Below are 132,249 nucleotides of genomic sequence, written 5' to 3' on the forward strand. Positions count from 1 at the left end.
AATAGATTGATTATTTTGTGTTATGCATCATTAAAGCAACAGGACTTAAACACTAATGAAGTTAACCCCACAAAACCGGACCCTCTGTAAACCGGAATTCTCATCAAACCGGATGTTTTTCACAGTATATTTTCAAATATCAGTATAGAACAGACCCTCTGTAAACTGGATACTCTTTAAAATCAGACTTTTTAGCTGGTTTCATGGGTGTCTGATTTTAAGGGGTTTACTGTATATTATACTCTGTTTTTACTTGCATGTGAACCATTCCAGATTCCAGATATGAACAGATAATCTGTGTGTAATGTGAATAATGTCAATTTGTTTAGCTGGGGGTTTTGGGGGGTTTTTTTTTGCTTTATTTTCTTTCTTTTTTAATTTTGGTCTAACTATATATTGCATTTACATAAATTATTGAAAGGATTACATTTGTTTCCATTAATGAACTGAAAAGAATACATTTTGTCATTTTGAGCAGTGTGGTGAAACTTATTTAACATGTTTAAGGATGCTGTCTGTTGTACAATATTTATGTTAGCAAACTATTATAAATTAGTTAAACACAGAACCAGAGAAAAAAAGAGAAGAACAAAAAGAAAAAAGATGAATCGTTTTAACAGTCAAAGTGTTTGTTTTTAGAACTGCATTGTTTTTCTTGTTTTTAGATGTTTTTTGGTTTTGTTCAAGACTTGTAGCTTTTAGTGTTAAATTTGGCACCTGATGACAGGTTGTCATGAGAAATGACCACATATTACCTGGTCTCCCAGCACACTTTAACAGCACACCAAAAGACAAAAAGACTGGAGAATTATATCTTTAGACATATGATTAATGTGACGCTATAACCTCGTGGAATGTGCAGAAAGCTCACGGTAAACATGTACATGATGAAATCAGTCTTTCTCAGGGATCAAGGGACTATTCAAAACACATTTATCTGTAACTACCATAACCGTTCTTCTTTTGTTTGGATGGGTATAAGATTTTAAAATGGGTGGGGTAAACAAGGCTATAAAATACAACTTGTTTGCATCTTCTCTGAATAGCTAAGTGGATTAAGGGATTTTACAGAATCTTTTATGATAATCTTGGAAAGATATGTCTATAAGTCTCTGTGGAGGAAAACAGTTGTTAAAACATATAGATAATTTGAAATATTTTACATACTTTTGTTAGGGATATTGCCCAAATTTTTTTCTTAAAGAGCATATGGAAGGGGTGCAGTGCATGTTTTTTTCTTACCATTCACAGAACATTAATCAGATTGACATTTTGTTTTGTAGTGAAACAATTCTAGCAGACCTACTAAGCATAAGAAGTGTCCCTCTCAAGCTTCAAATATTTGTCATTGATTTGGGGATTCCCCCCCCCCCCCACCTCCAAAAAACCCAAAACAAAACAAAAACAAACACACATACACCAAAAAACAAGCAAAACTAAAAATAAAATAATAATAAACACAAAACAAAACAAAAAACCACAAAAATATAAAAATAACCAAAAACCCCCAATAAATCCCTCTCCCTTCTAAATAATGTCTGAAAGAGCCCTCACAACAAAACCCGCAGAAATGCACTGTGATGTAAGGTTATATGACCTTCCACTAAAAACTACACAAATGTTTTGTCTGCATCATTTCATTCGCTGTTTGTCTTTTCAGACAGGAAAGGAATTTTCATTCAGTGGCTCTCCAGCACATTGGGTTATTGTTTTGCTGATATTTTATCTAAATATTATTTATAATTACAAAGAATATTTTATTTGAAAAAAAAAGAAGTTAATATTTTTAATTAAAAAATATATATATATAAATAACTGAGAAAATGAAAAGATATTGCACTAACAGCATTTGTTTTTCTTTTTACCACAAGCACAATTTCATGGTTTAAAAATAATTTTGCTCATGAATAAATTCATAAAATGTACATAAATTATGAAATATTATTTGTTGTCCTACACTAAAAGTTTGATTTAATTCTTCACTCAGTCTGTCTAGAACTTTTGTACTACGGTGAGTAAATGTTTTTTAAAAATTGAATTAATTGATCCAATACTAAAAGAGTCTTTTTATAGATATGTTTTGTATATTCCATACAATAGTAAGAATATGGCACTATAAATAGATGGATTACAGTATCAATATATCACAAAACGTACCTGTTTTGAGGTCAAGCCAGTATACTTGTAGCTTAGGTTTGGCAATACATCAAACTGTCAAAAACTATCTATCTTTGTCATACAGGTGTAATCTTCCCAGTGGGGCTAGGTGTAAGAAAACACTGAAACATTTTTGTTACAAAAAACTAAAACAACAACAACAAAAACCCAAGACGTTATAGTTCTCATCAGAAATCCTCAATTTTAGCAATTTAAAATAATATTAATTGTATGATAACCACTAAACAAATTATATTTTAAAGATGTCAACTTATATATGGTGTCATATTGTTATGTTTAGTTTTCTCCTGACGATGTCAAAATGTGGTTGACAAAATGTTAAGAATTTTACCATGTCATTTCAAACAGCATATTTTTATTAAATATGTCAATATCCTGAGTTCATTTGACATATGTCATCACTCTGTTACAAATGTTCTCGTTTGGACAAGTGCACCATAACAGGTCAAAGGCTGTGGTATGTGCTTTCCTTTCTGTCTATAAAAGATCCCTTGCTGCATTGGGAAAAATGTAGCGGGTTTCCTCTGATGACTACGAGTCATAATTACCAAATATTTGACATTCAGTAGCCGATGATTAATTAATCAATGTGCTCTAATGGTGTCATTAAACAAAACAAAGTTTAATAACTGTTACAAATGTACACTACAGGAGTTCATTAGTGGCTGTAATGGCCGTAATGGTGTCAGTCTATTACAGGTGTATATCAGTCTATTACAGGTGGCCATTGCAGTTGTCCATTACAAAATGGCTGTTATAAATGTTAATTACAGGTACGCATATGATTGTAACAAATATCCAGGTGTCCATTACTAGTCTCTGTTACAAGTGTCTATTAGAAGTGTACATTGCAGGTGTTTATAACAGGTGTTTTTTATAGATGTCTTTTAGATGCAGGTATTTATTTTGTGTATATTACAGGTGTGTGTCACAAGTATCTATTACAAGTGTCTATTTTGTGTATATTACAGGTGTGTGTCACAAGTATCTATTACAAGTGTCTATTTTGTGTATATTACAGGTGTTTGTCACAAGTATCTATTACAAGTGTCTATTTTGTGTATATTACAGGTGTTTGTCACAAGTATCTATTACAAGTGTCTATTTTGTGTATATTACAGGTGTGTGTCACAAGTATCTATTACAAGTGTCTATTTTGTGTATATTACAGGTGTGTGTCACAAGTATCTATTACAAGTGTCTATTTTGTCTATATTACAGGTGTGTGTCACAAGTATCTATTACAAGTGTCTATTTTGTGTATATTACAGGTGTTTGTCACAAGTATCTATTACAAGTGTCTATTTTGTGTATATTACAGGTGTGTGTCACAAGTATCTATTACAAGTGTCTATTTTGTGTATATTACAGGTGTGTGTCACAAGTATCTATTACAAGTGTCTATTTTGTCTATATTACAGGTGTGTGTCACAAGTATCTATTACAAGTGTCTATTTTGTGTATATTACAGGTGTGTGTCACAAGTATCTATTACAAGTGTCTATTTTGTGTATATTACAGGTGTGTGTCACAAGTATCTATTACAAGTGTCTATTTTGTGTATATTACAGGTGTGTGTCACAAGTATCTATTACAAGTGTCTATTTTGTGTATATTACAGGTGTGTGTCACAAGTATCTATTACAAGTGTCTATTTTGTGTATATTACAGGTGTTTGTCACAAGTATCTATTACAAGTGTCTATTTTGTGTATATTACAGGTGTTTGTCACAAGTATCTATTACAAGTGTCTATTTTGTGTATATTACAGGTGTGTGTCACAAGTATCTATTACAAGTGTCTATTTTGTGTATATTACAGGTGTGTGTCACAAGTATCTATTACAAGTGTCTATTTTGTCTATATTACAGGTGTGTGTCACAAGTATCTATTACAAGTGTCTATTTTGTGTATATTACAGGTGTGTGTCACAAGTATCTATTACAAGTGTCTATTTTGTGTATATTACAGGTGTTTGTCACAAGTATCTATTACAAGTGTCTATTTTGTGTATATTACAGGTGTGTGTCACAAGTATCTATTACAAGTGTCTATTTTGTGTATATTACAGGTGTGTGTCACAAGTATCTATTACAAGTGTCTATTTGTGTATATTACAGGTGTGTGTCACAAGTATCTATTACAAGTGTCTATTTTGTGTATATTACAGGTGTTTGTCACAAGTATCTATTACAAGTGTCTATTTTGTGTATATTACAGGTGTGTGTCACAAGTATCTATTACAAGTGTCTATTTTGTGTATATTACAGGTGTGTGTCACAAGTATCTATTACAAGTGTCTATTTTGTGTATATTACAGGTGTGTGTCACAAGTATCTATTACAAGTGTCTATTTTGTGTATATTACAGGTGTGTGTCACAAGTATCTATTACAAGTGTCTATTTTGTGTATATTACAGGTGTTTGTCACAAGTATCTATTACAAGTGTCTATTTTGTGTATATTACAGGTGTGTGTCACAAGTATCTATTACAAGTGTCTATTTTGTGAATATTACAAGTGTCTATTTTGTGTATATTATAGGTGTATCACAAGTATCTATTTGTCTGTTGTATATCTATTACAAGTCTATTACAAGAAGTGTTTATTTATAAATGTCTATTACAAGTGTCTATTACACGTATATGTCAATTATGTGTCTATTAGTTGTGTATATTGCAGCTGTCTATTATCAGTAACAATTATTTGGGTATATCCATATCTACTGCACGTATCTTACATGAGTCTATTTTATATGTATATATTCCAAGTATCTATTATGTGTAAATTATAGTTGTGTGATGTGTCTATTGCATGTCTGCCCATTGGGCTATTTCTCATTCCAGCCAGTGCTCCACAACTGGTGTAACAAAGGCTGTGGTATGTACTATCCTGTCTGTGAAATGCTGCATATAAAAGATCCTGCTAATCAAAAAGAGTAGCCCATGAAGTGGCGACAGCAGGTTTCCTCTCTTAATATCTGTGTGGTCCTTAACCATATGTCCGATGCAACATAACAGTAAATAAAATGTGTTGAGTGTGTCGTTAAATAAAACATTTCCTTCCTATTGCATGTCTTTTACATGTACCCATTATGTATCTGTTATATGCAACTGTCATGCATAGGTATCCATTATTTGTGTCTATTACATCTCTACCACATACATCTTTCACAAATGTCCATCATGTATGGATATTATAGATGTTTATTGCAAGTGTTCATTATACCTTCATTTATATTTGTGTCTATTTCAAATACAATCAATTTAGCTGTTACAATACACTTACACATAAATCACATTCCTTTTGTAGTAAGTGAGAGAGTACAATTTTTTGTTTAGTTATATCAATATCATATTACTAGTTTTGTTACCCTGCAATCAATTACAGTTCAGTCACCACGGGTATGATCTACGTATTATACACCACATACAACCACACATAACATAATATCAGTGACATGCCATGCACCATTAACCAGTTCATTTTTATGGGTCATATAACCTGGCTATATAAACTGAATAAACAACCTGAACCAATTACTTATACCTAAAGGAACAAGGAAATTACGGGCAAATACTTTTAATGCCAAACAGTGAGTCATTTCACAATTTAGCTGTGACACGCAATAAAGTCAGTCTAAACTACACTATACTATATAGTAAGACACTGACTGAATGAAAGATGGATGGATGGATGGATGGATACATGGATGGATGATTGGATGGATACTGGATGGATGTATGGATGGTTGGATAGGTAGGTGGATGGTTGGGTGGATGGTTGGATGGATGGATGGATGGATGGATGGGTAGGTGGATGGTTGGATGGATGGTTGATTGGATGGATGGATGGATGGATGGATGGATGGGTAGGTGGATGGTTGGATGGATGGATGGATGGATGGATGGATGGATGGATGGATGGATGTATGGGTGGGTAGGTGGGTGGGTGAGTGGATGGATGGATGGATGTATGGATGGATGGATGAACGGTTGGATGGATGAACGGTTGGATGGATGAATGAATGGATTTGGGTGAGTGGGTGGATGGATGGATGGATGGATGAATGGCTGGCTGGATGGATGGATGGATGGGTAGATGGTTGGATGGATGGTTGGATGGATGGATGGATGGATTGATGGATGGATGGATGGATGGATGGATGGATGTATGGATGGATGTATGGATGGATGGATGAACGATTGGATGGATGAACGGTTGGATGGATGAATGAATGGATTTGGGTGAGTGGGTGGATGGATGGATGGATGGATGGATGGATGGATGGATGGATGGATGGGTAGGTGGATGGTTGGATGGATGGATGGATGGATGGATGGAAGGATGGATGGGTAGGTGGATGGTTGGATGGATGGTTGGATGGATGGATGGATGGATGGATGGATGGATGGATGGATGGATGGATGGATGGATGAATGGATGGATGGCTAGGTGGATGGTTGGATGGATGGATGGTTGGATGGATGGATGGATGGATGGATGGATGGATGGATGGATGGATGGATACATGGATGGATACATGGATAGATGTATGGATGGGCAGATGGGATGAACAGTTGGATGGATGAATGAATGGATTTGGGTGAGTGGGTGGATGGATGGATAGATGTATGGAAGGAAAGATGTATGGATGGATGGATGGAAAGATGGATGGATGGAAAAATGGATGGATGGAAGGATGGATGGATGGATGGATTGATGGATGGATGGATGGATGGATGGATGGATGGATGGAAGGATGGATGGATGGATGGATGGATGGATGGATGGAATGAAAGATGGATGGATGGAAGGATAGACTGATGAACAGATGGATGGACAGACTGACTGAGCTAATGGATGAATTAAATGATTGATTAATCAATCAATCAATCATGAATCTGTGAGTGAAAAGCAATATTACTGAAACCAATTATCTGCACAAACATATATTTTCCCACACAGACAGAATTGTCAGTGCTATAGTTCCACATTACGTAGTGCAGAGTTCACAGGTAGACTCATAATCAGACAGAGAGATAATCAGAATCAAACTAAATGTCCATCAACTTTAATCCCCATCCCACACATTTTAATGTGTTAATATAACACAAAACTCACTTGGCAGCCACAGCACATTAAATCCTCCTTCCCACTGCCCTCAAAAAAGAAATCCAGCCAAGTTTGGTAACTCACTGCCAAATTTGTTTTAATAGAGATGTAACTATATATACAAAAAAATATATATATATATTTATTTATTTTTTGTTTAAGAGAAAAATGCATCTAATTTTATTAATTCCTCCTCCCCCAACCCTCAAGAAAGAGATCCAGCTAAGTTTGGTAACTCACTGTCAAATTTGTTTTAATAGAGATGTACACTATATATACTAAATTTTCTGGGGGGTTTTAAAGAGAAAAATTGCATCTAATTTTATTCATTCCTCCTTCCCCCTGCCCTCAAGAAAGAAATCCAGCTAAATTTGATAACTCACTGTCAAATTTGCTTTAATAGAAATGTACACTATATATATACTAAAATCAATCCTCAATCTCTCTCTCTCTCTCTTCCACTCCATCCAATCTACAACTCTTCCTTCATTTAAATTTTCCACACACATAATTTCCATTGTCACAGTGAAGTAAGTTAATAACTTACCTGTAACAAATGAAGCAAGAAAAATAATCTTCCAACACGAAACTTCACAGTATTTCCACAGACGCGAGTCAATTCATTTCAATATAAAGTTTTAACAGTGAGAGGACTGAAGTACGATAGATCCTCGAAGCTGTCAATCTCCTGCAGACGACTCTGTCAGAAGTTGGGTCTCACTGGTCTCTTACCTGAGACTACAAACACATTCATCGTTGACCTGGCGCCCTGTGTGCAGCAACGACCAGCCATACAACTGGGGAGGTCAGGGGTTGGAGGTCAATCAACATGCTGGTGGCTGTGAAAGGTGTTTGATGGATGGACCATGCTTGAGTGCTGTAGTGATAAATAAAAAGAACAGAAAGGGAGGAAAAAAAGGAAGGAAGGAATGTATTGATCGATGAGATGTTGAAATTGCATGACCTATACTATATCAATGGATTTGACAGGATAAAAAATTATAAAAAATAAGTCGTCAGGAGTAAGATAAATAATTTGTCAGGATTAAGGTAAATAATTTACCAGGATTAAAATAAATAATTTAGCAGGATTAAGATAAATAATTTAGCAGGATTAATATAATTGGTCAGGATTCATTTGCCAGGATTTAGATAAATAATTTGTCAGGATTAAAATAAATAATATAATTTGCCAGGATTAACATAAACAATTTGCCAGAATTAAGATAAACAATTTCCCAGGATTAAGATAAACAATTTCCCAGGATTAAGATAAACAATTTGCCAGGATTAATGCAAAGAACATGCTGTGCATGACAGGAAAGGATAGTTGAATGACACCTCAGCACATTGTTTAATCAGTGGGGTTTATGTGTCTAGGGCTGGGATTTAGCTCAGTTGGTTGAGTGTTCGCTTGAGGTGCTTGTGTTGCAGGATTGAACTACCTTAGTGGATTCATTCAACGGATTGGGGTTTTTTTTCTTGTTCCAACCAGTGCACCACAACTGGTCAAAGGCTGTGGTATGTGCTTTCTTGTCTGTGGGAAAGTGCATATAAAAGATTCCATGCTTCATTAGAAAAAATGTAGTGGGTTTCCTCTGATGACTATTTAGTCAGAATTACCAAATGTTTGACATCCAATAGCTGATGATTAATTAATCAATGTTCTCCAGTGGTGTCGTTAAACAAAACAAACTTTTTATGTGTCTAACTTGTTATCTGCAACATTCTGTTTACATAATGAGACAAGATGCCTGTTGCCAGCAAGAGATCTTGTATATTTGCAGTTTTCCCACAGACATGATAAAGAACAAAAAGAACTGCATGTATATATACACAAGAAAGTAAAAAATATTTGTTGGTAAGAACATCACGTGTTAATTATGATAGCACGTGGAAATAACACGTGTGTTATCGATTTAAAGACATACGATTGGCTGATCAATCACCATGGCCATACAGTGGCATACCATTCAGTGAAGTAAGCTTAATCAAAATTGGTTGCTCCGTGATGCACAAATTAACTGGAAGTACAAACACTGTAAATAAGATTTAGTTGCAAAAGATGTTTAAATTTATTTTAAATCTGGGTTTTTTGTTGAGAATATATATGAAATAGAATACTACATTTGTGCCCATTAAATACCAATTATCCAACTATTAAATATGTTTTTAAACAACTTCTTGTAAGATAATGGTATTTAACAGCTGCTAATGCAATATTCTCTAATTCATGTGGTCTGTTTATTTTATGGGAACTTATTTTTATAAATATAAGGACACTGTATTAATAAGATGCTGTGTTGATAAGAGATGTAGACCACTCCTCATTTTCATTACCATTATCCTGGCATCCACAGAGTCTCACAGCAAACTGGCAGGCTATTTCAGTGACAAGCTGTGAACGTTAAGGTAACTATTCTTCACATGTACCACAGGGATTATGAATTTGTGTTTGTCAAAAAGTTGTTAAAACTTCCACTGTGCCACAGAAAGACGTGGAAAATGCCAGCTTCTCACGCAGGTTTGAGAGAAATTTTTCCATCTTACACTTGCCTCGCCTAAAACCCGATACGACAGATTGCTACCTACTATTGTGTGAAAATGTCACCTGTGATATACAACACCTCGTTACTCACATCAACAGAATTATTACCTGGTGTTTGGTGATTACAGGTAGATAATGAACCTGATTGTTCTCATTTCAAAGAGTGACAGTTTTTGACTGGATTACATATGTATGGAGAGACATTTACATACTATAGGCTTACTGGCCTCAGTGATTTTGTGGTTAAGCCATCAGACAAAAGGCTGGTAGGTACTGGGTTCCCACCCTGGTACCAGCTCCCACCCAGAGCATGTTTTAATGACTCAGTAAGACCACTACACTCTCTTCTCTCACTAACCATTAACCACTATCAACTAACCCACTGTTCTGGACAGACAGCCCATATAGCTGAGGTGTGTGTGTGTGCCCAGGACAGCGTGATTGAGCCTTAATTGAAAATAAGTGAAAATGCCTGTTAGCCTGTCCATTCATTTACTGAATAAATATTGTTTTAAATGAATGTAACAAATTTAAATGACTAATATGCATTTTACAATATTTTTTCACAATGTAAAACAATAGATACCAAGCTGGTGTCTGCCAGATACATTAAACAAATTGTATTAACTGATTTCATGTTTTTAGAATAAATATTATTAATGAACAAATATCCAGAATTTTTATTTTGTGTCTTGTAAAGGAGCTCAAAACATTTTATAATAATTTGTGAATAAATGTTATTTTATAATATTGACAAATTTGTTTCCAGTGAAATAAAAACATTCACATATTTAAGGTGCTAACCAGGTATTGTAATAACCACATTAGACAATAAATAGCCATAATTTAATTAACACATGTTACAGTGTCATTAAACAAACCTTCTTTTAAAAGGTGTTGAATGTTATATTCAATAATAAATTAGTCAATAAAACAAATTCATAAAGTTGTTCAGTGTCATAACTATGGTAAATACATGTATGAACTCTCAGATTAGGAAGAAACCAATCACCATCACACTGTATAAAAAGACAAATTAATGCAAAATAGGGAAGGTGAAAAAATTTAAATCAAGTATGGTTTTGGAGCACTTATATTAGAGGGGGGGGCGAGACGTAGCCCAGTGGTACGGCGCTCGCTTGATGCGCGGTCAGTGTGGGATCGATCCCAGTCGGTGGGACCATTGGGCTATTTCTCATTCCAGCCAGTGCACCATAACTGGTATATCAAAGGCTGTGGTATGTACTACCCTGTCTGTGGGATGGTGCATATAAAAGATCCCTTGCTGCTAATCGAAAAGAGTAGCCCATGAAGTGGCGATAGCGGGTTTCCTCTCTCATTATATGTGTGTTCTTAACCATATGTCTGATGCCATATAACTGTAAATAAAATGTGTTGAGAGTGTCGTTAAATAAAATACTTCTTTCTTTATATTAGAGGAAAATTCAGCTTCCTCTCAGACTCAGTTTGTTGTGATTCCCTGCACTATCGTAGCATCTCCTCACCATTAGTCAACATTTGGTATTATGTTTTATCACATTAAATTATTAAAACAACTGACTGAAATATTGTTAAACATTCATATGTATAGTTTTTAAGTATAACAATAAAAACAACTTTAATCTTATTTTAGCTTGTATATCTGTACAGATCAGAGTACAAGGGATGTTTTGTCACATCCATGGATCACTGCCAAGTGTTTTGTATGTGTGAAGACTGCCATGTTTCAGCATGACCAGACATTATCGTTCCTGATTCATCTGTCACTCCATGGGCTACTCTTTTCCTTTGTTACACCAGTTGTGATGCACTGGCTGTAACAAGAAAGAGCCCAAAGCGCCCATTGACGGGGATCAGTTATAGACTGACTGTTCATCACGTGAGTGCTGGCTACATCCCACTCCATCTATATCTAGAGAATGAGAGTTTGTTTTTGTTTAACAACACTACTAGAGCACATTGATTTATTCATCATCAGCTACTGGATGTCAAACAGTTGGTTATTTTGACATATAGTCTTAGAGAGGAAACCCGCTACATTTTTTTTTCCAACAGAAGTAAGGGATCTGTTATATGCACCATCCCACAATCAGGATAACACGTACCATAACCTTTGATATACTAGTCATGGTGCACTGGCTGGAATAAGAAATAGCCCAACAGGCCCACTGATGAGGATCGATCCTAGACTAACTGTGCATCACGTGAGCGTTTTACCACAGGGCTAAGTCCTGGCCCTAGAGAATGAGAGACGACTCCTGCTGTTAGCAAAGGTTGTTCTTTACAATCAGCAGCAAAGTGTCTTTTCTTAATTCATTATTGTTTTCTACAAACTAGGGAGCACATCATGGACTATTCATGCAATACTAGTTGGAATGGGAAAACCCCCAAAGAAATAAGTAACATGAATTACAGGGATCACAAACTGACAGAGAACACACATCAGCCAGATGGTTCACCAACAATAAACTGAATTCTTGTGTCCTCTCTGGTTACAGTGGCCTCTCGTGCAGTCGAACTGTGGAACGAAATCAAAGATGGGACATCTTGTCTCGGTTTCAGCCGAGTGTCCAAGTTGTAACACAAAGGATTACGAGCTGTTTAATCAGGTGGGCTTTACCTGCTCATGCATCAACAATCAGACTAATACCTGGCCGGCCGTCTTTAGTAACACACACAGACCGAAAATAACTGAATACAGAACCAGAACAAAATAAACCATTCGACTGAAGTCTAAAGGTACATGGCTGTCTTTAGTAACACACACAGACCAAGAATAACTGGATACAGAACAAGAACAAAATAAACCATTTGATTGAAATCTATCAAGATACATGGCTGTCTTTAGAAACACACACAGACCGAGAATAACCGAAAATACTTCAGAGACAATATCTGGTGGTTTTAAACCAACCACAACTCAGAATACATTTGTGTAATTTTGAATGTTACAGTTAGGTTGTAATACTAGTCATTTCATAAAGTGTGATATACACTTCTTCTTCTTTAAAATTCCTTCTTGTAATGATATCACAGGATGAATCTCACAGTGACACGGAGGGATTCCTTGTCTCCGTACAGTTTTTCTTCACATGTAGTCATTTTGTCAACTGCATATTAGAGCAAAATCTTTGTAATTTGGTAAATAATTAACAAATAAAACACCATCTTTTAGACGTAATATATTGTAATTTGGTAAATAATTAACAAATAAAACACCATCTTTTAGACGTAATATATTGTAATTTGGTAAATAATTAACAAATAAAACACCATCTTTTAGACCTAATATATTGTAATTTGGTAAATAATTAACAAATAAAACACCATCTTTTAGACCTAATATATTGTAATTTGGTAAATAATTAACAAATAAAACACCATCTTTTAGACGTAATAAATTGTAATTTGGTAAATAATTAACAAATAAAACACCATCTTTTAGATATAGTAATATATTTATATTTCCCACTAACTGCTCTCTTATTAACAACTACGCCACATTTTATGCTTATACCCGAGATAAATCCAAGATATAGCATAACCGGTCAATTAGCAGTCAATTCACAAAATGACCACAAATTTCAGTCAGTTCACATAGTTTCACAACCTGATTATAACAAACTGAAAGTTATCAACCTCAGCAACAGAGATGTTTTGACAAAAGAAAATTAATTTTTGTTTTATCAAAATACATTAATTATTGGTCAATGACTATTAGATGTTTTAGATATTTAGAGAAGAAATGCTCTACCAGAAATATAACTTGACAAGTTTCACTTTTCATAAAATTAAGACAAAAACATATTTTTATAAAAATATACATTGTTTTAAAATGCAATTGCACATTTCCTTTTTATTATTATCTTACATACATCATTTTGTTTGTTATGATAAAAACCTGTCAGTTGCGAGTAAAATTGGTTGCAGGTGTCTCAGATTTCATGAACCGACAAAAAGGTGCAACATCCCATTCAACTGTGAATAGACCGACACAATATCAACCAAATGAATATCTATCTATCTACAATCTATATACCAAGTGAACAGCAAACGATTTGTTTTCTGTCACAGATCGTGACAATGTTAAGATCATTGCTATCTCACTATAAAAGAGGGTTTACTGATATCGGTGTTCTTCACGCCACACACAGTCAAATCTATACTGAAATAAATTCACCTGTCTAAAATGGACAGGTCATCTTTGTCCATAAAGTTTACAACTGCATGTATTAAAACCTGTATATACTGGCCACCTGCTCACAGAACATAGTTATGTTTAAGGTGGTATCTGTTGACAGGTCTGACTGTACAGACATTGAAAATGTAATCAGAAAATCAACAGGTAACTTCCATTACAATGTATTGTCTCTAAGATCACAGATCAGTTAGAGTTACGACATGTGTGTGGTATTAGTGATACTCCGATACACTATGACGTTGCTGATAAAACTTTTAACGTACACACACAAGATTTGAGCAAAACCCGATATCTTCAAGGATGAGCAAGACTTTATTAAAGCCCTTGAATTTAGACTATAATATTTTATCAAGTTAAAGTAAGTTTTGATAAACACCATCACAGGTGTAGCCAATGGGGGGTTGGGGGATTGGTCGACCCCCCCCCCCACACACACACACACGTGTGACTTTTTTTTCTTCAATATTTGTCAAGGCTTCACACCCTCGTGTGAGGCCCTTCATGCCCCATCATAAGTCTAAACGACCTCCCCCTCCCAAAATCCTGGCTATGGGCCTGCACCACTAGAGCACTGTTTCATTAATCATTGGATATTAAACGTTTGGTCATTGTGACAGATAGTCTTCAGAGGAAACCCACTGTATTTGTTCATTAGCAGTACAGGATTTTCTAATCCAGTACATCTACCAGTAACTGAGCTTGACAAACTCAGTAGACAGCACATGTTAGGAAGGAAAAAAAGTTGGTTTTGTTAATGACACCACTAGAGCACATTGATTTATTAATCATCAGCTATTGGATGTCAAACACATGGTCATTTTGACAGTCATAGAAATGAAACCTGCTACGTTTCCATTAGTAGCAAGGGATCTTTTATATGCACCATCCCACAGACAGGATAGCACATACCATGACCTTTGATATACCAGTAGTGATGTCAGGAAGGAAGGAAAACTCTATTAATGTGCCCATATCCACCGACTGTTCAGCCATGTCACTCCTGGACAAGAGTTCTGATTCGCAACAAATCTCCTGTCCAGGACAGAAAGCAGATGTATCAGACTAGGGATCTTTAATAGAAGGAAGTAAGGAAGAAAACATTTTATTTAACGACGCACTCAACATATTTTATTTACGGTTATATGGCGTCAGATATATGGTTAAGGACCACACAGATATTGAGAGGAAACACGCTGTCGCCACTTCATGGGCTACTCTTTTCAATTAGCAGCAAGGGATCTTTTATATGCACCATCCCACAGACAAGCACAGGGCCTGTGGTTGAGATTTCAATGTTATAAGTGTTTCATCGGAATGCCCACCTGAGTTGAAATTGGTTGGAGGATTCATTCACCTCACACAGTTGTTGGAAGTGGTGTGATAGGAAGTAGAGGTCACTTCCCGATCCAACCAAGAAGACAATGCATTGCCCTTCCCCAGTTGAAAATCAAATTAATATGTAATTGGCGCTTCCAGTCACTGTGATCTTCTCTCACATGTTTTAATCTTACAATATATATTCATAAGTCAAAAATTACATTTTACTGAACTAACTAGAAAATTAATCTGCTACAGACCCATCAAGCATGATAATACTGATGGATAAAAATAAGGGAACACATGGTATTTACAGCAAGTCCAAATTTAATTCACTACTAGTCCAAGAATTGTTATCTCTGTATACAATACACAGATGTAATGTGGGATTGAATGACAGTACTGTGGGGGTTGACTACTTGTAAAACAGTCAACTTCCTAAAACTGTAGATGAAGGTTTTGGAAGGAAGGAACGGTTTTATTTAACAACACACTCAACACATTTTATTTATGGTTATATGGCATCAGACATATGGTTACGGACCACACATATACTGAAAGAGGAAACCGGCTGTCACCACTTCATGGGCTAATCTTTTCAATTAGCAGCAAGAGATCTTTTATATGCACCATCCCATAGACAGTATAACACATACCACGGCCTTTGATGTACCAGTCGTGGTGCATTGGCTGGAGTGAGAAATAGCCCAATGGGCCCACTGAAGGGGATTGATCCCAAAACCGACCGCTCATCAAGCGAGCACTTTACCACTGGGCTATGTCCCGCCCCTATGAAGGTTTTGGATGCAGTCAGTGTTTGCCGTTACTATTTATGTGTACCTTTATTTCTTTCCATCGGTATAAGTATGGTACCCATGTGATTGATTCCAGAACAGGTTTTGGATGCAGTCAGTGTTTGCCGTTACTATTTATGTGTACCTTTATTTCTTTCCATCGGTATAAGTATGGTACCCATGCGATTGATTCCAGAACAGGTTTTGGATGCAGTCAGCAATTGATTCCAGAACAGGTTTTGGATGCAGTCAGTGTTTGCTGTTACTATTTATGTGTACCTTTATTTATTTCCATCGGTATAAGTATGGTACCCATGCGATTGATTCCAGAACAGGTTTTGGATGCAGTCAGTGTTTGCCGTTACTATTTATGTGTACCTTTATTTCTTTCCATCGGTATAAGTATGGTACCCATGCGATTGATTCCAGAACAGGTTTTGGATGCAGTCAGTGTTTGCCATTACTATTTATGTGTACCTTTATTTCTTTCCATCGGTATAAGTATGGTACCCATGCGATTGATTCCAGAACAGGTTTTGGATGCAGTCAGTGTTTGCTGTTACTATTTATGTGTACCTTTATTTCTTTCCATCGGTATAAGTATGGTACCCATGCGATTGATTCCAGAACAGGTTTTGGATGCAGTCAGTGTTTGCCGTTACTATTTATGTGTACCTTTATTTCTTTCCATCGGTATAAGTATGGTACCCATGCGATTGATTCCAGAACAGGTTTTGGATGCAGTCAGTGTTTGCCGTTACTATTTATGTGTACCTTTATTTCTTTCCATCGGTATAAGTATGGTACCCATGCGATCGATTCCAGAACAGGTTTTGGATGCAGTCAGTGTTTGCCGTTACTATTTATGTGTACCTTTATTTCTTTCCATCGGTATAAGTATGGTACCCATGCGATCGATTCCAGAACAGGTTTTGGATGCAGTCAGTGTTTGCCGTTACTATTTATGTGTACCTTTATTTCTTTCCATCGGTATAAGTATGGTACCCATGCGATCGATTCCAGAACAGGTTTTGGATGCAGTCAGTGTTTGCTGTTACTATTTATGTGTACCTTTATTTCTTTCCATCGGTATAAGTATGGTACCCATGCGATTGATTCCAGAACAGGTTTTGGATGCAGTCAGTGTTTGCCGTTACTATTTATGTGTACCTTTATTTCTTTCCATCGGTATAAGTATGGTACCCATGCGATTGATTCCAGAACAGGTTTTGGCCAAAATGTCAACATGCAGTGTAATAATGGAAGTTGTACATTAGTTGTGAATGTACTTTAAAATAAGCAAAAATCCCCACATTTTCATTGGATCCTGACCACCTCAACCCTACTCCTGACCAGTACAAAATTCCTTATGGAAGATATACGTATATTTACCACTAACTATACTGTCACACAAATTGAAAGAAACAACATGGCTTGTAAAAGACCAATTGAGCCAGCACAGTAGCATGGCTGAGTGAAGGTGTCATCCATCAAGAGATAATTACAGAAAACATGGAGTACGTCAGGCTGTCTTGTAACCTGTCTCACCTACAACCGACTTGATGTTGTCACGGTCAGGCAGCCTAACACCCATTGTTCTCTTGCCCGTGTGTTGGTGGGAAATACATTGGTTATAGAACATTACACAACAAACGGGTATATGCCATGATTAGCCAGGTACTTTGGCTTGTTAGGCAACATTCTTGTGGCGATAATTCAGAAAATACTTGGTCTAAGAATTATATAATTGTTGGCCATGTCAAGACATGACCATAGCATGCAATAATGCTCAACAATAAAAAAATGTCCTGAGAATTTTAATTCAATACAAATAATAACAATTTATTTTATATAAAATAATACAAATAATGTCAAATTATTTTAATACAAATAATATCAAATTCTTTTAATACAAATAATATCAAATTTTTTTAATACAAATAATATCAAATTATTTTAATACAAATAATATCAAATTATAATCATTTTTAATAATACAAATGCCAAATTGTTAATTCTTTACCACAATTTCAAAATTCTTTTAAAAACTTCATTTTAAAAATGCTAAATTGTTTTAAAATTTTAATACACATTATGCTAAACTGTTATGATTAGTGATATTTTTACAGTTGATTATTATCAATCTCTCATTTATTACCCCAGCAGGTAATATGGCTGAGAAAATAAAAATCATAATTTCTCACTGAAAAATTATCATGCATTGGTTTAACGTATACTACTATTGGACAATTTGACGCCAACAAACCAATCACCTTGTCAGTACTAAATATGACGTCATCACGATTTGGCACGGCACCCATGATGTCACATAGTTTAAAGCATTTGCGTTTACGTCTTTCTGTTTTCAGTGTTAAACTTGTAATAAAATGGTAGTTTAATGCAATTCATTATAGATTTTTTTTACAGAATATATATAGAACTTTGGGTTTTGAAAATTATCTGTGAACCGTGAATAAAATACCCAGAACATTTCTATATACATGGACATGTAGCCGATGTAGGCTATATAGAAAATAACAGCTTTAAAAAAAAAAATAGCTGGGGTAATAAATAGAATAACAAACCCAGTACCAGTGAAATAATTTTCACTTGTCACTCGCTAAAGCTCATGACAAAATTATTTCACTCAGGATATAAATTTGATAACTGGTAACTCGTTTATTATCCTGTATATCAGACCTTGATGTCAAAACAATTGTGGGGTGTGATTACTTACTCCCCTAAAATAAATTATAGGGAGCCTACAGGGAGCCATTTAAGATATCACCATATTGTTGTCATATAAATTCACATGCTAAGGGGAGCTTTAAATCACTCTCCTAGACCTAGTCTCAGGTGAGTGATTGGGTGCGAGAGTGATAGCTCCCCATAAATGACAATGTCTGATATATTAGGTACATATCTTAATGGTTTGACAAATACAAAATAACAAGAAACATGGAAAAGTTCAGATTTGTCAAAAGACATTTACTTTCGATAGCATTCAATACATTTATGCATCAAGTAAGATTTAAGTTATTAAATTAAATAACATCTATGTAAAATAAACTGCAATTCTGTAACTACTCATAAATATAACAAACTCATGATAAAAAAGCATTGGCACTGCAAAAGACTAGGCAACCCTAAATGGTTATGAAAATAAACCAGATAAAACTAGCTGCAAGTGTAATCCATATTAGTTAAAAACAGTAGATAACTGGACCTCAATGCAAAACAGATTGAGAAATGTACTCAACAAAATTAATTCAGGGCTAGTAAATATTTTAGGCTTCTTCTTTTTTTTAAATATGTTAAAATAAAATACAGCTTTGATGTTGTGGCGTGTTCTAAATCTGAATGATTTAAACAACAATGAAGAGTGAACAAAATCATTACAGGAGTAGTACATAGCTTAGTGCAGGGCTTCTAGAATTTGATAAAAAGTCACTAGCCATGGGATCAGTGATTAAAACAATTTACTAGCCATGATTAAAAATTGGGGAGTGGGAAGATGGGGCAGGATATTCATGTTTACAAAATAAGACTTAAATGCAGCATTTGACAAGGTTTTTTTTCCACTAGCCGTTGGGCTAATTATAGTAGTTGTTTTCAACACTGAATATCACTAACCATGGGAGTGGGGCTACCATAATCTAGAAGCCCTGCTTAGTGGTAAAGCACTCACTCACTCACTGCATGATCAGTCTAGGATCGATCCCTGTCAATAGGCTATTACTCGTTCCAGCCAGTGTTCCACAACTGGCCGCGATCTGTGGATTGGCAGCAACATGGGATCTTTTTAATTTGACTACACATTTTGAAAGAGAATTCACCAAATGATTAACAATTTGTGTTTGTCCAGCTTAAAACTTGCCTTCTGATAACAAATATAAAGATACAGTAGAATCTCGGTGGGTCGAACTCGGAAGGGTCAAATACACCCCAACACTCGAACAAGTCCCAAGTTACACATTAGGTTAGGTTGAACTACCTGATAGGTCAAACACTTTCTCGAGCACCAACAGGGTTCGGGCCTACAGGATTCAACTGTATTTACAATAAATAAGTGTAAAATAAACCCAACTACAGGCAGGAATGTGATCCTGGTCACAGCTTGACAGTTGTAACACAGGCCTAGATGAAATTAGATTAATTAAATTCTCAAAATGGAATGTATGATCCAGTCCTCGAAATTCACCATGGCAATCAGTAGTGCCACTACAAAATTGATCGTTATGAGGTATTTACTTTGTTATAATTTGTATAATATTACTGTGACAAGATGACCTGAATTTCAAAGTCTGATGGTGATGTTTCGAATTTGACTAGAATCTTGCAAGTCAAAACAGAAATGATATCATATAGGACAAGCACAGTGGAAGCAAGTAGACATTGGGGGGTGGGGGGGGGGGGGGAGCTGACTGAGATCGAGGGTACAAAGCAAAATTTCTAGGGGGTTCGAGGATATACTCCCCCGTAAAATTTAAAAAACTAGATGTCCTGAAATGCAATTTCCTGCATTCTACAAGTAAAATTCATCTCTGTGTTAATATTTAGTACCAACAATACTTTTTATTAAGAATTATTGGGGGCCTAGAGCCCCCCCCCCCCAGCACCCCCCTGCCTGTAGGACCTGCTATTTACCCTACAAACAAAGATTGTATTGCATAAATATCTTTCTAACTTGTGAAGTATTCAGTTAACTTGCAGATGAGTGTAAAAGTTCTAACTTGTGAAGTATTCAGTTAACTTACAGATGAGTGTAAAAGTTCGTATTATGTTTTGTTAGAAGTTGTAATGGAGTAACTTCTTAGTAATATACAAATAAGAATATGTTTCAAAAGTTAAAAATGTCTACCAATACTGGAGAAGTTTCACTACCAACCTTCACTGGCATTGGTAGCAGACTAGTGGTTTTAAATACCTATATAGAACAGTTAATTGTAATCACATATAATAGTACCACAAAAAGGTAACAAAAAACATGGACAATATGTAATGTGTGTGTGTGCACGTGTGTGTATGTGTATGTGAGAGTTTGTGTGTGTGTGTGTGTATATATATGTATACAGTGAAACCTCGATAATCCGAACAGTATGTTGGGTTTTTTTTAAACGTCCGGACTAACGAATTTCCGGAGTACTGAATCGTCCATAGAGTAATCTCCCTTGAATTACAAACCACTAATAAAAAAGTAAAAGATATAAAATTCAACTACACATTATATTTTTAAAACATACATTGTATACAGTACACAGTACACAGCCTGTCTCAAGTTGACCACTTGTGCTTCCCCATCTTCAACACATTTTAGAAAGAGCCGAACTAAATACCTTCTGTAGTGAGCTTTGAAAGCATGAATTATACCGCCATCCATGTGGATATGTGCAGTGGTATTTTGGGGAAGAAAATGCACTTTCACACGAGACAATGCCGTATCTTTACACGAATGACTGGCGGCATTTTCAACAAGGAGAATCACATGTTGGCCGCGTGACTTCATTTGCCGATCAAACGCTCTCAGCCAATCAAATGCTGTAATTTCGTGACGTTTTCGTTTTTTCTGTTGGCTAGCCATGACAATAAAAAGCGATTTGTGTCAAAGTAACATCCACGGATGTTTTATGCAATCTCCAGTTGATTACTGTTGCTCAAACCAGCATTCCCAAGCATAGACAATTCCTATTAATTAACTGTTCAAAGGCATGTGTTAACGACCGCAGATAAGTGAACACTACGCAGCCACGCTTCAAACAAAACTGAGGTGTGATACCCTGTGCAGCCATGTTGGCGGCTACGGTTCACACAACAATGGTGCAGTTACTAATTAATCTGCGATCAAACGGTTTCAAATTCTTAAATGGCCTCCGGTTAAACGAAGCAGTAAGCTGTTATTTTTTACAATTCGTTTTGAATAATGGCCATCCGGTTCCGGAAGCTGAATTTCTGGATTAACGAACACATTTACAACATAAGAAGTTTGTTTTTTGGTTTTGCTGTCCGTAAGGCAGGGTTCCGGACTACTGGAGTCTGGATTATCGAGGTTTCACTGTATATGTGTGTGTATGTATATGTGTGTTTGTGTTGAGTCAAAGATATGTGTATGCCCTTCCTATTTCCAAACACCATGACAGTGGAGGCTAATGGATCTAGAGGGTAGTTGTCAATGGACTGAACATCATTATCATTTATTTATAATAAATGTTACATTTTCTGATGCACTGAGTACAGTTTATTATAATGGAGAAAACTCAGAAGATTTTAGCCATCCCATTGGCTGTTGGGATGTTCAGACCAGACTAATATCATAGGGGGATATGCCATTGTTTGAGGTCAGATTAACTAGAAAAGAAAATATTCTTGTAATAAATTATTCTTTTTACATACATGTATCTTACCTAAACTGCCATTGTTTTTTATTTATTTTTTTACTTTCTCCGTTTGCAAGTAGATAATAGTGGTTATCTTGCTTATGAAAAAACATCACAAAATAAAATAAATAATTTAGATTTAAATTAAATTTCCATTTGAACAAAAGAAGACTAAAATCTATAACACTAATTTAATTAAAATGTCTTACGTGAAAAAGCACTTAATAACAAAGCAATTTACTGAAAAAAATAAAACCTAGTTATAGGACACGTTAAGAATAAGCCCAAAATGATGTTGGTAAATTTTTAGCTTTTCTTTCTCGAGCAACAAATGCTGTGAATGATGAAACACAATTGCCAATAAATTGATCAGACATGCCAAGGATGGCCAAGTCAATCTGTGGTAACCACGGGTCTTGGTGAAATACTTTAACCTGAAATGAATAATGATATAAAATCATAATTTTTATTTAGCAAACCATTAGTTGCTATTACGATGTACCGGTATGAGAAAATCTATTAAAAACAAATTTCAAATGTTTTTAAGTCTTAAAATTTCTCATTGCATCCTCATCAGAGCAAAAACATTCAAAATCTCGTATATAATAACTGAATTCTGCTTACATGGGTTTCTTTCCCAGTGAAAACCCTACTGGTTTCCAATTAATGTCACAACATATATCAGCAATGTATTAAAATGAGAAATTTGAAACAAATGTCGGCACATCAGAAAGCAATTATATTTATTTATTCAAATTATATAGCTTTCCATTCCTACTACATATATGCCCGCAAAAATTAACTACAGTTAAACTTTACCCTCGGTATACTAAAGCTAGCTCAGAAACTGATGTTTTTCAAAAAAACATTTTAATTACTCGTACAGAACGGAACCCCTCTAAAACAAATAGCAAGAGATCACCAATAACCAAAATAATATCACTACCTTTTGTTTCTTTAGATGTTCCTTTATTTCATCTATCATTGGATCTTTATCAGTGGCCACGTACACAACTTTGGCCTTTGTTGATATGACTACATTCTTCAACAGCCTGCAAAGTAATATAACAAAAAGAATATCACATCTATCTAGCGATGCATTTGTCAAAAATAACGTTGTTATTATTCCATCACAAATAAAACTTTAAGAGTGGAATTTATAAAGCCCATTTTTTTGTCTTACATCATTTCTAAAAATGATAAATAACCATTTATCTCATTTTGAGAAAAACATAGTTTTGCTGTAACATGACGTAGCAAATAGTGAATTTTTGGTCTGAGCTAGTGGAGAATATCAACAGTATTACTATAATACATAGGGCACTAGCCAAAGCTTTTTGGAGGGTTAGTGACTTTATCAAACATTAGTCAAACACTGGACTTGAATTAGAGTTTTATGTGCACATTCAGAACAAGTTGTTGTAGCACATGCCTGTCATGGGTGCAAGTTTTGGCTCACACCAATTCCTCCGTTCATAACAGAAAGAAGGGACTGCTGGTAGTTGCAAAAGAGCACAGGCAGTCCAACCATGGTCGGTAATGGGTGGGGGGGGGGGGGGGTTTGGTGCTATGTGTTTTGCAATACGTTTCCCATGGGAATTATGAGCCAAATGAAAAAATATGTGAGAAGTTCTTACGGTGATTTGGCGCATGTGAAACACGGCACGAAACAGTTTTATAATCCTGTTCAAAGGGTGTTTTGATGAAAACTTTAGTGGTCTATAATTGAGTTTTCACTAACTTCAGTATACTTCCACTGTTAACTTCAAATTCACGAAACAATTCACTACTACAAATTGTTTTTTTTTTAATAGATATTTTAAACAGCTTGTATTAGAAATAAATTAATGTTTAGTCATAATTCAATAATATAGCAAAACAATGATAATATAAGGGATATGCTTTCTAAGTAGCTGGTTAAAGAAGGTACTCTCCAAGATAAATGAATATATTTTCAGGGGATATTTCACCGACACATTAGTAGTGTGACCATGCTATTAAATGTGACTCGATGTTCATGGCATTTATGAATTTTAGTGATTACACACACAAAATTGATATTTTCAGTTTACCTCACATATATGACTTCATGTTAGTTATTTACTGTCACTATTCAATTTAATGTCCCCCAAAAACAACAAAATAGCAACACTTTCAACAAATATGCCGAACATAATGTATAAAGTTATATTGCATTTATTTCTGAATATATGTTGATGAGTTGCTAAATGCAATGCAATAAATACTAGTTAACTTGAAGAAAGAAAAAGGTTACATTCTGTTTACCCATTTTAAAATTAAAGACAGGGAATACTAAAATTCAAACTGGAAATTCTATATTTCAAATCAGAAAAGAATTAATCAAAACTACAAACCTTAAAATTTCATCCTTTGGAGGAAAACAAAGTTTCCCTGTCACAATTACCTCCCCTGAATAGCCCAGACACTGAGGGCTGGACATGTAACTATGAACTTCACCAACATGCTCACATGCATTGGCCTGGAAAATACATGCAACAGTACTTTGACATATTTTAAAACTTCAGTCAGGCTAAAATAAATCCACTGATATGAAACATATATGAATTGCCACATTGGAGAAAAACTACACATTGACAAGAGAACATTGTATCCTGCAATCACTAACTACATTGGCGAGATATGACTAGATATATTTCTTATATATATTTTCGGTCACTCACCAAACATACAGGTCACGTGACATAAACTATATTAAACACAATTCAACTAGAGTATTTCAGACTAGAGCGTCAATAACGTAATTCTTTAAATCATTCATTTCAGCACCATATATACAAATAAAGTTTTGTGCCATGATAAAGATACAAAACTGAAGTGCTCAAGTCGTGGCATCGAATCAACTCGGTAGAACAATCCATTCTCTCATACCAGTACCCCACAACTGGTATGTGCTATCCTGTCTGTTGGATGGTGTATATAAAACATCCCTGGCTACTAATAGAAAAATGTAGTGGGATTCCTCTAAGACTATATTTCAGAATTACCAAATGGTTGATATCAAATAGCTGATGATTAACTCTTTCACCACTAAGTTTTACAGCCTTGACCTTCCCTGCACACTGAGTTTAAATATCAGATTTATGATCATGTTTGTTAAAGGATAAAACTACTTGTTTTATCATTAATTTTAGTTATAGGCTATACATTTCCAGAAAGGTGAATGGACAGCTGTCTAGATAAAAAAAAAAATTCTTTAAAAATGTTAGATTCAACAGGTATAAATCTGGTAATTACAGGTAAACTATGCATATTATTCACCTATTTGAGTAGGTTGGACTGGTAATTTAAAAAAACAACAGTACAAATGTTTTTCTTGTTGAATAATTAATTAATTAACATTCCAATTATAATTTTAAAAATATATTTACAATGCTTTTGCAAAATTAACAAGCCATAATAAGCTTTCATTTCATCAACAGAAACATCATACCACACACCTTTGTTGTTAGCAGGATCTGTATCACGCTTTTTTTTGGCATTCATGTTGGTAAATTACACAATTATTATATAAAATAGCGAAAAGTACTTTATGGCGTTTGTGTTAACGTCAAACACTTTTACGGGCCCCGGATTTTTAGTAAACGTTGATCTGCAGGTAACTGAATATGGCTCATGTGTCCAGGTAAACTCAGGCGCGTGGTAAAACAGTGGCAAGTCATCTTGTAACTCGTCATCGGTATCATTTTCTTCTAAATTGCCATGTTGAATGACATTTCTTTCACGATCGCCAATCTCGATTAAATCAAATGCACCAAAGTCCATATTATCCCACATTTCATCATCGAAAAACCCGTCATCTGAATCGCAACCATTGTTTTCAACAGACAAAATTTCATCACCTCGGTTCATGTTTAATTACAGTCAGAATATCAGTATAAACTTGGAAAAACTCATTCAAAATTCGCTAGAACATGGGTGCAGCCATTACAGTGTGTCACATGGCAGCTTTGGTCGCGCGAGATTTTATCTAATTATAATATTGACGTGTCACTCGGCGCCAAATATGAACAGGTGTTAAAAGCCGCTAAACCGGCCTGTCGTGCTGAGAGGCACTGGATATCGCTAGCCGGTATACCGGCCTGTCGTGGTGAAAGAGTTAATAAATGAATTTGGTTTCACGAACAAACTAATTTTAACTTTTTATTCTTTTTTTTTTTTTTAAATCAGTCAGGTGAACAGCCAGCTACAATTGTATGTACGGACAAATTAGAAGTAATGGAAGTAAAAAATGTATTGACTCAATTGCAGTTAAATTATTATTAATGATCATTCAAACACAACACTGGTAGCATACGAACCCAGTCTGGGCCGTTTCTAAGATGTATTCCTACAAAGACATCCCCTGGGAAGTGTTTATTGATGTAACCAAGAGCCTCGTCTTCGACTGTGTCTGACCATTCGAGGAAGCGGTGCAGGGCCACGTCCTCCTCCTGGACTGGGAATGAGGCGGGGGCTCCCTTGAACGCCATCACTGGGTATTTGGCAGGGGGATAGCTGGAAGCAAAATAATTTACTGATTTTTAACACCAACAACAACAGCAAAAATTCTCAAAATTAAATATCTCACTTACAATAATCTTATTCGATGTGGCATTCATAATGTTCAGCTCAATTCATGTTAAAAAAAAAAAAAAAAAAAAAAAAAAAAAAAAAAATGCAATTTTAATATAAGTAAAAAAAAAAAATATATATTTATTATGGTGAACATCCATAAGTACAATTAAAAACCAAGTTTCATTCATCTAAGACTTATAGTTTGTAAGAAATGGATCTAAATGAGAAACTTGAACACTGAGCTAATATTAACACCTATGGTATATTCCACCTTTTTACTTCATAAAGGTGATATGCTCTAGTAGTGAATTTAAACAAAACAAACTAACATCATAAAGGTGAGACAAAAACTGAATACTTAACAAGAAAACTAGAATCAAAGTTTGTATGTTGGTATTATAAGTAAGAAACGCTAAATCATGATTTAACATTTCTGTGATTTTGAGAACTGACAGTTCGGGGCTAGTTAACAAAGCTAACTTACACTTTCTGCCAGGTGTTCGTGTCGGAATAACCAATATTGTAAATCACATAGTCATCAAAATCCACCTTAAGGCCATCCCAAAAAGGACCAAATGGGTTGCCTAAAACAGAGTAATCATAAACTAAAAATAAAATAACTTGCAAAAATACCAGTTAAATTATCAAAATTGCAAGTTCCATATTTCTAAATTTTTACACATTTCTTTGACATAAATAATAAATTTGTAATGTGCTGCTATCTGAAATAATTCCTGCTTATACCAAGCAGACTTTCTGCTAGAAATTAATTTGAAGGTGCGTAATAATGACTATAAGTGCTCTTACTAGGTGGTTATGGGTTCAAAATGTTTGAAATTGGACACTGCATTTCATGTTGAGCAGTTCTCTATGATCTATGTAAAAATCGTTAAAAATATATCCATTAATTTTCAAGATTTAACATTTACTTTTACCCTCCATACCCTCTTGGCAGAAACCCTGCCAAGAATCCTTAATAAAAATACAAAATAAACAGAAAAATCTTTGTCATGTACCGGTCATCTAAGAATTATTATGGGTAGACACTGAGTGCAGAATGCACATGATAACTATGATGTTAAAAAAGGTTTAACCTTGTTGATCACACTTTACACATTTTGCAATTAAAAATATTATGAATAAATGACATTATTTGAGTACAGTAAGGCATAATCTTTACACTTCAAGACAAACATTAATAAAAATTGTTATCAGCAAACTACCATTATGCAAATTATATATAACTAATATAATAACCCAAATCTATATTAACAGCATTATATCTTGTTAAACAATAAAACTGTAAACCCAAGGAAAAGTTGATTTTATAAAAAAAGTTCTCCACACCTTCTTTCATGGCACACTTCCTATCTTTGTCGTTGGACGGCAACCAACACCAGCCACTGCGGCGCCCAGGAGGCCAGTGAATCGGCGCCAACTTGGCCATGAAGTCCTCGGCTAGGACAACGCGGTGAAACTTCTTTAATGGTTCAGTCTTAAACCAGTCGTTAAACGGAACATTTTTCTGAAAGGGCAGGAGCACACACTGCTGGATATTATGTCTTAAATATTTGGTACATAGATCTGTGATTTTTAGTCTACACTGAGGCACTGTATTAAAATGACATTAAAAATGTATTTTAAATAGAATGCTTTGCAACATGTTTCAATTTGACAACAAATATGCTGCACATTGAGTGTCCCAAAATAATAATATTCCTGGAATATACATGGATTTACATGAAAACCATTCTAGTAATCCACAACTTTTAATTTTAGAATATATACTCTTCAAAAAAAGTAGTGGAACTCTTAATAAGAATTTACAATTGCCAAAATTGGAAGGTATATTAGCTGTGGGACATGGTTATATGATAATAGTGAATTAATTGGGCAAAATTACAACCGGTAGTTCAGTATTACAGTAGGTTTTATGACCACCAAAGATCTTGTACGGATGATTGGGGTCAGAAGTGAAATTTGAAAGCTGACGTTTTTTTAATCAGTAAATCGCAAATTCAAACAATAAAAATGACCAAAAACAAAACAATAACTGTATGATCAACAGAATGAAAACGATTGACAGAAATAATGTTCCACAGTTATTAATGGACCTTCCTGGAAATTGTCAAAATCAATAATGACACCCAACGCATGTGTATGTGGCAACTGTGTGATGAATGTGCAAACTATGGAATGTGTTTCGACTTGTTGATAAACAGTCCTGAATGTTCTTTAAAAGGATGTCTGTGGTCTAATAGTTGATATTAATATTTCAGGTTCCCCTACTTTTTTTGAAGAGTATATTAACAGTTCATCACATAACAGATTGGTGGTTTGTTTGAATCTGATGTCACATAATGGCAGGGAACATTTAGTTTACAAAATCTTGATTAGCAATATTTCTAGTCAGTTGAAAATTGATGAGCAACTATGGTTTAATGTTTAAATATTGTGTAGCGATCTGTGTAGTGATATCTGTAACTCACATAGCCAATTACGATGCCATACTGAACAAAATGTTCCCTGAACGAACACGAGAACAGAATGATTTGTGTGAAATGTTGTTGCCTGGCCACAGATTTTCAAACCTATCAAAGCTCTAAGATATTGTAAAACCATCGTAAACTATAACATCACAAAGACGCAAGCCATACCCATCTATGAATTTATCATATCGTAGCACTAAAACAGCTTTACAAATCTGGGCCCTGGTACAATGCATATGACTGTAAGAAAATTAATGTCAATGATCTATTCATAATGGTTACCTAAATTATAAAAATTATACTGGAGATTGCAGCATTAATGTAAATTACTTCATTTTAAGAAGCCTCAATACAACACTCATACTTACATATGTTCTCCAAGGAGGTAGAACCAGGGTACGATTTATTTTCTTGGCAAAACTTAAAGCACCAAGAAAATGGTCTGCCTGGTTACCAAAGCGACCTGCAAAAATAAATTTACATTTCAGTGATGATATTTACAGACTTTGTATTGTGTCAGATGCTGTTAAAACATTAATGGTGCTATTCCAGGCATAGATGCTAGAAGCAAGAGGCCATAGGGGCACTGGCCTCTCAAAATCAGCTAAAATGTTATGTAGTACCTATTCCCCAGTTGCTTGCACCTTTTAAGCCTAATGCTATGCAAATAGATGGAGACACAGAGACCATTACATCTAAAGTGTGAAAAAGAAACCCTTTCTCACAATATGCACATTTTTTTCTAATTAAGGATTGTTATTTTTTTATGTTCATCGTGTTATGAACATAATTAAAGTTAAAGTGAACACACTGATTTATTAATCACCGGCTATTGAATGTTAAACATTTGGTAAATCTGACAAAGTCTTAGAGAGGAAACCTGCTACATTTTTCCATTAGTAGCAAGGGATCTTTTATATGCACCATCCCACAGACAAGATAGCACATGTATACCACGACCTTTAATATACCAGTCGTGGTGCATTGGCTGGAACGGGAAATAGGCCAATTGGCCCACTGACAGGGATCGATCCCAGACTGACTGCTTTACCACTAGGCTACGTCCTGGCCTGTTGGTATAAAGAGAAACCATCATTGGCAAACTGAGTGAATGGGCAATGATGACCCTCCTTGAACAAGTCTCGGGTGTCATGCAGAACCAGTGGTATTTTGAAGAAAAAAAGTAGGATCAATGGACAGCCTGCTCTTGCAAGGCCAAAGAGGACTGCTACTCCATAAAACAACTAATACATCAAAAGCCATGATGTACATTGTCCAATCTATGAAACACAGGGTCGGTAGTGGGAGAGGGTTGGTTTTTGGTTATATTGAATTTAGCAAATGTCCCGTAGGATTAAAGTCAAACAAAAAAAGTTGCGAAATTTTATGAAGGTAATTTTGATATATAATTTAGAACGGTTCATCGAAAATGAAATAGAGCTACTTGGTTGATTTGACTTAGTTGATCGAAAGGTAGCTCATTGCTGGAACTTTGCCTCATTGATGGCTGTGGTGATTTGACTTAGTTGATCGAAAGGTAGCTCATTGCTGGAACTTTGCCTCATTGATGGCTGTGGTGATTTGACTTAGTTGATCGAAAGGTAGCTCATTGCTGGAACTTTGCCTCATTGATGGCTGTGGTGATTTGACTTAGTTGATCGAAAGGTAGCTCATTGCTGGAACTTTGCCTCATTGATGGCTGTGGTGGATGGACTCCCACAACATTAGGATGAACACTTTGTTTATAAAGTCACTGACATTGTAAACAAGAAAATGTCTTTAATATGTAATTATGCAAAACGGATGTCCGTCTTACAAGTTACATTCACATTGGCATCAAAGTTCAAACCCATGACACTCCTTTAAAGGAACATTCCTGAGTTTGCTGTAATTTTTAACATGTTATTTATTAACGGATACTTTTTTAACGATTGTAATTACATATCATATATATTTTTCTGCATAAAACATTAGTGGCTGGATATTAAACGTGTTTCTGATCATTCTAATATTTGTACTAAAGTACTAATCAAAATTATACCCAGGTTATTTTTCAGTCTTATATATTAGTTATGAAAATCCCTGGAATAAAAACCATAAAAATGTGTCAGTATTATCATGACCTGTTATGGTATTCAAACCGGTAGAAAAAATGACAATAAATGACCTGTTATTGATTGAAATATGAGATTTATTTACAATTTTACTGCAAAACATATGTAATTTGGAACAGACTATAACACCCAGGTTTATATTGATTACACTTCACAGGTGAAGTCACAAGTACTAAGCTAAGCAGAGAGGTGGTCTCAGGTGTGTTCAATATCAAACTTAGTGTTATAGTCTGTCTCATATTACATATGTTTTGCAGTAAAATTGTAAATAAAACTCATATTTCTATCTATAACAGGTCATTTATTGTCATTTTAGGTACCGGTTGTTTGAAAACCATAACAGGTCATGATAATACTGACACACTTTTATGGTTTTTATTCCAGAGATTTTCATACATAATATATAAGACTGGAAAATCACCTGGGTATAACTTTGATTAGTACTTTAGGTTACATTTCATCTTATTTCCTAAAATATAGTTTTTTAGTACGTATGAAATTATTTGCAGACAAAATCCTGTTTGGGCTTCTTAGAAATATTAAGACGACCAGAAACACATTGAATATACAGACACTGATATTCTAAACAAGAAAATATATTTAATATGCAAGTTTAATCGTAGAAATATTTTATTAGTCGGAAACATCTTACAATGCAGCAAACTCAGGAATGTCCCTTTAAAATAGTGTGTGTTTGAACAGTTAATAAATAAATAAATAAATAATTAGACAACTGCTATGTTGCTGCTGTTTACCCATGCACGGGCAAAAAATAACATATCCACTGGGATCCCATTGCAGCCTCCCTGCCGCCGGCTTAGATGTCAAAGTCGAAGTCAGAAGATACAGCAATACACATATAAACAGGATCATATTCAGTCGTAATCGATCCTTGATGGCGATAGGAATCCTCCTTTGATCTTTGATATACCTCAGAAATACATTACACACCTAATTAAACACGAAATATTTGTCGGTAATGCGATATTGATACCAAGTAAGCTATATTGTAAATAAAAACAAACACCACGTGAAAAAAAATGTATTTCCGAATGTTAGAGTTATTCGCCCTTTCGAGAAACGTACCCAAACCGAAACGTACCCAACCAAAACCAACCCACTTTTTGGTTTAATATATTCTCCTTTTGGTATTAGACCGTGGGCCCACTATAACCCCCCCCCCCCCCCCCCCCCCCCCCGGGATTTTTCAAGATGAGTATATCTTTGAAGCCTATACATAGACATATTCAAATCAGCTTGTCTGCAGGCAATCTGTTGGTGGGTGTGCCTGTAGGGCACGTTTGAGTGTAGGCCCCTATTTATTTTTAACAGGGCAAATTTCTGATCACGGTGAATGTTCCACATAATTTTAAAAATATTTGAAAATAATTCTGGACTATATCACTGCTTTTACTTTAAAGCTGGGTTACTGGTGAATGTATTCCACCAAAAAGTAATACATTTTTGGTATCTGACTAAGCATAGTGAGTCAATGAATTTGAAATGTCCTGAGTATTACAAACATAGTATATGAAAAAAACTGCATGGCAATGTTCAAGTTAACATCCAGACATATTTTGAACAGGTTTAAAACCAAATTATGAATGCTATTCATGCTTAATTACATGTTCATAATAACAAACCACAAAGCAATGCAATATATGTGGTATGGATATAGTACCGGGGGTATACTCACCAGCAAAAGTTACACAGTTCCCGATATACGTAATTCTCTATGTACATGTGTATATATACATACCGTACCTAAAACATTCTGATCCTTTTATTATTGTATTGTATTTAATATCTGAAAGCAGCATTACTTAAATATGGTGCAGTACATGCTGTCTAAACCATTTACATGGATATTTTGAATATTTTTATATTACACACAAGTCTTACAAACATAAAAAGTGAATTTACATACCATTCTAAGCAAGTCTGCATTACATATACAATTTATCTGTCCCACAACAGTTCATCTTACAATAGCTAGGTTTTTTGTTGCTTTTTGTAATATTTTAGAATTGCAGGTTCTATTTATATTATGCTTAACTTATGTTTTGGTGTATATAATTGATATCTACATAGAATATTGTCATCAGGCAAATATCTAGCACTATAAAAATCTAACTTTCATTCCCAATTCTCAATCATTTTATGTGACCCAAATATGATAGGCCCTATATGTGAAGTTTACAATTTTCTATTTCTACATCCTTCCTTTTATTATATTAAGTAGATGTTAATAACAATTACAAAACAATATAATATGAGGTATGAATAATTATATACTTCTCAAAATAAGTTACTAGTAAGCAATGCCAGAAATGTATTAATTTCTATGTATACACATACTTAGGACTGCCTGAAGCTTTTATTATTAAAAAAACAAATTGACCTGGCTTTTTTCTATAACATATTGAGGCTTCATTATTCAAATATGGTTAAGTATATGGAGTTTATATACTATGTTCACAAATTTATGAAGATGTCCCTCTGTTCTTAGTACCAACCAATTACAAGTACCTTTCCTCGGCATGTGTGTTAAAACATTTACAATTCATCTATCTCACAAAAGCTTGTACTATTTTAAAAAACATATTTGTATTTAAATTGTGATTAATTTATGCTTAGGTTTATATAATTGACATCAGATATAGTCATCAGGCTTATCTAGTACTTAACTTTCTTTCCTATTTCAGTCTTATCATCTGACTCAAATATAATGTCTATTATGTTCTCAATATCTTATTTTTCCTCTTGGCCTTTGCTCTTGTTCCTCCCTCAGTATGTCAACAGCTCTTGTTATCAGATCACAAACCATCCAATTCAGCTTCAGTATTTCTTTGGACATTTCTCAGCCATTTCTATGTGGTTGAGGAATACCCTGGACTTTGTGATATGACTAATACCATATGAGACCATGGCAATTTGCTCTCTTCCAATTTGCTCTATTGGTACAGCATATTTTCAGGGAATATCTACTGGATGGAAGGATTGCAACTAATCCACAGTAGCATAATAACAGCATTCGTGGTTTGGCACTAAATTTCTCATGAGAAAGGGGTTCTTCCAAGCCACACTTGATCTAAGGAATCCCTACAAAGGTCTTAAGAGACTGGAAGACCATTTAAATGAAAAAAAGAAAACTCTGCCCTCAGCTTCTTGGGAAGAGGGTTCTATTTGTGAGACAAAGTACATGTTTCAAATGCAGACCATGTCTGAGGGTGTTGTAAAGTGCACAAGAAGATGCAGAAACAAATATTATACTTCAATGTCTGTACATTGCTGCCAGTTCACCATCCCAGATACGGACATTTGTATACACTCAATTTGGTAACAAGAGGCATCTTATATATGTGCACAGCATCATTAAGGATGCAGGGAAGACACCAACTAGCAATTCCAGCTGTACTTGCCATTACTGGCTATAATACCAACAGTGCTTTTATGCAGAATGGAAAACTGGAGGTTTTGAATATTCTCAAGCAACACCAAGACTTCCTTGAAATGTTGTTAACTCATGGAAGTTCAGCAAAAATTGATGTTCATATATTTAAGAAGCAGATAATTTCATATACCTTCTCTATGGGAGTGCAGGTGCGAATAACATACAAAAAGATAATGACTTGAGAAATATCTGGAAATGTTTGTTGCCAAACCAAGGATGATAATATTGAATAAGTCAGCCTTCTCCACTCTACATGTATGTATTCACTGAGAATGCTCTGAGAATGCACATAAAGAGAACAAATTGCCAAGTTGTCATTTGGTATCAGTCATACCAGGCATACCAGGCTATTCCCCAACCAAACTGTCATATGGCTGAGAAATTTTAGAAGGAACACTAGAGATGAAATAGTGATATGATACCATGAGAGCAGATATACTGATGGAGGAACCAGAGTAGAGCCTGGAGAAGGAGAATACCAGAAATTGTGAACATGACAATTTTAATTGCATGAAAATGCAAAGGAATATGAAAGGAAGTCAAAACTTTCCTGGACAATATTTGATGTAGAAACTAATTATATACACTTGAGCATAAGTTAAGCACAATGTAAATATAAAGGCAAATCTAAAAATATTACAAACATAGACTAGTATAAGATGAACTTCTGTAAGATAGATGACTTGTACATGTAAATTGTAATGCAAAAGAAATTATGGTAGGTGCACACAACTGATGCTTTAAACTTTTAACACTGGTGTTTAGTAAAGAGGGACATATTCATAATACTGATGCACATACATGTATACTCAACAAAATTAATTAAGGGCTAGTAAACTTTCTTATATTATAATATAATTCTTTGTTACTGTCATGTCATTTTAGCATGTTTTGATCATATATATGGCTTCTATACATTGTTTCAGTAAACTTTTACTGGTTATACACACAAAAAACACTGGGTATTTCACATACTTATGAAAAATATTGAAATGAGCATTAGGCAAGTATTTGTTACACATTTGTTCAGAATGTTTTTTTATCATTGTGTTCCCACAAAATTGTTATTTAAGTCATTAAGTTTAAGAACATGCCACAATGCTGACAACTTTCAACGGAAGAAGTTATATTTCCCCCCATATTTAAAGGAAAATGCTAAAATATCTATTAGACCTTAATTAATTTTGTTGAATATAGTATAGGCAGATATACTGAACCATATTTGAATAATGCTGCCTCAATATATTAAATACAGTGCAATTTTTAATAGTAAAAGGTTCAAGCAGCCCAAAATATGTGTAAATATAGAAAATAATGCATTTCAGGCATTGCTTAACTTTTGCCGATGAGTATATCATTATTCATACCACATATTGCATTGTTATTTGGTTTGTTACTATTAACATCTAGTATAGGATGAATATCATTCATTTTGGCCTTATATCTGTTAAACATTTATATGGATGACAAATTTATCACTATATTTAATTTTTCAATAGTGTTTTTGGGACATTCAAATGGCGATATTTTTTTAATCCACCAACATTTTTGCTGCAGACAAGCAGATATTAAATTCATATATAATGAGGTATCTAAAAATACTTGTCTTCAAAAATCCCGGGGGGGGGGGGGGGGGGGGGGGAGGGTTTCGGTATCTGGCCCATGGACTATATAGATGCAAACCTAAAGTACTAATCAAAATTATACCCAGATGATTTTCCAGTCTTATATATTAGTTATGAAAATCCTTGGAATAAAAACCATAAAAATGTGTCAGTATTATTATGACCTGTTACAGTATTCAAACAACCGGTACAAAAAATGACAATAAATGACCTGTTATAGATAGAAATCATGTGAGATATATTTACAATTTTACTGCAAAACTTATGTAATTTGAAACAGACTATAACACCCAGGTTGATATTGATTACTCCTGACAGGTGAAATCACAAGTACTAAGTGTAAGAATACATAGCAGTCCAGCATATTAAATAAAATAACTAAAATAATTATATAAATTTGCTAACAACAAAATTACTGATGTTATATCCATAATCAATAATTTAAAAAAATCTTAATCTAACAAAGCAGTTTATTGAACTTCATTGTATTGAAAATGACAGGTCTATTATTTCTAGTATCAATATGGTACGAGGACCTGCAGTCTCAGTTACAGTTAGAAAACTTGTGAAAGCTGTTTATTCCTTTTTCCATCTGGAGAATATGAGAGGGAAATTGCTTATAACTTTAAATAATCTTAGTACTTGTGATTTCACCTGTCAAGTGTAATCAATATCAACCTGGGTGTTATAGTCTGTTTCAAATGACATAAGTTTTGCAGTAAAATTGTAAATACAATCTCATATTTCTATCTATAACGGGTCATTTATTGTCGTTTTTTTTACCAGTTGTTTGACTACCATAACAGGTCATGACAACACTGACACATTTCTATGGTTTTTATTCCAGGGATGTTCATAACTAATATATAAGACTGGAAAATAACCTGGGTATAATTTCAATCAGCTTTAAATCCGATCCACTAAAGTAAATTTTCTTTTTTTCTAAATGTATTTTCCGGTGGAACATGATTCAACTCCCCAATAAACCCTGCCCGCCAGTCTTGATTCCCTCACCGCCCACCCCACCCCAACCTAAATTCCTGCACACACACCTGAAGCTGGACATAGAATAAGCATGTATTCGTTAGCATACATTATCTTTGGATTTTTAGCTGTCATGAGGTGCTTGCGTTGCAGGATCGAACCACCTTGGTGGATCCATTCACCTGATTGGCTTTTTTTCTGTTCCAACCAGTGCACGACAACTGGTAAAAGGCCGTGGTATATGCTTTCCTGTCTGTGGGAAAGTGCATATAAAAGATCCCCTTTCTGCATTTGGAAAAATAGTGGGTTTCCTCTGACGACTATGTGTCAGAATTACCAAATGTTTGACATACAACAGCCGATGATTAATTAATCAATGTGCTCTAGTGGTGTTGTTAATGTTTATCATATAACCATAAATAAGATGTGTTGAGTGCATCATTAAATAAAACATTCCTTCCTTCCATTCATCTGTAGTGGCTGCCTGTTTTCTCACTAACTGTCATAAATACCACATATATTAGACACCAAATGGATGGTAGAAATGGGCTTCTTTAAACAAATATAGATATTTCTTTTCAGCCAGCATAGAAACCTTTTTTTAACAGTTTGTTTTCTATTCAGATTTTGTGTAGTTCATCTAAATTTTCCATACAAATATTAACACACCTCCATTCTTCAGTGAAGACTTAATTATTTAAGGAATCAAAACAATAAAATGGCAAAACATATGGGAAACTTTGCATGGTCTTGAAATGTTGAGGTTGTCATGCACTTTTCATCACAGTAACATTTACAAAAGCAGTTTTATGGTAACATTATGAAGCAGAATTGTGGAAAATACTAGAGAATTTTCATATTTAATGTCAAAAATAGGTTGAATAATTTTGACAGCTGCTTCCAATACAGTACATGTAGTCGAGATTAACAACAAAAACCGATAAAAGTCTACTAACATGATTTGAATCCTACTGTATATTGGTTAACATAGCATTTGATGATCTACAGTCTAAACATGGCGTCAGTTTGGGATTGATCCCCATCTTTGGGCCCATTTCTCGTTCCAGCCAGTGCACCACGACTGGTACATCAAAGGCTGAGCTATCCTGTCTGTGGGATAGTGCATTTAAAAAGATCCATTGCTACTAATGAACAAATGTAGCAGATTTTCTCTCTAAGACTATATTTGTCAGAAGTACCAAATGTCCGACATCCAATAGCCAATGATTCACAAATCAATGTATTCTTGTGGTGTTGTTAAACAAAACAAACTTTAACTTTCTAAACATGGCCACTGGGTCACCGTTAAGAGATAAAAGCAGGTTGTGAAAACAAAATCTATAAATTTTAATAGAGGAAGTCTGGTTTTGATCAGCCCTAGGTTATTTTGGAGGTTCAAACAAGAATTTCTGGGCATAGTCTTGACTTTACAATGCTAAAATATGACATTTTTCAAAATGTTAGACAAGGGATTTTAGCAGTGTTTATTTTTTTTAGCATTAGATAGAGCACCATGAAACTTCAGAAACCAAAGGCCAGATTTACATGCTGAATGGTCCGATTTTTCTCCAAAAGTCTCACAAGTAATTGAAAAGTTCACAACAAAAACATATTTTTAGAGGTGCACTGAACTGAATTGTTTTGCAGAGTGAACTGGTGTAACATTATGACATGACAGTTTATGGACGATCCCCATCGGTGGGCTCATTGGGCTCATGGGGCTATTTCTTGTATCAGCCAGTGTACCACGACTGGCATATCAAAGGCCATGGTATGTGTTATCCTCTTTGTGGAATGGTGCATATAAAAGATCCCTTGCTACTAATGGACAAATGTTTGGGTTTCCTCTCTAAGACTAGATGTCAGAATTTTACTAAATGTATGACATCCAATAGCTACAATGGAAAAATCAATATGCTCTAGTGGTGTCGTTAAATAAAACAAACATTTTTTAAATTGTTTATGGTGAAGTGGCACAGTATGAAGCATTCAGATAAAATATTTGTGTTGAAGTAAAGGGGTGGATATTATTACAATGTGTGGTAGAGGACATTTGGCTACAATTCCTTGAAAACACTTTATTTCTCAATCATGTGAGGGGCGGGATTTAGCTCAGTTGGTTAAGTGCTCGCCTGAGGTGCTTGCGTTGCAAGATGGAAATAAATCAGTGAATCCGTTCATTTGATTGGGGGTTTTTCTCGTTCAAACCAGTGCACCACAACTGGTCAAAGGCTTTCCTGTCTGTGGGAAAGTGCATATAAAAGATCCCTTGCTGCATTAGGAAAATGTAGCGGTCTTCCTGTCGACTACGAGTCAGAAATACAAAATATTTACCATCCAATAGCCGATGATTAATTATTCAATGTACTCTTGTGGTGTCGTTAAACAAAACAAACTTCTTCAACTATGTGATTTCAAACAGTGGGAAGGGCATCATCTAGCTCAGTCAGTAGAGAGCTCACCAGAGGTGCCTGCGTTGTAGGATCGAATCACCTAAATGGACTCATTCTCCAATTGTGTTTTCCCCAGTCACAACCAGTGCACTACGACTGGTATATCAAATATAGTGGTATGTGCTGTTCTGTCTGATGGAAAGAGCATATAAAAGATCCCTTGCTACTAATGGGAAAATGTAGCAGGTTTACTCTAAGACTATGTGTCAGAATTTACAAAAGTTGTGAAAAACAGACAGACTTAAAAATATTTTTTAGTTTTAGGCATTTGTAAATTGACTGGTGACCCTGTATCCATCATCTTTACCATAGCAACATACTCTTTCCTGCCACTACAACCATCCAAAGCGAGTCAAAATAAATTCTTCTGTTCTTTCTATTTGGTTTTTTTCCAAATGTCTTAAGAAAAATGTTTTAAAAATAGATTGATTACATTCAGGGCTGTGAAATCTTAATCATTGTATGTATCCACCATTCACCTCCCCTTTTTCAATTATTTTTATTTTTTGGGTCTTGCAAATTCATTTGCTAGATAGACCATTCCAATAATGCCCTTTAGAGCCAGAACAACTGCAGTGTCAAAGGCTTTATTGTTTTACAACATGCCTTAATTTCTTAAAAAACATCAGTGACCCATCTCATGTTGGATTTTTATACTGCAAAAAACACTTTATTACATTTTGTTGTGATCTTCAAAATGTAAAAACAATTAAAGCCATGAATGTCACCGTTAATACATTTGTCTTGTTAGTAAATCTCTGAATTTGGCAAATTCACAAAAATGTAACTTTCAAAAACACGAAATTATTGCTGCCATCAATGTGATTCTTTTAACACTGAAGGCAAGGGGAAATTTATGACCATCCAATTGTAGCACCATATTGTAAAAATCTGTTTTAGCAGTTTGAGTGCGTGTCAAACGTCAGGAATGGAGACTTCATTTAGACCAACACAGTTGTCTATTAACACGTCTGTTTCTACAACGATGTCGCAGTCGTTGACGATTTCCATTTCCACAAGCTCGTCTTCGTACTGGTAGCAGTTAGAGAATGTGTTCATAAAGATTTCCTTCACGAGCTGTAAAACGTAGTCTTGGTAAGAGTAATCCTCATCAGCAGGTTCATCTTGTGGAAATAAACGTTGTCGTATAGAATGTAGCATCTGCAAAAAAAAAAAAGCAATTCATACAGAATGTATCATCTGTAAAAAATGCAAATGGATGTAAGTGATTACTATGTTCAACAATTTTATTTTATTAATGGATATCATTAAATCAAATTAATTTAATAAACACACTATTTAAGAATTAGGATTTTTATACTTTAATTAAAAAAAAGAAAAAAAAGAAGCTAAATGAGAGGAGTGTTAGCTGATAACTGACTAAAACATTATGCACGAAATACAAAAATTTAATTTTGAACTTTGCCAAACAAAAAGTGCAAAAAATTATGACCACCACTCCACCTACACCAAAGAAATATTTTCACCTACAACATCCAAAAAGAAAGTTAACAATGCAATTCACTTGTTGCAAAAATATTTGATATTTTTGACATAATTTTAAAATAGTTTTAAAACTTAGTTATTTTAATTTGTATGAAACAATTGATAACATGCCATAATATGGAATGTTATCATTTGTGTCATTCAAATTATATTACGTAAAAGAATTTTCTTTTATGTTTACCTTATCAAGACATGTGATGCCAAAAGATGAGCCGAACTGCTCACAAAGAGAGACTCGGTTCTGGGAGGCAGAGTATTTTTCTGCAAGTTCTTTGGCGGGCATCAAGAATTCATTTTCATCGTTATTCTTGTAGATCACACTGTAGTCAAACTTGTATGGAATATCTGGTCAAAAAAGTAAATAAACAAGGTTTAAGGATTAAAATAATGAAAGATATGATTTTAAAAGAAGATATGAAATATGTAAAGATTATAGCTCGAATTATATACCCATACAAAATTACAACCAAATAATTTCATTTACTCGTAGACATTAAGTTTATTGAAAAACTAACATTATTTAATAAGCAACATCACAATTATAGCATTTACGTTCTGTATACCATTATTTTTGGTGATGAATAACTGTTTATGCTAAGTTTGAATACATTAGAATTTTAACATTGTTTTATAAATTATGCAACTATTATGTGTGGGACTGATTAATTTGTAGTTATTTAACACAAATAAATAGAAAAATAGTGAATTATGGATCTTGTTTTATGATAATGCACTCGTAATGTTTCTCCAAGTGTGTAACAACCTAGAAAGCGCCAGTGTACTCACGGTGACTGGTCTCGGCGCTGATGTTTCTACTCATGGTAAGACACTGAATCTCCGACATGAAATCACGATTGCTGCGGCTGTAAGGACTGATGATTATTCCAACAAAATGGCTGCCTCCTTTTGCAAACCAATCCTGTAACAAGCGAGACAGTTGACACATTGTAAACAAAATGTCAGCTTTTAACGTACTGCTTACATTAATACATAAAGTAAAAGAAGGAAAATGGTCTGATTATTTTTTCCATCTAATTCCAATTTGTTTTAACTCCAAAGAGAATGAAATGAAAATTAGTTGGTAAAATATTTTAAGACTGTGTCTTCATTTCTTGTACAATAAAAAAAAGAGTTCAACTTGTATACAAATTCACAACAAAAAAGATAACAGTCCCACTTATTTTATATTAACAAGATCACAGTTTGATTTGTGCCCAAATTCAGAACAGACTTGTTCAACATGTGTACAAGAAAGAAAGAAATGTTTTATTCAACAACACATTTTTATTTATGATTACATGTCATCTGACATCTGATTAAGGACCACTCGGATAATGAGAGAAAAAAAAAAAAAATCACTATCAGGCTACTCTTTTTCAATTAGCAGCAAGGAATCATTTACATGCACCATCCTACAGACAGGAAAGTACATATTATCATGGAGGAATGGTTGGAATGAAAAATAGCCCAATGGGCCCACTGATGGCGACTGAACCTAAATCAATCACGCATCAGTCGAGTGCTTTACCACTTATGTTCACATTCAAAATATAAAAATAACAGTTCTACTTGTTCATGGCCGTACCTAGTGTACTTCTCCCTCCTTACAACCCTCACCTCTGTATTCCTTTTAAAGTGATCTTTTTATTTAGTAGAAGACGCTAAATATTACAGTGCTTTGGTTCTTTTTAAACTACCATCCCACTCTTTGTAGGCTAAATACAGCCCCCTTCATAATATTAACAAAATAACAGCTTTTTAAACTACCATCCCACCCTTTTTACGCTAAATACAGCCCCCTTCATAATATTAACAAAATAACAGCTTTTTAAACTACCATCCCACCCTTTTTACGCTAAATACAGCACCCTTCATAATATTAACAAAATAACAGCTTTTTAAACTACCATCCCACCCTTTTTACGCTAAATACAGCACCCTTCATAATATTAACAAAATAACAGCTTTTTAAACTACCATCCCACCCTTTTTACGCTAAATACAGCACCCTTCATAATATTAACAAAATAACAGCTTTTTAAACTACCATCCCACCCTTTTTACGCTAAATACAGCACCCTTCATAATATTAACAAAATAACAGCTTTTTAAACTACCATCCCACCCTTTTTACGCTAAATACAGCACCCTTCATAATATTAACAAAATAATACAGCACCCTTCATAATATTAACAAAATAACAGCTTTTTAAACTACCATCCCACCCTTTTTACGCTAAATACAGCACCCTTCACAATATTAACAAAATAACAGCTTTTTAAACTACCATCCCACCCTTTTTACGCTAAATACAGCACCCTTCACAATATTAACAAAATAACAGCTTTTTAAACTACCATCCCACCCTTTTTACGCTAAATACAGCACCCTTCACAATATTAACAAAATAACAGCTTTTTAAACTACCATCCCACCCTTTTTACGCTAAATACAGCACCCTTCACTAACAAAATAACAGCTTTTAAACTACCATCCCACCCTTTGTAGGCTAAATACAGCACCCTTCAATATTAACAAAATAACAGCTTTTTAAACTACCATCCCACCCTTTTTACGCTAAATACAGCACCCTTCATAATATTAACAAAATAACAGCTTTTTAAACTACCATCCCACCCTTTTTACGCTAAATACAGCACCCTTCATAATATTAACAAAATAACAGCTTTTTAAACTACCATCCCACCCTTTTTACGCTAAATACAGCACCCTTCATAATATTAACAAAATAACAGCTTTTTAAACTACCATCCCACCCTTTTTACGCTAAATACAGCACCCTTCATAATATTAACAAAATAACAGCTTTTTAAACTACCATCCCACCCTTTTTACGCTAAATACAGCACCCTTCATAATATTAACAAAATAACAGCTTTTTAAACTACCATCCCACCCTTTTTACGCTAAATACGCTTCATAACTACCAAACGCTAAATACAGCACCCTTCATAATATTAACAAAATAACAGCTTTTTAAACTACCATCCCACCCTTTTTACGCTAAATACAGCACCCTTCATAATATTAACAAAATAACAGCTTTTTAAACTACCATCCCATTCTTTGTAGGCTAAATACAGCACCCTTCATAATATTAACAAAATAACAGCTTTTTAAACTACCATCCCACCCTTTTTACGCTAAATACAGCACCCTTCATAATATTAACAAAATAACAGCTTTTTAAACTACCATCCCACCCTTTTTACGCTAAATACAGCACCCTTCATAATATTAACAAAATAACAGCTTTTTAAACTACCATCCCACCCTTTTTACGCTAAATACAGCACCCTTCATAATATTAACAAAATAACAGCTTTTTAAACTACCATCCCACCCTTTTTACGCTAAATACAGCACCCTTCATAATATTAACAAAATAACAGCTTTTTAAACTACCATCCCACCCTTTTTACGCTAAATACAGCACCCTTCATAATATTAAAAAAACCCAGCTTTTTAAACTACCATCCCACCCTTTTTACGCTAAATACAGCACCCTTCATAACTACCATCCCACCCTTTTTACGCTAAATACAGCACCCTTCATAATATTAACAAAATAACAGCTTTTTAAACTACCATCCCACCCTTTTTACGCTAAATACAGCACCCTTCATAATATTAACAAAATAACAGCTTTTTAAACTACGCTAAATCCCACCCTTTTTACGCTAAATACAGCACCCTTCATAATATTAACAAAATAACAGCTTTTTAAACTACCATCCCACCCTATTTACGCTAAATACAGCACCCTTCATAATATTAACAAAATAACAGCTTTTTAAACTACCATCCCACCCTCTTTACGCTAAATACAGCACCCTTCACAATATTAACAAAATAACAGCTTTTTAAACTACCATCCCACCCTCTTTACGCTAAATACAGCACCCTTCACAATATTAACAAAATAACAGCTTTTTAAACTACCATCCCACCCTCTTTACGCTAAATACAGCACCCTTCACAATATTAACAAAATAACAGCTTTTTAAACTACCATCCCACCCTCTTTACGCTAAATACAGCACCCTTCACAATATTAACAAAATAACAGCTTTTTAAACTACCATCCCACCCTCTTTACGCTAAATACAGCACCCTTCACAATATTAACAAAATAACAGCTTTTTAAACTACCATCCCACCCTCTTTACGCTAAATACAGCACCCTTCACAATATTAACAAAATAACAGCTTTTTAAACTACCATCCCACCCTCTTTACGCTAAATACAGCACCCTTCACAATATTAACAAAATAACAGCTTTTTAAACTACCATCCCACCCTCTTTACGCTAAATACAGCACCCTTCACAATATTAACAAAATAACAGCTTTTTAAACTACCATCCCACCCTCTTTACGCTAAATACAGCACCCTTCACAATATTAACAAAATAACAGCTTTTCAAACTACCATCCCACCCTTTTTACGCTAAATACAGCACCCTTCACAATATTAACAAAATAACAGCTTTTTAAACTACCATCCCACCCTCTTTACGCTAAATACAGCACCCTTCACAATATTAACAAAATAACAGCTTTTTAAACTACCATCCCACCCTTTTTACGCTAAATACAGCACCCTTCACAATATTAACAAAATAACAGCTTTTTAAACTACCATCCCACTCTTTTTACGCTAAATACAGCACCCTTCATAATATTAACAAAATAACAGCTTTTTAAACTACCATCCCACTCTTTTTACGCTAAATACAGCACCCTTCATAATATTAACAAAATAACAGTTCCACCTGAAATAACAGTGTACCTGAAACTTGAGCTGTGTTTCGACATCCCTCACCGAGGGATTGGGTGCGAAGGTCGGGTGAGAGTGATACCAACCCACAGTCATCAGACCAGCCTGCGTTATCTTCTCACTCGCCTGGGTCTGGGAAACTGGAAACAAAACAACAAATGTATGTATTTTTAACACCCACAAAAGGGTATGGGCTGAATTTACAATGCCTCTTTCTTACCGACATGCTTGTAACTATATGTATTTACAATGCTTAAACACCTTCATCTATTATTATCTAAATATCTATTTTTTTTTACTCCCATAGGTGTAAAATATAAGAAATAATTGTTATAGGTCGTGTATTTTTTGAATCAATTTCAAACAACTCTATCACTGCTTTCAGTTCCCAAATTAAAGACTTAGCTATGCTTATGGATCTCAAGTGTTTGGAAAATAAATCAACTGACAAAACTGGTAGACAGTTTTTATTAAAAACAAGCAGGTAGAGAGTGTTAGTTCAACACCAGATTCCTTTATCATTTTGTAATGGTGTCCATGCGATCCCGTATTTACAGGCATCGAAATAAGTCGAGAACGGTCGTTCAGGTTACCGGGAGGTTACCACATGTAAGAAAAGTCGATAACGGTTATCGTTCTTGACAAAAATTTCAACAACAATAGTTTGATTTCCGAATGTAAACCAGGCAATGCATTCTGGACTTCCGCATTTAATTTTCTGGTAAGGAATTGCATCGATGTGCAATTGCAAGCAATAATAGTCATTCCGCATTTAAGCAGCGTCCACTAGATGAATTTACTTCCAGATTTCGTCTTCTCATACAAAATTGCACCAATGTTTGTGTGCACTTGGCAATTGCAAAGCAATCCGCGTTTAAGCAGTGCCGACTAGATAACTATTTACTTCCAGATTTCGTTATTTGTACTGATAAAAGGAATGAATGAATGAATAAATGAATGAATGAATGTTTAACGACACCCCAGCACGAAAAATACATCGGCTATTGGGTGTCAAACTATGGTAATGCAAATAAATAAAGTGATGATCAACATCAATATAAAAATTCAAGACTTAAACAAAAACAGTGTAACTGTGCAAAAACACAAATATCACAGAATTTTACGGATACTGAATTTTACTCAAAACTTCAATTTTGTGCTGCACTGGCCATTCTCAAAGAGAATGTTACACCCCTGCACCACGGTGAGGTTACAGCACACGCAGGGGTGATAAAAGGAATTCAATTCTAACTTTCATATTTTGTGGTAACCTGTAAATGAGTTACCAGACACAATGCTTATTTCGATGCACATATTTCCTGCATTATACACGTACCTGGGTCCATTTCACACTGCATGCCTGTACTGAGACTGTTGCAGGGAACTGCCATAGCAATCGTCAGCTGATGGGTGTCGTCATGGTAATCTCCACCCAAAAGACCAATCACCTCCGTCTTGGAAATATGAGCATGGGTGTCCATCACCGCCAGGGCTGTGTTAAACATGGCAACACTGAATGGGGCCTGGCAATCCAAGAAAAATCCAGTCAAAGCTAGTTAATATTCATCTAAAATCATCACCATCGCATATATAACTTTGGCTATATAACTAGGTTTTATGGCGAAGGCCAAGTAAGTTATATAACTTGTGTCTAATCCATTTGTTGTTTTAAAAAGCAATAAAATATGTTTTAATAAATAACTTTGCCCTGCAAAATGCTTTTAATCAATCAACCATCAATAGAACATGAACAAGTTGGGTTTGCAGCATTTAATACCCAACAGTTGTATACATTTTATAGGTAACAAACAATCTCCCCATCCTTCAACAATAAACTCTTAAACAAAATTAACATTGATAATGTTGCCTGAAAAAATATTTGAGGAGAGTAATTTAATGCTCTCCTAATTAGACTATGGGAAGTCATTTAGAATATTACCATACTGATACAGTATAATTTCACATGCTAAGGGGTGCTAAAAATTAATTTTCTTAAACTAGATTCGGGGGGGGGGAGGGGAGGGAGAGGGAGGGAGAGAAGAGTGATTGCACCCCTTGAATAATGAGGTCTGACCAAAAAAAAAAAAAAATTGTACTAATGAAACATTTCATAAATATGGGAGATTTTTTAAAAATTATTTGTCACAAAACTTACTGGCGAATCTTCAGTGAAAGGCAGACATGGCAACAGTTTGAATGGATCATATGCGAGTTTTATGTTTCGGCTTAATTTCGTCCTTGTCTCTCCATTTACATTTGTCTTGTGCTGAAATAATAAGATTGTACTATTAGAAAATATTAGTTAAAAAGATAAAGCTATGGAATTAATATCTTTAGAAACTGTATTCTGCCAATATCTTACATTTCGTTTACAAACTTTGAAAACCAGAAAGAGTGTAACAGTTTTGTTTACAGCAGTTAGTTCTTTCTTTTTGCCAAGAATTACTTCCCTTTGAATGTTATTGACTTCGGAAGTACTCAGATCTTGCCAGTCTTAGGTCTCACTACACAGATCACTTCCGGGTGAGAGTTCATTCATCACGGTCCACTATAGTTCCTAATTGTGACACATGTTATGGTTCACATATTCACTTCTAGGAAATGGTGAAGAATTAAAACAATATGTATGTTTAATGGTAAGCCTTCTGGCTGTATTTTGCCCATGTTATTTGTAATATTGTGCATCGACCTTTTGGGACATGGGTATATAGCGCAAGTGACAGCCGGAGTGAATCGGTTAATGAACCACCTGTTCGGACCGGTACTACAGCCAGATGCGGTCATATAGCAAAAAACTGAGACGGAAATGTTCTCAATTTTGGAGTGAAAATAAATGCTTATATAATGTATGTTCGCAATGGTGTATGTTGTTTGTGCCAACGTGAACCCGTTCTATGGGCAATCTTCGCTTGAAGTTGGGCAGTTTAACATGGGTTTCAATGGCAGATGACATCTGTGTAGTGAGACCTTAGTTTGGATCTAATATGATTTTTTTTTAACAACACCACTAGAGGACACTGTTTTATTAATCATCAGGATGTAAAAAAATTGGTGACACATTTTTGACACATAGTTATCAGAGGAAACCGGCTACATTTTTCTTAATGCTGCAAGGGATCTTTGATATGCACTTTCCCTCAGATAGGAAATCACATACCAAGGCCGTTGACCAGTTGTGGCACACTGGTTGGAACAAGAAAAATCCAATCATTTAAATTTATCCACAGAGGTGGTTTAATCCTGTGACGCAAGCACCTCAAGCGAGCGCTCGCCTGACTGAGCTAATCCCCGCCCTTGGATTTAATAAGTCACAGCTCAACATTTCACACTATGCGCAAGAACCACCATATGGAACTTTCAATTCCAGCTTTTTCAGTCATCAAATTATTATTATTTACTTCATCCATGATACACAGTAAATAAATATCAACCCCCCCCACCCCACCCCCAAATGCTAAAAGTATGTTTATGAGTTTGTGTCGATAACCATGTCAGAATTCAGGATATACCTCCCCTCCCTCAAAACAAATTTATCAATTGATTTAGACGATTCACAAGATCAACCTTGAGTAACATAAAACTGGCGTAATTCTGCATAAGATATTCTCATCACTGCAGACAGCAGTGTCTCTGACAACCATTGGCTGCAATTAACTCGCGCTGAATACTAAATCTGATTGTGTGTTATAACAAGTGAAAAGATAAGTTATCACAATAAGCTACAAACCTCAATAGTTTTGCCTTCCAGTTCTTTTTCATCAACCCATTCACCAAACTGATCTCTAATTCTTCTTTTTCGTGGTCGCTAAAAAGACATTTATGATTTAGTGAATACAAAACTGAACAGTTATTTTTCTGTCAAAAGTAGAAAATGACTTCAATATGAAAGTTAGATAAGAAAACACCAATTACTGCCAAAGGCTACACCTCCTTAATAGTTCTACCCTGCAATTGCAGCAAACAGAATAATTCTTGACAAATAAGTAACATCATTTATCCCACAATCACTATATACATTGGCAAGATATGATGACTAGATAAATCTCTATATTTTCTGTCACTGACCAAAAATATAGGTCACGTGACATAAGCCCATCTCGACTCGAGTATTTCAAACTAGATTTTCAATACACTCTTTAAATATTTTATTTTAAGCACAGTAAATGCAAATAACTTTTAGTTTTGCGATAACAATACAAAACGTGTATATTTATTGATGAATTAAGAGTTTAGAAATGCTTTTTGAATGTTGCAGAATGTAGCTAGCATCTTATAAAAAATGATGTCATGTATCTTGTATAACGACATACAGGAAATGCCTAGCTAGGTTGATGATACTCTGTTTGCATACACAAAAAAAGGAATAAATAATGCTTTTTGGACTATTCCTGTAGGATTGCAGGATAAAACAAATAACTGATTACCGTATTTGACCGGAAATAAGCCCATGTCTTTGAATAAGCCCACCTCCGTTTTGATAGCATTTAAGAAATTAGGCCCTCATTCGTAAATAAGCCCACCCCCAACTTCGTCACCTTATAAATAACTTGAAATTGCAAGTTTGCTCAAAGTTCATTTAAAAGGTCATACCTCCTGCAGATAATTAAACACAAATGTAACACAATATTTTACCACCAGTGAGATTTAGCAGTCTAACAATAACAGTGTGTAACATTGTTTTCAATTTCATGCCTGCAGTATTTCTCTGAAGTATCCAAGCCCAAGTATGAACTAAAAACCAGTGTCTATTTTTACCACCACACTGGGTCCGCAGTTAATGCTAATTAAGCAAATACCTTATTCTGATTGGCTAAGAACAATGACCTTAGATTGACAATTCTTTGTAGTGTAAGCTAGCTGCCTGTGTCAGAAATGTGTGTATAGGCTATTGAGTTTGTTGTTAATTGCTGTTGTTTTAAGTCTTCTCAGCATTAAATTTTGGATGTAAATAAACAGCACTGGTAAGTAATTGTAACATAGAAGGTGTGTTTCTGATAATTAGATACTAGTAAAAAAAAAACCAATTTAATTAATAAACAATTATTATTTATTAATAACAAATGGAACACTAATTAATAGATGTGCTACTGAACGTTTTTTGTTTTCTTCCTAGTTCATTTAAATATTGTTATTTATTTTAATTATTATTATTAAAAAAATTTTCAACAAAACTGGCCCCTTGTCTGGGAATAAGCCCACCCCATGCCAAGCTCACAATGAGTTGTCTTGGCCCCCTGGGCTTATTTCTGGTCAAATACCGTACTGTCTTAAGATATCGGCTTTGTCCTGCTCAGGTCCAATGGTGAATGCAGCTTGCAGAGCCCTGCTGCATTTGCCATTCTAACCTTTGCAGGATAAAGCCGATATCTTAAAGGTAGGGTCAACTCAAATAAGAGCCTTATGTGTTGGAAAGATGCATACCCAGACAACCAACACATACTGATACTTTAACGAATGAAAAACGCATAATTTTAGAGTTGATAAAAAAACATGATTAATCCTGCTAACTGGGGTCAGCCATTTTGTTTAGTTTTTTGTGACGTCTGGTTGTATAGCTTGGGGCGAAGTGACGTCAGCTCCGTCCATCTCCTCTATGCACAGCGTAAACAAACGCTCTAATTTATGACAAGGTGCTTCGCTTTCATCAACCTGACTTGTAAAACAACATAAATGACTTGATAGTATAATAAACTATTTAACTAAATATATTTCAATTTGCATCAATAGAACGAAAATGAGTTGAAATATTTTTCTTTATTTTTAAAAACCAAAGAAAAAATGCATATTATTAGAATTACTTACAGTAATAAAGCAGGACAGCTGATAATGGAGGGGTATCTGTGCAGTTATCATACAATACCCTGTGATCTTAATAAAAGAGGCACGTCTTTTTAGTGTGTCTAGACAAAGTGTCTGGGGACCGTCTAAATATACACCTGCCAATCAGGAAACACAGGTACCGGCCACGGAAAAAAAAAGACCAATTAACCAAGAAAACACTCCGATTATTATTTCAGTACATTGGTTAATTTATGTAGAAAACTACAGTTATTTCAACACTTTGACAATGGTGGTTTATTTTGTATTGAAAAATAATATATAATTGTTGCTGGCTTACTGCAATAGCTATTATTACAGAACATTGCGATGCATCCACAAAAATCAGGTATGTTTTGTTTCTTCAGTTCGAAGACTAATTCCTGACATGACATGTTAGGTATTACGTAACCACCAGTTCGCCAGAGGGCGTATTCACTGGGATGGTACAAAATGGTTGCACCCGTTATATATAATAGCTGTCAAATTTAACCGTTTTATTAATTAACTATACAATTATACTTGTTGATATTAAGCAATAATGTGCATTATATATCGTTGAATATGTATACCAGGCCAAATGCCTTAATTGTCCCCTCCTTTAAGACAGTAATCAGTTATTCCCTATATATATTGGAATGCAAACGAACCCACTACTTCCACTGAGGAAGCTTGAACCAGAAACACAGGGCACATCAGACCAGTGCTATATCTCTGAAATCAAATTCCCTTCATGTCAGACATTTTAGTTATAAGAAAAAATAGATGAATTTGTTTTAACCACAGCTCAATGTTCATTCACTCATGAATGCATGAGGAACATTAGTTGTCTTGTATGTATTACACAGAAACTAACAACTGTCCTAAAACCAGTAAATCGTATATGAGAACATGCGTTTAGCATGGAAAGGAATACAGGCCTCAACAGTTGCATTATAAACTCACTATGGTTTCGAATTTCTCAGTGAAAACGGTTGAGAAATCATCTTTAATGTATGTCTTTGTTTTCCCAGTACAGCTGGTTCCCTTCCCAGTGTTGTTGTAGGCAGCTTGCTCTGAAATAAGATATTTATTATCCACATAGTTCAAGATATTCAGGGAAATATAATCAGTATGACCCACGTGTGTCATAATGATTTCACGTGCACAACGAATGATATAATTTTGCGAAGTGACATGATAGCGTAATGCGGCTTCCCCATTGTAAACGTTTATCAAAATGATGTCGTTTCGTCGTCTCGTTTTAGTTACATTTGAAACATTTTGTGATGGCTCTAGCTTGTTATTCATGAAATTAATAGCTTAAATAATGTGGATAATACAGAAATTATTACTCGCGTGTGAATCGTACTGATTATACAAAACATGGCAGGATTCATGTATTACCCGAGCGAGAGCGCGGTTAATACAATAATCCTGACAATTGTTTCATAACTTCAGTACAACACAAACTCGTATAATAATCTCTATATATCCATTTCTGGAAACACAGCTGTATGAACATTACTGTCAACAAAATCTATGTGCAATACAAACTCGTATAATAATCTCTATATATCCATTTCTGGAAACACAGCTGTATGAACATTACTGTCAACAAAATCTATGTGCAATACAAACTCGTATAATAATCTCTATATATCCATTTCTGGAAACACAGCTGTATGAACATTACTGTCAACAAAATCTATGTGCAATACAAACTCGTATAATAATCTCTATATATCCATTTCTGGAAACACAGCTGTATGAACATTACTGTCAACAAAATCTATGTGCAATACAACTGAAATAGTGTGCATTTTGCATTTCAGATATTAAACTAAAAATAACAAATAGAACTGAATTAATTTTTGTAACACCTCCTATTTAAGATAGATTTTTCTCTGATCATCACGTATATAGGACAGAGCTAGCCCACGAAAGAAAGCTATGTAAGAAATTTCTATCTCACATGGGATATAACACACTTGCATTTAACATAACGCTATTGGTAATATATGACATCATATTAATGTGAGATGGTGATGTGAGGACATCAGACAAGAGTTTTAAATTAAGATTTTGTTATTAAAACCTTCCTTATAAAACCTTGTTAATCTTGTTAATTTGTTAGTTAAATTTTATTTAACACATGAAACAAACATGGCAAATATGATAGTGTGGTTTAATTATGATAAAATGGTTAAATATAAGAGTTTATTTTTTCAGCCATCTCTGTCTGTTCGAGTAAAATAATGGTCTAGTTAACAAATGAATGAGAGAAAAAAAGACTCCATCATATGTGGTTATGTGGGATAGAAAAAATACACCTTCGGTGATAAAAATATCGACCACCTCGGGGGTACTTTTTCTATCATGGAGTCTTATATTCTTTCACAAACCTATTGTCAAAAGATGTGTCAGAAAAATATCTATAACCGGATGATTTCCAGAAATATGTGGATCACTTTCATTATACACTAAAAATCACAATATCTAATATTTTAATAAATAAATAAAATAAAACAGCACAAACTGTAACAAATTTCCAGTATTATGTGTTCACAATCAACTGCTCCTGTTTTGATATCCCACCATGTTGTATTTTAAATAAAAATTACAACAAAGTGTTACTTTCATACCACATCCAATGTTAATAGCTCCAATACATTCCAGATAGGCATGTATTCTTCCAATACAGTTTACATCACCGCAATTCTTCAAACCACTTCTTACGGACGTCTTGTTCAGAAAATTAGGCTTGCATTTATTCCTAAAAATATATATTACAATGCAAATTAAATCAAAGAAACGAAAAAACATATTTGGTATTTTACCAACTTCCTTTCTGCTGCTTTCTCTAATTTTGATGGACATTGCAGTATTTAAATGTATACAATTGTGTAAGCTAAGACTATTTATTCCTTAATCAGTAGTGTAAGCCATCTAGCTTCTCAATCTAACAAAGGTGTCAAACACTGCCAGAGCTTCTAGAATTTCGATAAAAATCCACTAGCCATGGGATCAGTGATTTTAAAAATTTACTAGCCACTATTAAAAATTCACTAGCCCTACATTATGTAAATCCAATTTTACTATTAGGAATAATCGGATATGTCATCTAAAGAGATAGATATACCTTAAAAATCTGTGTGTGGGTGTGTGTGTGTGTGCAGGATATTCATATTAACACAAAATAGACAAAAAAATTCACTAGCCGTCGGGCAAGGTTATAGTATTTATTCACTAGCCCATCATTGAATACCACTAGCCATGGGAGTTGGGCTACAATAATCTAGAAGTCCTGACTGCTATTGTATACTAGGTAGCAAGATAAGCAAGTAAATTTTCAATCATGGCCACTCAATTTTGAAATATACTAGTCCCATGCAAGTTAAAAAAATTTAATTCTAGCACCCTTGCATTACACAAATATTCGTTTATTTTATATAGTCAAAAATATATTTTTCAAATTAATTCTTTTCTCCTGAAAATGAACTTTAAAACGTTTTCATAAATTAATGTATTGGTGGACAAAGATATATTTTTATTATTATTCTACATATTATTTTAGAATCTATCTTTACACTGTTGTGAATTAGAATCTTACCAGCATTCAAGTATGTGGTTTCTAATCTTGAGGTATCTGTCGGGTGTTTTCGATGGGCGACCGTCAAAGAACTGGGAATGAACCTTCTGCTCTTCCTCTGTAATCTCGTTATAAATGAGATATTTTTCTATCATTGGAATAGGAAACTCTATCACTTCACCTGAACTTAGGGTGATCCCATTCACTGTGGAAGAACACACCAGTAATTATGTACCTCAGCACAAACACAAATGCAGTGCAGTTCTCTACAGAAGTATTTCATACAATCAATTCACTTATATTGATACAGTGTTTAGAGAGTATACATGTATATATACATACATATAATTCAAATAGATCTGTAAATATGTTTTGTTAATGTGATAGGGAAGCTTAAAATTAATCACCTCCTATTTGTAAATAATAATAACAATGTGTATAGTTCAGAGTTTGGGGGAAGCCTCCGTCAGGCAACAGTGTGTTACAAATTTGTTGGCGGCCTCCAACTTAGCTGTGTACGTCATAACTGGCATATGTAACGTTGGAGTTCCGAGTACTGATGGTAGTTACCAACATTCTCTATGCAAAGAAGTGTTTCAGAACACTTGGGGTTCTATTCAAGGTTTCGGTTCTTCTTTGGTTTTTCGGTTCTTCTTCCAAGTTTTCAATTCTTTGGTTATTTGTGGATATTGGGCATATTTTTAAAAGTCGGATTAACTTTCGAGAACATTCGGGGTTTAAGTGAGTAACATAATTTTTGGGAAATAAAGATACAACTTTAGTTCTATCTTGTGTATCATGTATAACATGCTTCTTTTTTTTACTTGTCATTTGTAAATAAATATCTATTATTTTTGTTACCTTTTAAATTGTGTTTGTTTGATCTTTTATTTATTAATTATAATGATCTGGTAAAGAACCCTGTCATCCTGTTACATTACAATTGGTCAAAATGACATGACCTAAAAAACAAAATGAATGCATGTGTATGTAAATAACCTGCAAGACCTGTAACAATAGGACAATTGAAAGAATATCTATGCATCAAAACCTGACCATATGGATAGTAAACTGATTAAGACTCCAGTGTCAAGAATTCCTTTAAATTCTGAGAATTTATACTGAATTTGAAATGGGGAACACAGATTAACAGCCTATCAACATAGTTATATGAAGTGTAAACATCTGGGGCCTAATTCACAAAGCTCTCTTAGGCTCTGCTAGACAACAAAGCATCCTCTTTGCGAGAGTTTAGTGAATTAGGCACCTGAAAGGACCCCACTTACCAACAACATTTTCTTCATTATTTGGCACACCAGTGGAATCCGAGTCGGGAGAATGGGCTTCACAAGCATCCAGTCCTGATCTTGGTTCTGATTTTAATAGACTCGTATTGTTGTCCACATCGGAATCATGATTGTCTTCACGCTTTACATCATCTTTGGTATCAACTTCAACTTCGCACATGGGAGACTGTATGCTAGATTCAGAACAAATGTCACTGTGATTGCTTTCTGTCTCTTGTTTCACCACCACCGACACTATTGGAACATTGGCGGCCTTCAGCAGAGTTTCATACACCGAGCTTGGAGAGGCGGACCTGCTCTGTAAAATAAGATTATCCGTGCCATCGTCATTTTCAATGTCGATGTCCACATCCACATCACTGTCACATTCCTGCAGTTCACGAGGAGCGTCGGAAATACCCGAATCACCAGACGACATTAACTTTTCATCATCCAACTTGTTGTTAATGTTGAAAATACTGCTGTGTACTCGGTCTAGCTGTTCAGTTTCAATGACCTCATAGTTTCCCACCACCCCATTGAATGGAATGGCATTTAGATCCTCGAAACTGGAACTGCCATCCAAGATTTCGCTACTTGCCAAGATTGTGTCAATTCCAGTCAGTTTAGGCATGAAGTCCATATCACTTTTTGGCCAACTTCTGTCTTCTACATCTTTACTTAAAGCACTGCCTATTAACATGTTATTATCAGGCACAATTTTGGCTTTTTTCTTCCGTTTATACTGTTTCACCGGTGTACACTTTGTCTGTGTCTTGTTGCTGGGGGCAACTGTTGGTCGAGCTGTGGTAACTGATGCCAACGCTTCTGCCAGTGATAAGAATCGAGGATGAACTGTCTGAGGTCCATACGAAGACGACTCGTTACATTCAGCTTTCTTTGCCTGCAAAAACACATGCATTGTACCAGTTAACAGAAGGTAAAATATCTTACTGTAATCTAGTGAAGGACACATTTACAAATGAAGTTTTTATCAATTGAAACAAATGAGACAAAATCCAAGTTACAATTCATATTTTAAGTGGTTAGGCTCTGAAAAGTTCAAGAACCATCATTTCACACATAATTCATGACATGAAAAGTTCAAGAACCATCATTTCATGCATAATTCATGACATGAAAAGATCAAGAACCATAATTTCATGCATAATTCATGACATGAAAAGTTCAAGAACCATAATTTCATGCATAATTCATAACATGAAAAGTTCAAGAACCATCATTTCACTCGTAATTCATGACACGTTAAGCGAAATGAAATGGGCGACCTGAATTTGTTTTTGCATTAGCCGTAACTGGTTTATGCACATTTTTAACTCTCACAGGCCTAAATATCATGCATTTAGTCACTTTTAAAGACAACAACTTTCACACTACAATAACCTGGAAACCACATATTTATAGGATATTAAACAAGCTTTCATTTCGTATCATGTTTAAGTCCCTAGTGAAATAATTTACAATTGTCACGAACTTTAGCGAGTGACAATGAAAATTATTTCACGAGGGACATAAACATGATACAAAATGGTAGCGAGTTTATTGTCCTATTTATTACCCATAATCGATCTTAAGTTATATCACACATCTCGTTTCGTCGATGTTCCTGTAGGGTTGTAGTACGCCAATTTATGACATCATCATGTGACGTCAAAAGTATTACGTTCCACTTGGCATTCTAGTGGGACATATCGCTTTGATATGTTCCAAAATATTTTTAACCAGATGGATAATAATAAACAATATGCAACTATCTTCCGTTAAAGAGAGGATAAAACTAACCAAGTTCTTAAAATACTGCTGAGCATAGTTCTTCACTTGCAGGTTTGTCCTTGATGGAATCAGTTCAGAGATACGAGTCCAGCTTCTCCCATGCATGTCCTAAACAAATAGACAATAATACCATGCAAACCACAACTGTGTAAACACCATACAAATTCAACAGCTAAACTAAAACCACAGAGCTTTAAATAACATACAAATGTGTATCACACTGCATCAAAAGTTAAAATTTAACACTGTTAGGAAGCATAAATCAGACCAGATGAATCTGACCCAGACATCAAAGGGCCAGGACCGAACTTAACGATAGCACTGATGGCAGTTGCCGTAGTTGTGATATGAATTGCATTGGTCAGAGGCTTTACTAATGAGCTTTTTTCCCCCTGACAAACATTACTGCTGTCAGTTGAAGGAATATATTTTTCTTTTTTTTAATTTTGTGTTTATTTGTTGCAAAAGCCAGTGGTTAAAAATTGCTGTGGGCAAGCATAAAATTGCCACAGGGAGCATTTTGTCTATGGCAAAAACCTTTCCAAATTGCCAAAGGTAACAATTTTTTTATTTCGAACTCTGAAAGGAAAATAATCTGAATGGATAAAATAAGGGTAACATGTCACTAATATTGGAAGCCAATAACAGCTAAATATCGAACAGCAATCACACTTAATAGTGACCTATTTTTTCTACACATATTTACGTCTAAAACAAATCTTCTAACTTTTAAGAAGTTGATTTCAAAGTAAGAGTTTACGTCATATGAATTTTTTTTTTTTTAATTTGCACTGTAGAATTTAAAGTGACAAACCAATCCCTTGAGGAAGAGTTTCTTTTCATCCTCAGTCCAGGGCCGTGGTTTCTTGCTGGCTGACTTGGCTTTCACAGGACTAGCGCAGGGGGAGACCAGTGGCGAAAGCTTAGACTTGCTGGTTCGTGTGTTCAGGTACTGTCTGAGAAAAGGGTTAAGGATTGTCGCATTTCTATTTAAAATCATTTAACAATGCTGAAAACATGCACACAACTGGATCATGATTTTGTAAACATTATCAGCCTGCAAAAATATCAAATACAATAACAGCCATCAAGCGAATATATATGGACTAGACAATTAAAAAAAAAGCATCTGTATGACTTACAGAGTAAAGTTTAATTAATAAATATCAACAAGTTAAGTAACCTTTTTGGTCCCTTCCGCTCCTCCCCCCTTAATTTTATTTGCATTATTTATATATAGGGTGGTAGTAACTTAACATTTGTGTAGACAACCTATCATTATAAAAATGGCTCAAGCTATCATTTATTCTTCTCCATGATATTTTCACATAATTTCTATTGATGGTATCTGCTTTGCAAAACTGAATGGGAGTGTATAACCTAAAGACAATTGTTTTAAAATGTTTTTCCTTTGTTTTACAGAAATAACAAAAACCAAGTTATTAAAAATTCAATACACAAGTGAGTTTTACATAAGGATACTGTTCTTCCAACAGCATTCTCTCAATTGTTGCCTTTGACTTCTCATCCATATCAAGTGTCCATCCCTGAAATAAACACTCATGTTAAGTCGAGACTACATTTTTAGTGCAATATACATAAACAGTTAACAGTTCTCAATACCCTAAATTTCTTAATTAATTTCTTGTGTAAAAGTATAAGAGCTACGAAATATGAATACATATAGTTAAAGTTTGTTTTGTTTAACGGCATGCTCCACTAAGCACATTGATTTTATTAATACTGTCTTGCAACAAAACATAATTGAATGTTCCAAGAAAAGGGTCATACTAAGGTGAGAAAAAAGTAAGGGTTTACCGAATTGTACTTAATTTGTCCAAATTATTATTTAAATAAAGTATGCATAAATAAAACATTCTTCAAAAACAGCGATTCAAGATCCATCATATTTTGTTCATTCTCATAGCACCCTTGTAGTTTTGTGTCTATAGTTTTCAAAACACAAACCTGCTCAAGCATCCACGGAGGATTGGTGTACTCTGGTAGCAGATTGGCACTGGCTGACGGCAGCTCATTAGCATCGTAAAACCCATCTTCCACTCTGTCAACATAAAAAAAGAGACAATGTGGCACTGTACAATTAAGGATTGTCTCTTATTTCTTTTACGTTCATCAAGGTATGGAAAAAAAATCATCTGCAAACTGTGTGAATTGGCTAAGCCGTTCTCACATAAGTTTGAAGGTGATTTTTTCTTTTCATACCCAGATGAACATAAAAGAAATAACAGACAATACTTATAATTAAATTTGAATCATACTTGCTAATAACACTAAAACTTTTAACCTTTACCTTGAATTATTTTTGGTCTATAAACAATCATGCCCAAAAAGACAACTTGCCCATATAAAATGACGTCATTAAATATGACATTCCCTGATGAAGTAATTTTTATGTTCATTGAGAAATGAACAAACTCCCATTACTACGTCTGGACCAATGGGATGACGATATATTGTAATGAAATGTTACAGAAATTTCAGTATTCAAACATCAATTAAAATCAAACTTTGATATGCAAAAACATTTAGTCACTTAAAATGGGTTCATCCTGACCAACATCAACACAAAACTAGTAATATATGCAATAAACTTTCGAAATTATAACTCAGGGCAGCGTTCGAAATAAGCCATGTCTGTCTGTCCCGGGAAGTGAAAATTTACTCGGACAAGCATAATTTATCTTAGTGGTTATCCGGCAGACAAGTAAAATAAAACAAAATAAACAAACAGTATCAAAAATTTTGGCAACTGTTGTACTTTTAAAAAAAACCCACGAAATCAGCGGTGTCTCATTGCAAAAGTTATACAAATATTGTGATTTGAGAGTTAAATAAACATGGTCTTGATAATATAATAGTTTTAGCTCGTGAATATTCGGAATACCTTGGAGTTGCAATTGCGTTCGAAATTCTCCACTCGGAATGTCTCGGCTGACATAAATAATTTATTTGATAGACAAATTATACTCAATACCATTCGTATTTAAAAAAGAAAAAAAGTTTATTGTTTTGTTAACCACAAATGCGAAAGTGTTTTCTTTTTTACTTTTGTGAACTACCGATTACATCATCGGTAATCTGATAAAAGGAAAATCTGTTAATCTAAGATTAAATTATATTTACATATATCTCTGCAGTCAATTTTATGAAATAAGTTATTTAAAAAATAATTTTTAATGACAAATTTTTTTTACAAGCGATTAAGAAAGCCGTGAAAATGCTGGATAAACCTGATCCCATGGTTTCTTGTTGATTTGTTATCAGAATAAGTCTGAAAGTAACAGGCCCGTTCTATATACATAAAAGAAAAATATAGCTTGTCTCCTCACCATAGAGGTGTCCATCTCCCATTCCAGATATATGAATCGTTCCTACAGGTCTAAATAAGTGTCATTTGCCAAGCTTCGATAAAGACAAACTTAATTAATATTAAGAGTATTTTTGTGTTGAAGCAGTGCGATGTAGTATGTTTTAAAATGCATATTTAATTTTTTTTGTTTTTTTGTTTTACCATATCATGTACATGCTTATACTTGAAGTGTTACAGAACGCCTTTGCATTTTCTTGGGGAAAGAGTTTTCCATGTCTATTAATAGAACCGAGGAAGCCTTATGCATTGCGAATGATTCAGCAACCAACGCATCCTTTCAAATTAAATGAATATTTTGGCCTATCCTTCTAAAATGAACAGTGGATGACTCGTCTAGTTCCATTGTGTTTATTTAATGTAAATTCATCTAATTAAAATTAGCTCCACTGGTTAATAAGTATTACTGATAGACCAGTAGAGCTAATTTTAACCAGACTGATGTAAAATGTACCTCTGAAACTGCAGGTCTCGCAGGTAACAGTCATAATTTATGGCAGAATATTACCTTGGACGAGTCTCCGGGTTAGTTGTCACTCTATGGTACCTTCACTTCAGCTGATGTTGCGTTTTTCACAAATGTCAATTAAGCAAACAAAATTAAATGGATACTTTTATTTTGAAATAAGTAAAGTACACCTTATTCATTATATTTATCACTAGTTTTATTATTATAAAGTTATTTGAGTTGCGAATGTGATTAGAATTCGTTTACATCTCGTAGGCCTTTCCCGCAGTTTTATTTTTTAGTTGTTAAGTTTTTAAAGTGTATTTAACAAAATAAATTCTTCATCTTGGTTTCATGGACTGTATTTCACTTTCAAATGAAATTGCAACATGTCAAAAGTCCGACAAAACGTCAAATTGTTTCATGATGAAAATGCACTGCCAAGCTAAGTGCCTATAAATTGCATCATTTTATCCACATTTGATTGTAGTTGTTATTTGACAGGTTTATTACTTATAAATTGCATCATTTTATCCACATTTGATTGTAGTTGTTATTTGACAGGTTTATTACTTATAAATTGCATCATTTTATCCACATTTGATTGTAGTTGTTATTTGACAGGTTTATTACTTATAAATTGCATCATTTTATCCACATTTGATTGTAGTTGTTATTTGACAGGTTTATTACTTATAAATTGCATCATTTTATCCACATTTGATTGTAGTTGTTATTTGACAGGTTTATTACTTATAAACTGCATCATTTTATCCACATTTGATTGTAGTTGTTATTTGACAGATTTATTACTTTTTCCATATTTAATAGTGAACAGAATACCCATCAAAATTATTTGGACCCAATTTTGCACATGTATGGGTTTAGGCTACTGTTTAGAGGAAATTCACTACATCATGTAAAATTGTACATACTAGTATATGTAACAGTACATGATTAATAAAAGACAGCAGTTGCATTATTTTAACATTTGGTGACAGGCACATTTTTATTTATGACAGGTCATTTCGACAAGCACCAACAAACAATTATTTCCAGGCCTTCAGCTGAAAATGAAATTTGAAGGAATGAGCTCGAGAACAATTTAACTGGCTTTTACTGAATCCTAAACAAAAAGACTAAGTTTTTATGACTTTTTGTTTAACAACTGAAACTATCTCAACTGTTAAAATTCTACAATTTGTTGCAATCACCTGAATCATGAAATTACATGCAATCTGAAGTGAAGAGTAGGCCTCAGTATATGTAGGGCAGGAGGTTGATGCAGAAGGAAAATTTAAAGCCCATAAGCAAATTGGTTTAAAAATTGCATCAACCTCCTGCCCTACATATACTGAACAAAATAAGAAACTTCCGCTAATTTTGCTTGAACATAACTTGATGAAAACAAACCGGGGGAATAATTGTTATATATGTGTTTAAAGAGTGTTCCATGATGCATCGTTTGGTGCAAAAATCATGGCCATAGGTTAACAGAAACTGGGAGAAATTTTGACCAAATGTGGTAGGGGTTAAAAAAAAAAAAACCCCACTTAATAACGGGTATGACCACCTCTTGAATTGACCACTGCAGTGCATCGCAGGCGCATAGAATTGACTAAAGTGTTGATTTCTGCCTGTGGAATATTGTTCCATTCCTGAATGAGCGTTTGACGAAGTTCGTTGACGTTAGTGGGTGGGTTGGGACGACGCCTCATTTGTCTGTCCAGACTATCCCAGACATGCTTGATGGGGTTGAGATCAGGACTTTTAGTGGGCCAGTCATCAATGAAATCAATGTTATTTGTCCTAAGAAAATTTACAGTGTCTCTAGCTGTATGAGAGGTGGCATTATCATGCTGAAAAATCGAGATGTTGGCGTTGTTATGGAACAGAGGAATGACGTGATGAGCGAGAATGTCATCGCGGGTAACGTTGAGCATTTAAATTGCCATCAATGATGACTAGTGGTGAACGATAACCATGGGCAATGGCTGCCCAGACCATGACACAACCCCCACCCCCGAAACGATCTCGTTCAAGAACACAACAGTCAGCACAGCGTTCATTTCTCCTATGGTAGACGCGCACCCTGCCATCACCACGTTGTAAAGAAAATCTGGATTCATCCGAAAAAAAACACGGTATTCCAGCGTCGCCGTATCCAATGAGTGTGTACACGTACCCAATTAAGACGATTTAGATGATGACGTTGCGTTGAAACGCATCCGACGTAAGGACATCGTGCATGTAAACCGTTATCCCGCAGACGATTACGAACAGTTTGCCCACTGATTCGGTTATTATGAAGCCCAGGTGTGTTAGCAGCAGTAGCAGTGGCAGTTTGGAATCGATTGCGCAAATGCGTGTTCATGATATAGCGGTCTTAACCACGCATTGTAACACGCGGACGTCCACGACGTGGCAAGCCGTTGGTGCTTCCTGTCGTTCGAAATCTTACGCAAAGATTTCGTATCGCTCGACTAGAACTCCCAACATGCCTTGCAACGTCTTCTGCCCGTTCGCGTAAATTATTGGGTATTCTTGGCATACAATTTTTGAAGCATTTTCGTTCACTTGACAACAATGTCAGTAAGACAAGTAAAACAAATTGACCGAATACTACACGGAACATGTCGAACCATGCATGCACGTGCAAATTGAATTTCACGTTGTCGACGATTAACAGTGTAAAAATAATCGATAAAATTCATGAATCTTGATAATACATCTCAAGGCTAATATTACCTATATAATTTCATTACACAATGAATTCTTTAACACAACAAATACTATATGTACAAATCGGAAGTTTCTTTTTTTGTTCAGTATAGATGAAGAAGTGGAAATATTGGCGGACAAATGGATTTTGTGTTATACTGGTCCTGTGAACAAGTGAATGTTTTATCTTATTTCTACCACTGCAGGGAATAATATTTCGAAATTTGAGGTGTCACAGCTGCTGACACAAGATAATACCTTTTTGGTTCATCATTTAAACAACGGATTAGATGTCACCGTTATATTCTTTTGATATCAGTCTGACAGGGGATGATGCCTTGTATTTGAGCAATTGGCATCACTGTTCCTGGCGACATAAATAGTAGGCGCTAAAACATTTAGTAAATGTATAACCCACTACCAAATACACCTAACCATCTATTACCGTGTGTCACACTGTCGTACCCTCATTTAAATTTAATTATTTTGATAGTGGGTTTAGATACCAACCATGAGTTTGCTCAATTATTTTTCCCCAGGGGGAGGGCAAAAGTGAAAATGGGACAATGATAATGGATCACACTTGACAAAAGACCAAATGTATGACATGACAAAAAACTGAAAGTTACAACATGATTTAAGTGTTTGTTATACTCGTAAATGTATAAATACTAATGTTACACAAATTATATAAAAATCCAGTTATAATTGTTTAGGAATTTGGGCTAGTGCTTTATCTTGGTGGGCTAGTGGTTTTCACAAACCCACTAGCCCTGTGGCTAGTGACTTTTCAAAATATTTGTCATACCTGCATTCCTTTAGAGATAAAATAGCAATAGATAATTTAGCTGTTCCCAGTGGTCCGTGCACATTTTTATAAACTTTTGGTTTGACTCTATTATGTTCTATACTGAGGATTTATAGTCCGTCCCACAGGAAACGCCTTTTTCATACTATGAAATTTACGGAAAATATCCGCCCGGTTCCTCCCCCCACCCTCTTCAATGTAAAGAGGGATTTTTTTTTATTAGAATTTATGGGGTTTATATATGGAATGAATGAAGGGGGGTGGGTGGACCGGGTTGATATTTTGCCCAATACGGTTTCTTATATCGCAATATGGTTTTGACTGCATTGTTGCACCCCTACATATAACTGTGACACCACGTCGATATCACCGACACTGTGACTGTCAGACACAGTGTGTCAGTGAGGAGAGAGAACACCCAGACTAAAAGACCCATCATATGTTCTCCCAGACGCGTTAAATCAAATGTTAAGTAAACCATTTTTTTGTGATACTGATACCAACAGAACTATGTGTTATATAGAAAAAAAGCATCTAATATATATATGAAATGAACTTACTCCAACTTAAAATCAAATTCCCCTTCGATGTCAATTTCCCCATCATCAGCCATTTTGTAGACAAAGCCACGGTTTCGTACACATTTATTGATTAGAGTTATTTCCCTTGGTTGCACTAAAATGAAAATAAAATTAAAAATAATTTTTGAAAAATAAATATTAGAAATAATAAATAAATAAATATTAAAAATTAAAACACAAACCTTAAACTTGAACAAGTTGCCACTTGCGTGCTTATGCCTAGTTAAATATAATAATAATAATTTAAAAACAATTGATTAACTATAATTAAAGTTATTGACACTAATCATGTCTAATGTCCGTTGGTGGGGCCCATTGGGCTATTTCTCGTTCCATCCAGTGCACCACGACTGGTATATCATAGGCCGTGTATATGCTATCCTGTCTATGGGATGGTGCATATAAAATACCCCTTCCTCTCTAAGACTATATATGTGAGGCACTGGCGTAGGAAGCGGGAGGGGCAAGGGGGCATGTGTGCCCCCCCCCCCCCCCACACACACACACTTTATAGCAGCAGCGATGGTTTTTAAAAAATATATTTACACATGTATTTATATATCAATGTGTGTGCCCCCCCCCCCCACTCCCCACACCCACACACTTTTTGGCACCATCCTACACCCGTGTCAAGTTACTATAATGTTTGAAATCCATGATTAATAAATCGATGTGCTCTAGTGGTGTTTTGTTTTCCAATTGAGAAGGAATTAAGTTCCAAACGAAATTAAAGAAGCCATATGTATCGGTTACAAAAAGGAATACCATGTCCATGCAAAGTATTTATATATACATGTGTATATAGTGTCGTGACGTGTTTCTTTTAGGATGCTGAACTAATTACACCAAAATACGTACGTCTAATCATAAAAAAAAATCATTAATGACATAAATACGTATGTATCATGGGCGGATCCAAGGGGGGGGGGACCAGGGGGACGCGTCCCCCCCAAAAATTGTTCAAGTGCCCTCAAAATGTCCAAGTGCCCTTTTTGTTTGTAGAATTTTTTTTTTTTTAAGTAAACAATAATTATATTGTAGATAAATGAAATCAAGATTTTCGTGTACATGCGCAAGCTTGCAGATATGTGTCTGTGTTATTGAGTCTCAATGGGGCCCCATTGAGGTTCTAACGAAAGTGACGCCAATTTACTTCATTATTGCTAGTATATTATGACGTAGAACTGTAGGAATTCATATTAATTGTAAATATCAAAACTTGTAGTAAGGTGCCCTTTTGACGAGTCAATGTGCCCTTCTTTTTTGCTCCCCCCCCCCTAAAAATATTTCCTGGATCCGCCCATGTGTATGTGTGTATGTGTGTTGTATGTATGTATGTATGTATGCATGCATGCATGCATGTAGGCCTATGTATGTATGCATGTATGTATACAAAACAAAAATAAGAAACAAAACATCAATAAACATTTTGTTTTAACAATATGCAAGTTCAGATCTTTAGAACTTTACACTTTGATGTGTTGAGAGTGAATTCATGCATATTTCCAAGTGAAAAAAAGTTAGCTTAGAATTCTCCTATGCGTGTTTTATGTTTAATGGTTCATTCCACTGGCCTATCGATGAGTCTGAGCGTCTGTCTGTTGTTGTTGTTGGTGTTGTTGTTTTTTCCCTTTTTTTTTTTTTTTTTAATAGTAATATTACATTGTTAAATTTAGCAGTCCTTTTTGTTTTCAAGGTCGCCGCCATGCAAACTATTTTCTACTGAAAACATCAACTCTTGGTCACTGTCCGTTATAATTCTACATAGGCCCCTACTGGTAATACGACAGGCCCATAGGAACGACACCTGGAGGGATGGGGCAAAATCTCTAATGGGATCACAACTTCTAGTGGGAGGAGGAGTGGGGTACAAGCCATATTTCTATATTTATTTATATATAGTAGTTAAAAAAAACCCAACCCGTACATTTTCGTCGTCGAGTGAAAGGGAACAGGTGCGTCCCCCTCATTGGCTTACGGGTTCCCATTTTTTGTAAGGGGGGGGGGGGGCAGGCTGGCTTTTGCCCGAATTAAACAAAAATGGATAACAACATTTTATATATATATATATATATATATATATATATATATATATATTACCATTACTACCAAACAGCTAAATAGGATTGCAAACGAATCACTGCGCACTTTTACATGAATTACAACTAATTTTGAGGGTAGAATGGTGGATATACAGGTTAGCAAATTTACCCTGAATACAGATATCTGCATAATTGTGGCCCGAATTTGAGGGTTTGCTTCAGCGCCATCTGCCCCCTGCCTCGTACGCTGATGGTTCCCCTACCTCAGTTCCTACGGACTTGTATGACATAGAGAAGCACACCCTCCGCCGACAGAGAGAGAGTGGCGTAGGCCTACATTTGGTAATCGATGATCGACGCGTATGCCTTCAGATATATACTCTTCAAAAGAAGAAACGCAAAACCACATTGTCGTAACATTTGGAGAATTGATTTAATTATTGAATGGCGAGTCCGATAATTACCAAATGTTGCAGGATTGTTCACAATTCACTCTAGTCCATTGTGAGTAAGTGATAGGACACACCACCAAGGTCAAGGTCATCTGGAGTCAATACCGGGTGTGGCCTCCGCGTGTGTTGACAACTGCCTGGCACCGCCTGCCCATTGAAGCAACCAGAGTACGGATGACGTCCCGGGGGATGGTGGCCCACTCGGCCTGCAAGGCTGCTGCCAGCTCGGGCAGAGTCTGGGGCTGTGGTTGTCGCTGTCGGAGGCGTCGGTCCAACTCGTCCCATAGATTCTCAATTGGGTTCAAATCCGGTGATGTCGATGGCCAAGGAAGGACATTAATGTTGTTGTTCTGTAGGAAAGCCGTTGTGAGACGTGCTGTGTGAGGCCTGGCGTTGTCATGTTGGAACACTGCGTTGGCGTTGGCCATAACTGGAACGATGTGTGGCCGGAGGATCTGGTCAATGTAGCCCTGTGCATTCAGGTTGCCCTGCACGTGGACCAGGTCAGTTCTGCCAGTGTGTGAGATGGCTGCCCACACCATGACACTACCCCCGCCGATCTGTGTCCACTTCCTGCACGCAGTTTGCCGCATAACGTTCACCACGACGCCTATACACGCGACATCTTCCATCATGACGTCGGAGCAGAAATCGGGACTCGTCACTGAACCACACCTGTCTCCATCGCAGTTGAGGCCATTGTCGATGAATCTGGCACCACTGCAGTCGGAGTCGACGGTGTTGTGGTGTTAAGATGACACCTCGAACTGGACGTCTGGCACGAATTCCTACCTCACGTAGGCGGTTCCGTACGGTCTGGTCGGATATCCTGCGCAAACCTGGTATTGCTGCGGCTGTGGAGGTGGCAGTAGTCAATCGTTCCCGAAGGAGGCGTACCCGGATGTAGCGGTCCTGCCCGGGGGTAGTGACCCGTGGTGGACCGGATCTAGGTCTGGAGATGGTGCTTGGGGACACATGGAATGCCCTGGCAACGGCCGTTCTGGATTCGCCTGCGTCTAGTCGGCCGATGGCATTGTTTCTCTGCGGTTCACTGAGACGTGGCATGTCCTGGATTGTCAACTGTCGGCCAGATACAGAGGCCAGGCAAGCGAACACCCTGCACTTTTATACTGTCGGTGTTCATGTTGCACGTGCAGACAACGCACGTGCAGTGGTGACATGGTTTGCACGTGGCTGCGTTTTTGCGAATATTCACATTTTGGAACTTTATTGTACAGTAGCTGCGTTTTATCGAATGTAACCGTGGGAATGTGTTTGGGACATGCAATGACCTTATATTCACAAAGCATGAACCGGTAGGAAACATAAAATCGGAGTTATAACCCATTTGTACCCTTTTGCGTTTCTTTTTTTGAAGAGTATATATAGCCTTCGTACATATCATATTATTTGGGAATGGGCGGGGTAGGGGAGGGGAGGGTATGAGACCCCGACACACACCAGCCTGGAAAATGACCAAACCACTGCGCTATCGAGTGTCCGTTATCTTCCAGTGAGTTACAGTATCAAAACGGGTCTAACGAGCGAAAGTGAGTAGAACACTTTTTAAATAAAAGTTGTAATGGCTCATAATTAAATGTCTGTATTATTCTTAACCAATAATAATAATATATAATATTAATATAAACTGAATGCGGCTAAAAATAAATAAATCTAAATATACTCTTCACAAAAAGAAACTTGACACTGATTTTCCAAGTTTAATAAAAAGAAAAACCTGGTAGACATGATACAAGTAACCAAAGATCAAGACGCCATGGGAAGAGGATTACTCTGCACATGTCCGAAACAGTATCTCTGGGAATCCACATGAAACATGCACACAGACATAGGGGTGGGCAAAATGTCAGTATCGGTTATGACCACCATGAGCTCTGATGACAGCTTGACAACGGCGACGCGTGGAAACAATCAAACGTTGCACAACACGTTGTAGAATGTTCTGCCACTCATGCTGCAGTGCCGTAAGAAGTTGGGGAAGTGTCTGGGGTGGTGGATTCCTCCGGCGCACATGCTGATCCAGTGCATCCAATAGATGTTATATTGGCGGAGGGGATAATTTTGTCATGCTCATATACCACGAAGGTTTCGAGCATGTCCGTCCCGGGTCCCGTCTCTTGATAGCCAGGGGCCTGATCCGGGACAGAATGTTATATTGGGTTTAAATCCGGCGAACGGGCAGGCCAAGGTAATGCTTGGACGTTGTGGCGCTGCAGAAACTCCTGACTAACACGTGCAACATGTGGTCTGGCATTGTCATGCTGAAACATTCCACCGTTGATGTTCATGTGCGGAATGACGTGATGCTGCTCGATATCTGATGCCCATCAGTGCACCTGCCACATGCACAAGAGCCGTCCTACCACCATGATGGATTCCTGCCCACACCATGACACTGCCACCACCGAAACGGTCGGCTTGTTGCACGCAGTTTGGAGCATAACATAACTCTCGACGTCTGTAGACACGTGTGCGTCCATCAGCACGTGACAGGAGAAAACGAGACTCAATTGATAACAAAACAGTCCTCCACCTGGCACGTGTCCATCTCACCCTCTTCTGGCACCACTGCAGGCGCTCCGCTAACTGACGTGGGGTCAAAACGTTACGTCACACTGGTCGTCTAAGGAAAATTCCTGCCTCCCTCAGCCGATTACGAACTGTCTGGTCAGAAATTCTGCGTAGTCCAGGGATTTGTGTCGTTGTGAAGATGACACACCCGGATGTATTGATCTTGAGCGGCGGTAGTTACTCTGGGTCGACCTGACCTTGGCCTGTCATTAACACTTTGAGTGGCGTTGTACCGTGCCCATAAAGCAGAAATGGTCTTTCAGGCCCCGTGCTTATAAACCTTAAAGTCGAGACTTTAATAAGTCCAGACTTTAACGTCATGGCAACGCCATTCAAATAGCATTACGTTAAAGTCTGAACTTTATTAAAGTCTAGACTTTAGTTTTATAAGCACGGGCCCTGGAGACGCCAAAGTGCCTTGTCACAGCTTGTTGAGTTGTCCATGCTTGCAATCTCCCAATGGCATTAAATTGCATTGAGCTGACGTCAATCTTGGCATTATTGCGTTACCTACAGTGTCCTTATGCGGTCTCTTTGAATCACTACTGATGTGGCCTTTTATGCCCCACCAGCGGAGGGTTTGGCATGCAAAGTCACAGAACTTCATGACGCATGTGCTTCTCTGAGGATTGCGTTTTTGCGTTTCAGTACAAACGTTGACTATGGCTACGTTTATGCGAATCGAACGTATTTTATAGTGTTTTTACATCATCATTCGTTCACTTACTTGATTGTTTTTCAGGGGCGTAGCGTGATCTGGACCTGGGGGGGGGGGGGGGTTCGAATATGAACCAAGTGGACCTTTTTCTATTTTGTTTTTGCACCACCAGAAACTCCATATGTATAAACCTGTATGTTTTAGTTCTGAAAGCGGACCATTTGCTTCAGCGGGGTGTTTGTGTGTGTGTGTGTGTGTGTGTGTGTGTGTGTGTGTGTGTTCGTCCGAACCCCCCTAGCCTACGCCCCTGTCTTTACGATGTCTTAAATTCTGTAAAAATAATCCGATAGCTTTATTTTTACCAATGTCAAGTTTCTTTGTTTTTGAAGAGTACGTTAGTTCCAATGACTGGATGAGTGCGATGCGTGAAAACCCGCAATGAAATAGTCGTATAGGCCTATGGTGTATATGCCCAAAACGCAAGCCGCAGACGTATTGGACGCAACAGTCGGACCGCACGCACGCGCCGCATCCAGTTTATATGAGCCTTAAAGTGACGGATTCTACTTTTTAAACACTACGACGTATTTTTCACTATTAAAGACGTTTTTGATCATTTAAATTAGAAATACTTACATTTTATTATTTAGAATTTACATTTTTGTACACATAAAGTAATTCTGGTCATCCAGATTTTTGTAATACCCCAAAAAGCAATTTTAATAATTCTAAAAACGCAAGTTCGTCTGATAAGTTATGGTTATTGAGGCAAACTCTAGTTATTTTCATTCTGTATTTCCCGTTTAAACACCACAGACTTTATCTTCAATCGGTTATGACCGTATCCAAATGTGTTGCAGGTTTGTAAATTAACTAAACTTAGTGCCCATTTTAAGGGCTAAAACTAAATACCATTTATCTTCCAACAAGTTAAGTGTCAAAACGTATTTAACAAGCGAAAGATAGTCGGACACTTTTTAAACAATTGTGAGATATTAAACGTGTGTCCGTTAGATATCATTTATTTAAAAGCGTTGTGTCAAGACATATTTCACGCGTGTAGCGAAAGCGAATTGTAACATACAGAGAATACCATTTATCCTACGAGTTGCGTCAAAACTATAAATAACGAGTGAAAGCGAGATGGATATAGTGTTTTCCCTAGCTTGTTTTAGCATGGTGCAGCACCATGCCTCAATAGTCTAGTACCATCTTGCCTCAATCAGCACCATGATGTCCTGAGATTAAACAAGCCTTTTTCAGTAATTAATTCTAAAATTGCCTTTATAAAACACCCAAAAAGGTATTAGTAATTAATAAAATATGCCTTTTATATCTTTTGCCATTCATTTATTAAAGCAAGCACACAAATTACATTAATGTTTATTTTAATTAAGTATTTTTTTAATTTTTAATGAAAAACAAGTGCCCCGAAAATGGTGAAAATGCCCCAAAAGTGTTGGGTCTACCATACCTTGCCTAATTTCTAGGGAAATCACTAGGATAAATTTTTTAATGTAGAAATATAACGTGCAAGACAGTGTTCAACAGATGCTTGTGACAGTCACTAGTCATTACAGAAGCTTTGGCTAATGCCCTATGTATTCTAGTAAAATATTGGATAATTTCCACTAGACCAGACCACAAATTCACTAGCTGGGACCGAGAACTAATGAATTTGTCAATCCCTCAGATATGATATACAAGTAACCATTAGATACCATTTACCTTACCAGCTGTGTCGAAACGAAAGCAAATGATCCCAAATATCCGCGCGCCTGGTGTTTGTTGTTGTCCTAATGCTTGTAATAGCCCAAAGCGGATTTTACCTCTCAATAATTTCGTACGTACGAAAAAATATATATCACGAATTAAAGTAAACACTGAGTGCTACAACCATTACTATACGACCGCAAACACATTCGATATACAGACACTGGTATTCTAAACAAGAAAATGCATTTAGTATGAAATGGTAGTCGCTAACAAGGCTCTGTTATCGCAAACATCTTACAATGGCTGCAAACTCAGAATAGTCCCTTTAATATATTCAGGAGGCTTAGCAAAAAATCGTGCACAATGATACAAGTATGAAGATGGTATTTAGCATATAAAACAACTACAACAATATGCATTGAGAATGTGACGTAGAATCTGCTTTCAAGTTCAGGCAAGAGCACATTTGTTCCCAAGAGATATATCATAAATGCAGAGCAACGAATTTCTATCTGAAAATCTGTATAATGGACCTTTCTTTGATGATGAATTACAACATGCTGATGCTAAATGTGTGGAAGAACTACATAGAATATATGAATAATATTGTTATCATTAGATTGTTTGGCCATGAAACATTGGTACAGACACGATAGTCTAGTTTATAACATCATTTAGTGCCGTGATATGAAGAATACTATCCATTTTAATTAAAAAATGGCAGCCGGACTAATCATATAAACAGAACAAAAAGAAACATAAAAGCAAAAAGGAAAAGAAAACTGTTTTAGAAGTTCTGTTTTTATGTTCAAACATTAAAAAAATTGGACAAGATAGAGCCGAACTAAAACAACAACACTCATCCATATTGAAGAATGGTACTAGGGGTCACAAAGAGGCTGTGAAGCTGGTGGGGGTAGGGGCTGACAGACCTTTTTTTTCCATATAGAATAAAGGATTTACGTAGTAAATTATAATACGTTGTTTAACATAGTATCTATAACAAAATCGAAGTTAAATATTTAATTTTTACTTGTATTTTCGAGCTTATTATCAATTAAGGTTCTAGCACGTTGCCCTAGGCACACACCTCAGATGTCTGGGGGTCCGAGCCAGTGGCTAATTGTTAGTTTGTTAACAACAACACTCCCCCTCAAAAAACAACAACAACCGCATCATCGCAACAATTCTGGAACTTTGGTCTGACCAGAGACCGATTATTTATTTATTTATTTATTTTTTTTTTTTATTATTATTATTTTTTATTTTTTATTTTTTATTATTATTATTATTATTAATTTTTTTTTTGTGGGGGGGGGGCTGGGGAGGAGGGCGCTAATTGGCACAATTGCAATTTACCAGTGTCCAGGTCTATGAAAGCCATCACTACTGCCACCCGTTGACAATGATGGTTGCAATTGCGACGACTATTGTTAACGGGTTGCACTAATGGTTGCATTTTGTGTGACAATAGTGGTTGGATTTGCATCCGTTAGTATTCATGGGTAACAACAGTGGTTGGAGTTACAATAATGGCTCCTACTGGCGCTGTAACTAGTGGGAATTTTCATGTTGGCTCAGTTGGTAAAACAATGGACTCTCATATAGAAGGTCTATGGTTCTAATACCCCCAGTGGAGATTGATTTATCGGTTACATTTGGAGCCAATGTAGGGATTGTGTGTTTTATTAGCAAAAAATGCAAGTTTACTCTTGGAAAGAAATAAGGGACGATACAAAGAGTAACAGCTAATAATGACTGCAGCCAAAATCCTCAATCCACAGTGTTTTAGTTGACCTTGCCACCATAAGCATACGGCAAACTTCCCCCTTAGTGCTGGAGAAAAATACTCAAATTTCGGGCACAGTGTGCTAACCTGAGACCTTTTTACCATGTTATTTCACGCTCCAGGCAGTGGTATGTGCTATCCTGTCTGTGGGATGGTGCATATAAAAAATCCCTTGCTGCTAATCGAAAAGAGTAGCCCATGAAGTGGCGACAGCGGATTTCCTCCCACAATATCTGTATGGTCCTTCACCATCTGTCCGACGCTATATAACCGTAAATAAAATGTGCTGAGTGCGTCGTTAAATAGAAAATTTTCCTTCCTTTTTTACCATGTATTTGCATCATTCTTCTCGCAAACTTAGTTATAATCCATGTAGGCTACAAAATGCGTAGTGATTCGTTTGCAACCTTTTATAACTGTTTGGCAGTAATACTAATATGAATAAATGTTGTTTTCCAGATTCGGGCATTTTCGTTTAATTCGGGCAAAAGCTAGCCACTGAGAGTCAACTCGATACCACTAACAATCAATTATACGTTACAGCTTTGTGTGAAGTACTACGCTAGTGAATTAAATTTGGTTTACAATTCCATGGTTTACAGTAATTTATGAGTGCATGTCATGATAGCTGTACTTATTCTAATGAGCTCTGTCCGGTGCTATTTTTGTTTTAGTAGTCTGGGAGTGGCAGTCCTCTTTTTGGTGGTGCAAAAGGGATACAGTCTCCAGAAAAAAATCTCCCCGTGAGTGGTTGTCCTATAGACATGGCTCTAGATAGAGATTCATGGAATCAAGCACTATTTTGCCAAATGCCCATTCGACTCTGCATTGTGTAGAGATACGACCCTGGTTTTGTCGTGCAGATTACCTATTTCTTTTCTTCTGTATATAACCCAGTCAAGGCCTGTAACAGTTTCACTGCTCATAACCTACAACTCTGGAACAAACCTTCAATTGAGGGGGAGGGGGTGGGTAGGTGGGGGCGCAAACCTATGTGGCATAAAAGTCTCATACCGAGGTTCCATGTTTCGAATCCTCTCAGTGGAGGTTTATTTATCTGTTACATGTATATGGAACCGACGTAGTGGCTGGGTTTGTTCTTTGCCCAAGAATACACAGTCAATTGAGACGTAATAATCTGCCCGTGGCCCACAGTTCCTGGACGTAGCTTCTTGTGAGTGGACAGTATCACCGTGTATCATCGTACACAGGATATTGCGAGTATGCATGGGCGTACATAGGATTTTGAAAAGGGGGGTTCCAAAATAGATTGCAGAGATATTGGGCATATATTTCTATGTTGAGTTTTGAAAAGGGGGGTTCCGAAATAGATTGCAGAGATATTGGGCATATATTTCTATGTTGAGTAAATATAATAATGTCAGATATCAATGTCAGATATATTAAATTATTAAAAAAAAGCGATTTCAGGGGGGGTTTGGTCGAACCTATCGACCCCCACCCCTATGTACGCCCATGGTATGACATTGTGCTAGTAAGAGCGTAGCGTGGTCTGGACCTAGGGAGGGAGTTCAAATATGCACCTACGGACTCCGTTGTCAACATTTTCCCTGGATACCTATCTGAATAGCCTAGAATATTATACTGTAGAAAAAGAAGAAGAAAAGGTTTTAGCGTAGCGCGAGGGTTCGTCCGAACAACCAGGCATGACGGAGCAGGGGAGGGGGGTGGGGGGCTGAATTATGAATAAAAAATATTATTGGTAGTAAATCTTAAGGCAGAGATGGATTTTACTTGTAGAATACAACCCATATAGAACCCTCAGTCTTCGCCCTTGGATCCTATTGGCAGTACTGGGATTTCCCTATTAGCTCAGTTGGTAGAACGCTAGACAGAGGGTCCACGGTTCAAATTCAATCCCCTCTATGAAGTAGTGCAGGGAGCACATTAATGATTAAGTCAATACCACTACTAAATAGAGATTTTAGAAGTATTGATGTTAAATTAATATTTTGGCCACTACTTTAATACACTGCACATAAAACAGAACATATTTATTGTTTCAGAACACATTCCTGTTTCTTTTTACATCAATTAATAAATCAATGTGCTCTAGTGATGTCGTTAAACAAAATTAAACAAACTTTTTACATCAAATTTAAATATTTTGCTATTACGAGGTGAGCACAACGCAAACCAAATTATGCTCTTCCAATAATTACCCATTTGCGCACGGCTCGAATGTTTAGATACAGCTACACTATCTCGACCATTCACTCGGCACACGATGTGTTTTGGTGGGTAATCCGTTACGTCTCTGCCTGTCAACATGTAAGAGCGCCACGTGAGCGCGTGTACGACTGTCACAGCGATGTAAACATGAACATGAATGACAATCGACTCTGATGTGGCTGAAAAGCGAAATATGGTCAAAGAGAAGCCGAATTCGACGAGAACTTACGACGAAGATGGGTTTCGGCGAAGAGCTGCCTGTCTGTGTTTTCGCGATGCGGCTGAAGACGAAGTAAGTTTAATTTTGTCTAACCGTGCGCGATCGAGCGCGAAAACCCCGCGCAAAACAACAAAACAAAAAAATCTTAATGAGAAAGATAAACAGCAACAAGTTCACATTATGCAGTTTTCATAGTTAAAATTTGTTTTGTTTATTAGCACTATTATAGGCTACCACATTAATTTTATATCATCGGTTATTGGATGTTATTTAATAATTTTGACAGCCCTAGTCTACAAAGGAAATCCAGCAAGGACTTGCCTTTGGCACTGTCACTAACCATAACCATAACCCTAACTATTTATGATAAGTATTTATAATGTTCTTTATATGTGACAGTGCCAAAGGAAAGTCCTACCGAAATGGATTATATTTTTCCATTTTTTGGCTGCTTCCATAAAAATTTGTGTTCAAGCACGCCTGACGTTTGCACAACCTATGGCTGCCACACTTCTGTCAAGACAGATTTTTCAATTTTTCCAATGAATCTTTTATATGCACTTTCAACCAGCCTCGGTGGCGTCGTGGCAGGCCATCGGTCTACAGGCTGGTAGGTACTGGGTTCGGATCCCAGTCGAGGCATGGGATTTTTAATCCAGATACCGACTCCAAACCCTGAGTGAGTGCTCCGCAAGGCTCAATGGGTAGGTGTAAACCACTTGCACCGACCAGTGATCCATAACTGGTTCAACAAAGGCCATGGTTTGTGCTATCCTGCCTGTGGGAAGCGCAAATAAAAGATCCCTTGCTGCCTGTCGTAAAAAGAGTAGCCTATGTGGCGACAGCGGGTTTTCCTCTAAAAACAGTGTCAGAATGACCATATGTTTGACGTCCAATAGCCGATGATAAGATAAAAAATCAATGTGCTCTAGCGGCGTCGTTAAATAAAACAAACTTTACTTTATATGCACTTTCCCACAGACAGGACAGTGCATACCACAACCTTTGAATCTGGGAAAAAACCAGTGACAAGTTCAGTCCCACCTCAAGCGAGCGTTCTACCCACTGAGCTAAATCCTGCCCAAGAAAATTTTGATAGAGCCCCATTAAAAGGCCTTAACATATAAAAAGTTAGTTTTGTTTAACGACGCCACTAGAGCAGGATAAGATATATTAACATAAAACAGGTCTGAAAATTGTAAGAACGATAATTTCCAGGCATGGATCCAGGGCTTTGTGAAAGGGGTATGTCAGGGGTGGAGCGGAACAGGGTAAGAGGTGTTTGAAATGGCTTTTATTATTATTATCATGGGCGTAGGAAGGTGCCAAAAAGTGTGTGTGTGGGGGCACACACATATATATATATAAACACATGTATAAATATATAAAAAAAACATCGCTGCTCTCACAAAGTAGGGGGGCACATGCCCCCCTTCCCCCCCCACACACTTCCTACGCCAGTGATTATTTTTGATTTGGTACCACCCCCTTGATCTGCACCTTTTTCCGTTCTTCATTTGTGTTTCACTCGTGCAAATCTGGGTTTTTGGTAACCAGGTTTTGTTCCAGGAGATCATATACAGTCATAATGGGTTGGTTATATGCAAGCTCGAAATGGGTTACCTCAGTTTGTTTTAGGCAACAAATGGTTTATGCAGATTTTCAATTATTGTCCTGTGTGGACATTTTATTTGTTTACCTTGTGGAGCAGCCAGGGGTCTTTTTGTAGTATTTGTTTGTTTTAATTAACGACACCACTAGAACACATTGGTTAATTAATCATCGGCTATTGGATGTCAAACATTTGGTAATTCTGACTCATGGTCATCAGAGGAAACCTGCTACATTTTTCCTAATGCAGCAAGGGATCTTTTATATTCATTTTCCAACAGACAGGAAAGCACATACCACAGCCTTTGACCAGTGGTGGTGCACTGGTTGGAACAAGAAAACCCCCAATCAGTTTAATGGATCCACCGATGTGGTTCGATCCTGCAATGTAAGCACCTCCAGCGAGCACACAACTGACTGAGTTAAATCCTGCCCCCTTTATGTAGTGATGCCAGAGTTGATTTATCAGGACCAGCTCTGGAATTTATTGTAAAAACATTTTAAAATAATAATTTAGTAATACACAGGTTTTAAGCAGTCATTAAACATGTCGCCAAATGCATTTTAAAGTTGAATTTATCAAATATATGACATTACAAATTCGGCAAAAGGCTAATTCGAAAACCATGTGTTGTTTGTGTATAGTAATTTTAAAAAACTACAAATTCTCCTTAGTTAAATCCGCACACCCTAGTTCCATCCAGTGAAAATAAATTATAATTTGGTTAATCTACAAACCTGTAACACACTTAGATCACGTTTTTATCAAATGGAGTGAAAAAGCGGGTTTTATATCGATAAATACCATGGGAATCCCCATGTCCCAATTGTTTGAAATAATTTTGAAGGTTAGTATTCTGATGTCACTGGTAGATGTCGCTCGAAGCACAACAATGCCTACGTCACGACAAATTTCACAGACTTGGGGTGTGTTCTTTTCACCTCTCCTGGACATGTTCCAACTGTTCTGTCCTGGTTGTATCCCCTCTCCAGATATCGTAAGACTTAGCAAAATTATTGGTTTTAAGGGTTTATAACGTTTTGTATTAAGACACTTACTTGTCTGAACTTTATTGTTACTGAAAATGTTCACGAACTGTGAAGAAAAATCTCACAAATGAACAACAACAAATTGGATGTTGATTGCGCGAACCGTGCACGAGAAAACAAAATGATAACGGTCACGTGATATACCAACGTCTGTGACATTGAAATGGAAATATCCCCTCTAAAAATAGATTGGACCTCGCTTGCTTAACGTTTTTTTTTCGACAACACGTCTTGTGAAAAAATGCAAAAAATGCATTTCGTGGTTTTACAAACATCAGGATTACCAAAAAGCACTTCAGATGAATGGAAATGTGTATTCTAAATAATAAAATGTAAGTAAAGTGCAATTTTATTTGTGAAAAATGGGGTTTAATAGCGAAAAACAATGCCATAATGGTTAACAAATAAACGTAGCTAGGGCGTGTCCCTTTAAATGTTACTTGAATTTGGCTTCAGATTTTTAAAATTAAATTTGCCAAACTGCTATTAATTTTTGGCATCCAGCTTATACCCTAAATACATGTAAAACTTAGTGAAATCATAATCCTAATAAAACCACATGAATGCAAAAGATGAACTGTTAAATTGTGGTATGCGCACTCCTATTATAAAATTTGTATAAATAAAACCTTTTTGCTAATTGAAAGGCTGTTCGTTTCAACTTATTTTCGTGCTTATATCCAATTGAAGTTCAAGCATGCTGTCCTGGGCACACACCTCAGCTATCTGGGCTGTCTGTCCAGGACAGTGGATTAGTTGGTTAGTGGTTAGAGAGAGAGAAGACGATGTAGTGGCCTTACACCTACCCATTGAGCCCGTAAGAACTCGCTCTGGGTGGGAGCCAGTACCGGGCTGCGAACCCTGTACCTACCAGCCTGTAGTCTGATGGCTTAACCACTGCACACCGAGGCCGGTTTCTCAGGATCAAGCTGTATCATACACTGACAATTGCTGTAATAGCTGATAACACAGGCTGGTATATCATTAAACACACATTTTTCTTTCCCAGTATGCTGTGTGTTATCAGTGTTAGTATATATAAATACGGTTTTGTTGACTCTTCTCCTGTTTGTTCTCTCCATAATCAGGTGTCTTAGACTTGTTTTGTTGGGCTGACACCTGACAGATTTGTGAGTAAAGAGTAGGCCAAGTGTCAATCCTGTAGTATATTCTGTTACATATTTAGCATAAAAACAGGGCTCGAACTTACGGATGTGTCACCAACGGCAAGTAAAAAAACCCAATTACTGTGGTTAAAACAGTCGCTGTTACTGCTGTTATTATTAGATGCCACCAAATGATGAATTGGGGCGGGACGTAGCCCAGTGATAAAGCGCTCGCTTGATGCACGGTCGGTTTGGGATCGATCCCCGTCAGTGGGCCCATTGGGCTATTTCTTGCTCCAGCCAGTGCTACACGACTGGTACATCAAAGGCCATGGTATGTGTTATCCATGAGTAGCCCATGAAGTGGCGACAGCGGGTTTCCTCTCTCAATATCTGTGTGGTCCTTAACCATATGTCTGACACCATATAACTGTAAATAAAATGTGTTGAGTGCGTCATTAAATAAACCATTTCCTTCCTTCCAAATGATGAATTGAATTTTAAGGCCTCTTTTTTTTTTCACCAACAAAATTACCGTAAAGTTTGTTTTCTTTGACACCACTAGGTCACATTGATTCATTAATCATAGGTTACCAGATGTCGAACTTGCTGCTCTTCTTTAAACCTATTATAGACACAATGTCTCCTTTGTTGAAACATTCTGTGAACTCTTGCACATTATGAAATTTAGATAATGGCGACCATTTTGATTCTATATTACTCTCCTTGAACTAGTCTTAGCAGGGGAGTGATGGGGAGAGAGAGTGATTGCTCCCTTTAAATGTCAAGGTCGGACTGCATTCAATGAATGCACAGAAAACGTGCATAAAATACGGCTGACAGAACACTAATATATTTTCCTATGGGAATAGTGCCTCTGAAGAATTGAAAAACAAAATCGACACGTAATTTCATTTACAAAATTGTTAATCTACTTTGAACCACTCATGTTCTTGTTAGAGCAGATGCACTAATTCTAGCATCATATTTCTGAATTCAACAACCAACAATTGCGTTCCCATTTACTGTTTAGCTTCACATGCTTACACTGATGAAAAGTGCCAAAACTGTGAAGAAAATGTGCATTTAGGATAAGTTGAGCTGAATCAATATTTGATCAGGGCCAGCACTTACACGCTAGTGTTCTCTCATTTCTCACACCAGGGTCCAGACGTTTCCATTTGTTGAGCCATCAGATTTATATCTATAGAACTACTTTCCCAACAACAGAGTTGGGTTAGTAACGAGATTCTCCAATTATCTGGAAGACAAATGTCATTAATTGATGCTATGCTATCTAAGTCTGGCACCATGTGATATACACTGGAGAAATTAGGAAATAGTTCTTTCTGAATATAAGCTTTATTGCAGACAAATATTTAAATACTGTGGCATGAGATCTAAAGCAGAGCAGATTTCATGTGTATATATCTCTGACGGATCCACAGTGTGAATTTCTAAAGAAGGAATACCGGTAATATGTATCTATTGTAAGAAGTTGACATTTTGTTAGGACATTAAAAAACCCCATGTATTTATTCTTTATAACCCAGATATTCATAAAAATGCTAAAAAAACCCCACATTATTTTATTATTATTTTAGATATGGAAATGACAGGAGACAAAAAATCCAGAAAGCTTTGCATCATCTTAAAAATTGGTGTTAATATGGGCTATTGAAGTTCAATATTGTTTTGTCCCTAGAGCACATTGATTTATTAATCACTGGACATTTGGATGTCAAACATTTGGTAACTCGTATGATTCATAATCTCAACCCCTGCAATTGCCCATGGCAGTCAGCAATACCGTGGACATTGCCGTGGAGTTTTTAATTCTCAACGACACTTTTTTGCCTTGGTACTCCATTCAGTTTTTTTCAGTGGCATTTTTTTTTGCCGTGGTCATTTTCTTAATTGCAGGGGTTGTAATCATCAGCTAAAACCTGCTACGGTTTCCATTAGCAGCATTTTTTTTTAAAGACAGGACAGTACAGACCATGGCCTTTGATAGACCAGTCATAGGGCAGGAACAGGAGTTTGATCCTACAACCCAAGCACTGTTATAACCGTCTTGAGTAAGATCCCGTCCCATTATTCACAAAAGAAACAAGGACAGAATCTGTTTGGTGACTCTATAATCCAAATTCCAGAAAAGCTGAATTTTTGTTTATATCTCTTTTATATCTTATTAAGATTCAAGCATACTGTACTGGACAACATTAGAATTATCTGGACAGTATGTCCAGCTAAGATCGAGGGTAATAAGTTTAAATGATTACGGAAACTTCATGCTACTACATGAGTTACTCTTACCAACTAGTAGCAAGTAATCTTTTATATGTACCACAGACAAGGCAGCACATACCATGTTCTTTGATACACCAGTCATGAAGCACTGTAATGTACAGAGTACTCAACATCTCCAGGTGGTCACTATATACTGCTTAACTTTAGAATAGACAATCCATGTTTCAGTCTGGTATATGCTACAGACAAGGCAGCACATACCATGATCTTTGATACACAGTGCTTCATGTAATGTTCACAGCATTCAACATTCCCAGGTGGTCACCATGCAATGCTTAACTTTAGAATCATCGACAATCAATGTTTCAGTCTGCTACAGCCCAAAGCTCTTGTTTTATACGTGCCACAGACAAGGCAGCACATACGATGATCTTTGATACACAGTGCTTCATGTAATGTTCACAGCACTCAACATTCCCAGGTGGTCACCATACAATGCTTAACTTTAGAATCATTGACAATCAATGTTTCAGTCTGCTACAGCCCAAAGCTCTTGTTTTATACGTGCCACAGACAAGGCAGCACATACGATGATCTTTGATACACAGTACTTCATATAATGTACACAGCACTTGATATTCCCAGGTGGTCACCATACACTGCTTAACTTTAGAATCATCGAAATCAGTGTTTCAATCTGTTACAGCCCAAAGCTCTTATTAGATGTGATCGATACATGAGATTAGCAGGACAACAATTTGCTACTATTGATTATTTCATTACCATGTAATTCGTTTTCATTTTATTTTTTATTGAAATCTACCATTTACATGATTACAATCTCCCTCGCCAGTACAGCAAGTGTCATCATGAAAAGGTTTGCAAGCATGTCCGATGTGAACTGTAAGGGAATTAGAGATAGGCGGTATTGAAATTTTATGTTTGGTATCAGTATTGGTAATTTAGGGGTGATTTATCTAGGTATCAGTATGGTATTCGGTATTGACACAATACCGATACCAATATCAAGCGGTATTTTTGGTATTCTTGGCTTTAAATGCATGGCTGAGTTGAGGCTCACCTGCTAATTTCATCTAAATAAAATTAAATTCCATATACACGGCTCTCGTCTGATTTATGCCCAACCCATTTTGCGTTCGTCAGATATATTGTTAGTGTTTTACTAAATGGTGGGAATCATTTTTCACTACTGAAATTTCCATATTTTGACGTTTGCTCCGTACGGTAAATCGATATTGACATGATACTGATACTGAATGGTATATATGGTATACTGCCCAGCTCTAAAGGGAATCTGAGTGATTCTTACTTCATGAGAATTATGTTGTGCATTTTCATTCAGATGTTGTCATTACAAGATTACATTGAAAGGCATGTCCAGGGCTTGAATTCAATTGCAGCCATGCGGCAAATTGCAGCAATGCTCAAATTAAACTGTCTTGTTTGCATACTTTTAATTTAAGGAATTTGCTGCATGCTGCCATTAAATTAAAATCCTGGACATCCCCCCCCCCCCCCCCCCAGAATCTCCACCAGTCTAAGCCAAATGGACTTGCCCTCTCAGTTGCTAATTTTGAGGCCTGCATGTCTAACAACACCTACCGTATGTATGCATATTGTTTTAGTCCACTTATCCACCAGGTTTTCTCTATCAATATCTGTGTGGTCCTTAACTATATGTCCAATGCCATATAACCATAAATAAAATGTGTTGAGTGCGTCATTAAATAAAACATTTCCTTCCTTAATACAGTTATTGCAACACTCTGAGTAGATATATGGTGTTCTGTCTGGGAAAGTGCATATGTAAAAGACCCCTTGCTGCCAATGAGAAAATATAGCAGATTTCTTCTGTTTAAAGATGTAGAGCTCACAAACTGTACTAAATAACACCAATAGAAAATACTGGTGCACCAAAGGCCATGGTGTGTATTGTTTTGTGTATAGGAATGTGCATAACATAAAATATCATTTGCAGCTTTTCGTAAGGAGTAATCTGTATGGTGCCAGTGATTCCACTTTTGACCAAGTATAAAAACAACCATGTTTGACACCAAACATCTATAGTTTAATTGTAATGTACTGATGTGTTGTTGAACAAATATTCCTTTCCTTTCCTCAGATATTTGTTAAACCTTGCCCAAAGTAAAAACACTGACAGCACTATGAATGTTTTAAAAGTAATAGTACACGTGTCTCTTTGAAACAAAGCTGATCTAACATTTGAAAAATAACAACTACACTTTGCTCTTTGAAATAAAACTGATCTTCCGATAACATTTAAAAAATAGCAATTACATTTTGCTCTTTGAAACTAAAGTGATCTAACATTTGAAACATACCTTCACTTCACACTAATCTAACATACTGGGTTTATGTTTTACAGATTCTTCTAGTGACGAGTTCCCGCCATCGAGATCAGTGGGTAGTTCCGGGGGGTGGAGTAGAACCCAGTGAGGAACCAAGCATCGCTGCATCCAGAGAAGCCCTGGAGGAGGCGGGTGTGCTGGGTGACCTTGGCAGACATCTTGGAAACTTTGAAGTAAGTCATGTAGGCAGACTTTTAGGAAACTTTGAAGTTAGTATTGTAGGCAGACATCTTGGAAACTTTATGTATGTCATGTAGGCAGACATCTTGGAAATTTTGAAGTAAGTATTGTAGGCAGACGTCTTGAAATCATTATGTATGTCATGTAGGCAGACATCTTGGATACTTTGAAGTAAGTATTGTAGGCAAACATCTTGGACACTGAAGTAAGTCATGTAGGCATATGTCTTGGAAACTTTATGTATGTCATGTAGGCAGACATCTTGGATACTTTGAAGTAAGTATTGTGGGCAGACATCTTGGACACCGAATTAGGTCAGAGGGGCAGACATCTTGGAAACTGAAGTAAGTATTGTGGGCAGACATCTTAAAAACCGAAGTAAGTCATGTGGGCAGACATCTTAAAAACCGAAGTAAGTCATGTAGGCAGGCATCTTGGAAATTGAAGTAAATATTGTAGGCAGACATCTTGGAAACTTTGAAAGAAAGAAAGCAATATTTATTTAATGACACACTCAACACATTTTATTTTACGGTTATATGGCGTCAGACATATGGTTAAGGACCACACAGATATTGAGAAAGGAGACCTGCTATCACCACATCATGGGCTACTATTTTTCGATTAGCAGCAAAGGATATTTTATATGCACCATCCCACAGACAGGGTAGTACATACCATGACCTTTGATATACCAGCCATGGTGCACTGGCTGGAACGAGAAATAGCCCAATGGGCCCACCGACGGGGATTGATCCCAGACCGACAGTGCATCGAGCGAGCGCTTTACCACTGGGCTACGTCCCGTCCCTTGGAAACTTTGAAGTAAATCATATAGGCAGACATCTTGGAAACTTTATTTGTGTAGGCAGACATCTTGGAAACTTTGAAGTCTTGTGGGTAGATGTCATAGAAGAGCATGTTGCACAAGGGCTGGCGTGCAATTGGTTTAAGATCTTTGCCCATTGATGGACCTATTGGCGATTTTTCTCATTCCATCCAGTGCTCCGCAATTGTTGTATCAAAGATCGTGGTATGTTCTATCCTGTTTGTGAGATGCTGCATATAAAAAAAACCTTGCTGCTACTTGGAAAATATAGCCCATTGCATCACGGCAGTAGGTTTCTTCTCCCATTATCTGCGTGGTGCTTAACCGTATGTCCAACATCCTATAACCGTAATTAAAATGTGTTGAGTGCATCACTGGTGGTAGATAAAATGATCCTTCCTTTCTTCCGACACAGTGGTAAAACAAGTGTGTGTGTTCACTCAAGGTCACTGATCGCGTCTCATTGCACCTTGAACGAGTGCTCTACCACAATATCCAGCTCCTTAACGCTTGAAGACAAAATATTAGCTCTTTTTGTTTCTGGGCAAATCATATATTGATGCGGAATTGATCTAGGGGCACTTAACTTGTTTACGTCTCAGAGTGGTTTCAATAAACTTTAGAAGCTCTGACTTTACCAGACAGAAGAAAAAGGCCTCTAAGAATTTAAAATTAGTATAAATCATTTATGGCTTTCACACAAAAAATTCTGGTAACTCATTTCATTTTTGCTTAACCGATCATGGCCATATGTAAATGTCAGGGCTTAAGCTGTCATTTTCCAACTCAACGAATGCGATTTAAAGTAGAATTTGGCAAATATATGTTGTTACCAATTCGGCAAAATGTAAAATAATTCTGATCAAGCTAAATGTTATTTGAATTTGGCTGCAGACTTTTTGATCAGATTCACCAAATGGCTGTTAATTTTTTGCATCCAGCTTAAACCCTAAAATGCTGTTTTAAATTTCATACTGTATGTGAATGAAAAATTGCATTAGTGATATGCAAACTAAATGATTGTTCTTGCATCCAAGGTCTTGGTAGGAAATGGTGGGGTGGGGGAAGTGATGTTATTTTGTAAATTATTCAATTCTACAAAACAATTTTTTTTTTTTTTTAATTTAATGGTTTTTTTTCATTTCAACTTATTTTTGTGCTTATAATAATTATATCCCATTAAGGTTCCAGCACGCTGTCCTGGGTACACACCTCAGCTATCTGGGCTGTCTGTTCAGGACAGAGGGTTAGTTGTTAGTGAGAGAGAAGAGGGTGTAGTGGTCTTACATCTACCCATTGGAGTCGTTAAAACTTGTTCTGGGTGTGAGCCGGTACCGTGCTGTGAATCCAGTACCTACCAGCCTTATGTCCGATGGCTTAACCACAACACCACAGAGGCCGGTAATTTTAAATATGCTAGCCTGAAAATGTTATATACAATAAAGTAGTTCCATTCAGTGAGTGAGCTCACACTTGTAGAAACTGTACTGGACATCCAGAACTGACAGAATTAGGCCAACAAATTATTGCATGTGCTTATCTTCAACGGATTGATTTTTGTGTGCTGTCCTATGGGTATTCAAGGTGTAATCTACTTTGAGCATTAAATCACACGTGATTCAATTAATTAAGTGGTGTCTCACCGAGTGTCTCTCACACTATAACACCATAAAAGTGTCGTTGGTGAATTTAATGCAGTTTCACATAGAGGAACAGTGGGCATGATGTAGCTTCACACACTAAACTCATATTCACATAGAGGAACAGTGGGCTTGGTGTAGCTTCACACACTGAACTCAGTTTCATATAGAGGAACAGTGGGATTGGTGTAGCTTCACACACTGAACTCAGTTTTACATAGAGGAACAGTGGGCTTGGTGTAGCTTCACACACTAAACTCATATTCACATAGAGGAACAGTGGGCTTGGTGTAGCTTCACACACTGAACTCAGTTTCACATAGAGGAACAGTGGGATTGGTGTAGCTTCACACACTGAACTCAGTTTTACATAGAGGAACAGTGGGCTTGGTGTAGCTTCACACACTGAACTCATATTCACATAGAGGAACAGTGGGCTTGGTGTAGCTTCACACACTGAACTCAGTTTCACATAGAGGAACAGTGGGCTTGGTGTAGCTTCACACAATAAACTCAGTTTCACATAGAAGAACAGTGGGCTTGGTGTAGCTTCACACACTGAACTCAGTTTCACATAGAGGAACAGTGGGCTTGGTGTAGCTTCACACAATAAACTCAGTTTCACATAGAAGAACAGTGGGCTTGGTGTAGCTTCACACACTAAACTCAGGTTCACATAGAGGAACAGTGGGCTTGGTGTAGCTTCACACAATAAACTCAGTTTCACATAGAAGAACAGTGGGCTTGGTGTAGCTTCACACACTGAACTCAGGTTCACATAGAAGAACAGTGGGCTTGGTGTAGCTTCACACACTGAACTCAGGTTCACAGAGGAACAGTGGGCTTGGTGTAGCTTCACACACTGAACTCAGTTTCACATAGAGGAACAGTGGGCTTGGTGTAGCTTCACACACTGAACTCAGGTTCACATAGAGGAACAGTGGGCTTGGTGTAGCTTCACACAATAAACTCAGTTTCACATAGAAGAACAGTGGGCTTGGTGTAGCTTCACACACTGAACTCAGGTTCACATAGAGGAACAGTGGGCTTGGTGTAGCTTCACACACTAAACTCAGGTTCACATAGAGGAACAGTGGGCTTGGTGTAGCTTCACACACTGAACTCAGTTTCACATAGAAGAACAGTGGGCTTGGTGTAGCTTCACACACTGAACTCAGGTTCACATAGAGGAACAGTGGGCTTGGTGTAGCTTCACACACTAAACTCAGGTTCACATAGAGGAACAGTGGGCTTGGTGTAGCTTCACACAATAAACTCAGTTTCACATAGAAGAACAGTGGGCTTGGTGTAGCTTCACACACTGAACTCAGGTTCACATAGAGGAACAGTGGGCTTGGTGTAGCTTCACACACTGAACTCAGGTTCACATAGAGGAACAGTGGGCTTGGTGTAGCTTCACACACTGAACTCGGGTTCATTTGGCTTGATTTGTGTAGGCTTAAAGCAGGGCTAGCTCTGCCACTCGCCAAATTCGCCAGTTGCAAATTTCAAAAACAATTGGCGAATTTTATTTTAATTTGGCGAATTAATTTCATGTAATAATTGATACTTTGTCAGAAAATAACTGGGTTTCTGAAATTAGACTTAAGTCACAAAGTAGACCCAGTTTCACTTGGCTTGGTTCATGTAGACTTAAACCACAAAGTAGACTCAGTATCATATGGCTTGATTCATGTAGGCTTATATTCAAACAGTATTAGAGTAGGTTTACAAAGTAAATGTATGCTTAGATTCATACCACTGACCCAGAGGATCACACAGTACATGACATGTTGACTTAGATTCATACCACTGACCCAGAGGTTCACACAGTACATGACATGTCGACTTAGATTCACACCACTGACCCAGAGGTTCACACAGTACATGACATGTCGACTTAGATTCACACCACTGACCCAGAGGTTCACACAGTACATGACATGTAGACTTAGTTTCACACCACTGACCCAGAGGTTCACACAGTACATGACATGTAGACTTAGTTTCACACCACTGACCCAGAGGTTCACACAGTACATGACATGTAGACTTAGATTCACACCACTGACCCAGAGGTTCACACAGTACATGACATGTAGACTTAGATTCACACCACTGACCCAGAGGTTCACACAGTACATGACATGTCGACTTAGATTCACACCACTGACCCAGGGGTTCACACAGTACATGACATGTCGACTAAGATTCACACCACTGACCCAGAGGTTCACACAGTACATGACATGTCGACTTAGATTCACACCACTGACCCAGGGGTTCACACAGTACATGACATGTAGACTTAGTTTCACACCACTGACCCAGGGGTTCACACAGTACATGACATGTCGACTTAGATTCACACCACTGACCCAGGGGTTCACACAGTACATGACATGTCGACTTAGATTCACACCACTGACCCAGAGGTTCACACAGTACATGACATGTAGACTTAGTTTCACACCACTGACCCAGAGGTTCACACAGTACATGACATGTAGACTTAGTTTCACACCACTGACCCAGAGGTTCACACAGTACATGACATGTAGACTTAGATTCACACCACTGACCCAGAGGTTCACACAGTACATGACATGTAGACTAAGATTCACACCACTGACCCAGAGGTTCACACAGTACATGACATGTCGACTTAGATTCACACCACTGACCCAGAGGTTCACACAGTACATGACATGTCGACTTAGTTTCACACCACTGACCCAGGGGTTCACACAGTACATGACATGTCGACTTAGATTCACACCACTGACCCAGGGGTTCACACAGTACATGACATGTCGACTTAGATTCACACCACTGACCCAGAGGTTCACACAGTACATGACATGTAGACTTAGTTTCACACCACTGACCCAGAGGTTCACACAGTACATGACATGTAGACTAAGATTCACACCACTGACCCAGAGGTTCACACAGTACATGACATGTAGACTTAGATTCACACCACTGACCCAGAGGTTCACACAGTACATGACATGTAGACTTAGATTCACACCACTGACCCAGAGGTTCACACAGTACCTAACATGTAGACTAAGATTCACACCACTGACCCAGAGGTTCACACAGTACATGACATGTAGACTTAGATTCACACCACTGACCCAGAGGTTCACACAGTACATGACATGTAGACTTAATTTTTGGCATTTAGATCCATTTCTTACAAACTATAATTCCTAGCTCAATGAAACTTGATTTATAGTTGCAATTATTAATCGTCATGTGAATGCATGATAAACAAATTTAATTTGTAAATTTATGTTTTAATGTAAAAAAAAAACAGTTTTTGAAGAACTAAATTAATAATTAATTTTATATTAGAAATCATATCTTTTATGAAGTTAATTTTAAACAGTCATTAATATTAAAAAAATTAAATTGAGATGATTATCTCTGAGAGACATTGAATAGGTTTATGGTTGGCAAAATATTTCATTCCATAGAATTCTTGAGATATTAAAGATCTACATAATACATTTTGACATACTTATTTGGAAAAACCATGGTTTGGGTTTATATGAATTATTTAAAGGATTTTCATCAGTTGGAGACTTGGAGCATTCTACAGGTGACTTACAGGGGTGCAATGGTAAAATACTCAACTGATGCGTGAAGATCAATCCCCGTTGGTGGGCCTATTATACTATTTCTCGTTCCAGCCAGTGCTCCAGTCCACAACTGGTGTAACAAAGGCATTGGTATGCATTTCCCAGTCCTATTCAGTGCCCCACCACAGGTATATCAAAGGCTGTGGTATGTGCTGTCCAGGCTATGGATAAATGCATATATGAAAGATCAAGGGCTGTAGCTAGTGGGGTGGGGAGTGGGGGCAAAACATCCGGTAAAAATAATAGAAACTTTAAAAAGAAAATCTTTAAAAAGGGTTTTACGTACATGCCACCTACCTAAAATGGCAACAAAATGGTATATTGGAGCCTCTAGATGAATTATTTCAAGAACTCGTGGTGTCTTGTGCCTTCCATGCTCGTTTGTTCCATGAATTCATCTGTCATCCACCCCCCCCAATTTTTTTTTTTAATCCTAGCTACGACCCTCACATCACTTGCTGCTAATGGAAAAATGTAGTGGGTTTCCTCTGAAGACAATGTGTCGGAATTAATAAATAAATCACTTTGTTTTGTTTAACGTCACCACTAGAGCACATTGATTTATAAATCATCACTTATTGGATGTCAACCATTTGGTAAGTTTTACATATACTCTTAGACAGGAAACTCGCTACATTGTTCCATTAGTAGTAAGGGATCTTTTATATGCACCATCCTATAGACAGGATAGCACATACCACAACCTTTGATATACCAGTCATGGGATCTAATTCACTAAACTCTTGTAATTTTACGATATTGCAGTGCAGTGCTAAAAGACTTGCAAAGAGGATGCTTTGTTGTCTAGCAGAGCCTAAGAGAGCTTTGTGAATTAGGCCCCATATCTCTATAGAAGACAGATCTTGCAGTGCAATGTTAAAAGACTTACAAAGAGGATGCTTTGTTGTTTAGCAGAGCCTAAGAGACCTTTGTGAATTAGGCCCTTGGTGTACTGGCTAGAACGAGAAATAGCTCACTGAGCCTACAAATGGGGTTCGATCCTAAACTGACTGTGCATCAGGTGAATGATTTACCGCTGGGCTACAAAACAAAACAAAACAACCTTTAACATATGTTCAATGCCATATAACCACAAATAAAAGCGTGTTGAGTACATTGTTGAATAAAACATTTGTTTGTTCCTTCTGTTGTGACTTGCACCTGTTGTACCTGTATACCTACCCCCCATAGTGATTAATTTACTTACATAAAAGTACACCTCTAACTAAATCTAGCATGACAGTTTAATTAAAAAAACCTAATCAGCTGTATCATGAGCCATGTGGTTGATTTTTCACACAACTAAGACGCAGCACTGTCATTAGTAATTAGACCATACATAATACGTGCAAGCATAAATAATTGGTAACCAATAATATCAATTTTCTTGGCTGGCGTGCATGTTTAAACTTGAATAAGCTAGCCACTGAGACAAGCAAACATAATATGATGGATGGTGGTCGAAAATGGTGTCTGCCAACTTCTGACTGAACCTTGATTGGGAGGATTAGTTTGTTTACTGCTTCAAGAGAGGTGGTCGTTGGATTTTGGCACCAAATATATGTTTATAAGCTGTGTTACATATCAGACATTACATCAGCAGACGGCAGAGGACGGGGGGAAAATCCCACCCTTTTTCATACAGTTTAAAGCAAAAAAAATTTTTTTATGATGCATTCAACACATGTTTATTACATGGTGTCAGACATAATTAAGGACCACACAGATATTGAGAGAGGAAACTTGCAACTGCCACACCACGTGCTATTCTTTTTGATTAGCAGCAAAGGATCTTTTGTATGTACCACACCCTATGTAACACCATTTGTGAAACATTGGCTGGAATGAGACATAGCCAATGACAAATACCAGGTAGTCCCAATGGTGGTCAATTTTACATATAAAAAGGCACTTACATAGAGCTTAAAAATTTAGGGGTGCGTGTTTAAAAAAAAGATCTGAAATACAAATTTAAAACGTTTTGTTCGAAATATATGGATGTAAGCAGAATTTTTCACTAGTCAACTAGACAAATACATCTGAAAATCAACTTGTCTGCCAATGTTTTCACTTGTCCAGATACTGGTATATGATTTGTTTTATTCAAGTACCAGGATAATGTTTTTGATTTCTCAAAATAAAACTGCACTAAAAATTTCTACTTGTTCACTGGACAACCATCAAGGCACATTTTGCTTGTCCGAATAGATTTTCACTTGTCGTGACAAATGGACAAGTGCTTATTTCGAACACTGGTAATTTGGTTGTCTTTTGTTTTCGCAGTTTTACCCGTGAGTATACCCCCCACCCCCGTTCAGACATGCATAAGTAGAAGTGTAAGAGCTGGCTTCGCTTTACTAGTATTTGCAAATTAACAGCCAATCCATTCATATATGCAAAAAATTAATGAAATAACAACACCCCATTACAAGGAAAAACATTGACTGTACATTGGGGTCTTGAATTATTCAAGGGATAAAATTAAATTTGTAAAGGGAGCATATGAGGTCTTCCTGTAACCTGCATTCCACACCAGACTTCCTCCCCCACCAACCACATACCTCCCCTGCAACAACACCCTAAACAAATATTTTTTAATAAAACCAAAAACCCCAAATAAAAATGAAACCCACACATGGTCAGAAATTTTACATGTACTTTGAGAAATAAAGGTGACATATTTTGAAGTAGGTAAAATTGTACTCTGACTGAGCATTAAATATTGACAATCAACTTCAGTTTAATATTTATTTACCATCAAAATATATTTTGGGATAACCAACTTTACAATGTGGTAACACAATATACATAGCTAAAATAATCAAGGCTTTCATGATGCTAAATTCAAAGAGACATACAATAATAGACTGTTCACTAAAAACCCCAAACGCTTTTATGTGATTGTTTTGTTGGTGATTAACTGAATGCACAACAATGGTTACATGCTATTGATATAAGTATAGCAAACAACAGTAGTTAGACTGCATATTACTGCAATTTCATACTAAACTTTTAATTGTCTGTAAATTGCATCATGTCAAAATAAACCAGTCTAAAGTATTAATTCAGCATATCCTATTAGTTAAGCTTAATGTTTTTTAAATGTGTGATATGCTGACCTCAATAAAGTTTTATTTTGTTACTATATCACTTTGTGGATTTCGCTATATTTTAAAATCATTGATAATTTATGATTTACAGTATATGCATTGCATGTGCAAATACACCCGGTAATGTTGCTATGGAAACTATTTGCTTTATACACAAATATTACTATGGCATATTAATCTTTACAAGTGACAGTGTGGACAATAATGAACATTTATTTAGTTTACCTAGAACTTGTTTCATTTATCTCGAAATATGCATTGGCAATCAAAAGTGCCGAGAGCTGCAAAAAGCTGTTGCCAAATTGATCTGTGATGGTATTTTTATAAATGATATTGGGTATTAACTTTGTTATTATCAGTACTGAATTGCAGTCGCATGATGGTCTGAATTTCATGGGCTATATATGCATGTTTGTTTTCAGAATCCTGACAAAAAACATCGGACATCTGTTTACACATTCATTGTGAAGGAAATGCTGGAGGATTGGGACGATGCAAAAAGCATGGGTAAGAATACATATATATATATATATTTATCCAGCAATCACTGTATACATTGGCAAGATATGATGACTAGATAAATCTCTATATTTTCGGTCACTGACCAAAAATGTAGGTCACGTGACATAAGCCCTACTCGACTCAAGTATTTCTGAGTAGATTTTTAATTAACATACTTGTTAAATCATTTGTTGAAGTGCAGTATACAAATAACTTTTAGTTTTGCATTAACAATACAAAACTTGTATATTTATTTATGAATTAGAGTTTAGAAATGCTTTTTTAATGTGACAGAATGTAGCTAGCATCTTACAAATAATGACTGGAATAAATAATAATTTTGCGAATATTCCTGTAGGATTGCAGGATAAAAGAAATAACTGGTTACTGAATTTCCCGATGGGTCGAACATTTTCTCGAGCACCAACGGAGTTCGAGTCGGCGGGATTCAACTGTATATATATATATAAATAACGTGAACCGACTTCCAGTTACCTAAAATTTAGAAATATCGTTCAACCAGAGGGAGCTTCTGTCTGTATGTCTGTCCGTCCAACTGTCGCACACATAATTTTCCGAATGTTTTTCCACAATGCATTAAGATACTGTGCTGAAATATTGTGTACTGGTATAGCTTTATCATGTACTGTTACAAATAAAGTTTTGACTTTCATGGCCACAAATGTTTTAAAGGGACAGATCCTAGTTTGTAAACACTAAGGCATATTTTTCACTATTAGAGCCGTTTATGATCACTGAAATAAAAAATTACTTATATTTTTTTGTTTAAATAATTTATTTCTGTACAACTGAAGTGTTTCTGGTCATCCTGATGTTTCTAATACGGTACCACAAAATGCATTTTCATATTTTTTAAAACACGTGCATCTGCAACAGTTATGGATTAGAATTTTAGTCTATTTTTAACAATATTTCACCGTTTCAATGTCGCAGAATCTTGTTTCACTCTGAAAATGTTACCAAATGTGTTACAGGTTTGTAACTCAACCAAACATAGTGTCCATGTTTTTTTTTGGGGGGGGGGGGGTGTTGAAACTAGGGTCTGCCTTTAATGGTACATACAGTAGTTGATTTGTCTAGCACCTGTGTGTATATTCATTTTGTTTTCTGGTATTGCCAGCAGTTCGTCATGGCTAGTTGAAGAGCAAACTAGCTGCTGCTACAAAGGCTGCTCCTAAAACACAGCAAGGAAACTTTTTTTTGTGCACTTTTCCATAGTGAGAATAATACATACCAGAGCCCGTCACACTGGTTACTGTTTGAATGCCAGGAAAAGACGTGATTCCATAAAGGAGAATCAATCCTACAACCTGTGGCACCTCCTGTTAACTCTTACACTGAGCTTCATCCTGCCTCTTGGAACTGATACACTAGCTTTGAATTTAATAATACTTGGTCAGTGTTTCTGCAAGAAAGAAATTTTTGGGTATGGCACTATGGAACTGAATGCAACCACAGTCAACAGGGGATATGAGGGGCTTCCCCCAGAAAGAAAATGGGTTAAGTTTAGGGTTAGGGTTAAGAAAATCATACTGTAATGATAACGAGTAATTGATTTTGTCAAAAAGTTAACTGAAAACAAAAAAATTGGGTATGGCGCAATACCCATTGTTGGTTACCTTTTATACCTGATACATAAAAATATAAATATGGAAATGTATATTTGTATAATAGCAGATGAAAGGGGTAAAAATACTAAAATATGCCAAAAATATATTTTTATTTTTTACCAAATAATATAGAATTCCAGATAACTACATGAGTTCATAACTGATGTAAACATGTTGCTATTTACCTGTTGATAAATACTGTTGTACTGTACCTTATTTCTGTTAACATTCATTACAATTTAACATCATCCCATTGGTCCAGCCATAGCAATGTGATTTTGTTAAAGGGACATACCCTAGTTTTTTAACACTAAGGCATATTTTTTACTATTAGAGCCGTTTTTTTGATAACAGAAATCATACTTTACTTAAATTTGATTGTTTAGATTATCCATTTCCGTACATTCGAAGTATCCTTGGTCATCCTGGTGTTTTTAATATCACAAAATGCATTTCTCATATTTTTAAAAAACGCACATGCGTCTGAGAAGTTACAGTTATGGATTCAATTTTTGGTCTATTTTTAGAGGGTATTTCACCATTTCAAAGTAACTTTATTCAAATGTGTTACAGGTTTGTAGATTAACTAAACTTAGTGTTAATTTTCACGGGTTGAAACTAGGGTACATATATGTCCCTTTAATTTCTTGATGAACGTAAAAATAACGTTACAGAATGTTGTCACGTTATAGTGGTATTTTATATTGGTAATTATAAGGATTGTCTATTATTTGTTTTATGTTCATCTGGGTATGAACAAAACAAATCATCCGCAAACTTATGTGTGAATGGCTTTGCCGATTCACACAGATTGCTTGGGATTTTTTTTTTTATACTCCAATGAACATAAAAGAAATAATAGACAATCCTTAAGAGAAGTTACGCACCCTTTTTCGTGTCATGAAATGTTGTACAGTACGGTTACTCTGTCCAAGCTTGTGGAATCAACACATTTGTGTAGACCTAATGGAGACACTGTCCTCAATTAGGTTTACATCCGTACAAATGTGTCGTCTGTGGAATAAAAATCAATGTGCTTGTTGCATTTAACACCATGCTTGAATGCATGGCACAGGACACATGTCTGGTAGATGTAGTATTAGCGGTCACTTCATTACTTCCACCCATCAAGTTGTGTGTTACTCAAGACTCGGTATTTGTTGACAGAATATCTATGCTTTTATTTCATTAACAGGATTGTGGTAAAGTTATATGGTGTATTGAAGACTGAAATATTTATGGTGCATCAAAAACGTTGAGATGTGAAAGTCTGCTAAATCATGATTGATAATATACATCCTGTAGCTAATATTACATGTAATTTAAATAAGATTTTATGTGGAAATTCAATCTGGCACAGTGCTTGAAGATATTGAGATGAAATTTGGTGTATAGCTTTATCATGTTCTGTTACAGATCAAGTTTGACTTTCATGGTGATTTACCCATATTTGACATGTCCCATGAACTTAGGAGATATTAATATTTTTTTTCAGGATTGTCACTCGCCAAATTAGCCAGTTGGTTATTTTAAACACAACTGGCAAATTTTATTTGAATTTGGCGAAAGAATTTCATGTCATGATTGATATTTTCTTGAAAATAATGGTGGCTTTCTGCAATTTTTAGAGTTCAATGCGTAAATTTGACAAAATTCTTTCCACACCCAGAGCTAGCCCTGTTTTTACAGGAATGTATTTTCCGAATGAATGAATGAATAAATGAATGAATGTTTAACGACACCCCAGCACGAAAAATACATCGGCTATTGGGTGTCAAACTATGGTAATGGAAACAAATACGGTGATTATCAACATCAATATAAAAATTCAAGATTTAAATAAAAACAGACCCTTGGTTTTTAAGGTGCGCGGGTGCGATTGCACTCGTACAGTGCACATAATTTCAATCTGATGAGTGTGAAAAACAGCACACGTTACACTCGACAAACGGCACGCGTGAAATAAATTTGTATATTTATTTCCACTATTTATAAAAAATCAACAGTTTTCATAGCTCATTTTGCTGTTTTATTAAAACAATAAAAACATGGCAGTGGCTTCCAAGTAGTCGTTTAACTGGTATTTCTCTTTACAAATAGGGAAATACTGATTTAATAGACAATTTTGTAAATGTACCAGTCAAAATCAAATCAGAGCTACACTCCAATTTTATTTATTTTGGAGAGTGCAATTTTTCACTCGCCTTAGCACATTGAGGTGTGTGATTTTCCACTCGCCTGAATTTGTCAAAACCCAAGGACTGTAAAAACAGTGTAAAGAACTGTGCAAAAAGACAAATATCACAGATAGGTACTGACTTTTACTAAAAAAAATCAATTTGTGCTGTATTTGCCATTCTCAAAGATAATGTTATACCCCTGCACCACGGTGAGGTTACAGCACGAGCAGGGGTAATTTCTGAATGCCTCAAGATATTGATCGTAAATTTTGTGTCTAGCTTTATCATGTACAGTTAAAGATAAGTTTGATTTTTATGATGATTTATCCCTTTTTGACAGTTATGGCTCTTGAATTTAGGAGATAATAAAATTTGAGGGGCCCGATAGAGGACATTTATTGCTTTAGCAGTACTCTCAGAATGCTTGTTGAAAATGATATCAACATGTATGCATTTATACATTACCGGTACATCAAAAGGAAAAGTGTTTTTTTCTTAGATCATACTCTTGGATATCAAAAAGTTTAAAGTTTGTTTTGTTTAACAATGCCACTAGAGCCTATTGATTTATTAATCATCGGCTATTGGATGTCAAACATTTGGTAATTCTGACATATACCCGGTAGTCTAAGAGAAGAAACCTGCTACATTTTTCCATTAGTAGCAAGGGATCTTTTATATGCACTATCCCACACAGGACAGCACATACCACAGCCTTTGATATACCAGTTGTGATGTACTGGCTTGAACAAGAAATAGCCAAATGGCTCACCAATGGAGATCGAACCTGGTGCAACTGCGCATCAAATGAGCTCTTTACCACTGGGCTATTTGCCGTCCCTGGCTAGATCAACAAAAAAAAGCCAAAATGATATTTTACTATTTTTCCTCGTCTGTTCCTCATAAAACTCATAAATCTGGATAGAAAATAAAATGCCACTATCTTTATTTGTGTACTGCCACACTATTAATTTATTGCTTATATGCCAGGAGCTAGACAACAAAACATCCTCTTTAGCATTGCACTACGAGATTGCAAAGTTGTGAGAGTTTAGTGAATTAGGCCCCACATCTGTTGGGGTGATATTGTAAGTAAATGGAAGTTGATTTCTTATTGCGAAACGTATGTCAGATTATAGTGTTGTATTTTTGCCCGGTCATTGTTGTATGTCAAACCCATGCACCCAACGATCACCTGGACTATTCAGGGTACATGAAATTCTCATTTGAATATAAAATGGGTTCTAGACAGTTGAACTTGGTCATTGTTGAAATGTGGCAGCAGTTCATAACTGGCATCTAAATGCTGTGTTATATGTACTAATCAAAAGAAATAAGGATTACACAAATGGAAATATTCAGGAAATAAAGACAGCGACTAAATCCCTCTATATATATATATATAGGGTCAGAAGGTGACCATGTTACTGGTAGTCAATTCAACACTACTGATATTCAGGGGCGGGAAAGTGGTAAAGTGCGCTCCTGATTGGCCGTCAGTGGGCCCATTGGGCTATTTCTCATTCCAGCCAGTGCACCACAACCAGGGCTCGAAACGGCCTGTGGCCACGTCGCCAAATGCCACCAATGTCCTGTTTTGGCGACTTGAATATTAAAAAATAATGGCATTAGTCGCCCAAATAATAATATTATTTGAGCAATCTACTTTACATCTATAACATATGAGCCACTATTAATATTTGTATTGCATCTATTATTCCACATTAAAATCTTGCTCGTGGTTTGTGGTTCGCTTACAATAATTTGCCAACATCCATTATTTTTGGGGCCACCATATGTTTTGGCAAGTTTCGAGCCCTGACAACCGGTATATCAAAGGCCGTGGTATGTGCTATACTGTCTGGGATGGTGCATATAAAAGATCCCTTGCTACTAATGGAAATATGTAGCAGGTTTCCTGTCTTAAGACACTTATGTGAAAATTACCAAATGTTTGACATCCAACAGCCGATGATTAATAAATCAATGTGCTCTGGTGGTGTTGTTAAAACAATCAATCAGTCAATCATTAGACATGTGCTTACATCCACTGAAGGTTCAAACATCTGTCTTAGTCACATTCTGTCTGTGGGATAGAAAGAAAGAAAGAAATGTTTTATATAATGATGCACTCAATACATTTTATCTACGGTTATATCGCGTCAGACATATGGTTAAGGACCATACAGATATTGAGAGAGGAGACCTCCCTGTCACCATTTCATAGGCTACTCTTTTTGATTAGCAGCAAGGGATCTTTTATGTGCACCATCCCACAGATGGGGTAGTACATACCACAGCTTTTGATACACCAGTCGTTGGCTGGAAATGGCCCACTGATGGGGATCAGTCCCACACAGACTGCACATCGAGAGAGCGCTGTACCACTGGGCTGCGTCCCATCCCTGTCTGTGGGATAATGCATATAAAAGATCACTTGCTATATGTGGAAAAATGTAGTGGGGAAAATTTCCTTTCTAAGACTACATGTCAAAATTATCAAATGTTTGACATCCAATAGCCAATGATTAATAACCAATGTTCTCTAATGGTAACCACTGATATTCATTTACAGCTTTACATCACTGCGCTAGTAGTGAATTACGTTTGGTCTACGTGTGTATGTGTTCCATTCTTTTGTTCCATCAGTACACTGTAGATCCTGAAGTTAACACATCCCTAAGTTAATGTGAGTGACAGTAGGCAGACTAAAATGCGACATGAAATTAATGCAAGTGGTCTCCCTTTGAAATATTAACTTCCCTAATGGTAACACCACATGTCTGTGTACCTTTAATCTTTGTTTTAATAGTGTGTGACACATGACTTGCTGGACTATTCAACAATTACAATGTACAACTTACAATGAATTGTTTTCAAGTTCTGTTTTATAAATATATTAGAATTTTAATTTGGGTGTGTGTGTGTGTGTGTGTGTTATGTTTTAATAACGTGGGACACATATACAAAACATTATTGATGTGAATAATGCAAACTCGCATTGTTTGCATTAATATTATGATCACATTACTTTCAGGATCTACAGTATATGTTTATTTGTTACTATTGAAAGATGCTTCAAAACAGAAGGCAAAATTTACGAAGCCTGTTTTTCTTAAACGCAGATGTTTAAACATTTTTAATGTATGTAGTTACACGTGTGTAAGTCATAAACAGGCTTTGTACATTTCGTCCCAAATATTCCAAGTTTGTAGCCATTGTTTCACAGCCTTTTATTTAAATTATAATATCAGGGGTGGGAATTCTCCTCAGATCAGCTCTTTTCCTTTCATGGAACATTGCATTTCGTCGCATTTCAATCGTCGTTTCCTCCAAAATGTGTCAGATGGTACAGATTTTAACCTAGGATTTCAAGAATTTCCGGGACCCTTCTAGATTTCCTCTTTTTTACAGTTCACCAGTTTTCACCCCTGTAATATACTTAGTTACATTTCATTGATTGGAATATGAATATCTGTATATTCAGTGCAATTCTGGTAATCCTAAATGTTTTAAGTAGCTCAGTATTGATTATTGGCTACAATCATTTCGTTTATTATAAATTAATTTTTTAGTCCCACGAACAAACAGAATTAGAAATAACTGAATTGGACAAAATCCCAGATGTATTTAATAATATTATGCTTTGTATTTCAAGCTTTTATCAAGGTTTTTAATCCAGATTTTCCTTCTCACTGACAAACAGAATTAGAAATGATTAGGTCATAAGGAATCCCAAATGTATTTAATAATATTAGGCTTTGTATTTCAAGTTTTTATTACTGGTAGGTTTCTTTATCCAGATTTTTTTCTTTCTCATTGACAAAAAGAAATTGAAATAATTGGGTCAGAGAAATCCCAAATGTATTTAATGATATTATGCTTTGTATTTCAAGCTTTTACTAGGTTTTATTATCCAGGTATATTATGTGTGAATACATTAATTCTAGGGATTGGTGTAACCATTCTGCAGCTGTACAGGTCCTTGAAGATCTGACTTGTTTTGTCTAGAGATTGATTTCTATTATTTAAAAAACCCAAAAAACAATTGATAACACCACTAAGCACATTGACTAATTAATCATCAGCTATTGGATATCAGACATTTGATAATTATGTGTCAGACTGTCTGACTCAGACAGGACAGCACATACCACATCCTTTGTAGGGTTTAAGCTGGACGCCAAACATTAATAGTAATTTGGCGAATTTAATCAAAAAATCTAGCCAAATTCAAGTAAAATTTAGCAAAACAGAATTATTTTTAAGAATAGCTATACACACAAATGGCACACGGTTTTCAAATTAGCTTTCTGGCAAATTGGAAATGACAAATTCAACTTTAAATCACATCTGGCAAATGACAGTTTATACCTTGCTTTAGACAAACCAGTCATGGGGGATTGGCTGAGACACATTGGCATAGTCAGGATTTTAGATTGGGTAGTAGGGGGCAACCCACCTCGCTACACCACTGGGTTGAGATGGGGCGGGGCGGGGGGGGGGGGGGGGGGGAGAGATACCCAGTCAGAGAATGGGTCCATTGAGGTGGTTTGATCCTATGATAACAGCACCTCAGGTGAGCACTCCACCAACTGAGTTAGATCCCACCCCCGTGTCAGATCCCACCCCCGTGTCAGATCCCACCCCCGTGTCAGATCCCACCCCCGTGTCAGATCCCACCCCCATGTCAGATCCCACCCCCGTGTCAGATCTCACCCTGTGTGAGGGCTACAAAGAAAGAAATGTTTTATTTAATGACCCACACAACTCATTCTAATTACAGTTATATGGTAAAGGACCACTGAGATAGGAAACCCACTGCTGCCATGCAATGAGCTTACTCTCTTTCAGGGCTTGAACGTAGCGATGGCAGTTGCCATTGTTGAAATACAAATTGCCGTAGGTAGAGAGCATCACCAATAGCACTTTTGTGCTATCGGTAAAGCTCCACAACAGTGGCAGAGTGTATACACCTGGTGTACATTATCTGCCAATATTTAACATTTGCACATTTGAAATATGTCTACATACAGCAAAATAACCATTTTGATCATGTGTATTTGCTTTAAATGTCACTTTTTAAAACTTGCCATAGGCAGACACCCGTCAGTGGGCTGTTTCACCATTGAATTTTCATTAAAAACTTGCCATAGGCAGACGCCCGTCAGTAGACTGTTTCACCATTGAATTTTCATTTAAAACTTGCCATAGGCAGACACCCGTCAGTGGGCTGTTTCACCATTGAATTTTCATTTAAAACTTGCCATAGGCAGACACCCGTCAGTGGGCTGTTTCACCATTGAATTTTCATTTAAAACTTGCCATAGGCAGACACCCGTCAGTGGGCTGTTTCACCATTGAATTTTCATTTAAAACTTGCCATAGGCAGACACCCGTCAGTGGGCTGTTTCACCATTGAATTTTCATTTAAAACTTGCCATAGGCAGACACCCGTCAGTGGGCTGTTTCACCATTGAATTTTCATTTAAAACTTGCCATAGGCAGACACCCGTCAGTGGGCTGTTTCACCATTGAATTTTCATTTAAAACTTGCCATAGGCAGACACCCGTCAGTGGGCTGTTTCACCATTGAATTTTCATTTAAAACTTGCCATAGGCAGACACCCGTCAGTGGGCTGTTTCACCATTGAATTTTCATTTAAAACTTGCCATAGGCAGACACCCGTCAGTGGGCTGTTTCACCATTGAATTTTCATTTAAAACTTGCCATAGGCAGACACCCGTCAGTGGGCTGTTTCACCATTGAATTTTCATTTAAAACTTGCCATAGGCAGACACCCGTCAGTGGGCTGTTTCACCATTGAATTTTCATTTAAAACTTGCCATAGGCAGACACCCGTCAGTGGGCTGTTTCACCATTGAATTTTCATTTAAAACTTGCCATAGGCAGACACCCGTCAGTGGGCTGTTTCACAATTGAATTTTCATTTAAAAATTGCCATAGGCAGACACCCGTCAGTGGGCTGTTTCACCATTGAATTTTCATTTAAAACTTGCCATAGGCAGACACCCGTCAGTGGGCTGTTTCACCATTGAATTTTCATTTAAAAATTGCCATAGGCAGACACCCGTCAGTGGGCTGTTTCACCATTGAATTTTCATTTAAAACTTGCCATAGGCAGACACCCGTCAGTGGGCTGTTTCACCATTGAATTTTCATTTAAAAATTGCCATAGGCAGACACCCGTCAGTGGGCTGTTTCACCATTGAATTTTCATTTAAAACTTGCCATAGGCAGACACCCGTCAGTGGGCTGTTTCACCATTGAATTTTCATTTAAAACTTGCCATAGGCAGACACCCGTCAGTGGGCTGTTTCACCATTGAATTTTCATTTAAAACTTGCCATAGGCAGACACCCGTCAGTGGGCTGTTTCACCATTGAATTTTCATTTAAAACTTGCCATAGGCAGACACCCGTCAGTGGGCTGTTTCACCATTGAATTTTCATTTAAAACTTGCCATAGGCAGACACCCGTCAGTGGGCTGTTTCACCATTGAATTTTCATTTAAAACTTGCCATAGGCAGACACCCGTCAGTGGGCTGTTTCACCATTGAATTTTCATTTAAAAATTGCCATCACCCCAGTGGGCTGTTTCACCATTTTCATTTAAAACTTGCCATAGGCAGACACCCGTCAGTGGGCTGTTTCACCATTGAATTTTCATTTAAAACTTGCCATAGGCAGACGCCCGTCAGTGGGCTGTTTCACCATTGAATTTTCATTTAAAACTTGCCATAGGCAGACGCCCGTCAGTGGGCTGTTTCACCATTGAATTTTCATTTAAAAATTGCCATAGGAAACAAATTCTTAAGTTTGAGCCCTGTTTTTGATTAGCAGCAAGGGATCTTTTTATGTATAAGGGACAGGATTTAGCTTGGTTGAGTACTCGCTTGAGGTGTTTTTATGTATAAGGGACAGGATTTAGCTTGGTTGAGTACTCGCTTGAGGTGTTTTTATGTATAAGGGACAGGATTTAGCTTGGTTGAGTACTCGCTTGAGGTGTTTTTATGTATAAGGGACAGGATTTAGCTTGGTTGAGTACTCGCTTGAGGTGTTTTTATGTATAAGGGACAGGATTTAGCTTGGTTGAGTACTCGCTTGAGGTGTTTTTATGTATAAGGGACAGGATTTAGCTTGGTTGAGTACTCGCTTGAGGTGTTTTTATGTATAAGGGACAGGATTTAGCTTGGTTGAGTACTCGCTTGAGGTGTTTTTATGTATATAAGGGACAGGATTTAGCTTGGTTGAGTACTCGCTTGAGGTGTTTTTATGTATAAGGGACAGGATTTAGCTTGGTTGAGTACTCGCTTGAGGTGTTTTTATGTATAAGGGACAGGATTTAGCTTGGTTGAGTACTCGCTTGAGGTGTTTTTATGTATAAGGGACAGGATTTAGCTTGGTTGAGTACTCGCTTGAGGTGTTTTTATGTATAAGGGACAGGATTTAGCTTGGTTGAGTACTCGCTTGAGGTGTTTTTATGTATAAGGGACAGGATTTAGCTTGGTTGAGTACTCGCTTGAGGTGTTTTTATGTATAAGGGACAGGATTTAGCTTGGTTGAGTACTCGCTTGAGGTGTTTTTATGTATAAGGGACAGGATTTAGCTTGGTTGAGTACTCGCTTGAGGTGTTTTTATGTATAAGGGACAGGATTGAGCTTGGTTGAGTACTCGCTTGAGGTGTTTGCGTTACAGGATTGAACCACCTCAGGATCCATTCAGCTGATTGGATTTTTTCTCGTTCCAACCAGTGCAACACAACTGGACAATGACCGTGATATGTGCTTTCCTGTCTGTGGGAAAATGCATGTAAAAGGTCTCTTGCTGCATTAGGAAAAGTGTAGCGGGTTCCCTCTGATGACTACAAGTCAGAATAACCGAATGTTTGACATCCAATAGTCGATGATTAATAAATCAATGTGTTCCAGACATCTTTTAAAAAACTTTTTATGCATAATACCACATGCAGGATAATACATACCACAACCTTTGTTGCACCAGTTGTGGAGCAGTGGCTATAACGACCACATATCAGGCAAGTGCTTTACCACTGGGCTACATCCAGCTCCTCTAGGGCTGGAAGACCTTCCTTCTGGTGACATCAAATGTTATTAATATCCTCCAAAAATAGCCATCTGTCACTCACAGACGCTACAAACCTTTGTTTTGTGTCAGTCAGGAAACACCAGTGCAAAGCGGTGGTCTCAGCTCTCAAATGATTAATTGTGTTCATTTGAACTCGATTCATATGCTTATTTCCCCATTACGGTTCAAGTACACCGTCCTGATATCACAGATATCTAAGCTGTCTATGCAGTTAGTTGTTAGCAATTCTGTTAACCATCTGCTAATTGTGTGATTTAACATCAGTCTATTTTGCTTTCATTTTGTACATGTTATATATATTTAATAGTCTTTGATATGCAAAATAGAGGGGCATAGCATGATCTGGACCTAGGTGGTGGGGTGGTGAGGAGGTGGTGTCTATTCGAATATGAACATAGCAAATCATTTTGTCTACGTTTTCCCTGGATACCTATATATATATGAATCACCATATACTGCCCTGTAAAAAAACTGTTTTCACATCGGTGGGGTGATTTGTCTGACCCTCTACCCTCTCCCGAACCCTCCCCTCAGCCTATGTCACTGGAATAAAGTTGTTCTTAAGCAATGCAGTATTACACATGTAATTAGGACATTGTTATGATCCTAACAGTAGATAATTGGTAGAAGGGAGATGTATGTGACTGCAGAATTGAGGTTAAAAATAAAACTGCACCATTAAACTGACACTGGTGAATTTCAGCTGGTTCCATGCTGTTGTTGCTGATTGGTTATTTTGAGTGTTGCCGTTCTTACTGCTGTCTTGTTTTCAGGCAGTGAATGGAACTAGAAGTGGAAGTGCTCTCTATATTGCAGACAACTTGAAATGGGTTCAAGCTTAACATAGTTTGCTGGGATACTTGTTAACGTGACAGTCACAAATATTAGAATATAACACAAGGTGGCACAAATATTAGAATATAACACAAGGTGGCACAAATATTAGAATATAACACAAGGTGGCACAAATATTAGACTATAACACAAGGTGGCACAAATATTAGACTATAACACAAGGAGGCACAAATATTTAGGGGATAATATCACTGTTTCGTTTTTAACTATACAGATTTATCACAAAATTTGGATTTCGGGACGAGACGAAGTCGAGTCCCTAAATCCAAATATTTTGTCCAAAATCCTTATTGTTAACAATGAAACACATTGATATTAGCCCTATTCTAATACTACACCTATTAGGAGTATCTGTAAGACATTTTATTGTGTTTTTATTAAAGAAATCCCACAAATATATAAAAAAATTTTTTATCTATTCTCCTTACTTACAATATTCAATGAAAACGCTTGTAGTAAGTAAAAGTATGACGTAAAATAAAATTTCGTTCTCTTCACATGACATTACTGACTTAGGAGCGAACCAAATGGCAAATTTATCAGCATTGTAGTCTGTTTTTTGAACATGATTTATTGTAATACAGGATACACTAAAAGAAATATTTTCGTTGGCTGTTAATTTCTGTTGCAAGACATATGACAATGATTGGACTTTACATTTGTGAGCGGTGTTTCAACCTCGTATTGAATTATTTTGAGGAATTCGCCTAGTTTAATTTTGTACAAAAACCACGTTGAATGGGTAAGTCTACAAGTTTATAACTTGCTATTTTCACTTAAAGTTTATATAAATACATAAAATAATATGCATTTACTAAAGGGCAAGTATTATTTCAAACGTTTTTGAGAGAGGAGACCCACTGTCACCACTTCATAGGCTACTCTTTCCGATTAGCAGCAAGGGATCTTTTATATGCACCATCCCACAGACAAAATAGCACATACCACGGCCTTTGATATACCAGTTGTGGTGCACTGGCTGTGACGAAAAACAGCCCAATGGGCCCACCGACGGGAATCGATACAAGACTGACCGCGCATCGAGCGAGCACTGTACCACTGAGATACGTCCCACCCCCGTATGTGACTGAAGATTCAAGGTCAGTTATGTAATGAATTAATTAGTCTGAATTTTACTTAGTATTTAGTCAATTTAGGGCCGGGGCGTAGACCAGTGGTAAAGCGTTCACTTGATGCACGGTCGGTCTAGGATCGATCCCCATCGGTGGACCCATTGGGCTATTTCTCATTCCAGCCAGTGCTCCACAACAAAGGCTGTGGTATGTACTATCCTGTCGGTAGGATAGTTCATATAAAAGATCCCTTGCTGTTAATCGAAAAGAGTAGCCCATGAAGTGGCAACAACGGGTTTCCTTTTTCAATATCAACGTGGTCCTTAACCATATGTCTAACACCATATAACCGTAAATAAAATGGGTTGAATGCGTCGTTAAATAAAACATTTCCTTCCTAGTCCATATAATTATTTCTTTAATAAGAAAATACACATCATGGTTTGGTCCTATTGTACAGCCAGGGGCGGGACGTAGTCCTGTGGTGAAGGGTTCCTTGATGTGCATTCTGTCTAGGATCGATACTCGTCAGTGCATCCCATTGGGCCATTTCTCATACCAGCCAGTGCATCACGTCTGATATATCATAGCACCAAACATAGGTATGTGATGTCCTGTCTGTGGGATCGATACTCTCACCCCATTGGGCCAATTCTCATACCAGCCAGTGCACCACGTCTGATATATCATAGCACCAAACATAGGTATGTGATGTCCTGTCTGTGGGATCGATACTCGTCAGTGCACGCCATTGGGCCAATTCTCATACCAGCCAGTGCACCACGTCTGATGTATCATAGCACCAAACATAGGTATGTGATGTCCTGTCTGTGGGATGGTGCATATAAAACAACCCTTGCTACTAATGGAACAAAAATGTTGCTGGTTACCTCTCTAAGATTATATCAAAATTACCAAATATTTGACATGCAATAGCCAATGATTAATAAATCAATGTGCTCTAGTGGTATCGTTAAACAAGACAAACTTAAACTTTATTGTATAACCAATACACTAACATATACCAGTAATAGGTTGGGACATTACTACATCTGTTTAATAAGTATCCATGTATTCATTCTTGTAGATGTTAGTACGATAATATGACACACAACATTGCAGGCTAAACAAATACCTTGACAAATGTCAGACAGCTGAACATGATTCCCAGTTTGTACAGATGGTGTTCATGGCTCTTCAGATTTAAACATAGGTTTGTAGTAAGCAGGACTGATGATTTTAAACATAGGTTTGCAGTAAGCAGGACTGAAGGGTGAAAATTTTAAACATAGGTTTGCAGTTAGTGGGACTGAAGGGTGAACATTTTAAACATGGGTTTGCAGTAAACGGGACTGCAGGGTGAAGATTTTAAACATAGGTTTACAGTAAGCAGGATTGAAGGGTGAAGATTTTAAATATAGGTTTGCAGTTAGTAGTTGGTGCTTGATTTTAACAATTACTAGTTTTAATAAAAATTGCACTGATTTGTATCTGAGGGGACCAACACAATTGTAGAAAAAGCTGGTAATCAACAACAATTGTTATATTACATTACATTTTAATGGATAGCTGATGTTTCTTTACATTTAAATATATTTGTGATCAATTTTTATTTTTTAAAATTTTACTTACATCTATTTATTTACATTTTATTAAATATTTATTATTTTAATTTACACACATGCACTCAAAATTCATCATTTTCTTTATTTCTATATTTTAGTGAGATGCATGTCTGTAATATTGATACATAATAACGATAACCTTTTCACCATCAAGCCACCCATCAGCAGAGTGATTGCCCATTAAAAAAATAAGATACTGGTGTTTTATGCCAACGATATCGATTGTAACCTCAAGTGAAAATCATCACCGCTTATTGATGCGGCAATTATAGGTTCTTGGAGATCACTCTAACCCACTTCATTTGGTGTTTGTTGACATATAGCATTGTTACTAATGAAGTTGATTTATTTCATATTACGTTACTTGAATACTTGTCTGTGCTTGTATCTGTTCCACTGTGGATGACACGATAATGGTTGGTGTACATACAGTAGTAAAATCCACTGGAGACCGAGTGTCGTTAACAAGTGCTGGCATCATATCGTGTTTATCACAAGTTATCTCTATTCTGAGGTTTCCCTCTTGGCAAGAGAACTTGTCAAGTGTCCACAGAGATTTCACATTTTTCTATTGATTTTTTTTACTGCTACAGGACTAAATAGAATTTTAATATTTCATTTTGACTTTCAAAGAATTCCAAAAACAATGCTGAATTTAAAAATACGTGTACATGCATTATATTCATTCGTTCGTTCGTTCGTTCGTTCGTTCGTTCGTTCGTTCATTCATTAATTTCTCTATTAGCTCTAATATTTAGTGTGTTTTTATTTTTTTATTTTTTTTTTAAACAGGATAAACTGTTCAAAATGATTTCCATGCTCTAAAATTAAGCTAAGATGCTGGTGCTATAATTTTTTCATATTTGTAAATTTTAGCTATTAAAGGGACATTCCTGAGTTTGCTACAATTTTTAAGATGTCGACTAACAGAGACTTTTTGACGACTGTAATTACATATCAAATATATTTTTTGCATAAAATATTAGTGGCTGTATATTAAACATGTTTCTGATCGTTCTAATATCTGTACTAGGTTAAATTTCATTTTATTTGCTAAAATATATTTTTTCGTACGTACGAAATTATTTGAAGACAAAATCCAGTTTGGGCTTCTTACAAATATTAAGACGACCAGAAACACATTGAATATACAGACACTGATATTCTAAACCACAAAATATAATTAACATGTAAGTTTAATCGTAGAAGTATTTTATTAGTCGGAAACATCTTACAATGCAGCAAACTCGGGAATGTATTTTCTGTTATTTCTTTTATACTCATTGGGGTATAGTTGTATGTCCATTTCATTCATTACAATTTAACATCATCCAACTGGTCCAGCCATACATTTTTCGATGAATGTAAAAAAATAAATCAAAATAAAATATGAACTTTTAGTGTTATTATTAGTAAGTATATTTCAAATTTAATTATAAGGATTATCTGTTATTTCGTTTACATTCATCTGGGTACGAAAAAAAAATCATTGCTAATTTGCTAATATGTGAATGGCTTTGCTGATTCACACAGTTTGTGGACAAGTTTTTTTTTTCATACCCAGATGAATGTAAAAGAAATTAAAAAAACAATCCTTAAATGAACAACAACAAAAATCTTCAACAAATTGTTTGTTCATTCTCCATTGAATATAAAAGAAACAACAAACTATGCATATATAATTAAATTTTAAAATTTAAATTTTAGTTTAAATAATTTTTTTGGTTCGTAAACAATAACACTCAATAAGACAAAATACCAGTATATTGTGATGTCATGAGATATTACGTTTCCTGCCAACATTATTTTTATGTTGATTGGACCACTGCTGTGGCGGATCTAAGGAGGGGGGTGGGGGGGGGGGACGACAGTTGCTCGGGCCACCTCTAAATTTTGTGACAGTTATATATTTTTTATTGTATATAAAAAAAAACCAAATTATGTTGGAGAATCAGAGGAATCCCTTTGGGAATGTTTGTACTTTTGTCCATATGTCACTGAGACCTACCCCTAAATGGATTTTCTGGATCCGCCAATGTAGTGGGATGTCTTTAAATTGTAATGAATATAACAGAACTTTAATTATTGAAAATTAATATCAAAAAGGATAAATTTACTGCTGCATTTTTCAACACTGATATATTGTTTATTTTCATTGTAGGCCGTAAGAGAAAATGGTTTCCTGTTTCCGAAGCGAAGGAAATGCTGTTACATAAACCTGTACAGGTGACGTATCTCGAGCTGCTCGTGTCTCCACAGTTGCTGGAACCTCAGAACCATGTCACTTGACAAGTGGGTTCCACTCCACACCCCCCAGGCCAGATTTCCTCCTCCTTCAGATATTTCTTATTTCCTCCACATTGATGCTCTATCACCTTTGTGTAAGTGTTGCGACAGAGAGGAATGAGAAGTGTTGATAAGTCCCTGCAGGGCTCTGTGGGTATAGAAACTGCACACACAAGTGATAACAGCAAGTAGCCACTTGAGCAGCGGTTTACTGCCAGTGATGTCAGCCGATCACAGATTCCAGCAGATCCTGCAACACAAGGGATTCCTCTACTGGGAAATGGTATCAACACTTTTACAATAGAGCTGTGCAGCTTAAGACTTTCGCACTACGCTATATTACATACTGTAGCAGGCCTGTAGCAGTGTTAGACAAATGTTTGAGAAAGTCACTAGCCCTCACATAAGCTTTGGCTAGTGCCCTATGTATTATGGTAATACAGCTGATAATTTCCACTAGCCCTCACAGAAGCTTTGGCTAGTGCCCTATGTATTATGGTAATACAGTAGATAATTTCCACTAGCCCTCACAGAAGCTTTGGCTAGTGCCTATGTATTATGGTAATACAGCTGATAATTTCCACTAGCCCTCACAGAAGCTTTGGTTAGTGCCTATGTATTATGGTAATACAGCTGATAATTTCCACTAGCCCTCACAGAAGCTTTGGCTAGTGCCTATGTATTATGGTAATACAGCTGATAATTTCCACTAGCCCTCACAAGCTTTGGCTAGTGCCCTTTGTATTATGGTAATACAGTAGATAATTTCCACTAGTACAGACCAAAAATCCACTAAGTGGGACCGAGGGCTAGTGGATTTATCGAACCCTGCAAGTAGGAACAATATCTAGAGTGGAGGGGGTGGGGGAGGGACAGTCTAGTGGAAATGGCTCAATCACTTGAGGGTGGGTACAAGCCAGATTTGTTTATTTATTTATAAAGAGTATGACCAAAAAAAAAAAAAAAATCATACATTTTCCTCCTTGAGTGGAGGTGCTAAGATCCCCCCTAAGCCCCCACCCCTCCTGTTCCTAAGGGCCTGTGTAATATGTAGCAGTCTTAAACTCCGTAACTGTGCTCCACACACTATTAAATACGGTAATTAAAAACTATTAATAAAAGTGAAAAAGAAGTGGAATGAAATACTATGTACAAATGCTGTCTATAGGTCAGTGTCTGTACCCACAAGAAGCATGCTTGACCACTAATTGGATGTACGTACATTAAACCAGTGGATTGATTGATTGTTGTAACATTGAGCCTCTGTAGTGACAACTACTGTTACTGTACAATCATTTACTACACTGAATTTACAAAGTCTGTTTTATCCGAAACACAAGTGTTTAAGATTTGTAAATAGATATAGTTACATGCATGTAAGTCAAAAACAGGCAGGTAAATTCGGCCCTCTATTTTTTGTGTGTGGATTTTCTAAGGTGTCACCTGTGTCTACTTATTTAAAATGTTACCACCGGGGTATTATTTTTAATACTATTTTTTTTATGTCTGCCCTTTTTGTGGTTGCTCCTAATATTAGTGCTTCCTTGTACAAAATGTGTTTTTATTTGAAATGGCGGAATACAAAATCTTCCTGTTTGTGAGGTTTAGTATCAGCTGTGAGTTTGTATGAAAATATACACATGTGCTGGTATATATTGTCTGATACCATGTATCAATGTAAATTATTTTTAATTGGGCACATACTCTTATAATTGTAATTATCTGCAGTAATAAAATGTTATCGTTATTTGTTTGTGATAGTAGAAGGGAATAAATATGCTCATTGTTTACTTACAAAAATGTGTTTGGGAGTACATAATAAATTTTTGCTTTTTTTTTTTTCATTGGTGTCTCTAAATACTGATGGTTCTATGTCAAAGAGATCAAGGCCATTTATAAATTATTTTGTTCAGTAAAGGTAGAACATTTAAAATTCTTTTTTATCTTTATTTATGATTTTAATGTTTTTATATAGAGAAACTCCCTTCTCCAATATGTTTGATATAAAGTTGCAAACAGAGATCAGTTCCCCAAAGCAACTTATCGCTTTTCATTGATTGATTTGGTTAAAATAGTGATTTATGTCCAATTCCAACACTACCTGACAGTACCGATTTTTGCTAATGAGCATATGAGAATTTGGGGGGGAGGGGGGGGGCCTAGATTGATTTCCTATTCTTGATCTCCTGGATCAGCCATTGGTACTCACTCATGTCACCCCAGCATCTGTAAATGTCGGTAGCCTTACAAGATGTAAGTTAATTGATTAGTCTGTACTCGACACTCATCTGGGCTGGCAGTCCACCGAGTTACACACTCGTTGGCTGTGGATGACTGGTGGTTAATTAAAAATGGTCTTTCATGCCCTTGTTGATCACCATCTGGCCTTAAAGGGACCATGCCGAGTTTTTCAGACCTTGACGTGAAAATAATTGAGGGGAATGATCAACTTTTCCCCTAGTTTGTATTATAGGGAGCCATTTAAAATATTACCATATTGGTATCATATAAATTCACATGCTAAGGGGAGCTAATAATTACTCCTTGAGCTAGCCTCGGTGGTGCAGTGGTTAAGCCATTGAACTACAGGCTGGTAGGTACAGGGTTTTCAGCCCAGTACAGACTCCAACCCAGAGCTCAGTGGGTAGGTGATAGGCCACTACACCCTCTTCTCTTACACTAACCACTAACCAACTAAAACTAACCCACTGTCCTGGACAGACAGCACAGATAGATGAGGTGTGTGCCCAGGACAGCGTGCTTGAACCTTAATTGGATATAAGCACAAAAATAAGTTAAAATGAAGTCAGGTGAGTAATGGGGAGCCAGAGTGATAGCTCCCCTTAAATAGTGAGATCTGGTTTTCATCCCTAGCAGGGGCGGCATGTAGCCCAGTGGTAAAGTGCTCGCGTGATGCACACTTGGTTTGGGATTGATCCCTGTCGGTGGGTCCATTGGGCTATTTCTCATTCCAGCCAGTACACCATGACTGGTATATCAAAGGCAGTTTTCTCTCTAAAACTAAATGTTGAAATTACCAAATGTTTGACATCCAATAGCTGATGATTAATAAATCAATGTGCTCTAGTGGTGTCGTTAAACAAAACAAACTTTTCATCCCTAGCAAGACTGTCTTACCATAACATGTTCTAAATATATTGTTTGGCTTTGGAAGAAATAATACATTTGTAAATGTGCATTTTACACTAAAAATTCGTACATGCAAAATTATTTTAGACAAAAATCAATATTGAGATACTACAAAACATTACAAAAAGGAAAGGAAGTAAATGGTTTATTTAATGACGCACTCAAAACATTTTATTTACGGTTATATGGCGTAGGACATATGGATAAGGACCACACAGATATTGAGGGAGGAAACCCACTGTCACTTCATGGTCTACTCTTTTCGATTAGCAACAAGGGATCTTTTATATGCACCATCCCACAGACAGGATAACACATACCACAGCCTTTGATATACCAGTTGTGGTGCACTGGCTGGAACGATAAATAGCCCAATGGGCCCACTGACAAAACTACAAAGTTCAGAAATGCATTAGTTATAGAGTTAGTCATACTTAATAAGCAAGAAAATGTAAGTTAATTGTACAATGTAATTATAAAAATATTCTACTTGCTGAAAACCTTTTCAATTAGCTTCAAACTCAGCATAGTCACTTTAAGCTGAGGCCATGTCTAGATGAATCGTGTTGAGGGAAATGTGTATGCCCAGCAGAAGAATAGAGTTTGATGTATTGGTAACTGCCTTGACCATAGGATACCGCCTTGACCATAAGATACCGGTGTTTCCATTACCAGGTTAATTGTGAGAACTGTTAATTCCCTATCTGATCAGACAGCAGCTTTATTGGTATTCATGGCACTCTCTCTCTCTTAGATTATTATTATGGATTATTAGATACAATTTATTTAATGAAATTGTTAGCCATTTGGGTTTTTGTTTTAGCATTGTTCTGAATGAGAAGTTTCCTTAAAGTTTATAACATTGTATTTTTGTTGTGGATTTGATGTATATTTGATGTGTTTTGTATTGTATGATTTATATATAAAAAATAATAAATCAAACTGAGTATTCTGGATTGGAAGGTAGATAGCAGTCTCAAAATTTGTAGAGCAAGACATTTTATAATTTGAAATAACTAAAATGAACAAAATGTCTGCAATGAAAAATTGGTATGGATTCCATTTTTTTTTTAAGCTCCTGCAGCATTGCAGACCTCTGAATAGAAATGGTATCCTTGCTAATCAGATCTAACAAGGTTTTGAGGTGTGACAGGATTTCTGTGTCCCTTACCTAGGGAACTGACAAACATTGCAGGTGTTGTTAATTAGTTGCTGAATAAACGTTGGTCACACCAAAGATGGTGATGTTGTAAATGATTTAAACTCAGGTTTTGAAGTGTGATAGATTTCTCTATTTGTTACCTAGGGAACTAACAAGCACTGCACTCGGTCAACATTGTAGGATGTACAGCATAAGGTTCTGTATGGGAGAGTTTTAGCTTGTGTAACAAGTATAAAAGTACTTCAGTACTTAGGTTTTTTACCTCTGCCTGTTACTGGCCCCGGTTGGACTGCTGGTGCTCCCTTGCATCTACCAGTGCAGGCGGTACCCCCTCCAACACACTCCACCCCTTTCCTGTTCTGGACAGAGGAGCCGGCTGAGGTTGGCACCTGTGCCCAGGACAGGTGTGCGCTACAACAGCTTGTTCTGAATGTGCACGTTAAACACTCTGACCTGACTTGACCTAGGTTTTTTAGATCAGACTTTAAACGTTTAGTCCTTCGTTCAAAATGTTATGTCAAAATTACTCTGTTTTTGTTTATTATATATATTATTAAATAGTCCTGTCATCTCTTCTTTCTCACATTTAGTTTTTGACTGTCCTTCTAAAATGCTCCAAATTATGTAAATAGTTGGCCGAGCAGTCAATTCCTTTTTATTTTTGTCTGGTTAACTATTGAATTAAAAAAAAAATTCTATTAACTTTTTCACTAATTGCTATTTCCAAAATTCTGCTCATTTCCAGTAATTTTGACTTGCAGATTATATAAATATAGATGGCTATACAAGAAAGATACTTCTAACTCTAGAGATACAGTTTTTGTTTTAAAACTTCCTTCCTCTGTACATTGTTTATCTCTTGCCCATGGATGGTTGTTGATGGGTAACATAATATCCACACATGTTATACATGTATCTGTGTATTGGTGTCTGAACATGGACAAAACTGTATGTTGGCATATCCCTGGTGTGTGTGTGTGTATATAACTGTTGCTAGGCAACTGTAGATTGTGTTTTGCCTACATGTGAAAAAACAAAAACAAAAACAAAACTTGATTGCATTTTAAATTGTACCTGTAATGTGAAAGAAAACAATAACAACTATGTGTATGTTTGTTTTGTTTTCAGTTCTGAGACTTCCATTATTTCCTGATATTTTTCATACTAGTGACCAGAACAGAAACATAGAACATTCCATACTGTACACAAATATGTCCATAGTATTAATATTATGATGTAAGGCATTGCTATTCATATTTCATTATTTTGTTAAACAATATGTAGGATATATTTGATTTATTATTAACAAATTCCTAACATGATCAAAGAAATAACTATCTGTTACTGAGTGTTTTTCAGAACTTACAATGACAGATATTTGAGAAAGTCACTAGCCCTCATAAAAGCTTTGGTTCTATTAGTGGAGCAGCAGAGACCACCAATTTTCGAGATAGTCCAACCAGGAGTTCAACATAGGTTAGTTGAGATATATCAAAATGTTCGTCTTGTGGTCAGGATTGAGGAAATCAATGTTGACATCATGGCAGATTAGTGTGGGCTGCTCCACTACAGGCCTTGACCTTAAGTTTTTTCACTGGTAGCCCACCAAGCTACCAGGCTATAAAATCTAGTAGCCCTCAGTAACAATTGGTAGTCCCATAACTTAAAAAAAAAGACTAAAAAAGAGAGAAAAAAGCCTAATCATTTATTTTTATTTTACATTTTTAAAATATGTTTTAGGTGGGTTTTTGTAAATCATGAGCATTATACTGTGAAATATACACTTATTAAAACTACATGATAACCCTTAATGAACAATAAAGTTTTTAGTTTAAATCATTAAACAGAATCTGGGAGAAATATTCAGAACTGCTACATTAATATGTGACAGAATGAAGTGTCAAAACATGCCAAAACATTTGATAGCCTGGTGGACTACCGAGGTTAGACAACTGGTAGTCCGAGTGAGAAATCGGTAGGCAAAATACCCCGGGCTACCACTTAGGTCGAGCCCTGCATGACTATATGTATTATAGTAATACAGTTGATAAGTTCCACTAGCCCAGACTGAAACAATTCACTAGCCGGAACTGAGGGCTAGTGGGTTTGTCGAGCCCTGCATGACTATATGTATTATAGTAATACAGTTGATAAGTTCCACTAGCCCAGACTGAAACAATTCACTAGCCGGAACTGAGGGCTAGTGGGTTTGTCGAGCCCTGCATGACTATATGTATTATAGTAATACAGTTGATAAGTTCCACTAGCCCAGACTGAAACAATTCACTAGCCGGAACTGAGGGCTAGTGGGTTTGTCGAGCCCTGCATGACTATATGTATTATAGTAATACAGTTGATAAGTTCCACTAGCCCAGACTGAAACAATTCACTAGCCGGAACTGAGGGCTAGTGGGTTTGTCGAGCCCTGCATGACTATATGTATTATAGTAATACAGTTGATAAGTTCCACTAGCCCAGACTGAAACAATTCACTAGCCGGAACTGAGGGCTAGTGGGTTTGTCGAGCCCTGCATGACTATATGTATTATAGTAATACAGTTGATAAGTTCCACTAGCCCAGACTGAAACAATTCACTAGCCGGAACTGAGGGCTAGTGGGTTTGTCGAGCCCTGCATGACTATATGTATTATAGTAATACAGTTGATAAGTTCCACTAGCCCAGACTGAAACAATTCACTAGCCGGAACTGAGGGCTAGTGGGTTTGTCGAGCCCTGCATGACTATATGTATTATAGTAATACAGTTGATAAGTTCCACTAGCCCAGACTGAAACAATTCACTAGCCGGAACTGAGGGCTAGTGGGTTTGTCGAGCCCTGCATGACTATATGTATTATAGTAATACAGTTGATAAGTTCCACTAGCCCAGACTGAAACAATTCACTAGCCGGAACTGAGGGCTAGTGGGTTTGTCGAGCCCTGCATGACTATATGTATTATAGTAATACAGTTGATAAGTTCCACTAGCCCAGACTGAAACAATTCACTAGCCGGAACTGAGGGCTAGTGGGTTTGTCAAACCCTGCATTAAAGATGCCGTATCAAAGTTGCATGATGGTGGCTTCCCGCTCAAATTTATTTATTAACTTTTTATTTAAAATGTAAACATTATACTTTCAAATAAACCCATAAAAGAAATACAACCAAATAATGAGTAGACATATATTTTTTTAAACTTGGAGAATATTTTGTGGATGACCGATGGAATTGAGCCCATTCATTTGAAGCTAAAATTCTGTTTGCTGTGTTTGTGCAACGCATCTGTTTCTGATTTTGTGGATTAGTTCTTCTTTTCGTTTGCTTGTTGACTACATGTCGAGGCTAGCAGTGACTGTGAACGATACTGTTCTCTGTTGATCACTTCTTGTGCCATACAGCTTCTTCTGGAGAGTTGTTGTAGTTGTCCAGGTAAACTCCCTCAGCTGCTGTAGGTTTATGCAGTTATGGATTAGTTTTTGTCATAGGATTTGCTGCAATGGGATAAGACAGAAGTCTAGTCGTACAGGATTTTATCTTCCCACCAATTCTAGTGGCCTGTTGACTGTTAGTGAAGATTTTATCTTCCCACCAAGCCTAGTCGTCTGTTGACTGTTAGTCGGGATTTTATCTTCCCACCAATCCTAGTGGTCTCTTGACTGTTAGTCAGGATTTTATCTTCCCACCAACAGTGTATCTGCCAGAAAGATATTTTTGGGTATGGCACTATAGAATTGAATACAACCACATTCAACAGGGGGTATGGGGGCCTCCCCCAGAAAGAAAATGGATTAAGTTTAGGGTTAGGGTTAAAAATATACAGTAATGATAAGGAATTAATTTTGTCAAAAGTTAACTTGAAAAGATATCTGCAAACATATTTGGGTATGGCGCTATACCCATTTTACCCTCTGGCAGAAACCCTGACCAAGCGTAGTGGTCTCTTGACTGTTAGTGAAGATTTTATCTTCCCACCAATCCTAGTGGTCTCTTGACTGTTAGTCAGGATTTTATCTTCCCACCAATCCTAGTGGTCTCTTGACTGTTAGTGATGATTTTATCTTCCCACCAATCCTAGTGGTCTGTTGACTGTTAGTGAGGATTTTATCTTTCCACCAATCCTAGTGGTCTCTTGACTGTTAGTGAGGATTTTATCTTCCCACCAATCCTAGTGGTCTCTTGACTGTTAGTCAGGATTTTATCTTCCCACCAAGCCTAATGGCCTGTTGACTGTTAGTGATGATTTTATCTTCCCACCAAGCCTAGTGGTCTGTTGACTGTTAGTGATGATTTTATCTTCCTACCAATCCTAGTGGTCTCTTGACTGTTAGTGATGATTTTATCTTCCCACCAATCCTAGTGGTCTCTTGACTGTTAGTGATGATTTTATCTTCCCACCAAAAGTGATGATTTTATCTTCCCACCAATCCTAGTGGTCTCTTGACTGTTAGTCAGGATTGTATCTTCCCACCAAGCCTAATGGTCTCTGACTGTTAGTGATGATTTTATCTTCCCACCAATCCTAGTGGTCTCTTGACTGTTAGTCAGGATTTTATCTTCCCACCAAGCCTAATGGTCTGTTGACTGTTAGTGATGATTTTATCTTCCCACCAAGCCTAGTGGTCTGTTGACTGTTAGTGATGATTTTATCTTCCTACCAATCCTAGTGGTCTCTTGACTGTTAGTGATGATTTTTGGGTATCCCACCAATCCTAGTGGTCTCTTGACTGTTAGTGATGATTTTATCTTCCCACCAAAAGTGATGATTTTATCTTCCCACCAATCCTAGTGGTCTCTTGACTGTTAGTCAGGATTGTATCTTCCCACCAAGCCTAATGGTCTGTTGACTGTTAGTGATGATTTTATCTTCCCACCAATCCTAGTGGTCTCTTGACTGTTAGTGATGATTTTATCTTCCCACCAATCCTAGTGGTCTGTTGACTGTTAGTCAGGATTTTATCTTCCCACCAATCCTAGTGGTCTCTTGACTGTTAGTCAGGATTTTATCTTCCCACCAACAGTGTTTCTGCCAGAAAGATATTTTTGGGTATGGCGCTATAGAATTGAATACAACCACATTCAACAGGGGGAATGGGGGCCTCCCCCAGAAAGAAAATGGGTTAAGTTTAGGGTTAGGGTTAAAAATATACAGTAATGATAAGGAATTAATTTTGTCAAAAGTTAACTTGAAAAAGATATCTGCAAACATATTTGGGTATGGCGCCATACCCATTTTACCCTCTGGCAGATACCTTGACCAAGCGTAGTGGTCTGTGGACTGTTAGTCAGGATTTTATCTTCCCACCAAGCCTAGTGGTCTGTTGACTGTTAGTCAGGATTTTATCTTCCAACCAAGCCTAGTGGTCTGTTGACTGTTAGTCAGGATTTTATCTTCCCACCAAGCCTAGTGGTCTGTTGACTGTTAGTCAGGATTTTATTTTCCCACCAAGCCTAGTGGTCTGTTGACTGTTAGTGAGGATTTTATCTTCCCACCAAGCCTAGTGGTCTGTTGACTGTTAGTGATGATTTTATCTTCCCACCAATCCTAGTGGTCTGTTGACTGTTAGTGAGGATTTTATCTTCCCACCAAGCCTAGTGGTCTGTTGACTGTTAGTGAGGATTTTATCTTCCCACCAAGCCTAGTGGTCTGTTGACTGTTAGTCAGGATTTTATCTTCCCACCAAGCCTAGTGGTCTGTTGACTGTTAGTCAGGATTTTATCTTCCCAACAATCCTAGTGGTCTCTTGACTGTTAGTGAAGATTTTATCTTCCCACCAAGCCTAGTGGTCTGTTGACTGTTAGTGATGATTTTATCTTCCCACCAATCCTAGCGGTCTCTTGACTGTTAGTGAAGATTTTTATCTTCCCACCAAGCCTAGTGGTCTGTTGACTGTTAGTGATGATTTTATCTTCCCACCAATCCTAGTGGTCTGTTGACTGTTAGTGAGGATTTTATCTTCCCACCAATCCTAGTGGTCTCTTGACTGTTAGTGAAGATTTTATCTTCCCACCAATCCTAGTAGTCTCTTGACTGTTAGTCAGGATTTTATCTTCCCACCAATCCTAGTGGTCTCTTGACTGTTAGTGAGGATTTTATCTTCCCACCAATCCTAGTGGTCTCTTGACTGTTAGTGAGGATTTTATCTTCCCACCAATCCTAGTGGTCTCTTGACTGTTAGTCAGGATTTTATCTTCCCACCAAGCCTAGTGGCCTGTTGACTGTTAGTGATGACTGTTAGTGATGATTTTATCTTCCCACCAAGCCTAGTGGTCTGTTGACTGTTAGTGATGATTTTATCTTCCCACCAATCCTAGTGGTCTCTTGACTGTTAGTGATGATTTTATCTTCCCACCAATCCTAGTGGTCTCTTGACTGTTAGTCAGGATTTTATCTTCCCACCAAGCCTAGTGGTCTGTTGACTGTTAGTGATGATTTTATTATCTTCCCACCAATCCTAGTGGTCTCTTGACTGTTAGTGATGATTTTATCTTCCCACCAATCTTAGTGGTCTCTTGACTGTTAGTCAGGATTTTATCTTTCCACCAATCCTAGTGGTCTCTTGACTGTTAGTCAGGATTTTATCTTCCCACCAAGCCTAGTGGTCTGTTGACTGTTAGTGATGATTTTATTATCTTCCCACCAATCCTAGTGGTCTCTTGACTGTTAGTGATGATTTTATCTTCCCACCAATCCTAGTGGTCTCTTGACTGTTAGTCAGGATTTTATCTTCCTACCAATCCTAGTGGTCTCTTGACTGTTAGTGAAGATTTTATCTTCCCAATCCTAGTGGTCTGTTGACTGTTAGTCAGAATTTTATCTTCCCACCAATCCTAGTGGTCTCTTGACTGTTAGTCAGGATTTTATCTTCCCACCAACAGTGTTTCTGCAAGAAAGATATTTTTGGGTATGGCGCTATAGAATTGAATACAACCACATTCAACAGGGGGTATGGGGGCCTCCCCCAGAAAGAAAATGGGTTACGTTTAGGGTTAGGGTTAAAAATATACAGTAATGATAAGGAATTAATTTTGTCAAAAGTTAACTTGAAAAAGATATCTGCAAACATATTTGGGTATGGCGCCATACCCATTTTACCCTCTGGCAGAAACCCTGACCAAGCCTAGTGGCCTGTTGACTGTTAGTCAGGATTTTATCTTCCCACCAATCCTAGTGGTCTGTTAGTCAGGAATGGAGTGGATATATTTTAACATGCTCATGACGTGTACTACTAAGGTTTCAAGCATGTCTGTCCTGGTTCCTGTCCCGGTTCCAGTCCCTGGATAGCCAGGGACCCGATCCAGGACAGAATAAATTAAGGGGGCAGTTTAGAATATTAACAAAAGGAAGGGGGAGTGTTAGTCAGGAATGTTATTAGAAACGTTTGTCAGTTATTATTAGAAATCATGGTTGACATATTCTCAAACCCTAAAGGGTCTGAACTCTTGGAAAATAGGTCACAAGAATTCAGTTGAAAGTTTGCTATAACCCTCCCGATTCAGTCATTACAACATACATAAAGAGTATATATAGAGTATGTTATATGTCCAGTATGTTATTCCAGTATTAATGATGTGCAGTATTTTGTTACACAAATGTACCTTTTTACATTTATTTTTACAGTTAGAATTATTTGTTGAAGTATTAAAATTTAGATGATTATTGTATCATTTTAATACAATTTTCATAAATGTAATCGAGAGAAAAACACCAACATTCATACATTTTCATAGGTAGCTATTTTATTTTTACTTAATATTTGTTGAAGTTTTATTATGTTTTCAGTCACAAAGGTTGAAGCAAAATTTGCTTGTCTGTGTTTATAGGAGCAGAAAATCTATATTAATAGTTCCGTCAGTTTATTCTCATCATTCCAGGATAATCATTCAATATACAGTGAAACCCATCTAAACCGGACACCAAGGGAACCAAGTAAAAAGTCCAGTTTTAATGGGTTTCCAGTTTAGAGATGTTCTGTTCTCTACTGATATTTACAAAGGGGCTCTTTAAAAGTGTCCAGGTTTTTGAAAATTCCTGTTTTTAGAGGGTCTGTTTTTCTGGAAATTCTAGTTTACAGAGGGTCTGTTTTTGAGGGGTTTCACTGTATTTGCCACACTGCCCTGGGTCCCCCAGGTTACAAGACTCCCAGACGCATTCTGGCTAGGAAGGCAGTCTACCATGTGAGACAGAACTGTATTGATCGGCATCATAAATTTGTTCACTGGCATCGCAAAATCATACAGAAGCGTTTTCCCAGAGAGGATAATTTGATCTGCGATCGTGATATGTAACCTGGAGAGCTTGGGACCTTTTTTCCTTCGCCTTTAACAGTTCCTGCGACAAACCATTCCATCATGCGGATTGTTGTTCATAACCTGGAACTGTTTATTAAATGGGGGTAAGGGAGGGTACGTGCATCAAAATTATTTTATTCCTTAAAAATCTATTCAATATTTCCTTTTGAAATATAAATATATATAGTCAGTTAAAACAAATAGTTTAGCACTTGATTTTTTGTTTAGCCGATGTTTGAGCATGTTATGTGTTCTGTACCGATGCTTCAGCTATCTGAGCTGTCTGTCCAAAACATGGGTTATAGGTTAGTAGTTAGTGACAGAGAAAGTGACAGTTTGTTTTTGTTTAACACCACCACTAGATTAACACTGATTAATTAATCATCAGCAATTGGATGTCAAACATTTGGTAATTCTGATAAGTAGTTATCAGAGGAAACCAGCTACATTTTTCCTAATGCAGCAAGGGATCTTTTATATGCACCATCCCACAGACAGGAAAACACCTACCACGGCCTTTCACCAGTTGTGGTTCACTGGTTGGAATGAGAAAACCCCCAATCAGTTGAATATATCCACCGAGGGAGTGAGAGAAGTCAGTGTAATGGTCTCACACACCTCCAACGAGTCCTTCATAAACTCACTTTGGAATGGAATTGGTAATGGGATGCAAACCCGTCTGTCTCATCCTTCTACAAAAAAATATTTTGTTAAAAATTTCAGTTTGGTTTGATGTAAGAAGATAAGTAAAAGTGTTTTGGAAATAACAACAAAAAACCCCACCCCAACTATTTTTGTGTGCAATTAAGAAAACGAACTGCTCAGAAGAAAATAACTTGTAGTAAATTCCATAGTATGAAAAAAGGCCTTTCCAGTGGGATGGACTATAGTACAGCTTTCAGGTGAGGTCCTATATTGAGACCAGGGGCTGGGTTCTAGCTCGGTTGGTAGAGCACTAGAGGTGCTTTCAGGTGAGGTCCTATATTGAGACCAGGGGCTGGGTTCTAGCTCGGTTGGTAGAGCACTAGAGGTGCTTTCAGGTCAGGTCCTATATTGAGGCCAGGGGCTGGGTTCTAGCTCGGTTGGTAGAGCACTAGAAGTGCTTTGATTGTAGGACTGAACCCACTTAGTGAATCCATTCTCTTGTTGTACCTCCTCCACCCACCCCATTCCAAGCAATGCACCATAGCTGTGGTATGTGCTGTCCTGTCTGGTAAAGTGCAAACAAATGTTAAAATGTAGCAGGTTTTGTCCATGGCTGCATGTCAGAATTATGAAATGTTTGACTGGTATCAAGCAAATGCTAGCATCTGTTGTAGCCCAGTGGTAAAGTGCTCACTCAATGTACATTTGGTCTAGGATCGATCTCCGTTGGTGGGCTCATAGGGCTATTTCTCCTTCCAGCGAATGCACCACGACTGGTGTATCAAAGGCCGTGGTATATGTAATCCTATGCATATAAAAGATCTCTTGCTACTAATGGAAAAATGTCAGAATTATCAAATCCATTAGCTGATGATTAATAATAAATGAATGGCAAAAGATATAAAAAGCATATTTTATTAATTAATAATACCTTTTGGGGCATTTTATAAAGGCAATTTTAGAATTAATTACTGAAAAATGCTTGTTTAATCTCAGGGCAGCATGGCACTAATTGAGGCAAGATGGTGCTAGACTATTGAAGCTTGGTGCTGCACCATGCTAAAACAAGCTAGGGAAATCACTAACTTCACAAAACCCTTTCCAATTCATATACAGTTGAATCCTGTTGGCTCGAACCATGGTGGTGCTCAAGAAAGTGTTCAACCCAATGGGTAGTTCGACCTGACCATTTGTCAACCTCGTGTAAGTGGACCTCGGGACTTCGTTTTTGGTTTGAGTGTTGGGGTGTATTCGACCCTTCCGAGTTCGACCCAATGAGATTATACTGTATGTTTTGTTGTCATATTGGATGCATAGTCCATGGAAAAAGTGACACGATGTGAATGAAAAGTGATAATTAGAAGTTTTGCTAGTTTGTATATTGTTTTAAAAATGTTAGTATTAAGAGTTCTAAAATGAATGATTTCAAACTGATGAATATTGTGACATATGATTATTACAACATTTTGTTTGTTACTATACATGTATATATTTAATTAATTTAATTTAATTAGTGATCTCAGCCAAAATGTTATACAGTATTATACGATTTGAAAATTTGAGTTGGTACACATGAATGTTGTGTGTGTGTGTGTATAGAAATATATACTTATATAGAGGAAAAGGGTATCATGAGAATGTTTATAGAGCTAAAAAAAAAAAAAAAAAGAGATATTGTCTGAAATAAGTCTTGGTGAAATTTACTGACCATAATTAATAATTTTGTTTCTACCAGAATACATCCAAACAAACAAGATGTATTAAATGTCTGGAGCGTTTTCAATGGAGTTCAGTACATCTTTGACAGCTACATGTAATAGCGTTTCTTTAAAAAAAATCCTGTCTTTGGGATGTAGCATATAAAAGATCCCTTGCTGCTAATCGAAAAAAGTAGCCCATCAAGTGGTGACAGCAGGTTTCCTCTCTCGATATCTGTGTGGTTCATAACCATATGTCTGACACTATATAACCATAAATAAAATGTATTAAATTACAATATTTCCTTCTTCTTTTAAAAATTATTTCTTGGCCACATCAGCTGGGAAATTCGGAGGATGTGCCTAAGACAGATATGTTTGAATATTTCCATTAGTAGCAAGGGATTTTTATATGCACAATCCTACAGACAGGATAGCACATACCATGGCCTTTGATATAACAGTCATGGTGCACTGGCTGGGACAAGAAATAGCCCAATGTTCCCATCGACGGGATCGATCTTAGACTGCATTAGGCGAGTGCTTTACCACTGGGCTACACCCAGTCGCAATTAATTTATTGAATTATTTCCATCTTGTTTTAAAAAGCACCAGACATAACAAAAATAAAAATATTGACAACATCATGACACCTTTTCTCCTCATTAATGTCTTTTATAAAGACATGTTCTATTAAAAAATCAAAAAAAAAAATCATTTTCTTCCAATTACGATTACGATTTTCTAAATATGTGTACAAGTTCTTTTTACTTATAGCTTTGACTGTGTATATTACCCAGTTTTGTATTCAAGTGTATTATTCGAGTGATGTTTTGCCATATGTTTTAACACATAATATCAAACCCAGGCTTAAACAAGCAGTTGGATTACATTTGCATGTTTACTTTGTGTGAATCTGAAATCTAAACTCCTTCATTTGAGCAGGGATTCTGCAGTAAATGAATACACCTAACATGAGATTGTTCCATTTTTCTTTTAATTTAAAATAATATGTTATTGCATTACTAGTTGTATGTATGTATTCATTTGGAACACTCACTTCACTGTCGAGGAATAAATACCCTGACATTACAAATGGTAATAAAAAATACAAATGAACACCGGTATCATTATATCTAATAAACTGAAAAGGTCAACACATATTAAGAGCTTTAAGAAAATAAAAACAAAAACTAAATGCTTAAAAACTAACCAAGACTTTTAAATTTTTTAGATTTTTCTTCTTTAGTGTCATTTTCCATGTGCAAAGTTTTTATTGTGGTGCCAAAACAAAACAAATGAAAAAAAGGGCTTATCTATTCCATAGTTATTAATAGCAGCCTTTCCATTTGAGTCCAACTAGTGCATCATGTTTTGTGGAATAGTGCATATAAAAGATCCCTTGCTATTAATAAAAAAATGTAGCGGGTTTCCTCTCTATGACTATGTTTCAGAATGACCAAACGTGTGACATCCAATAGCCGATGATTAATAAATCATTGTGCTCTAGTGGTGGTGTTAAACAAAACCCAACTTTATTGGATGTCAAACATTTGATAATTTCACATATAGTCTTAGAGAGGAAACCTGCTACATCTTTTCATTAGTAGCAAGGGATCTTTTATATGCACCATCCGACAGGCAGGATAGCACATACCACGGCCTTTGATATAGGCCCTCATTGAGTATGTTAGAATAGGTTTTCTGTACGTAAAAACTTGTGCCGTCCATCTTTTGCTCATTACTAATTGCGAATTTTAAAATCAATTTGTGCATTTTATTTTAATTCGGAGATATAATTTTATGTAACAAGTGATAGTTTGTTAGAAACCTGGGTTTTGTTTTTGATTTTGAAGTTTAATAGAAAATCTGGCAAAATGTTTTGCTCACCCAGAGCTAGCTCAGAAAACCCCATGATGTATGGACATTTTTTAGAGAATGCAGCTTTACATTTTAAAACCACGAATTGCAGTAATAAGTGGCCAAGTTTTTCTTACTGACGATAGACGGCGCCTGGTGAATGGGAGTATAAAAGAAAGGAATAGATAGACGGCGCCTGGTGAATGGGTGTATAAAAGAAAGGAATAGATAGACGGCGCCTGGTGAATGGGAGTATAAAAGAAAGGAAACGATAGACAGCGCCTGGTGAATGGGAGTATAAAAGAATGGAAACGATAGACAGCGCCTGGTGAATGGGAGTATAAAAGAAAGGAAACGATAGACAGCGCCTGGTGAATGGGTGTATAAAAGAAAGGAATAGATGGACAGCGCCTGGTGAATGGGAGCGCCTGGTGAATGGGAGCATAAAAGAAAGGAATAGATGGACAGCGCCTGGTGAATGGGAGCATAAAAGAAAGGAATAGATGGACAGCGCCTGGTGAATGGGAGCATAAAAGAAAGGAATAGATGGACAGCGCCTGGTGAATGGGAGCATAAAAGAAAGGAATAGATGGACAGCGCCTGGTGAATGGGAGCATAAAAGAAAGGAATAGATGGACAGCGCCTGGTGAATGGGAGTATAAAAGAAAGGAATAGATGGACAGCGCCTGGTGAATGGGTGTATAAAAGAAAGGAAACGATAG

General features: G+C 36.6%; 3 protein-coding genes across 3 annotated transcripts; 1 reads left to right on the plus strand and 2 right to left on the minus strand.

Moving 5' to 3' along the window:
• Positions 1-19,120: 19,120 nt before the first annotated feature.
• LOC121375906 (GDP-fucose protein O-fucosyltransferase 1-like) lies at positions 19,121-32,770 on the minus strand. The gene is made up of 8 exons (XM_041503608.1): positions 32,482-32,770; positions 29,981-30,075; positions 28,471-28,648; positions 27,608-27,707; positions 26,868-27,063; positions 24,903-25,027; positions 23,474-23,579; positions 19,121-22,961 (listed from the first exon to the last, which is right to left on the minus strand). The coding sequence occupies exons 1-8, from the start codon at positions 32,597-32,599 to the stop codon at positions 22,800-22,802; spliced, it is 1,080 nt and encodes a 359-aa protein (XP_041359542.1). The 5' UTR covers positions 32,600-32,770; the 3' UTR covers positions 19,121-22,799.
• An 8,045-nt stretch (positions 32,771-40,815) lies between these two features.
• LOC121375545 (histone H2A deubiquitinase MYSM1-like) lies at positions 40,816-67,011 on the minus strand. Its single transcript, XM_041503047.1, has 16 exons — positions 66,944-67,011; positions 60,987-61,080; positions 60,501-60,565; positions 59,833-59,974; positions 59,028-59,126; positions 57,225-58,128; positions 55,960-56,143; positions 54,992-55,122; positions 53,313-53,422; positions 50,278-50,355; positions 48,706-48,816; positions 47,887-48,073; positions 46,563-46,690; positions 42,535-42,667; positions 41,930-42,093; positions 40,816-41,403 (listed from the first exon to the last, which is right to left on the minus strand). The coding sequence occupies exons 1-16, from the start codon at positions 66,994-66,996 to the stop codon at positions 41,158-41,160; spliced, it is 2,829 nt and encodes a 942-aa protein (XP_041358981.1). The 5' UTR covers positions 66,997-67,011; the 3' UTR covers positions 40,816-41,157.
• An 11,470-nt stretch (positions 67,012-78,481) lies between these two features.
• Positions 78,482-115,173, plus strand: LOC121375872 (diphosphoinositol polyphosphate phosphohydrolase 1-like). The gene is made up of 4 exons (XM_041503548.1): positions 78,482-78,698; positions 87,051-87,206; positions 96,865-96,949; positions 114,600-115,173. The coding sequence occupies exons 1-4, from the start codon at positions 78,564-78,566 to the stop codon at positions 114,725-114,727; spliced, it is 504 nt and encodes a 167-aa protein (XP_041359482.1). The 5' UTR covers positions 78,482-78,563; the 3' UTR covers positions 114,728-115,173.
• Positions 115,174-132,249: the final 17,076 nt, after the last annotated feature.

Source organism: Gigantopelta aegis, chromosome 6 (assembly GCF_016097555.1).
Source record: "Gigantopelta aegis isolate Gae_Host chromosome 6, Gae_host_genome, whole genome shotgun sequence".
In the NCBI taxonomy this organism is placed as follows: domain Eukaryota; kingdom Metazoa; phylum Mollusca; class Gastropoda; order Neomphalida; family Peltospiridae; genus Gigantopelta; species Gigantopelta aegis.

Excerpts from the sequence above, each read along its gene's own strand:
- LOC121375906 (XM_041503608.1), bottom strand. The coding sequence starts at position 32,599 with ATGATCCTGTTTATATGTGTATTGCTGTATCTTCTGACTTCGACTTTG. Across the intron at positions 30,076-32,481 it reads TATTTTTTGCCCGTGCATGG|GTCGCTTTGGTAACCAGGCA; the intron begins GTAAACAGCAGC and ends TTATTTTTGCAG. Across the intron at positions 25,028-26,867 it reads TTAGAAACGGCCCAGACTGG|GCCAATGCATGTGAGCATGT; the intron begins GTTCGTATGCTA and ends TGTATTTTCCAG.
- LOC121375545 (XM_041503047.1), bottom strand. The coding sequence starts at position 66,996 with ATGGCTGATGATGGGGAAATTGACATCGAAGGGGAATTTGATTTTAAG. Across the intron at positions 56,144-57,224 it reads TAATGAAGAAAATGTTGTTG|TGAATGGGATCACCCTAAGT; the intron begins GTAAGTGGGGTC and ends GTTCTTCCACAG. Across the intron at positions 42,094-42,534 it reads CAGCGCCGAGACCAGTCACC|ATATTCCATACAAGTTTGAC; the intron begins GTGAGTACACTG and ends TTTTTTGACCAG.
- LOC121375872 (XM_041503548.1), top strand. The coding sequence starts at position 78,564 with ATGACAATCGACTCTGATGTGGCTGAAAAGCGAAATATGGTCAAAGAG. Across the intron at positions 78,699-87,050 it reads GCGATGCGGCTGAAGACGAA|ATTCTTCTAGTGACGAGTTC; the intron begins GTAAGTTTAATT and ends TATGTTTTACAG. Across the intron at positions 87,207-96,864 it reads GACATCTTGGAAACTTTGAA|AATCCTGACAAAAAACATCG; the intron begins GTAAGTCATGTA and ends GTTTGTTTTCAG.